Here is a 144,179-nt window from a genome sequence, read left to right on the forward strand (position 1 = left end):
ACCTGGAGCCGTTCTGCTTAGGATGGAACTGTTGAGTTACACATCGTACACTATACTGGGTTTGAATCTAATTTCTGCCATGAACTGCTTTATGAAAGTTCACTTAACCACAGCCCCTCTATATGAAGTATGGGGATAAGATTACTGGCCTACCTTACAGGGTTATTGGAAGATAATGCATGTGCAGTGCTTTGAACCATACAAACGCTAATTATTATTATTAGTGGGAAGGGCTTCCGCTCAGAGACTTCCAGAAAGAGCAGAGTCCTGGCAGCTCTCTTTCTAGAAATTAAGCTGTGCAGAGAGAAGCACATCTGTCTTGAACTGAAGAAGTTCATACGAAGACATCTGTCCGTACATTTGCGACGGTGGTCTCGCTCGATCTCGGCACTCTCTGGAAGACACAGACGCGCCGCCCTTTCTTTTGCTGCGGAGCTAAAAGGCGCCTGTCCAGCCTTTTTTCCGTGTGTGGGCGACTGGCTTTTTGCTGGGGGATCCGCTTCTTCGCCTCCCAAGAGCGCCAACTTGCCAGAGGAGGGGACTGGCTTCTACGCAGCTGCTTCCGCCGCCGGCTTCTGCCTGACCCGGGAGTGGATCTGCTGCTGACTGGCGGCGCCGGGGAAGCAGCAGCAACAGCAGCAGCGCCAGCAGCTCCAAGGATGATCTCCCCGCGGGATCGAGGCGGGGAGGTGGCCCGATTCTACACGGTCACCGAGCCCAAACGCCATCCTCGGGGATACACCCTCTATAAGGTCACCGCGCGGGTGAGTTTTAAGGGTTTTATTTTCCCCAGGGAAAGACTGGAGAAAGGGAAGCCCAGGGAGAGGCAGCTCATCTGCAGCCAAAAAATATGTGTGTTTGTGTAGGGGTGGGGGTGGGGAAGGAATCTCCCCATCCTTGGTGACGATAAGTGTGTGTGTTTGGGCGGGGGTGGTGAAATGATTTCCCGTTCCTCAGTGGAAGGAGGAAGGTGCGGAGTCTCCTTCTAGAACGGTTCTAGGCTCGTAAAAGGCCTTTTTTCCGAGTCACACCTATGGCCATCTAATCTTAGCACTGGATCTTGTCCCTGGCAGCAGCTTGCAATGGTCCCAAACAGAGATTTTGCCCAATCTAGTGACCTGCGATCTTAGAAAGTAGATATGCCATTCATCTGTGCCCCCTGCCACATCTGTGCCCCCTGCCACATTTGTGGGTTGGACCTAACATGTATTGTGTTATGACCTCAGACCTCAACCAGTCTTAGATCTGCTCCTACACACAAATACTGCCCTAGATCTGCCCTTAGTGGGCAAGCAAACAGCGAGGATCCTCTTGTCTCTCTTCGTTACTATTTCCAGTGCAACTCTGCCCTAGGATGCAGGGATCTTTCCATCATCCTGACCCCACTGTTGATTTACTTTCCTAGATAGTGAAAGCAGTATTCTCTCCCCCCCCACCCTCATCTGTCCCTCTGAAGAGGAAAGTAGTGCTCTCACCCTCATTAGTTCCTGATTTTCTGTGTGCCTGAGTGGAGGGAGTGGGGGAAGAGAAGTATATTTTTAGCTGTCATGGTAAGAGAGGGAAGAATTCTGACAGAAGTGACTGACACTGCAGTCCTTTGCTCCGCTGAGCACAGTAGGAGGGATTTGTTTCTGAGAAAAGCAAAAGATCACGGCTATAATTTAGAAGCCTGTAGAAATAGTGTCCCATGTTGCTTTACACAGTGGTTAGCTCAAAAAGGACAACCACCATCTTAGCGAAGGCATGTTGAGCATGCGCATCATTGCCCAAATGATGAGTGGATCTTGTCTGCAAAGGGCATGTAGAGGTTGCGGTTGAATAGCTCATCTGTTTTGTAGACTGGTCCTTGAGCACAGTACTGTATTCTCTCCAATGTACCCCTGAAAAGAAAGAACTATCGGCACTGTGTACAAACCACAGATAATATTGTCCCTTTCATTGCCCTAAGGTCATAGGCATGGCACAGCAGTGCCCTTGCACCACCAGGTTTTCAGCAAGTACCCTGGCCAAACTGATGCCTCAACAAATTTGGGAAATAAATTTCAGGCAGATTCTCCATTCAAATGTTGCATTCTCCATGTGGTGAGGGGAAGTGGTGCACAAACACACTTATTCTTATCAGCTTGGGATTTCTCCCCAGTAAGTAAAGGATAAGTAAGTAAAAAATTGAAAGTTTCACACAACCTATTTGAGATTGAGAGCATCACGTCCCATGAAAGGATGCTGGTTTGTTAGCTGCCATGCAATCTTTTGTCACCTGCCTTTCTGTATAAAGCCCAGCTGGAGCAAAGGGGAGTTGCTGCTTGGGTGAGCATGGTGGCGGAGGATGGGGGGAACTGCCTTTACATAATGCATACAGGGTCTGTGAAGAACTGCACATAAAACTTCTGTGCAGCTGCACTGCTTTTCACACAAGACATTTAGCACTTGGGGCTGAAATGAATGTGCTGCCTGAAATTGCCCTATGAATACTGACAGCAAAAGCATAGCATTTTATATGGAGCTTTAGAATGTTAAAGATGCTTCACTTGCATTCTTAGTTACCTTTACAACAATCTTGTAAGGTTTGTTAGAGGGTTGAGACTGAGAGAGAATGGCTTACAGAAAGAGAATGGTTTGTTAAACTTTGTGTCTTTCTTTCTTAGCTTATTTCACCTTTTGGGCACCCCCAGCCCAGTATCAACCATCTGTTCCACAGCGAAACATGCAGAGATTCTGGCATGCAGTCATGTGCATGCAGTTTTCTGCTGTGGGCACAGAACTGTAGATTGAGGCACTGATTCATTACTAGCATTAGAAAGAGATAACTGGAACAAGATTTCTGTCGCTTCCCTCAATTCAGAGACAGGGAAACACTATTAGAACCATGTGGTCACTATTCTGAAATGAAATTGGTAGGATGGGACAAGCACAGAAGCACTTGCTTCCACAAACCCAAGATGAAACACTGGAAGACTCTGCTAGAAAGAAATGAGCCATTTATGTCTTGTTGCTAAGTTATATCAATTGCTAAATAACAATTGCCTGTGTTAAAGGGACAGCACAGTTTTTCTCCAGACAGCAGGCAACTCTAGACTTACAGTCCAACTCAGCACTTTGAATTTTCCTGGAAATAAACATGGAGTCTATGAAGTGATTTAAATTCTGGCCAGAGATGTTCCAAATACCTGGTTGAGTGTGGGGAAGAGGTCAGAGTGTTGGATTAGAATCTAGGATGCCAGAGTTCAAATCCCCACTGTGCCATGAAACATGCTAGGTAACCTGGGATCTCTGAAGATGCCAGCCACAAATGCAGGTGAAACGTCAGCCGAAAATGCCACTAGAACATGGCCATACTCCCGGAAACCACACATCCCCCCAGTGATTCTGGCCATGAAAGCCTTCGACAGCCCGGGATCTGTCATTCTTTCTCAGTCCAGATTACCTCACAAGATTGTTTTGAGGCTAAAATGAAATGGAATAACAATGTTGCTCCGAATTCCTGGAAAAAGAGTGAGAAAAAATGCCCTAGTCCCCGTAACTTTGTTGCCTCATTCTCAATGACTTAATGGCCGATTACACATGGCTTGGTTCCTGCAACTTCAAAGAGAATTGAATGGGGAATCTTTGTTTCAGGGCATGTTCAACATTATTACCCACCACCCTGTTGGTGTCCAGGGGTACTCTTTTTATTTATTTATTTATTTATTCATTCATTCATTCATTCATTCATTCATTCATTCATTCATTCATTCATTCATTCATTTATTTATTTATTTGACTTATAGGCCGCCTCATCCCCAGGGGGCTCGAGGCCCTGTCATGCATATATGTTTATTTTTAAACAATCTTTAATTTTTATCTTTAATCTCATCAATAGATCGATAAATCAATTTCTCAATCTATCAATAGATCGAGATATCGACATAAAAAGGCAAACTATTAAAGAAAAGTCTTGAGTTTGGCATTTGTGCACTGTGCACTGATTGTCTTTTATGGTGGGAAGTGAAAGGGGAGTAATGGCAGCGTGCAAACTGCACAACTGCAAAAGGACATCAGGAACTGCTATTTGCTAAGTTCCCCAGATTCACGATCAACTGCCTCCTGATGTGCTGTAAACCCAAACATCAAGACCAATGGGCTTTTCCAGGTGGGTCTGGAATCACTGATTGCTTGGGTATAAAACTACGAGGCTGGAGATATCCCGTTCTGTTGATCAAATGCAGGGGCACATCAGGTGTTTGGACTGATCGATTAGGCTTATTATTTTTACTTGTTTCTAGTGTTAGTATCAATTTATTGATCTATTGATATGGTTATTTAATTTTTTTAAATCTAAAGATCTGAAGATATGCAGGAGAGGGGAGGCCATGGGCAATAGAAATGATACAGCAGGACAAGAAGCGAGAAGTAGTAGGCAACAGTGAGGAGGGCGAGGTTGAAGCATGCAAAGCAGTGCAAGGGAGTTTGGAGGGATAAGGCTAGGCAGGCTGGCTATGGGCAGAGGGAAAAGGTCCAGGGCAGTTATGCCTACAGGCAAATCTGTCCTGCTCTGGCAGCGAAGCAAAATTAAAATCATGCTATAAGTGGATTTGCGTGCCGTGGAGAGAGCGGAAAGTGAAAGCAGGGCTAGAGGAAATACGTCCATACAAGAAATCTTGCTGTGGTGGATGTTCGCCTCTATCATGCAACAAACGCCTTGTGCATAATCGGCCAATATTTCCAAGCAGCCTTCAAAGACTGGCCCTTGTTCGCTTTGTAGTAATCTAGTTGGCATGGCACTGGATGGTGTTATATAATTGTTCTTGTTTACATGGAGTGTAGAGATGAAGAGATTTAACTGTTACTAATTTGAAAAAAGAGCTATCTTCTATAATTTTCTACAGTACAAAGTGTGTCCACAGAATGTGGCACAGAAGGTCAGGGGCGTACTGCCCAGAGGGACACATGGGGCAAATGTCCCCAGACAGAGTTAAGTGGGGGGCCCAGAAAAATGCCCCTCACTCCCTTCTTCTCTCCTCCTTCCCTCCTGATTTTGAGATGACCTGGTCGACGACACCCCACTGCCGCTGGCCCAGGCCCCGAAGTGCTGGAGGAGGGGGCGTCAGGTGAGGGTGACCACCCGTGCCTGGCGTGTGGCGATGCGTTCACCATCCGGAGCAGCCAAGAGCAGCACCTGCGCCTCCTGCATGCCGGCCAGACCTTCACCTGGAAGCACTGTGCTGCCACCTTCTCAGCTCACCTGGGGTAGGCGCCACATCAACAAGTGCCACCCCGGCCCTCTGAGAACCGCCAAGCTGTGCCTCCCTGGGCAGAACTGGCTAGGCCATCTTTCTAGGGCCACCTGCTCGGGCACCCCGTCCCCTCCACTGGAATTGCTCTCCCGGGAGCCGAGTGGAGCGCAGCATGCCTGGCCAGGAATCCAACTTGGCCCCCCAGCAGAGCCCCAAAATGAGGGGTGCATCTCCTGGGTTGGGCTCTCCTGGCAGCTGAAGAGGCATCCAGGAGTGAGTCATCTTCTCCCCCTCCCTCTTAGCACTTTTGGGCCCCAGTTCCCTCTCTCCACTTCTCAGGAACCCCCTTCCTAACTCCCCCCTTCTCTTGGGAGAAAGAGAGAAAGATCCCCTGCAGGCAGCAAACCAACAGGGGCGCCTCCTCCCCACCAAGAAAAATTAAAAGAAGATGCAACTTTCCCCTATGACCTTATACTGTTGGTATCTACAGTCTCCTATGCCACTATTGAAGGCACTGGTGTTTGGGGCAGGAGAAAACTGACTGGCTTCCCCATCCCAGTTGGGTGTCCTGGTCCCTCCATCCCCTTCTTTACCGAACCTTCCCCACCCATCCCAGTAGAGTAATAGGTATCACCACTCCCCAAGTGGAAGGACAGGGACTCAGCAAATTCTCACCCCACCTGCTCCTTATCCCACAGTCCCCATTCCAGAGTAACCCTAAAGTCTCAAGAGGTCCCAATTCCTTATGTTCCAGAGGAGTACATTATTCCTAATTGCTTACTTTGGGGAGGGGCATTGGCTTAGTGGTTGAGCATCAGCTGGGCAATCGTAAGGTCCTAAATTCAATCCCTGGCAAATGTCCCCGGACTACGTGTGTTTGTGTGTTGGGTGGGGTGGGGGCTAAGACTTTGCACCGGGCTACATTTTCCCTAGATAATGCTTCTGCAGAAGGTGTATCTTAATCTTTAGTTTGATCATTGCATTTTCCTGCCCCTGCCTGTTTTTGTCTGTTCCTTGTGGTAGAAAAGGTGAGATCCTGGTCTAACTGATCCTGTTTTTTAAAAAAACTGATTTATGATATCCTTCCCTCACTTTCTTGCTATTGGGTCAATTGTGCAAACTTGCCTCCAGCAGTCACTAGGTTGTGGGAATGCTCTGTGGTGCCTTAAGAGATACTACTGTGTTTCCCCGAAAATAAGACAGTGCCTTATATTAATTTTTGCTCCCAAAAATGTGCTATGTCTTATTTTCAGGGGATGTCTTATTTTTCTGTGTTCTGTTCTTCGGGTATGCTTCCAAACAAAAACTTTGCTACGTCTTACTTTCCGGGGATGCCTTATATTTCGCACATCAGCAAAACCTCTACTATGTCTTATTTTCAGGGGATGTCTTATATTCGGGGAAACAGGGTAAAGTAGGCAGGCTGACTTAAGGTGATGGTAGATAACCGAGGAATGCTCATGCATTCTGAGGTTGATTCAGTTCTTTAAGCGTAATTGGTGGATGAGTGAAAGGGGGGAAAACATAATGTAGGGCAGACTCGACAGACAACTTGTGCAAGACCTTGTGCTGCACATAGTTAAAGCCAGGATTGTTCTACCATGGAGAAAATTGTTCAACTTGGCATTTGACCCAGCTGCTTTTCTTTCTTTTTTGCTTGTGCACCTGTACTGTCTCTAGAATACTGCATCATGCTCTCTTGGCTTTATCTGGCTCCACAGTAACCAAGGCTTGTATATTTTAAAATCTGAATACTGCAGGGAAAAAGTACCCCTCCCCGCATCAGAAATCAAGGCTGGAATAGCAGCTTTTGAAAGGACCATCCAGCTTTTGAAAGGACCATCTCTGGGCATAGAATAGAGATAAACAGTTGTACAGAGCGTAGTTCATGGATCTTGGTGCTGCTGTCATTGATTTTAATTCAAATTTCAACACTTACTAATTGAATTTGAAGATTTTAAAAAGGATCTTTGTTTATTTCACAAGAAACACACTGCCTTTCCATTCAGTGAGCAGAAAATAGTTTCCCTACAACTTAATTCACAGCAGCTTATAGGCTGTGTTGCCCAGTTTTTAATCCTGTGGTGTTGGTCTGTGTTGTCAGGAGAATGTTTTGGCTGCAATTGGTCTGCATGCTCTGATATCATAGAGAGGCTATGCAGGCCATGGGACATGCAGTTAGAGTCTGTGAGGGAGGGGAGATATTATCCCCTCCATGTGTCCCTGCTTCTTCTCCTATTATTTGCCCCCAGTCCTCCTAACAGTGATTTCCAGAGTTGCCAACAACCAAGAAAAAGTTCCCTGTCCCTCCAACAGAGGTTTGATGCACAGGAATGCAAGAAGCCTGTCAAAAAAAGCCACGACTCTTTAATAGAGGTGTCATGTGTGGAAATGAGCCACTGAAGCTTCTTTTTTAGCATCACCTGGCAAATAACATCATATTAAGTCTCTGGTAAAAGGACAGGACATTTTTTTTTCTGTAGGCTATCCCTACTGGAGGAAGAATACTGTTTGTCAGGAGAGCCTTTAGATAATGTCCAGAACATGGATCTGTAAAAACACCACAACGCAACATTCACGGCACAGAACAGCCTGTTGTGGAGCTGGAAGGACAAGGCTTTCTTCCTGCTTCCCAATCTTTGCACGTCTACTATGAAAAAGTTCATCAGAACAACCCAAAGACTGGGCTTCATTTGGTCTAGAAGAAACAGCAAAATTGGCTTTCTCATATCGTAGTTTACAGATGTTTGAGCCTCTTAACAGCAGCTGTGGTAACAACTTTGGCTTGCTGCTGTTGTGGTAGAAACATCTAGGTTACTTGCAAGTTGAAAACTTATTAAAAAATGTGTCATCCTGGGAGAAGTATATCTGCTTGGGCATGGTCTCATTTTCTTGTCTGTCTGGGCTGTATATAATGTCACACACTCTTTTATGGTCCCAATTATGGTTGGTTAGTAGTTATGCAGATAGTTTGAAGTGCTTTCACATAGTTTTAGAAATCTTTACTTAAAACTTTTCCAGAAGGTGGAGGAGGATGATATTTGATCTTATTCCCATATAGTGATTTCCTAATAACTTTAGAGCGTTCTATATGACCATGAACATAGTTGTTATGCCTTCAACAAGACTGAAGATGATTCATCACACCGAGTTGTTAGTAAGTAACGCTTGAGTTCTTTCACGTAAGAACCATGAACCACAACTATCCTCGCATTTGCTATTCCTCCAAGTGGCTTCTTCCCCAAATGATCCTATCTGCAACCAGTGACGGCCTCTTTTCATTTTTTGGAGTTTGGAACCATAATTCCAGAGAAATATTGCTTCTGATGAACTTTTGGTGGGTAGTGGGGCAAAGATATGTCTACTCTGTCTTTCGTGCCCTGAGAAATTTCCTTATTTGAATTCATAAGCTGTTGTTGGACATCTCTGGAATGTTAAGCGGTTAGGCACTGTCTTCCCAATTTACTTATTCTAGAATAGTCTTGCCCAATTTGTGATTCACCTAGAGTCTGATTAAATCTATTTTTGTTTGGTTTGTTTCTTGACTGAGATTGCAAAACATTTCTTGAGGACTGATGGGCTGAGTTCAGCTAAGTGAATCATACAAGTTGAGGACTTTTTTTTAACAGTATGTGTACGTAGAATAAGACCTCATTTTTAGAAGTCACATGAGTATTAAAAATCTATTCATGTAGAAAACTAGATGTCAAGGAGATAAATTCTAGCTTACCTTTCCCTTACAGGCTAGTTTTTTATCTCTCTGGATTTTTTTGTATGAAGGAACATCCAACCATCTGTTTAGGTGATACAGCTTAGGCCTGAATTAAACAAGCCATTGGTGGACAAGAAGAATTTACCAGTGCTATGTTACATATGCATAGAGTCTTTTTAAAGCTATTGCTTATACTGTGAAAGTGATCTATAGATATTAGGAAGGGGACAGAGAATGGTTTTTTGTCATACCAGATATTCTTGCTGCTTAAAACTTCATCATTCATTGACAAATTTCCTGCTATTGTTTTTCAGATTGTTTCACGAAGAAATCCAGAAGATGTCCAGGAGGTAACTTATTTGTATTTTTGCTTTTTGACATTCTTATTACTTTTTAAAAAGAAGTAGCAACATTGACTTCATCTAGTAGTTTTTGACATGTAGCACAAAAGTAAGCATATATCTGTGTCATCCATATATTGCAGAGGAGAATAAATAAATAGGTCTGTAATAATAAGACAGGATAGTTAGAAATCAGTAATCAAAATTTCAAGGTACACAACTACCTTTTGTTAAATTTTCTATTTGTGCTGTTGGACCTGGTTTGGCTATTGAAGTCTAATATCCCTAATGGCTCAATTTCTCACAAGCCAAGTTCATCACAAGCCAAATCTTTCCTGTAGCTGTTCTTTCTTTTCTATTTTTTCTCATAAATAAATAGTAATAATTGTTTTCCAGGAAGAGAGAAAATTGGAGAGGATGGGGGGTGCACACTCTCGCTTATGAATTGGTAATTTCATATGCTAAAGCAGAAATCTGGCAAAAACATATTTCTTTTGCTTAATAATTTCTTAATGCTGCTGCTAATCATATGGCAGGTACCAAATATTGTCTGTTTAACAACTAGTAATGTCACCTTTCTTGTATATCTGCTGCTGTTGATGGTTTTTATGTGTGGTGGCCATTTCTCCCCCTCACATGCTGTGTATGAGTATAAAAGGTTGCAAAAATATGGCAGTTGTGGCTGGGACTGAGCACCAGACAAAGGAGAAGAAAAAACAGGCTTGCTAGATGGGTCAAAGAGATTCTTGGTGGGACTGACATGGTTAGCTGAGGGATAGGAATTAAATGCTTGGAATGTCCAGGCACTTAAGTGATGCACCTCCTGCCCAGTAAGATGAATGGGATCAAGATGAAGGGTACAGATAGATTTTGGCAACGGAGAACTAATTTCTGCTTTAGGGGAGGAGGTACAGCGAGGAAAACTGGTAGCAAACAGTGTAGATAGGGTTGCTGACTTCCAGGTGGGACCTGGAGTTTTCCTGGAATTTCAACTAATTTATAGACAACAGAGATTAGTTCCCCTGGAGCAAATGACTGTTTCCAAGGTAGACTGTATGACATATGACGTCACTTTCCTGCTGTGCTGCCTCCCTTCCCCTAATTCTGCCCTCCCCAGGAACTATAAGCAGAACACTCCTAAAGGAATGCAAGAGAAAGAAAAGCAGACAAAACAGAGGTTAACAATAACAGATATTGAGGTGCTGTGTGGTTTCCGGGCTTTATGGCTGTGTTCTAGCAGCATTCTCTCCTGACATGTCGCCTGCATCTGTGGCTGGCATCTTCAGAGGATCTTTGTTGTCAGTGGATTCAATAAAAATGCTGCTAAGACAGTGGTTCTCAACCTTCCTAATGCTGTGACCCTTTAATACAGTTCCTCATGTTGTGGTGACCCCCAACCATAAAATTATTTCCTAAGACCAACTGAAATATGTGTTTTCTGTTGGTCTTAGGTGACCCCTGTGAAAGGGTCGTTCAACCCCCAAAGGGGTCGCGACTCACAGGTTGAGAACCACTGCACTAAGAGAAGGAAGGAGAGTTGGGGCTGAGAGCATTGCATCTAATGGCTTGATGGCTTGCAGTCAAAGCAGAGAGGAGCAGTCAGCAAGTAGAGGGAGCGAATAAGTCAGATATAGTTACCAGGAGATGGGATTCCACCTGAGGCATTTCACATTGATTGAAGAGGACAGAAGGGAACGATGAGGAGCAGGTGATGCTGGAAAATATGGTCAGATATGAATTGTAAAGGCACTTGCAGTGTAATTTCTTGCAGTGTTGTTCTAATTCTAAGCCTACTGATTTCACTGAAACTAGAATAACTTTGCATAGGACTGCAGTGTTATTCTATGTTACGATCTCCTTTAAAAAGATTTAATATGTACTGTATGCATTGCAGAAATGACTAAAATGCCATCTTTACTGTAATGAACAATGCACTGTGCATTCCTCCACAAGACAAAATTTAGTATTAAAGATCTGGTGGGATTTTTTAAAAAATAATAAACATCAACTTGGGATATTATGATAGATTTTTGAGTGTTGCTGAATCTGTATCATTCAGCAGGATCAAAATGTTATCTTGATAATGGCAGATGTCACTTTCTGTTGCCTGTGTTCAGGGAGAAAACTGGGCTTTCAAATCTTTCTCCATTCACTATAAATAACCATTAAAAAGTCCTTTACATTTTCTCTTTCAACATCATTAGACTCATTTCTATGTGTGTATGTTATGTCCTGTCAAATTGCATCTGATTTATGACAACTCTATGATTTAATGACCTCCAAAAGGTACTATCATTAACAGCTGGACTTGCACATCTAGGCTACTTACTGTGCAATCCAAGAGGTGGGGCACACCTCTTCCACAGGAGCCTGCATGGATGGGGTTCTTCTGAAGGTGGAAGCCAACTTTAGTCAGCTCCCAGTGCAGTTTTAGCCAGGAACGCCCCCTTTAGTTGTGCAGACTTGCGGCACGAAAAAGGGAGGCGTCATATGCTGCTATATGCTTTTCCAGGAAACAAAGTGGTTTCTTCTTTTCCCCCAGCAACCTGCGCCGCCTATTGTCTGTTCTGAAGCAGGGCTGTGTAAGTTGTCTCTGCCGCCGCGCCCCCCCCCCCCCCGATTAGGTGTAGATTAATTTTGGACTCTGTCTAGATCTGCTTTGTTTTAGTTTGATGTTCTTTTTTCTCCAGTATCTTGAACTATATGTATCCATGAAAAAAAAGTATCCATGAAACTATATGTATCCATGAAAAAAATTAGCTGTCACAATCTTCTTAGAGTATTGCATGGTTTTGTATTAAACGTACTCATTCATAGTCAGAAGCTCCCTTCAGTCTAGCAGTTTTGGCTTATGTTCTGATTTGGGTTGTCATCATAGCAGGACATCCACAAAACTTATTAAATAAAGCATAATGTTTTGCGGATTGTGAATTTCTGCTGTGCCGTTAGTGATTTCTAAAGTTTCCATCAGCTCCTGAATGCCGAAATACCATCCTTTGGAAATTTTTAATTCATAAAGGTGGTGTTAAATAATTGTGACATGTAGGAAACCTTGTCGCAGCCCGAAAGATAGCTGAAATAAAGGTTTATTACATCAGACTGATTTCTATTTTTTTCTCTAAAAAAGATAAACACTTTTAGAGCAGGGTTCAGTTTGAGCCTGTGGGATGCAGAATTCTGAGCTGTAGGGCTTCACCGTTTTGGATGCTGGCATTTTGGCTGTAGCTTTAGTGTGAACTTGGACATTGCTCATAATTAGCTTCTTTCCTCCCTCTTGAGGATTATCTATCATAAGCAAAGCAACTGCTGATATACAATTCCTTTATTGGGAAGGCAATTTTTAAATAACTTTTGGGCCTGTTTATTTATTTACATATTTATACCCTGGTTCTAATGGGGATCCAAAGAGGCTTACAACATTACTCTCTCCTTTTTATACTCACAGCCTGTGAGGTAGGTTGGGCTGGGAGACAGTCATTGGCCCATGTTATCCAGTGATCTTCTGTGGCAGAATCAGGAACTGAATCTGGGTCTCTCTCATCCAGCTCTCTAATCAGCACATCACTCTGGCTGTCAGTTGTTGAAATCTTACTTTGTTTCCAGGATTACAGGAAGATCAGGAGTGGGTTTTGAGCTTCAAAATCCCAGCCTCCACCATTTCTCTCACAGGTAGGAGGCAATGGCAGAACCTGCACGTGCTAGCAGGTTCTATTTCACAGAGCCATTATTTGAATGTGGGATCTCCCTTACTTAGAAGAGTGAAGTAGTGTCTAAACATGCCATTTGGAGCATGTTTTTGTGTAGGATAGCACAGACACCCATTGAAAGACAGAAAATAACTAATGGAAGAAATCAGGACATTCACATGCCCCTCTGATCCAGAAGCATAAGGAGGGGAAATGGCACCCCGGGCAACACCTGCCCAAGAGCGTCCCCCGCCCCCCACTTACCTCAGCTGGCCTCGCTGTCATTGCTGGCCTCGATTTCTGGCCGAATGGCGCTCCTCTGACGCCCACCTCCTGCCCTCTGCTGGCGGGGCCCAGCAGCGGGAGGTGGTTGGTGTGGCGGCGCCTGTGGCACCTCAGGAGCAGCAAGGCTTTGTAGTGGCAGGTCAGGAACAGCAGGAGCACGGCAGAGGCCAGTGGGTGAGTGGGCGGAGTCAGCTGTCTCCCACGTCTCCCTCATGGACAGCCGGGAAGAGGCTGATCCCTGCCACCCGGTTTGGTCCCCTCCTCTGCCTCCCTCACCCCGTGTGCCCGAGCGCTTGTGGAACTGGGTTGTCAGTCGCCAGAAGGGCTCAGCTGGGCAGCAGGATTTGGCCTCCTCCAGCCTGTCCATGAGGGAGATGCGCACGGCTCTGCCTGCCCACCAGCCTCCACTGTGCTCCTGCTGTGCCTGGCCCACCTTGCGCCCTCCTCACGTGCCGCCCATCAGGAAAGGAGGCAGGGAGGGAGGGGCTGCCGGCGGGCCTCGAATTTCCACCCCCCATGTGACTGAATGGTGGCCGCCCGAGGCATTTGTTCCCAGATGTCCCTAAGGAAGCTCCACCTTTGCTCTGATCAGAATGTTCTCATGCTTACTTGTTATCCTCTTTTTGGTAAGCTTTTAGGATTCTGTTCTTCCACAATTCTAACAAGAAATAAGAAAGAAAAAATTATTCTTAGTGACAGGAGTCAGTCTTGTAGTTGACTAGCTGGGAGTAGTGAACTTCTTTATAACTGAAGATCATGGTCATAAGCTACAAATAACCATGAATAATATTTTCAGAAGCAGATTTATTCTGCAGCCTTATATGTATTGGGCACCTCTAATTGTTGCTGCTTGTATTTGAAAATCTAAATTTTGGTACAGGTAAAATATTGAATTTAAAAACTATGTCTTAGGATCACAAATGTTTTGTACTCATCTCATAAATAAGGAAAAGTCTAGACATGCCTTTTTGATTAATTTTGTCTCTTGTGTTTTTGTCTTTCCACCTTCATCTCTATTATCCCTTCCCAAATGCCACTGAATAGTTGACTGCTGGATGGTTGGATAGATCCCATTCTTTCCCCACATCTCTGTAGTCCAGGTCTGTGCCATTTTTGTGATCTATCAAGTTTAACAAAGGCCACCAGTATGCAATAGCTTAGCAACACTGGTTTTTGCCACCCTGGGCTGATAGTAAAGAGAGGAGGTCTGTTGCACACTTGGTGGACTGATGCTGATAATTCATGTTTGGCTTGGTGGGTCGCAAATTGTGTAGATCTGATTAATTCTAAGCAGAAAGATTTTACATCATGGTTTCTTACTCCCTTAAAAGTAATTGGAAACAGTAACCAAACCCATTGTGGTTTTGGTTTAAAAAATCATATAATTTCTTATTATTATTAATTATTCTTGTTTACAAATACTTGCTCAAATTAGATGTTATTTATAAAAACATATTGGCCACAATCAAAGGCATGGATAAAAATACACTTTGGGGCCAGATGCAAAGTGCAATTTAACATGTGTTTACTGTCAGAAATGAATCTGCCATTTGTTCGTTGGGAATATCTGATGTTCAAAATGTCGAGATGAGGAAAATTGCTAGTAAAATTGAATTGAAATTATTTGACTTGTTACACAAGTTTGGTGCACATGAGAGTCCCATACATTTTCTGCAGATGACCAAATGATTATGCAGAAAAAGGGGGCGGGAACGGTATGCTTGTGTCCACTTTCCCATACCACATTAGTTGTTGTGTGCACGGTGCTGCAGCCATCTTTCCTTACAGTATGTAGTGCTTTAAGAAAGCAATTCAAATTATCCACCACGGTCAGTCAAACTCTCAGGACAACAGGATTAAAATTACTCCAATAGGGAGATTCTGTATATTTTAGCTTAAATGGCATATTTGGTTTCAGTTTTCCAAACTCAACATTTTTGAGACTTTAAGAAAGAAAGAAAAGACTGAAGTGAATGAAGGTATAGTAACCATTAGAGCAGGGGTGTCCAACTCTGGTGCCCCAGATGTTCATGGACTATGATTTCCAGGGACTGATGGGAGTCGTAGTCCATGAACATCTGGGGCACCAGAGTTGGACACCTCTGCATTAGAGAAAGGCAAAGAGATGGGCAGGCCTCTGAATACCTCACTCTGTGGATGCAGGTGCTCTTATTTGTTCCCTCTCCCACTCCCCCGCATGCATCTGTTCTATGCAGCCTTCTTCTGATTACAGGCTTAGTCCAAACTATCTTTAAACTTTTGAACTTGATTAGCCAACCTCTTTCTGTTTTTTTCTCACCAAAAAGCTGGTATTTTATTAATGCAGACTTGCCAATAGTTCTGTATAAGTTACTAGCCTACAAAAGTGTTTACTAGCCTGTCTTCCTGCACTTATCTGTGTTATCCTAAAAGAACTACCTCCTGGGAACCTTCCCTGTCTGGTAACCCTGGAGGCAGTTCTTCACTATGGCCGTTTCCGCACGGGCAAAATATGACGTCGTCGCAACGGAAAAAGAAGCGTCAGAGCGAGAGCGTTCGCACGCGCAGCGGCGGAGGTGCGCAGTCGCGCCGTCAGCTGAAAACGCTTAAACCCGGGCGCCGAAGACGGCGATTGTATTCAGAAAAGCGCTTAAAACCACTCTTTTTTCCTCCATGTGACGCATCGACGCCGCATCTCAGTCGCGCAACAGCCGCCACCGGAGCTGTGCGTCAGCCAAAATGGCGTCCGGGCCTGCCACGGCCAGCCAGAAGTCGCGCGCAGGCGCCTTAACGTCGCTGAAGACGCCGCTTCCGCATGGCGCTTCCGCGTCGCGCAACCGTCACATTTTCTCTTCGCGAGGGCTGCGGGACGCCCGCGAGCTCCGCCTGTCTGTGTAATGAACGCTTTTTTTTGGGACGTCGCGTCGCCTTAATTTGCGGCGTCATCGCGGTCACAAGGCTTTTGGCCGTGCGGAAACGGCCTATGGGTAAAGAAACCAACTTTAAAATGGCACCAGCTTTAAACTGATTGGTCTGAATGGAAGGCTTACTCTGGTCCTCTCTGCTATAATTGGCCTGCTTTTCTTCCTTTAATATAAGAATTGCTATTTTTTTTAATGTTTTTTGTAAATGGCAGTGCAGATGTGGTGCCCAATATTTCTTTACCAAATATCAAGCCAACAGAAGAGAGTTTTAAGTAGCTTTATTTGCAAAGAAAGAGTAGACACCCTGCCTGGGTAGACTCCATCATTTATCACATAGGAGTTTATGGATATTAACAGAGTTGAAGTCAATGGGCTTCAAGAGGGAATAACTCTCCTTACAACTTACTATTTGTTAATTATATCTACTTTTAAAAAGTTAAAGCCAATCACTTTGCAATTACAAAATGTAACTATATCTAAAATGATTGTTGATTGTTTGGTTGTAATTATGCAATGCTTCTTTTTGGGAAAGAAACTGAAGCTTACAAATCTGTGGGGAGGAAATCCAAGTGAATGTGAAATATTTGAAGGTATTCTTTGCAGGCCAGTAGTTGAAAAAGGTAAAACATGACCCAGAGGACTTATGCTTATACTGCTATGGGGCTGGTTCAGACAATTGCCAGCCAGAAATCTTCTCACATTTGTTTAAGTCCCAACCATACATGTGAACTAAGATGAGGATAGTGTACTATATATGCAGGATTTCCATGTGCCAGTTGCATGAAGTGCCCCTTAGATTTCATCCTATGCTGTGATTATTATATTTAGCTTTTTTCTTGGCCATAATTACTTCTTTGAAAATGAAGAAAAAATTCTTAGAATGCTAACTTTTGTCATATCTTTTATATTTGTCAATTATGTTGTTGTACTGTTCCCTTTATGTACATATTGGATATATTAGCTAGAAATGAAGAATTTAAGCTGGTTCATGCACTTGACATTAGAGCAATGACTACCTTGGATAAAGTGCAAAATTGATGGCTTAAATAGTTTGCGGATTATTATTGGATAACAACTTTGCTTCGTACATCAGTTATCTTTTGGGAAAACTTTTTAAGGGTTGGAAAAGAAAGTGGATAATATCAATGTTTGGGTTTTTAAAAAACTAGCTAAAGATTTTAGGACTTTTTAAAAGTCTAATTGGAAACTTCTTGTATCCTACTGTGTTGGTTTCTGCTATATTTTTGTAAATACTTGATTAGCAGGAATAACTTAATTGCCTCATGGGTTTTTTTGTTTTCTGTTTTTGCTTCAGATAGTCGTTTGGAAGAGATACAGTGACTTTAAGAAATTGCACAAAGAACTTTGGCAGATTCATAAACACTTATTCAGACATACAGAATTGTTTCCTCCTTTTGCTAAAGCAATAGTATTTGGTAAGCATAAATACATAAATGTATATATTAAATTGCTAAAAACACTTGGGAATGGCCAACTACTGCTGAACAAATTTGTTGATATTCAGAGTTCAATGTTGTGCTAGCTGGACTTTGCTTTTGCCAAAAACATTTTGGTGAATACGTTATGTGTATGTTCAGTCTTAAAACCAGACTCTGGGGTGGGTGTGGCAGGTTTATTTCCCCCTGCAACAGAACATGTGGTAAAATTTTGTGATTACTATAGATATTTATAGACATAACCAGTACCCTCAAAGTTTGTATTTGATGAAGGGAGCTTTGACTCTCAAATGCTGATATTCTCAAAATCTTGAGCCTGTGGGCAACTTTGGAATTCTGACACAAGGTAGTGGGGGCACAACCACAGAATGGCTGCTGCAGTATTTGAGACCAAAAAAGATGTCATGGGGCATAGCCACACACACAAACACGCACAAGAATCTCAAATGCAGAAGAGAAGAGAGAGTAATTTAAAAATGTATTGGAAAAGAGGAATGCAGTGGTAGATGCTGCTGAAACAACATTAGTTTTATCTGGACAGCATTTCTGATTTACAGTGACCAATCAGAAGCCTTCCTGATCAAGAACCCTACCTGGCCCCACCTACTTTCTAAATTCTTGGTGAGCCCCAAGAAAGAAATCAATGCCTATAGCAGGGGTCTGCAACCTGCGGCCCTCCAGATGTTCATGGACTACAAATCCCATCAGCCCCTGTAGTCCATTGTAGTCCATGAACATCTGGAGAGCCGCAGGTTGCAGACCCCTGGCCTATAGGTACCACATTGGGAACCCCTGGTCTATTCAGACCTGATAGCATCTCTTCAGGATCTCTGGCAGAAAAGTTTTTCCCATCATCTGCTATCTGGTATCTTTTACTGGAAATACCAAGGGTTGAACCTGGGGCATCCTGTATGCAGAGGAGGTGCTAACACCACTGAAAAATGTGGGCATTGATCCTGTTATCACTTGCATGCTGTGCAAGTGCTCTACTGTTTTAGCTAATTGCCCTTTACCAATTGCCCTTTACCTTTGCTCATGTCTACAGGCTTTCCTCATTTCCTGTTCTGATTTCAGCATTTTCAAAGGCTGCTCTTGAAGAACCCCTGGATTTCAGGAGTGGCTTGTTGGGTGTCATGTGGGAAGAGCAGGGGCTTGATTAGAAATAGGGACAGAGTTCCAACATTTCATACACATTTGGAAGCTAAGCATCAGCCTTTTAGAGCCTAACTATCATTTCCAAGTCCACTCTGTGATTGGGCACCCAGGTTTTCTGGGCAACTGTAGCTAGTGAGAAGACTCTTTGATTATTTATTTGTTTGACTTCTATACTTCCCCTTCCCTAACGGGCTTGGGGTGGTTTACAACATTTCAGCGTTCAACATGTTGAAACAATAACTCTATTGAATGCAAATTCAGTTCTATCCAATATAACTCTATCAAAATAAACTCTGTCAAATAAAATAAATACAATTTAAAATCACACTTAAAATCTAATATAAATAGTGATAAAAACTATTCATTAAGGGAAGAGGTGGACTGGATGGAATAGGGAGACCAGGGTGGAACCGTCGCTGCCTCAACCAAATGCCCAGTGGTACAGTTCTGCCTTACCAGTCCTGCAGAATCGCATCAGGTCCCACAAGGGCCTGGTCTCACTGGACAGGGGGTTCCATCATGTCAGAGCCAGTGCCAAAAGAGCCCTGGTCCTGATATCCGGACATCTTTTGAGCCAGGGACCACTAATAGATTTTCATTATCTGACCATAATGATCTTTTGGGAACATAGTGGGAAAGACAGTCCCGCAGGTTTATTGGCCCTAGACCATTAAGGGCTTTGTGCATCCGTACTAGCACCTTCAACTTGAACTGGTACTACACTTGGAACCAGTCAGCTGGCAGAGCACCAGTTGGGTATGTGTCTGCTACTTGGTTCTGGTAAGGATTTTAGCTTCTGCATTTTGAAACAACTGGAGTTTCTGGAGCATGCCCAAGGGCAGCCCTGAATAAGGCAAGTGACAGTAATCAAGCCTAGGGATGAACATTGCATTGATCACTATAACTAAGTTGACTTGGGGTAGATGAGGTTCCAACTGCTTCACCTGGCCCAGTTGATAGAATGCCGTGCGAGTTAAAACCTTCATTGTCAGGAAGTAATCAAGGAACATACCTAGACTCCTGACAGTTGGTACCACACACCATCAAGGGTTGGCGATTGGCCTTCTCCAACCCTCCCTCCTCAACCCAACCACAGGACCTCTGTGTTGGCTGAATTGAGCTTCAGCTAACTCTCCTTCATACATTCCACCACAGCCCCCAGACAACTGTTAAGAACTTCTGGGGTGATATTTGGATAACCATCCATCAGAAGGTATAACTGAGTGTCATCAGCATATTGATGATAACCAGTCCAAACCTCTGAATCAACCCGTCAAGAAGGCGAGGATAGATGTTCAATAATATTGGTGAAAGAGTTGCATACCAATGCATGGTAGGCAGAAGTACCCTCACCAGTTGAAACCCTCTGTCCTTAGCTTTGGAGAAATGAGCGCAGCCACTGTAAGGCTGTCCCATGAATCCCAGCACAGGCAAGGTGGTTAATGAAGAGATCATAACTAACCAAGCCGAATGCTGATTTTAAGTTAAGCAACAACAGTATTGACCTGGCTCTGTCTAGGTGTCTCCAAAGGTCATCCATGAGGGCAGCCAAAGCCATCTCCACTCCATGGTCAGTGTGGAAACTGGAAAGGGTCAAGGGCCAATGTTTCCTCCAGAAAAGCCTGTTGCTGTTCAGCCACCGCACTCAAGAAGGAACTGGAACTATCCAAAGGATCCAAGGATGGCTTTTTAAAGAGCGACCTCACCACAGCCTCTTTTTGGACCCTGGGGAAGGTACTTAGGGATAGATTGATAGTATTCTCCAAAGAGGCCTGTACTGCCTCCCTGCTACGTTTTACCAGTCAGGATGGGCATGGGTCCAGGAGGCACATGATGGACTTCACAACTGTCAGGTTTCGGTCAACATCATCCTGCGATAATCAGTTGAAATGGTTCAATGAGTGGCCAAAGATGGCTAAGGGGCCTCTATTTACCACATCAAAGTTGGCAGGAAGGTCCTGGTGGAGTGACAAGATCTTATTTGCAAAAAACCCTTGCAAAACTGTCCCATCTAAGAGCCAAATTGCTACTATTTGGGGCACCATTAAGGCCATTAATTGCTACATCCTAAACAATTGGGCTGGACATGAGCTTGCATGTGAAATAACCCCCTTTTTACAGCTTTCACCACCATCTCATAGGCCTTCATAAGTGTCCTATAAGATGTTCTTGCTACTTCTTCATGAGTTTTCCGCCAAACTCACTTTAGCCATCTTAGCTCTGGCTTCTTCTTCATCCACTCTGGGTTGTACGATGGAGCTGATTTGAGGCAAGAACACAGAGGGCATCATGGCATGAGTTCATTGATAGCTTCAGAGAGCTGGCTATGCCTGTTCCCTATCAACTCATCCGTGGAGTTGATGGGAGGCATCAGATCCTGCAGAACATTATGGAATTTTATTGGAATGAGTCTTTGCGAGTGGGCATAAATCTGCTCACCACCTGTGCAAGGAATAAGAGGCATGTTCAAACAGACCTTTAGAGCATAATGGTCCAACCATGATACCTGAATTTTAATAATTGGATCTATCACTAAACCCACCCCTAAAATTAAGTCCAGGAAGTGGCCTGCTTTGTGTGTGGAACCTGAAACAAATTAGGAGAGTCCCAGTGTGCCATGGATGACACCATTTTCATGAGTGTTGAAGTCCTCCAGAACTGATAGTGTGGGGAACTCCACAACCTCCAGCGTACACTGACCAGATAGCCAAAGACTCCCCAGTGTTCCACACCAGGCCTATACATTCAGTACCTGGAATTTCTGGAGTGGGACGAGCCCTATAGGAGAAAGCCTCCTGAGTCAATATTGCCACTCCCCTTGCCCTTTGTCTATGATTGATGGAGGACCGAGAAACCTGAGGAGGGGGCAGTTATTTCAAGGTGACTGTTTCGCCATCCCTCATCCAGGTCTTGGTCACACATGCCAGGTCCAACTTATGCTTGGCAAAGAAGTCCTGCAGAGTCTTGGTCTTATTGTTGATGGACTTAGCATAATTCCCTAGCCTGTCCACCAGCATGCCTTTAGGATGAGATGGAGATTGGAAGAGTACTAAGCAGAACCATATCTCTGAGTTCTTCCTTTGTTAAATCTCCTCCCACCATCATACTTCCTGCACCGCCTATAGGTGTGATCGCTGACCATTTGTTGGCTTCCCCAATAACTATCAAGCCCTTCACTGTTAAATAGCTTACAACTTCCAAGTATTACACCATTCTAATCCTTGTTTCTTCCTGCTACACTTCCTGCTACACTTCAAAGGACCTCATTTAAAAATAACCCCAACAACCAATATTAATCCTAACCAACTTCTCCCAGGCTCTTCCCCCCGCCCACCCTCTATGGTGCTTAATACAGGGGCTCCACAGAATTAAACACTCCACTCAATGGAATTAAACCAATTAAACCTGCTCCACCACCCTATTTGAGGACTGCAGGGATTAAAAAAAAGGCTTAATGGAGACATTCATGACATATTGATGATACGATGCAGGATATTAATGCATGTTATGGAGTTGAGAAAGGGAACTGGAAAGAGAGATGCATTTGTGATATTTTGTATGTTTGGTTCAGCACTAAGCTCAAGCAAATTGTATCTGGTAGGTCATCCCCATTAACTTACTGTGTGGACTTTGGTGGCAGTCATGGATATCACCCAAACCATAATATTGTATCACACTCCAAAGATACCCCTGCACAGAGAAAACATCAGTGAACATTTTCAGAATAAAGATGTTTGTGGAATACCTTTTTGTTCCACGCTAGGCAATGTAGTCTGTGGGGTGGGTTGGCATACTGTTCCCAGTTACTGTTGCGCCATTTGTATTTCTTGACAGGTAGTGGTATTTATTTTCATTAAGTCACTTTTAGATTCAAGGGACTGCCAGTACCAACATTAGCCCCACCTCTGGTATCCTGGGATTCTCCATCCAAGGGCATCTTTCCCATGAGTGTTGCCATCTGTCACTGTCAGTTGGGGTAACCAAACATTTCTGTATCTCCGGTAGTTATATCTGATCTTTTTTAATTGACAAGGATCATTTTGCCACATTTTGAAACTTGTTCATAGCTTCAGATATTGACATACATACAGTAGCATCCTGATATGTATACTTGGAACAACAAAAACTTTTGTTCTGTCATTTATTCATTGAGGTTTATAGGACTTTGGGACATGGTGATTTGTCTTTCAGGAAAGCATATAAAATTACCTCAAAGTGGAATGGGGGAGGAGGAGCTCAGGCTATTACTTTTTCCATGCTGCTACTAAAATTTATCCTGTCCTTGGACTGTTAGCAGCATAGGAATCCAAACTTTTGTTTCCTTATTGGCTGCTCTTCCTGTGCTGAATTTCTTCCTGGAAATGCTCCATTTATAATAGAACTTGAGGTCACCTAGTTTTATTTATTTATTTATTTATTCATTCATTCATTCATTCATTCATTCATTCATTCATTCATTCAATTCATTCAATTAATTAATTAAACTTATAGGCCGCCTCATCCCTGAAGGGCTCGAGGCGGCTCACAACATGGCTGTTCCAACAAACAGCAAATCAACAAATCAAATCAACGAATCAACGAATCAGCCTATAAAACTTAATCCCTTAAAACCTATGCAGCAAATAGATTAAATAACTAAGTATTTTAAAATGAAAATTATTTAAAACAGGCACCCAAACCAAGGCCAAGGAAGGGAGGAGAAAGGTAGGGCCCGCGATGTTATCAATGGATCAGGCCCAACCAAAGATAAAAAAGATGGAGACAGGCAGCCAGTTAGAAGTGAAACAACTACATCATCACAAAAAGATTATGTAACTCATTTGATAGTTTGTAATTTGATAGTCTGTAATTTGATGGTTTTAAAAGGAGATCAGCTGTGGAAGATAGATCTGTCCACAAGTGTTGGCCATTATGGCAAAAGGCAATTTTTATCTTTCAGAGAGTTATGGCCCTGGATACCAGTTGCTAGGGGCCAGTGATGGAGGCAGTGCTGCCATTTCCTTCATGTTCTATTTTTTTGGCTGGTCACTATAGGAAACAGACTAGAAGGAAATTTGAAGGCTGCTCTTATATTTTGGGAAGTATGCAATATCTGGGTAATGAGGAGCCCTGTTTGTCCCTTCTGGTCACCTCTTTAAGTACCTAGAGCCAAGTTTAGAAAGATCTGTGTATTCCACACACCCCTTCCCAAACAATAGAATGGTCAGAATTCTTCTTTTGTTGTGTTACTTTTCTGTTCCCACAGTGTTTAAACTTTGAAAGTCTGTTTTTTTTCCTTTCTTTCACTGCAGTTACAATAGAGCCCCATACATTATAAAGCGAGGCCCTTTGACAGGAAAACGTCATGCTGCTTTCCTGAACTTAGTTTGGACTTTTCCACCTTTCCCGTTGGAAAATAATACGTTGGCATGGAACATGGGAATTTAAAGTCAAAGATAATAGAGCAAAGCTATGAAAATTTCTTTGATCTGCCTGCTGCTTACCAGCCTGACTCCTGAAAATGTACTTTATATATTAAATTGATATTGTTCTTTCCAGTAGAACTCTTGATTATAAAATATTCCTAAACCCATCCTTACAGCAAAGCAATTTAAAATGGCAGGCAAGGATTTTAGTTTATGCCTTAGAGAATGAATAATTTATCACCTTGTCTGGTGGTTAAAAATCTGTTTAGAAGTTCAGTCTTGGCTGCTTTCCTAAATAGCAGGTGAAGTAGCTGTATGAACTTCCCAAGTCATAGAACTCCAAGAGCTTTGGTATTGCAACAGAGAAGGACTTGCATCTTGTTGCCACCCACTGAACCTCAGATTGGGGCAGAAATTAAGGTTTCCTTTGAAGCTTTAAAGAGCATGGGCTGTGGGTGAGGAACAAACCTGCTCAAAAATTAAAGGTTAGTGTTGTTGCTTCAGTTGTGACCAGAAATTCATTGGTAGCCAATGGAGTTGGTTCAAGACCAGTGTAATGTAGCCTGTTTAGATAGGTCTTGTCAACAGTTTGATTGTATGGCACATCAGATGTCTGTCTTCCCTGACACAAAGTGGATGTGAGGGTGAGAGCCAGTGTGATACAGTGGTTCGAGTGGGGACTGAGGAGACCTAGGTTCAAATTCCTATTGCCATTTTTGGAGGAAAGCCATGTTGGTCTGCAGTACAACAGCTACAATTGAGTTCAGTAGCACCTTAGAGACCAACAAGATGTTGGGAGTATAAGCTTTTGACACTTATTACACCACTAAAATCTTGTCAGTCCCTAAGGTGCTGCTGGACTCCATTCTAGCTGTTCTGTTAAATTATGAAACTAATTATGTGACGTTGGGATGGTCTCTTTTCTGTCAGATTTACGAACTTCATAGGGTTGTTGAAAGGATCATTTGCAGGACTGAACCATATATGATGTCATGAAGGGTAAAATAATAAATAGTTCCATGTGTATGTATTCACAGGCTTTCTTCAGATTGTGAACCTGTAAGCACAGCACTCTGTGTATGAAAGAAAGCTGATGTGGTACGAGTTGTAAGAGAAGTGAGGCTAGTAGTAATCTACTTGCCAGGTCAAGGAACAGTTACTCCTGTTGGGTGAGGGATTAACTATGGTAAGATACTGCATAGTGCTGTGGTGGTGAACCTTTGACACTCCAGATGTTATGGACTACAACTCCAATCAGCCAATTGGCCATGCTTTGGACTACAACTCCCATCAGCCAATTGGCCATGCTGGCAGGGGCTGATGGGAATTGTAGCCCATAACATCAGGAGTGCCAAAGGTTCACCACCACTGACATAGTGCATTTCCTATAACAGTTATGGCGAACCTTTTAGAGATCAAGTGCCCAAATTGCAACCCAAAACCCACTTATTTATCGCAAAACACTTGGCTCCAAGGCGCACATTACTTGGGAGTAAACTTCAGGAAGTAAACTGTGCAACACCTCTCGAATAAGTGAATCGGGGCCACAACCTTGTGGAGGGTTTACTCTGTAAAGCAAGCCCCCACTGCTGTGCAACTGAGTTTACTCCCAGGAAAAGGATCGTGCCCAAGCCAGCCTAGATTGTGTGTGTGTGTGTGTGTGTGTGTGTGTGTGTAGGTGATTTTCTGACTTCCCCACATGACTAACTCTGTGCACGTGTGCCCACAGAAAGGGCTCTGAGTGCCGCCCCTGGCACCCGTGCCATAGGTTCGCCACCGCTGTCCTATAGCAATTACTATGGTTTTCTGCTATTGTTGCTTTATGCCTTGTGAGAATCTGACTCTTTTTCAATTAGATAAACATTTTGTTCAGATTCTTTTCTGCTAAGTTTGTTCCCCAAGTCAAAGTTTAAGAATAGATGCTTAGATGAGAATTTTTCATGGAACAGAAGACTGAGCTTGAATTTTTTATAAGATGGAGGCTGGGATGAGGAGATTTTTAAATGACCGACATATATAAGAGCAATTAGCAGGCTAGATGTCGTTTTCCACAAGATGGGAAGGGAGTTTTTGAAATTTGTTTTGTTAGTAGAACTTTGGGAGGATACCAGGGTAAGTATATGTGACTTTTTCAGATAATTACCATGTCTGTGCTGCTGGACCTGGCTTATACATATAAGTGTTGCTGGACTTCACCCTTTCAGAATATTTTGGGGAAGAGATTGTATTCTGAGTATGTATTGCTCCTAAAATAAAATATTGACAAATATAATATTAGTAATAGTTTTTTATGTACCAGGAGCTTCCCCCCGTTTTGGCTGGGAAGTATTCAGATTGTCGTCACCTATCCGGCAAGCTGAAGTGGTACAGTCTTACAGGTCCTGGACCACCTTATTTTGCTGATTGCATCAAGTTGTGCTCAGATTTCCCTTTTCATCCTTGAATGAATGGTGGTGCATCCAGAAAGCATGATTGTTTTACAAACTGGGCAAGTGCCTTCTTCTGTGTATGGGGGAATTTTTCATATCGTAAACGAGAGTCTGATTTGGGTGTTGACTGAGTGGCTGGAGCTCAGTTCTCTGCAGGGCTAGCTGAGTGGGCACTATAAATGTGACAACAAGCCTTATTTCATTTTACTTTTTACATTGATGGACATATGCTTGTGTCCCTTGGCTAATCAGAGCATTGCCTCTCATGTCCTCCAAGACGTGATGGAGTCTTGGATTCTTCTTGCGGCTGCCAGATTGCATTGTCTGAGATGATTGCAGAGAGCAAGACTCTGGGGACAGTTGGGAGTGGGAAGTGTGAAGCTTGTTGCTGTCTCCTGAAGCGGTTGCTTGAGTTAATATATGCAGGGATTTCTCCCCATTGGGGTATTTTTTTATTTGCAAGGAAAAAAAAGGCTTAATTGTTTCTCAAAACGTTTGTCTTCTTTCTTTCAGGGCGGTTTGATGAAAGTGTAATTGAAGAGAGACGGCAGTGTGCAGAAGATTTGCTGCAGTTTTCTGCCAATATCCCCGCACTCTATAATAGCAAGCAACTTGAAGATTTCTTTAAGGTTAATGCTTCTGAGCTCATTTCTCATCTTTTCCATGATCCCACTTGGCAGGCAGAGTTTGCTTGTTTTTAATTTCACTACTCTAGGACTGTGCAAACCGTTGGCAAAAACCTTGAGAAAATTAAAGCTTTTTCCTGTTCATCTGTGAACTATTAAGGCTTGATCCATATCTGAAGAAGTGAGCTAGACTTCATGAATGCCTGCTACATGGAAACTGGACCCTGTTATTCTTCAAGCAGGCACCTGACTAGCTTCTTTGTTACCGTAGGCTAATGCACTGTCTCCCTTTTGGACCTTATTTATACATACTGCACCCTCAGTATCCATGGTACCCTGCAGACTTGCAGAGATGGGTCCTGGTTATTTTCCACATGTGGATGCAAAGCATCTAATATTAAAAATTGCAGTATTGTATTACTTTATTTAGCTTTGAAGTGAGATATTATAAAGCCTTAAATCATGTTGTCTGAGTTTCAGTCTCTGGGTCACATTACATGGCTTTTTTTGGTCATTGAAATAAAAAATTGTAATAAATCATAGTGAATATGAGATGTACTAATTAATTTCTGTCTCTGAAGGATGGAGAGGTGCATGATGGGTCTGAATTGATTGGACCTGCAGACCCTTCATGGGATTCCTTGACTGACAGTGTGTCTGTCTGCAGTTCTGAAGGTTGGTGTCTGCCTGGTTACTTTTTGTAATCTGCCTTGTTGAGGAATTAAGTTGACTGATGTGTAGTGTATTTAAGAAATTCCAAACAGTTCATATTTTTATATCCTCTAGATGGCAGCATTAGCATTTCAGCTGTCCATGGCAAGCGCATAAACCTTCTTCCAATCTGGCATTGCTGTTGCACGTAAAGCTCTTCAGATTCTTTGCTCTGCCTGTATGGGATAAAGCCGGTTATGCTATGGCTTGCAACTTATTTGATAGCTCTTTGTTCTAAGTCTGTAGTTTGACACACAAAGGTGTGGATGCTTGTTTGTAAAGAGGAATATTTTTCTTTAGTTAAATGTTTTTTTCTTAAGTTTATATTGCAAGGTTGTCTTTACTTGCTGCTCCTAGGTTTGAAAGTTCTCTGTCACAGGGAGGAAAGTCTATTTGATACTGCTTGCAGAGAAGGTTTAGCAGCTAGATGCTGCAGGATGTTTGTTAACTCTAATTCTGTGATCCAGTAATATCTTGTGTTCCAATACACCTTGTGATGATTAATGTCCTCTAATGCTTCCCCATCAGAGCTAATGGAGGAGACTTCTTGGTGGATGGATGAAGGAGAAACCTCCCAGAAGCCTCTTGGGTCATAGCTGGGGCCCTAGTTCAGTCTTAGATATTTACTGATAAGAACCACAAAAAAGTACAAGGGACACTTCCAGGTTCCTTTGTAGTTTTAAGCTTATTTTGTGGTGACTGTGCAAACCAATGGTCTGGTTTCATTGCCTGTAAATAAAATACCTTGTTAACAACTTCTCAAGATATGATAAAAGTTATTATAGATGTTCAAGTTCAGTCTCTTGGTGCTTTGGAGTAGGACATTTTAATTTTATTTGAAATATTTATGCCCCCCTTCCATAGATCACAGTGGCTTACAAACAGCTTCACTCACCAAAGAAACTGTAGCAGGGAAAGACTTTTTTTTGCCGAAGTAGGGGTTTCTAAAGCTGAAAGCTTGGTTGTCTCTTGATTTATATAAGGCTTGTAGGAACCTGTCCTACCCATGAGATATGTGTGTGTGTGTAATGTGCAATACAGTAATATGTAATACTTATATACATAGGACTGTTCTTGTTTTTATTTTATTTGGTAGTTATTTGTACTGTGCTTTCAAAAAAGATCACCAACTCTCCTTCTGTGTATTCTTTTCTTTTTAAAAAAAGCTCACAGAGATGTCAGTGGCATTGATGACGTAACATTTAGCCAATCAGAATGTGGAGGTAAGAATGATTTGTCATTAATTTGGCAATGCTTTAATATTTCTTTTCTCCTAAGCTGACTCTCAAGCCCACCAATTCCTGCATGTATTGTGTCTACGGTGAGCTAAAATCTTGAAGTGACCATATACAAGTTTCTTTTGGCTGTAAGTACATGTACGGTGCCAGCCTTGTAAATGACAGGAGATTAATGGAAGGGGTATTAGTTGCAGGCAAGTGTCAGTTCTTGAAATCATAGCATTGGGGGACTGGGCATTCAGTAAGAGCAGCATCTGGTAAGCAGCATTTGAAGAAAGGGTGGCTATAAATGTGTGGCTTGGTGAGGCAGGTTGTGAATGTTGATGTTATCTTAATTCAATAACAATGAGAAAGGATTCTTTTTTAAACATGAGCTGTCTCCTATGGTGTCAGGTCCCTAAAAGCTAGTTTTTTTTAGAGCTGTTGCTTTGTAGTTTGAATACTCTGACCAGTGATCTTTTCACTTGCATTTCAAGAACCAAAATAATATGTGGCATGTATATGGAGTGTTCAAAACAGGCACATTATCTCAGTGATCATGTCGTGATTTTATGATATTTTAAAAAATAATTTAAGCCTTTTTGAGCATTAATAGTGGCAAGATGGGATTGAGGCATTTTAAAATTAATTTATTTTATTTATTATAATATTTCTGTTCTGCCTTATATTCAGGAAAGGAAGCCACAACCCTCAGTTTGCAAGACTTGAGCAATGCTGTTAACAATAGGACATTTGGGAGGATGTTAGTTCATACAGTCACCATAAATCAGAAGAGACTTGATAGCACTTAACAGACAGGCATGCTGTTTTTCCCACCAACCGTGGTTCATTAAGATAGCTTAACAAAGGGACAAACAGTTAAAGCCAGTCAACAATTACCTCTCTTACCTTCAGTATAAACATGTGTGTAAAGTGCATTAAGCTGCAGCCGACTTATGGTGACACCATAAGACAAGAGACATTCAGAGATGGTTGTCATTGCCTTCCTGTGCATAGTGACCCTGGAATTCCTTGGTGGGTTTCCATCAAAATATTAACCAGAGCCAACCCTGCTATCGTCAGAGATCTGAGAGATCAGGCTGGTCTGGGTCATCTAACTCACCGTACATGAGCCAGATCAATTATCTATCAGACACTTGTCTAAAAAGGGCTGCTTTGTGTCTTCTGGAAGAAGGCTAACAAAGGATCCTCCCACACATCATCATGGAGGGCATTCCATAAAGCTGCGACCCACTTCCAAGAATGACTGAACCCAAGCAGTGGCAGACTTTATAACTGTGAGGGCAGGCTCATTCAGAGAGTGGGAGAATCTGATGTGTTTCATGGCCTCTTAATGGGAGAGGTGACCCTCTAAGTAGAGGCATCCTGTGAAGCAGGTCAGTGATTCACTCTTGCCTTGCAGATGTGGGATTGGAAAAAGGCTGACTTGCTTAAGACGCCACGCTCATGGCAGAGGGAGGGTCTGAGCTGATTCACATCTCAGCCATAAGTTTTAGTTATGATTTACACTGTTTTGGAGGAGCAGGTTTAGATCTGCTACGGGTCCCCTCTGAGGCCATCTTTCCATTGTATTGCAGGTTTCTCCAGTGACAGCGACCTGATCCCTTTGACAGTTGATGTGGACTCTCTTGCTGGACTAGATGATGGAATGGCATCTAATCAGAATTCCCCCAATAGATTGTTTGCCCTCAGCTTTGCTGCTGAACTTTCAGCCCAGTCCTCTGCTGCTTCAGATCATGAATGGAGCAAACCCGATGGTGAGAGAGAGAGCCGGGGCCTGTTTACTGGGAGCTTAAAGGCCAAACTTGGCAGGCGAGATTACCTGGAGAAAGCTGGGGAGCTGATCAAGTTGGCTTTGAAGAAGGAGGAAGAGGAAGATTATGAAGCTGCTTATGGTTTTTATAGAAAAGGGGTTGATCTGCTCTTGGAAGGAGTTCAAGGTAGGTTTGATTATGGCCGAATCCAAAACTTGTTCTTAATTATCTCAAAAGTTTATCTTGAGGAAGCAACTTAGGAGCATTAAGTATCCCCCTTCCCCCACAAATATGTGCCCATTCTTCTACTGAAATTATGCTTTGTACTGCATACAGGGATGGTCTTAGTGATTCTTGGGTCCTGAGCAGAAGGCCAGGACAGTGCCCTAGAATCACTAACATGCCTCCCCACCCTTTCTGGGTCACCTTAGGCTCAAGCAGAGTGGGTGATTCTGCAGATAAGCATCTACTGTTGGAGCCTTTGGGAGGGCTGTATGCAAAAAGCTGCTGCTGCCCAACCCTCTCACGTATGTGAGGTGTCTGCTGAGATAACTGGCTGCTGCCTGAGTCCCTGAGGGGTAAGTGAGTGCCTGTGCCAGCTGCTGCTCCCTCAGCCATCCTAGGGTAATTGCCTTGAATCCCCCATGACTAAGACACCCCTGACTTCATAGCTAATCCCCCATAACTGGACTCCTGTTCTTTGCTTGATCCATTCCATCATGTGAAGTCCAACTTAGTATCCTCTGCTTCTTTGCTTAAGTTTGTGTATGCCTTTAATTTAATTGTAGCTCAAGAGCACACACAGGTGATTTGGTTTGACACAGGGGAGGAAACACCAATTAAATACATAAAAGTAGTCCTGCTGGGTTGAACCAAGGATTTTTCTCATTGAACCAAGGATTTCTCAGTAGCCAGTGACGTGCCACTGGGGCTCACAAATAATTCACTAAAGGCGGCACATGTCCTGGTGGGTTTGTCCCTAATATCAGCTTTTCAGAAATGTCCTTCCTCTCTACATGGTGGTTCAGTTTAGCTGCCATAGCCTGTAGCTGTTGATTGAACTAATTATTGACATTGTTGCGAGGTTACTGTGGCAGTGTGATTCCTAAGGGTGCATATTGACATATACATAGATCCAGAGTTCCTGTAGCCTGTCCTGGCTACCTTCCCACTGGACAGGTACACTGGCTTGTGGATCAGGCGCTTGATCAGTAGCCAGTGTTGCCCCTCCTTCACATTTCAAGCAAGCATTCGCATTTTAAAAGTGTCTACACTACTGTAACACATTTATTGAATTAAATATGTATTCATCCCCTCCATTTTTTTAAAAAAAAGTTCTTTTCCATTTATATTGTTGGAAAACTGGTTTGGGCAGATTTGGATGGGGGCAGATAAGATTGGATTGCTTCCCTCGCATGGCTCCTGCCAGTTAAAATGGTGCATAGCAGGTTTGGCTACAAAGAGCAAGAGCAGGTTTCTTGTGCAAGGGAAACTTCACTGTATTAATAATACGAAGCTGCAACTTGTATTAATAATAATAATTAGGAATCTCCCTGGGTTGAAGACCTGTCCTAGGAGTCTTCAGATGTATTCATCCATAACATTTTCTACGGGCTTGTTTCGGAAGAAAGATGTCTTCCAGTGTTCTTCTGTATTCTTATTCTCTCTCTCCCCGCCTCCTTCCTTTCTAAAGATAAGTAAGAATTCCCTCTTTCTCCTTATACTGCTATTTCACAGCTTTGACTTGAGAAAGAGTGGAATATTGGTTCAAATGCCAATGACTTCAAATGGGGAAGGGGTTCGTGTGTTCCAGTTTGCGATGAATATAAAGTGCTGATACATATTATAACCACTTGGTGGCACCAAGGAAGTAGTTTTTGAGGTCCTTCCACATCAGTTGCGATCTACGGAACGAGAAGCAAAAGAAACATTACCCAATGTGTGTCTTTGCTTTAAATGAATTAATATTTTTCCATAATGAGCTTTGCTTTCTGGGTTTGCTGTGTAAAACTCTTTCCTTTCTCCCTCCATCACTGCCCTCCTTCTGTTGCATTGCCAATACTTCTGAATGCTAATTGATCTAGTAATAATATCCTCCAGAAAACAGTTCACAGGTTTTAAAGCTGGTCATTCAAAAGGCCCAATTTTCATGTTCTCCTGGAAGAATCTCCTGATGGTGATGTGTGCGATGAAGCGTGGGGATAGATAGTGGCTTAAAAAAAACTACATTCTCAGTGACAGTCTACTGTTGGAACTACTGTTTGACTTTACACCTCTTTCACTAGAGTATACATGTAGTTCATTTGGTATTGTATTTTTCGTCATAGTGACACTTTGTAATTTAGTTTTAAAATTATATACCCCAGCATCTGGTCATTTCTCAATAGCTGAAAAATAGTGGCTTACTCTTAGGACAGCTATAAGTTTTTGAAAGGACTGTTTGAGCACGTTGGGATCCGGCTTCCCCTCCATCAGTTGTTACTGGGTGTGAGCTGTCAGTTCCCCTCTGTCTTAGTGAAATTCAAAATTACATGAAAAACAAACGTGAGAACATTTTTAAGCTCTGTCCTTTTTTTGGATCCTGCCAGCCGTTGTGTTAGCGATCTATTTATTGGATAAGAAAAATGCTTGAAGGTCACTTAGTGTTTTATTATTAGTAAGTATTGAGAAATGTAGATAGTACTAGTTTCAGAGAATCTGTAACAGAACAGAGAGATTCGAGTCGCACCTTAGAGAACCACAAGCTTTTTGGAGTGTAAGCTTTCAAGAGTCAAAGTTTCCTTTGTCATATAGTTAGTTCTGTGTCTGTTGCATATGCATATTCTGGTGTATAACCATTGTAATTTTAAAAATAAAACAAAGACTACAGAACATTGCAGTGCTAACCCCCCCCCCTCCCCGATGAGATGCTTGGAATGTGAACACATCTGTGATAGACTATGATTATTTCTATCCTTCTGTGTAGAATACCTTTTCCTGAGACACCTTCCTCTAAACCTGCAATCCTGAGCAGATCTTTAGTTTAACTGCTTAGGACTGAACTGCAAACTCTTTGGTTCAGTGCAGGATACGATGGCTATGGCTTTTCAACCTTATGCCTTTGAGTTCTTTTTCCATAGGGATGTCTCCCAACAAAATCTCAACATGTTAAAGCAGAGCACTGGCTAAGATTGGGTGGTCTCACTGTTGTGTTGTGTGAATCGCAAGCGTTCCCAAGAATATACTGAACAGTTCAGTGTGCTGCATGTTGCTGGAAAAGATTGGTATCAGTGAGCAAAATGTCTTTTAGGGAAACCTGTGTGTGGCCAAAATAGTAATTTTAACATAATTGCTTTTGGTGAGCTTCCTGTGCAAACCTGATTTTTTTGTGTTGTAAGACCTACATACCTACATATATACATATATAACACAATACAAATAAGCATTGTGCACCATAATTGATCTTCTCACTGTGGAAAACCATAAATTTCCCAAATCCCACGGTTTCCCAGATCATAGTTAGAAAACCATAAACTTCCCAAATCTCAGAGTTTCCCAGATCATAGGCCGTTTCCGCCATACGAGGCGAGAAATATGGCGGTCGTGGGGGGAAGCGGTAAAAAGAACCGCCATAGCGAAAGAGCGTTTCGCATCGCCGCGCAGCGCTGTACGGAGGCGCGCATTCAGCGCCCGTCAGCGGAAACGCTAAACCGGCGCGCTGAGCGCCCGATTTATTCAGAAAACGCTTTTAAACCACTCTTTTCCCCATGCTTGACGCATCGACGCCTTTTCGATCGCAAGCGTAACAGTTTCCGCACGCAAGGACGCCAGTCTTCTAAAATGGCGACTGCCAGACGGCCATAGCTGGGTCACCTTTTCCCCCACACACACACACGTTTGTCCCTGGTGCTTTCCCTGCATGGCCAAGCACCTTTCCCAGACCCATGCACTGGGACTGACTTGGTAGCTGGGAGGGGAGGTACGCACTGACAGATGGGGGGACGGGCAGGACATCAGGGCGAGTCACGCTTGTCCGCATCGCGCACCTGCTGCAGTGGGCATGGCGGTCGAGGCCTGCAACGGCTTCGCAAGTTTCGCGCCAGAGCGCATAGCGTCAGCTTGAGGCATACGCCACTTCATGGCAGCGGCTTCGAGTCGCGAACCGTCACATTTCTCTTGGGACTCGCGGACACCCGCAGCGCCGCCTGTCTGTGTGAACGCTTTTTTTCGTATGCGTCGCAATTTCCGACGTCATCGCGTCGCTGCTTTTGGCCGTGCGGAAACGGCCATAGTTAGAAAACCGCTATATTAAGGAATATTTACCTTTTGCATCTCAGCATGGGAGCAAGCAAGGAGGGGTGGAAATAGAATAATTTCCACTGGACTGTCATTCTAGAAAGTAAAGTTCTTTAATGTTAATGTTGAAATAAATGAGTGCTTGGACAATTCCATTATGTAAGGATGAATGTATCTTGTATCAATATCTTATCCTGGAGTGTTTTTGCACAGTTGTTTAAAACTATTAGTCACATTATTACTCATCCTGCAGGTCTTAAATTATTTAATCCACGTGACCCATTTCTGTATACTGTAATGCCGAGGTGCCCAAACTTTTGAGTCTGTGAGCACCTTAGGAATTCTGACACAGGATAATGAGTGCAGCCACAAAATGGCTGCCATGGGAGGAAGAATCAGTCACAAAATGGTTGCCACAGGAGGCAGAACCACCCACACATAAGAACCCCAAGTGCCTGTGGGCACTTTTGTAATTCTGACACAGGGTAAAGGGTGCAACTGCAAAATGGCTGCCACATATAGTTGCCAGTCTTCAGGTGGTGCCTGAAATTTCCTGAGATTACAACTGATCTCCAGGTAACAGAGATCCATTCACCTGAAGAAAATGGCCACTTTGGAAGGTGAATTCTTATATTCCATTGAAATTTCTCATCAAATCCTGTTCTTCAACACCCCCACCCCCAAATCTTCAACTTGGAATTGGCAACACTACTGTCACATGAAGTGGAGACACACCGAAGAAGCCCAAGTGCTGGGGAGAAAAGGGCTAATTAAAAATACACTGGGGGAAAGGGCTGAGATGGAATAAAACAAACATTGTGGTGGTAGCTGTTGTTGAAACAAATGATTTAATCTATACAACCAATCAGATTTCCTATAGCCAATCAGAAGTTCTGCTGTGTAATTGTCCCACCTAACCCTTCCTACTTTCCAAAATTACTTGATGAGCACCAAGAAAGGTGTTGGGCACTACACATGTGACTAGTAGTGTAATGCATGCTCAAGTTTCTGGTTCTGAGTGGCAGCAGCATAGCTGCTTTTTGCAACTCCCCTGCTTATTCCAAGCTATGAATGTATTTGTCATAGCTGGATGTGGTGTGTAGTACAGATATGAATTTTGAAGACTGTGCAGGTAAAAGCACTCTCCCTCAGTGATGGGGAGCTGAATTTCACAACTTGCATTTAAAATGTTTGTTCTGCTTAGAAAGCAGACCCCAAATACTGTAATTTTTTTTAAAAAAATAAAAAACCCCATCAAACAATCAGTTGAGGTTAAATGTCAGAAAGTGTTGGATCTTCATCACAAAACTATTTGCACAAAATATCCAGGACCGTTGTACAAACTATTGTTGTGTCAGCTGTATAACGTCTAGACAGAGCTTCTGTTTCCCTTTCTAATTAACCTCAGTAGTGACCAGAGCAGCAGACCTTTGGCTACATCCAAGGGTCATTTGGCCCTTAGTGCATAGCTCTTACCCCATTGGCTTGATTCTGCTGGCCTGGTGGATCCAGGATGGTTTATTTGTTTATACATGCCCCACTTTTCTCCCCCATGGAAACTCAGAATGGCTCAGCATTGCTCTCCCCTCTTCCATTTTATCCTCACAACAATAACACTGTGAGGTTGGTCAGGCTGAGAGTGTATCACCAGCCTAAGGGCACTCAGTGAGTTTCCATGTCAATGTAGGGATTCAAACCTTCTAGATCTTACTCAACTCTCCAGCTGTTTCACCATACTAGTTCTCAAAAGAAATATTTTAAATGCAGCACAAATATTTAAAAGGACTAGCCCACAATGTAGATTTGTGGGATTTTTTCTTGTTCATTCTATTAAAAAATATTTTGTAACTGTTGGGGGGAAAAGTCAGAAAAATATATACATAAAATAACAGTGCATTTAGACTGAGGAAAAGTAAGTGGCACAAAATCAAGCTTTATATCAGATTTGAATCAGATTTGAACTTGCTTCTCCTCTGCTCTAGTCTGGTGCTGTAAGCACTTTTCTACACTGGCTCTTCACAGCTACAGTCCACATGGTATTCATGAAGGCCATGAAAACACATTGTCCAGGATGTGTGCCAGTTTTTCCCAGGTAGAAAGGTAGAGTGGAAAATGTGGTATTCTTTATTAACAGTAGAGCCATCTGGGCAAAGTGTATTGTTTGCGTGCCATAAAATGAGAAGTGAATGCTCATTGACTGGATAAAGCCCATCGTGATCAAAGCATCTTCATCATATGGACACAGTGCCTGTCACTGGAAGCAAACTTATGATGGCTTTGGATCTTTATGTTCATGTGCATCTTTTTGCATTTGCACAATCTCCAAAGTAAAGAAACATACTTTTAAAAATTGCCTATTTCTTTTGATTTATTTTGTCCAGAATTTAGTGGTGCCAACCAAAATTTTTTATTATGCCAGATTACTGAAGGTTGCTTGATATTTTAGGGCATAGAACAGTTACTTGTGACTCACGGAAAATTGCGTAGGCTTATTGGACAATGTTAAATCCTTCATAAGACTTTGTTTTGATGGGCCCTTGTTGCTCTTTGAATAGCATGTTTCCTTCGCACAAGTCTTTTTAAAAAAACGCTGATCTGCCTATCGCTTTGGAGAGAAAGGGGTCATGTGCCAGCTTCTGATTTGGAGGCTCAAAATCTGCTGTCTGATGGCTGCCCAGGGCATCGGAACAAGAAACATCTTGGCCCGGATTTTCTTCTTTGTGTAGAGTCCAAGTAAAAGAGCAGTGTCCAGTGGTGTAAATGAAAAGCAGGGCCAGACAATACAACTCTGCCTCAATGTGAAAATGGTCCAGTATAATGTTAGAAATATTTTGAACCTGCTCCAACTCCAAGGCACAGGACGAGTGTTCATAACTTTTTTTTTAAAAAAAGACAAGCCTTTTGAAAGACTCAAGCATGACAGCTTAAAACTGTTTACTGAGAAGCTACACAGATGGACTCTTCCTTGTTCTGTACCACAGTGCCATGCATAAGAGTATCAGAACATACTACTGCTTGGACCAAGAGCTGTGTGATATTATATGCAGACTGATGCCTTTGGGAAGACCCATGCATTTGTCTTGTATGAAAGGAACTTGTGTTACCCTGGGTCAGGGACACAGGTAAAGGTTTTTTTCCTTGGGTTCAAACCCCTCCCATTACATGTCTGGCTTGCTTGAAACAAGCACATGCAGAATAATGCACTTTCAAACTGCTTTCAGTGCTCTTTGAAGCTGTGCTGAATAGCAAAATCCACTTGCAAACAGTTGTGAAAGTGGTTTGAAAACGCATTATTTTGCATGTGCAGAAGGGGCCTTAGTTAGATGGAAGTTACTTTTACTCATCCAAGGGAGCCAGGCAAGAAGCTGCTTTTTACATCTGATTTATTAGTGAAGCTTTCATCCCACTTCCTCCAAGAAATTAAAGAGAGGCACTTTAGATTCAAATTACGTCATTATGTTACTGCTTTCCTGCCCTCTCCCCCACGCCTAATAAATCAGTGGAGGCAGAGAGTAAGGGAATGCTAAAACAGTGGGTTGGATCCAGCTGCTTTTCAATAGGTGATAAAGGGGAAAAAAGCTGAAGAAGTCCCCTTTGAACACCAAAAATGTATGCTGAGATTCATGGGACCTGCATGGATAAGAACTGTATTAAGGAGGGAATTACCAGTAGGTGAGACTGAATGAAAAGGCTAGATAGGCTTGACCTGACAATTTTCCTCAAGGAGTGTTTTAACTGTGTGTGACCAGTAGGATGTTAGTCAGAGGCGGATTTTGCATGGGCCAAAAACAGTGGAGTGAAAATGGTGTATAATGGTGTAAAAGAGTTTACACTGTTTTCACACTGCTGTTTTTGGCCCATGCAGAATCTGCCAGAGTATTAGCAGTGCTTCTTACTGTAATGTGTGAGATGGGCTGCTGTCTGCACTGTCCTGGTGATCTGGATTAGGCTGAGGGCTTTTTGTCACTCAGAGGTTGTCCTAGTCGATCGAGAGCCCGAACCTGTGTTTCTGACAGGTTTCCTCAATGCTGTAGCAACTTCCCCTCTTCTCTTTTAGAACAGGGTCTCGGCAGCCAATTAAAACTCTTGAATACTTTAAAGGAGTCACTTGTGAAGGCGACAGTGTAGGCAAGAATACTGTTTGAATAGAATCCAGTTTAGCTCCTGCAGTTGTGTATCCCCAACTTCTGGCTCACTGCATGCCTCCTTCCACTTGATGCAGTAGAGCCAGATTGACTCTGCTGTGCTTTCAACTGTAGTAGATGGGCATGCTTGGTACTTTGGGTGAAGCTGATCCTATCACTTCTGTCTTTAATCAGCCAGCAGAGCAGTCTGAGGTCAGTACACTCCCTGGAGGCCCATTGATTGCCCTCTGTTTTACTGAACAGTCTCCTTCTTAATTGACCCTTATGTCAGTCCTTGGATGAACTGTCTCCCACACAAATACATTGTTCTTCCCTGTCTTTACAGGGAAGCTGCATTTCATGGAAGCCATTAGAGGCCGTTCTGAGTAAGGAATGCCTAATAAGTTTGAGAGTTTCCTGGAACACAGATTAAAAATCACTGTACTAAAAGAATGAGAGTTTGTTGAACATTTATTTTTATCTATTCATTCGTTGGTTGGGTGTATTATTTTTGCACGGTGAAGAACAATTTCCTCCCGTGTCTGAAAGTGTTCTGAGAATGCCCCTTATCTCCTGGTGGACAATATGATTACTTTCAGTAGTACTTACTTCTAAGTGAGCATGCTTAGGATGTACCTTTGTCAACAAAATGGGACTTGAAAGAACACATAAAGCTGCCTAGCTTGAGTCAGGCCATTTGTCTATGAAGCATTGCCCATGTTGCCTACTTGGAGTGGCAGCAGCTCTCCAGTGGCTCAAACAGAGGTCTTTCCCATTAGTTAACTCCCAGTTTTTTTTTTTGTTGGAGATGCCAGAGTCTGAACTTTTGCATGCAAAGTAGGTGCTCCGGCGCAGGTCCAAGGCCTGTCCCTCAGAATGCAAGAATGTATGGCAGTAAGCAAGTTTAATAAATTGTAATGAAGGCCCAAAATACTACAACTGCTTGTTATCTTAGTCTGACTCTGTGTCATGGTTCAAGCATAACACCGAATGTTGGCAGGTGCTGCATGAGTTAGCCCTGCACTTACATATTTTCCATCCTTCCCATTTCTTCTCACATAAATAGGATCAGGGTGGTCCTAGTGTTTCTGGGGCCCTGGGCAAAGGTCCAGAATGAACCCCCTGAAATGCTGCACCTCCACCTGAGGCTCAATGAAGGGGCAACCCTTCCTTGTGTAAAGCAGGTGCATGCAGTGGCTACAGAACTGAATGCTGCCCTCTCTCTAGTAGTAGCAGTGAGCTGGCTACTGCCATTGAGCACCAGAGAGGTCAGCAGTGGGCATACATTGAGCCGCTGGCTGCTCCCCAAGTCCCAGAGGAGGCAGGCCTCCATGGCCATTTCTGGCTCTCTTTCTGTGGCAGTGAGGGATCAGCCTTCACCCTGGTAGCCCAGGACCCAGAGCAGCTGTCCCAGATGTCCTTTGGTGAAGACCACTCTTGGGTGGAATTGATTTTATGGGTTTTGCTCACCTCCAAATAAGGACTGCAAACTACACCCAAATTACAGCTTGCATTCCTGCTGTGCAAGGGAGACTGAGCCACAGCTTAGCTGGTAGAGATGTAAACTTACCTATGGTTTGTGGTAAAGTGGGGTGGGGAGAAAAGAGGAGAACAATAGGGGATGTATAACCATGGGCTGCATCTAAACCATGTCTGTCTGTATGAATGCATATTGTGTAGGAGATGTTTGTTGAGACCACAACTGGCACATCTTGAAAGCCCTGTGTTTTGGAAATTGGTGGTGCATTTTAAGGTGCAACAGTCTGATTATTTTACACTTGTAACTCTCACCAGCACTTCTACTGAGACTACCTGTGTGAATTCCTTTCTCCATCTTTTATAGGGTCACTTAACATATGCAGTGAGAAACAAGCATTTTTCCATTTTAACTCCATACCAGTCTTTGTTTCCTGACATGTTTCACATATAATCTCCATGCAAAGTGTGTATTTTGTAACTTTAAAAAAAGATTATGTATATGTACATGTTGCATGTTCTAATTTCACATTTTCTGGTGTACACACACACACACACACACACACACACACACACACACACACACACACACACACAATTAAAAACATTATATGTAAGACCATCCAGTGTGCTGACTTCTTTGCTCATTGCTTATTGTTTCCTTCGTGGTAGCACCTTGCACATAGGGATTAATAAGATGTGAGGAAGCCCTGAGTCTGAAGTCAGACACAAAACACTGTTCTCTTAATTTTTACTTTACAGATTTCTTTGTAACCAAAAGCAATTTGCAAAAATATAGAAAGATCAGACACTTGGTCATCTTCCAGGAGACGTGCAATACAAATATTTTTCCTACAGCCCCTGTATCTAACTTGTACTTTCAATTCAAGCTGCTGTCGTAGGTTTCCCAGGATCAGGCGTCTGCTAGGTTCTTCTTTGTTGTCTAACAAGTTCCTTTCGTGCTACTCTGATTCTTTGCCATCTCTCACAGCTAACTGGAGATCTCTTCCAGAACAGAATGCAGCCAGGACTAGAATCCCTCACACGTTTCTCACTCCTTCTCCCCCACTGTTCTGAGGTGGTTTCTCAACAACCTTAGAACATGGGTACAAAGCAAGTCTCCTCCTGTTTCTGTGGTGCCTATTTTGGAAGACACAGTGCTGTTAGCACTGTTGGGTTTCTTGACAGAACCAGGAGGCTTGTTGTTGATCAGAATCCCAGATTAAAAAATAATAATGATGGTTTTAATATCACTGCAGTGAAAAGGCTCTGAACATATCAGTCATTAATAAAAGAGAATTTTTTGGGGGGGAAGGGAGAGTGGAGATGTATAAATGGCTAACATATTTACAGGGAAGATAGTGCCATTTTCTCACTGTTTATGCTAGAACTTGTCAGCAAATGAAATCTTTGCTGCTCTTTTGTTTTGAAAAACTTAAGAATATGCATGTATAGATTTGGAAGTTATTTTAATGAGACAGAATCTGCTGAAGCATCCTTTAGGAGCTGTTGATTGATCCTTGCCTACCAGGAGTGTAGTCTGGAGCCATGGCCCATGTTTCCTTCACATCTGCTCAGGAAGAACATTAATTACTACCACTTTGATTGGTGTTAAAAGTTTTTTGTAACACTGAATAGATGTATCAGTAGGACATTTATCTAAGCCATGATCGATGGGGAGTCTGCTCCTGATACCAGAAAGCTAGATACTTGCTTTGTTCGGAATACTGTGGAAATCATAGAATATTCACTATTACGGCTGCTGAAAACCATGGAGTGTTCACCCATAAGGCTGCTGAAGAAGACTCTGATCAAACTTTATTGTGCCTTAAAAACCATGATGATGCTTTGAGCCTATCAGATGTGAGTTTGATTTTGCCAAGCTGATTTTGTTGTGAATGTGACCTTCAGAAATTTGCTGTTGGTATGTGGTGGCATTATCTAACCGGTGTTGTTTTTTCTTGCTGCCGTTTTATTCTAGAATCAGGTTTTGATGTTAGGGAAATCTTGCCAAACTATAGCTTAATTCACTGTTACCACCAAGGAAACACACTGTGAGAAACCTGGGAAAGTGGGAAATGGCACCTGCTGCAGTGTGAAGATGTATCTGAGCTGAAATTTATATCCAGTGATCAGAGCAATTGGGGGGGGGGGGCACACAGAACCTATAATATAGTTGAGGTGGCCAGCCTTTATTACAGGATTGGCATTTATTGATTCACAACCAATCCCACTTTCCTCAAATGGCCTCTCCTGCATAAATGATTTCTACACTGAGGGTGCCCTGTCCCATTCTTGCCATTGTCGAGCCCTAAAGCCTTGCTGTGAAATTAACAAGCTGAGCTCTTTATTGATGTAACAAATTGATTATTTCAGTTGCTTTTGAAGCATATTAAGGAAAGTAGTTGACATGTACAAAAATACAGTTCTCATCAAGGTTTCAATTATTGTGCTTTATTGCTTTTTGGCTAGCTGTGGAGCAGTTTTAAAAATTAATATCTCATAAATTAATACTTCCACAGAGACTGAGTGACACAGTATTTTTTTTTACAAAACTTGCTAAAGAAAATGTTTGCATGTGTTTGTTAGATGCACACACACGTGTATAAGTGGGTGTAGAATCATAAATAAATGTTTTACCTTTAGACAATATTTACATGCAATTTTTAATGTTATAGTTATCACGTGCTGCTTACTATAAATCAGGTGATCAAATAGGTACACATAGCAGGAGTGTCAGAACATGTGTTTAGATGGGCAAATCTAAATGACAGCTGGACCCTCCTTCTAGCAGGTGCCGTGTGCATAATTAGGACTGAGTGCACAACATGTACCGTGTGCAAAACCAGATAAGGTAAGGGCACCTGATTGGTACCACTTTTGTATATAGATAGCACAGACAACAGAGTGACGTGTGCCTGAAAACACCTGTGGTCTGGCGAAGCACTTTGTCAGTAGATAGCAATGAATAGAACTGCACTGGTGACTGTGTGTCTGTCAGTTCTTGTCTACATTGCATCCTGCAAGGTGGTCTACTCTGAGTAAATCCGCTGCTTCAACAAGGAGTGTATCAGGGACATTTGCTCTGTCTGTGACAACTCCCAAAGCTGTATTGAGTGATGAAATATCTAAAACAAGTGTTCATTTAACGAAAATAAGTGTTCATTTAACTAAATACGTTTTGTACACAATAGCTACAAATTCATACACAAAAAACATTTCTCTGTAGAATTCAGGGCATTTTTGCACATGCTGAATAATGCACTTTCAGTGCACTTTCAATGCACTTTGCTGCTGAATTTTATTATGTGAAAACAACTGTGAAAATGCATTGAAAGTGCATTATTCCACAGGTGCAAAAGTGCCCTCTGTATATAACCTATGTACATCCAGGTCATTACCTTTCACAGTTTCAGAAGTGCATGATTCACTGCTTGTACACACAGACTTGATGCCTATACCTTCTCTGCGGGCAGTGGTGGGATTCAGCAGGTTCACAACACTTCGGCAGAACTGGTTATTAAAATGGTTCTTGTATACAACCAGTTGTTAAATTATTTGAATCCCACCACTGGAACCGGTTGCTAAATTATTTGAATCCCACCACTGACTGCGGGCCTTGCTTCCTCTCATGCCAGATGCTTTGGGGCTCATTGAAAGACATTGGAATTGCACTAGCAGAAAATGCCAGAGGAAGGGATCTCTGCAACGGAGGCTGCCACAACATTACCCACAGAGAAGCCTGCACAGAGCTAAGCTACAGGATCTAAACCAGAGTGAGAACTCTGCAAATATAAATATAATGACTAACCCTCTCTATGGCTAGATTTCCCAGTAATTTAACTTTCCAAATGGACGAGTGAGATCTGTGGAATATCTCCCTTTTTAAACCGCTAGTCAGAAGCTTCATGCGGTCCCCTTCCCAGTCTTTGGTGCAGCAGCACAGGGCTGCTAATTAGCTTTTAAAAAGAAGAAGAAGAGAGATTCTTATCACCGATCTCTCACATTTATTTTGATGGTAAGATTGTTTGGAGCTAGCTTGTAGTAATGATTTAGTTGAAAGGCCAAGTATCAATATGAGATAATCACTAGGTTGTGATCTATACAAATAGTGGTCATACATGGAGATATGACTGCATTGTGAGGTTTCCATATGTTAAGTATTTTCTGTATAATCCTACCATTTTTTATGGGATTTATTGATGAGTAAATGCATGTGGGCTTCCAGGCCTGAGCTCTGATCTGTGAGAGCAGCATTGATGATGCATCTTTCCCTAGATGGGGAAAAGGGAGCATCTAAATGGCAGAAAGGGTCTGCACTTAAATTGACTCTTCTCATTAGAACAAACTGGCCACTGTTCATCATGGTGGTTTTTATTGAGTCCTTGAGGTGATTGTGGGGCTTCTGCATTTCAACAGTCAGAACTGTTTTGCTGTTTATGGCATATCTAGGATTTGTTGTTGCAGTAACGCCTAGATTATGAAGGACCCACACCCTGGTTCCAAAACACTCCCGGGGCTTGTGCTGTGCGGCTGTGATGGGCTATATGACCTTGGTGGGTATCAACTGTAACAGTTACTGAAAACACAACATTGTGAGGCAGTTCTTGGAAATGGGGCAAGTGAGGTCTACAGTGATCTGCTTGCTGTGCTTCCTCTTCAGTGGTCAAGGAGAGTTCATTTTATCTGGATTAATTCAGATGGTGATGCAAATAGAAATGCTATTTCTTTAACAGAATAAGGTTGGTTTGCAACAGAGGAGGCAAGCACTTCCATGTGGATAGAAGCCTACAGTGTAGTAGCTGTTGCAGAGTTGTTGTTTCCTTCCCTTTTTTAATATTCTGTTTGCAGTAACGGTGAACAGAGCATCTAAAATAACCACTTTCACATTGCAACAAACACATCATCATTTGCTTAAAAAGAGTTATAATTACAGTTGACGAAGCATGGCCACCATAAAAATGCATTAGTTTAGCTTGACACATTAATTACCTGTTTTTGCAGATGTTTTTATATATTGTTGTGCGAACAGTTTACAAAATAATTACAGGAAAGTCATATGGAAAACAAGCTAAGGGGGTGGATTCTCGTCTAAATATTTTCATTCATGTGAATTTGTGCGAAGCGCAGCTGCTGTATAGCAAATGGGGAGAGAGAGAGAGAGAGAGAGAGAGAGAGAATGAGAGAGAGGAAGAATCTCGAAGGGTTTTTATTTGAAGGTCTGTCATCAACATTACTGCACTTTTTATATCTTTCTTCAGAGGAGGGTAGTTTTTAAACATTTTAAATGACATTGCTCTTTGAAAAATCTGATTTAAGTGGAAAGCTTTGTTCTTTATCAAAATAAACACAAATATCTTCTGGTATCTAGGAAAACATCTAACTAGAAAATAAATATTTTTCTTGAAGTAGAATGACCTTGGGTGATTTACTATGAAGAATAATTAAGTTCTTTAATTGGGTTAATACTGGTATTCCTTTTTTTAAAAAAAAATTCTCCAAGTTTGAAAATCTCAAAATGTGTATTTAGAGGTATTGCACGATCTCATGTGTTGGAAGTATGGATTTAAAAATTGGGAATTGTTAACAATTTCTGTGTCTGTAGTGTTTCATATTTATGTAGAGATAGAGCATTTTCCCAATTTTACAAGCAATAGTTATGAGTACATGAGTTCTGTAGTTTTCCCCTCATTGTCTTGAACACAGGAAAAACGATATATAGAATTAAAACCTTGACTTCTTAATACAAATGTTTTATATATTTTGTTTGTAATATTCAAATATACCACTGGGAAATGTTACTAAATAAGCTATTACAGTGTGAGGTGTGTGTATAGTAATAGAAATGTCAAAAGGGAATGTCCAAAATTTGGTGAGATAAATTCTGATAATCCTGGATGATGTTTGTAAATGCTGGAAAATAAAAGCATGCATGAACACATGAAGCTGTCTTATACCGAGACGGCTATTTAGACTGGCAGTAGCTTCCCACGGTATCAGGCAAACATCTACTTTCACCACTCCCTGATCTTCTCAACAGAAGATGCCAAAGATCAGATCTTCTTCATGCAAAGCAGGTGCTCTGCTGCCACAGCTCCATCCCTCATTTATGTATTTCAAAATTTAGAAATCATTTAAAATGTCTGTGTTGCTTTGTAGTGGTTGATACGTATGTAGTAATAGAATGGGAGACATTTCTTTGTTCCAATGATATTATGTGCCATAGTTACAGGCTCTCTGTCTGGATTTTGCTTAAGACTGCCTTGATTGCTGGAAGAGTGATACTCATTTACATCTGAATGGTGGGCAATAGATATCTATTTTCCTCAGGACCCCCAATCCCCCAGGATCAGCATTTTTGCAGAGATCGATGGGAGGAGGCAGGTTAGAAGGTTCCATTCTGCCACTGAAAATTTTTTCTTTTGGACCCAACCCATAGAGAGGACTTTACTGTTATGATTAAATGGCATTAGCTTTATGAAAATGTGAGACTTGCCTTGGGTTTGTTGGTGATGACTTATATTGAACACCAGTTTGTCCCTAGGCAGTAGCCACATTTCAGAGTGCAGATGTTGATGTACTCCTTTGACTATCTGATATGGAATTGGTGTTCATCAAGATCTAGGTATTGCTGCCTTTTGAGGTGTGTAAAAATGTGGGGAATAGATATCTAATGGCTGGGTATCTGTCATTTCATTCTGTTTAGGTTTGAGTTGTAGTTCAGGTTTTTTTTTACTGATCACATCTTTGTTGTTCTGTTCTTGGGTTGTGTGGAGATGGATCAGAATGTGTATAAATTTGTGTATTTAATCAAGGAAGATTAATCCAAATGAACCAGAGATTGCAATGAATCAAAATGGAGCTTCTGTGTAGGAGACCAGCAGAAACCTGCATGTTTTAGCAAAAGGTCAAAAAGCCAGTTTCTCAGTGAATATGCAGGCCAGCAAGATAACATCTTGGCACTGAGGCCACGTGACAGAAGACAAGATGCAATTTTATTACCTTGTTTTCTTGGTTAGGTTTTGGGTTAGAACTAGCTAAACCAATGTGATTAATTAAATAAGAGTTCTTCTATATAGTTAAATGAACACATAAATGATAATGAAAATGATTCATATTCACATGTATTAGTATTTCACTATAATTCTATTGTTTTAGAATCATCGTATGAATTATTGGGAATCATTTCAAGAAGCTGTTGGGAGGCGTTTTTATGATCGAAGGATATCAAGCTTATGGCTGTAGGCCATAGCTTTCTCTGAGGAAGCCAACCAAGATAACAGGTTTTCCTTAGAAGACAGTAGGCTAAGCTTTTATGAAGTAGTCCCTTTGCATATGGGCAAGGACGGCTATAAGCTGACAGCGTGCAGTTTGGTCACAAGCGTGTGGCCGTAGAATAAAGGAGTTTGTCTTATTATGACCAGAGACAGATCGGTAATGCAGAAGGATTCTTAAAGGGGAATGGATCATAATATATAGAGTAGAGGATGGACTGTGTGTGCAGCTACGAAACTCAGGTTTTCCTATGCAGGTGCCTCTCGCCAGAGCACCAAGGCCCTTCAGGAGAGGTCATCTCCTGTAACATTCTAAACATTAGGTTAGGGTGTGCCTCCTTGAGGAGAGGTCACCTTTGTAATATCTTTGTATTCTGCTTAGATTCTGAATTCTGGGTCCTATCCTTTCGGGAGGCACTGAGGTATTTCACATTCTATAACTTACTATATGTATTCTGCTAAGTAAAGCTGTCTAACATTTTTCTAAATTTCAGATGCCTTTGTATTTCCTTGGTTTTAGGCAACCCCAGCTGTAGGACCCCAGGAGAAGCCTGGCACAGTTAGTTCCTGCTCCTTTATGCTCTTCCCACCCCCCTCCCCATGAAAATTGTTACTTCATTAGGTGAGCAACCTCAAAGTGGAGTCTGGAGTTCTCCCTAAATTACAACTGATCTCTAGACTACAGAGATCAGTTCTCATGGATAAAATGGCAGCTTTGGAGGATGCACTGTATTTTTTATTAATTCATAGTTATATTTATGGACTACCCTTCCCCTGAACAATAGGGCTCCGGGCAGGTAACAACAATTTAAAATACACTGCATAAATACATAGCTTAATAACTAAATTTATAATAGTACAGTATAGATGGCACTGAAAAAGACAGTGGTATGCAAATAGCACCCCTAACCCAATTACATCATCCTGCCTAATTGTATCACATTTCCCTTAAGCTTACTGACCCCCACCCCCCCATCCCACTCTCCTCAGTCACTCCCCCCCATCTCCAGGAATTTCCCCAAGTGATCCTATTTTGCTACATATAATTTATCAATAACATTAAAGTTGCTGATATACATTCTGTCTTAATGGTCAAAGTTTTAATTTAATTGAATGGTTAATAATAAAGTCTGTTATGGGTGTTTAAGGTTAGGAAAAGTGGGATGAAAATAATTTTACAGAATTTATGTTATTCATTTATTTACACACACTGTCTAGAGGGAACATTTTCCTTGTAGTCTTACCTGCCAGTGGAACCATTGTGTATTCTGTGGGATTCAGGGGCATGTGATTAATTTGTGTTGGACATGGGTCAGGCTTGTTGAGTATCATCATTGTGCCATGTGAATTGTGAATACATACTACCCTATAAGTACTTCCCTATAAGTACACATTGGAAGGGATGATGGGCAAATTCAAGGAAAGTTTGCCTCTGCGGAATCCCTAATAAGATTCCAGTGTACCCTTGCATTCTCTGGAGCACATGTCTAAGCCTCTGAATTAAACTAAGGTACGCCTAGAAGGGAAAAGGTTGACCATCACTCATTAACAATACTTTCTCATGCCATGTAGGGGAGTCGAGTCCAACCCGCCGTGAAGCAGTGAAGAGAAAGACCTCGGAATATCTCATGAGAGCAGAAAAAATTTCCAGCCTTTATTGTAGACCCGTATCAGAAGATGGATCAGTTTGTGGGGTAGGTTCCTAAAATAATTAGCGCTTTCTGAGATTGCCTGTGTGTCTATGTGTATTCCCTCAGCAGGAAATTCGAGCAGCTGAGGATTAACAAAAGCAGAATAGATTTTGCAGATTAAGCAAATATGTACAAATATGGGTCAAGGGTCCCCATATTGCACTTCCATTCAGGTTTATGCTCCACTACCATGATAAAAGAATCATGGGTACTTTTTCTGTAAAAAGGATGGATATCAGATCATAGACCTCCTTATGTCTGTCTAGCTTTGGCATAGTTAATCATTTATGAAACTGGAATTTTTTGTGCTTGGAATTCAGACTGAAGATAGCCTTTAACAAATCTTGCCTTTGCCCTTCCCCAACAAAACATTCCCTGAGGACCTTTCTGTTCTTAGCTTAGATGTCTTTTGCTGTAGTCACACAAAACTGTGTGTGATTGTCAATGACTGCTCTCATGTAACAAACATTAAAAGTTCCAAACTTCCTGTCTGTCTACATTTGTATCACAGAAGGACACAAAAGGGCAAATGAGTCTTTCATCTTACTTTGAACAACCCTAAGAATAGTTGAAGGCAGCTAGTTGCTGCGAATTGGGAAAAGGGAAAAATTAATTCTCATGACTGAATAGCAGTTACTCCCCCCACACTTCAATTTTCAGGTGGAAAAAAAAGAAAAAAAGAAACACCTTATCCAAAAGTCTTCTGATAAGATTTTGAGATAAGACCATTTTTGTAAGGTGGCTCTTTTTGGGTTGACACATTTCTGGGCACTACAGTGCACTTGTGTGGGAAGGGGAGCCTTTTTTGCCATTTTAATAACCTCCTCCACCCCCGAGTCTTTGAGCTTTGGAGGTGGAATGAGGAAGGGTGTGCAAATAGGATTGAGAAAGGTTTGGCCTGTTTTCTGATGTAGTTTGGGGAGAAGTAAAATAACTACAGCCTTTGAAATGGGAGACAGGTTTAACCTCCTCTGAATTTTCCTTTCAGGGCCCATGTTATGCAAATCCCACACTTTCAGATAATTTGTTTTTGGCAAACTCCTTGGACTTCAGGAATGCAAAGGCATTTGGGTGTTCATACTGTCCAGCAAAGAGTTTTATACTGTATGAATGAAGCACATTCTTAGGGACTTTTATGTGCTGCTAAGTGAAAGAGGACCAATGTGGTGTAGTGAGGAGTCTTCAAACTATGGCCCCCCAGATGTTCATGGACTACAATTCCCATCAGCCCCTGCCAGCATGGCCAAGTGGCAGGGCTGATGGGAATTGTAGTCCATGAACATCTGGGGGGGCATAGTTTGAAGACCCATGGATTAAGATGTCTGACTAGAACCTGGGAAATCCAGGTTTGCATCCCTATTTTGCTGTAAAAGCTTGCTGGGTGACCATCCACTCTCAGCCCTGACCATTTGAATGGGAGGCCTCCAAGAAATACCAGGGTTGCGACATGGAGTCAGGCAGTGGCAAACCACCTCCGTATGTTTCTTGCCTTGAAAACCCTGTGAGGTTGCCCTTAGCAGTCACTTGATGACAAAAAAGTGAAAGTACATTCAGCAGTACTGTTTATATTAAAACTCACTAAAGAATATGAAGTCAGAAGATTCCATGTCTTGTAAAAAAATTTTAGTGTTACCTTTTTTGGCACTTTGCTACTTGCAGAGAGCGTTTGCCTTTTTTTAGGAACATTGTTCTTGCTCCCAGCTGGCTTCATTTACAGTCAGTGACGATAGCATGTAATGAAATTTGGCTACATAGCATCATGCTATCAACAAAATCACTGTGTGTTCCCTGATTGTGTTGGCCTGTGTGAATAATTGGGGTTGGAGAAAGAAGCCCTGCATAGGAAAATAAATGGTGCAGGTGAAGGAGAAAAGAATGGCAACACAAGCAAGCCTGAAGCAAGTGAATATTCTCAAATTGAAGCACTTCTTTTGAATAATTTCAGCCCTTCTCACTACTTCTGTTCTGCAACATAAAATTTGAAAGTGTTTAACTCACTTTTACATTAGACCACTAATCATTTGACATATATGCTGAGTTGCAGTTTGCCAGCTTTACTGCATGATCATGCCTAATTCTCCTGTTCACTAAAGCTCACATATCTTTTCTTCCACATGGATCCCATTATCTCAAGCATACCCCTTTCAGTGATCAAATGGAACCCCCTCTCTCACTTTTGCCAGTGAAGAAACTGATAGAGAAAACTTAGAACATTGTATCCTAACATGTTTTCAATCTTGCATATCATCCAGTGCTAAACTTTAACCTAAAGGGCTTGCTGTTTTGGTATGTTACAGCAAAAATAAGCAGGGGTCTTGAGGTATCTTAAAGTCTAAAATAATATGGATGCACCAAAAAAAAAGTTAGTATTTAAGGTGCTACAAGATGCCTTTTTATTTTTGAACACATATTTCTATTTTTATAACATGTGCTGCAAAATTTTACAATGCACTTTATTCTTTTTTGCATTTTCAAGAAATGGAACCCATATTTAGTACTGAAGGTTTTGTCATAGTGTTGCTATGCATTCTTCCTGCTTCTGCCTAAAAAAACCAGTGTGGTAGAGTGGTTAAGAGCAGTGGACTGTAATATGGAGAACCATGATTTCTCACTCCTCTGCATGAGCAGTGGACTCTAATCTGGTGAACCAAATTTGTTCCCCCACTCCTACCCATGAAGCCTGCTGGGTGACCTCAGGTTAGTCACAGTTCTCTCTGAACTCTCTCAGCCCTACCAACCTCACAAGGAGTCAGTTGTGAGGAGAGGAAGGGAAGAAGTTTGTAAGCCGCTTTGAGACTCCTTACCGTTGAGGATGATGGCTCATAAATCCAAACTCTTCTTCTTCCATATAGCTGTATTCCAATAAATAATTAGAGTATACCCCCCATGACCTTTAATTGGTAACAAATAACAAGGTCAAATAAGTTGTGTATATTTGGTCTTGAATATAATGATCATTACCCATCCCTCTTTTGGGCATCCTTATGATATGTAGAGAGTGTACTAATGGTCTCTTCTGCCCACTTCTACAGTGTCTTGTGCAATGGTGTCCCCGCGGGCGGGGGGGCGGGCGGGCACAGAGGGGATGGATGCCCCGGGCACCACATTAAAGTGTCACATGAGGTGGCACATTTGGCTGGTCTCCTCCCAGGAGCAAATAACTGTATTTGGCTGCAGAAGTTTGAGTGGGCAGTGAACAGACGATGGGCTCAGAGGTGCGCCTACAGCCCCACCACTGAAGCCTGACTCACTGCTGCGCCCTGCCTTCTCCTGCAACTCTACTCACCAGCCTCTGCCCAACCCTCTTCCCCATTTTAAGGATGGATTGTACTTCCTTGTAAAAGTAGTTATAGTCAGAAATCTACAGTGTCATTTCTTTTTGATTTTATAATGCACATTGTTAAGTAACTCTGAAGGTCACATTGTTCTTTTCCCCCTTTTGCATAAGTATTTATGGTATATGTAACCTAAGGAAATACATAGAACACTGCATACTATAGCCTTAAACCTTTTGTCATTCTATTTTTATTTTTCTTTGTTCAAAACCTAAGCAAAGGGTATGGATGGAGTGTTTGGGAATGGTCCCAAGTTTCTCTGTCTGCACAAAGAGATGGGAAATTGTCTAAACAGTTCTTAAATATTAATATTCCTTTTGCTATATTTCTGCTTTCAGTGTCCCTGCAATTTATTTACTATCAACTTCTCTTTTATTTTTCATTTTTTTGCATTAAGGACAAACAGCAAACTTCTTTCATCTTCTCTCTCTCTGATTTATGATAAATTTAGTTTCCTTCAGCCTGGCATTTGCTTCAGCAGGCAGTCTTCCTTCAAGTACCACCCTGATTGATGTTGTAATCTTTGATATCTTCCATTAGCCTCCAGGATCACTAAGTTCAAGGCCCTCTTGGAACCTAAGGAGCCCTGCCGAGGAACTGAAGGCCTTTAGAGTCCTTGGGGTGATTGACAAGGTAAGTCTTCAGTGTCTCTTCAAGAGTTCCGTCATAAATCGACTGCATGCTGACATTCTGTCTTTGAAGCTGCGGATCTTAAGGATATGAAACAAAGGGGGAAAATGACTCAAATGCATCTGCACTTTAAAATAACAAAAGTAGAAGGGAAAAAAAGGCTTTTATCTAAGCAATTCATGTAAGGTCATGCAAAATATATTTGAGTTAAGGAAATAAGGCTCATGTTTGGTGCCATTCTGCGAGAAAGGGCCTGGTTTTTAAAAATAAGTGTCCCAATTACAGCAATGTAGCTAAAGTGTGTGGGTAAGTTTCCAAGGATAGATGGTCATTTCAAAATAATGCAAGATAGGAAATGATGCAGTGTCCCACTGGCTCCTTAGCAAGGGTTATTGCAAATAATAGTAAGTTCTTAACAGTGAACTGTCCTAACCAGAATTATACTCTTCTAGGTCCACTGAAGTCATTGGGTTTAGAAGGGTGTAACTTTGCTTCAGATCACACTGTAAGTGTTCGTCTTGTGTGATCTTTGGACCTTGGATTTGTCTGTGGCTTGAGGGATTGTTAGGGATTTTTCATAATATTGAACCATGAGTTCCTTTCTCCTCACCCCTTTTAAAGCTATGCTGACATTTTATATCTTTTTATCAAGGGCATCTACAGTGTAATTTTCTTGTTAGGTCAATGCCAAAGTATTAAATCAGTTGGGCAGGTGGGTGCTCAGGTTTTGAGGGCTAAAAGTAGGCAAGAAAGAAGTATGACCATTAGTTTGATAGCTTCTCACTTGCCTTCCCCTTCATATTGATGACCAGTTATGACATTTTTCACGTGTGAGATTCCATAACACATAATTCTTTAAGGGCTCCTATGGAGATTGTGTTACACAAAAAGAAGCCCCAAGTGACTGCACACTTTTAGTGTGTTAATTCACTCTGCCTCTATGCGGGTAAGTTTCAGTGGCTACGAGATAACTACCCTTCATAAATGCATTGAATAGGATTTTATGATGTGCCGGAGGATAGCTTGTGATTTTGCTCTTTCAACTCGAAGCAAGAAGACAACATACTAGAAAGACAAATATTCAAGTTTTGTGGTGTTGGTAGGGTAAGAAGAAATATTTGAGAAACAAATATATATGGGGGTATGTGTTTTCTCTCAACACCCACCCTAAGAAATTAAAGAAAGGGCGAGATAGCCACTCTTCCCTCCTCCCTTTTTTTGCAGGCTTATGGAAAATGCTTGCAAATCCCAAGATAATTTCTGATTACCATGAGTAAACAATAATGAACCAGATGTGGCTCTTGTAAGTCTAATTGAGAGACCAAAAGAAATGCTCCTGTTAAAGTGAGTGTTCTGACTTAATAGTGTCAATTAGTTATTAACTATTAAGTAAAATTTAGAAGGCATACTAATGAACCAATGGCAGCGGAAACTGTAAAGCTCATGTATTCATTTGGAATTTAATTCCCTAAATTTTTGGAGCTCCCTTGGTGACTGGGGAAGGCAATGGCAAACCACACTGAAAACATAGTTTGCCTAGAAAATGTCATGATGTGACGTCACCCCATGGGTCATTAATGACCCAGTGCTTGCGCAAGAGACTACCTTTACCAAATTGTTTACCCACATAAGAAAGTGAGCTGCTACATGTTACACTAGCTGAAGTATGCAAATTGTCTTCAAAGGCAGTCCCATGAAGGGCAGATTGCGGTAATGCGGACTGGAAGTTACTGCTATTAAGTAAAGTGACCAGATCTGCCAAGTCTAGAGTAGTAGAGCCAGCATGGTAATGTAGCTAAGAGCAGTAGACTCTAATCTGGAGAACTGAATTTGATTCCCCACTCCTACACATGAAGCCTGCTGGGTGACCTTAGGCTAGTCACAGTTCTCTCGGAACTCTCTCAGCCCTACCAGTTGTGTGGAGAGGAAAGGAAGGAGTTTGTAAGCTGCATTGAGACTACTTATGGTTGAGCGAAACGGCGTATAAATCCAAACACTAGATGTAAATAATGTAAAATATGAAAATGTGAGATGCTTATCTCTATATAAACCCATTTCCAACAAGGTATGTCAGAATTTAGGCTGATCTGTCTAGGGACTTAAAAAAAATTCCATTGAGTTGCAGAAAAAAATTGTAGTTGACTGTGTACTCTTCTTCCATGCAGAGTTCCTGGGCTTGGCCATTGGGAGTCTGTTGGCTGTGTGACTGGTGTTCATTTATTACAATTGGAATTAGCCATTACCAAGAAGGAGTTGTGTAGGCTAGGCTGAGAAAGATGGAAAGAATAGGTGGCTACTTGTTTTTCCTCTTAACTGTAGTCCCACTGTCTGTTTGGAGGTTTGTCAGATCAGCACTCCACAATCAACTTCTTTGCTGGAAGGAGTGTTCGTTGTCAGGAAGCTGAAGTATATCCAGGGCTCTCCTGTGAACAGAGGGGCACATCTGGGTTAACATATATGACAGTTCTCATGCCATGAATTTGTGATTCTGAGAATAACTTGCAAAATCTTTTTCTGCTGTGATGCGTGAACTACATTTCCAGTACCAAGAGACCTTTCATTAATATCTGGCTTTCTGATTGACAAACTTCTTGAGCCCGAACACTTAGATTTGAGTCAATTTAGGTCCATTTTCTTCAGTGGCACTAGGTCAGGCTTATACGTCAGCATCTTCTCTTTCATCTGCCACTATCTGCTACTAAGGGTCTCTTATGTGTTTTGGTGTTTCTTTCTTTGCATATTTATGAAAAAAGCCTAGATGGAAAGAGCAACTTGATTGGCTGATGATAGCTTTCAGCTGTTTATATTATATAAATCTGTAAGATTATGGGACAGTCTAGGAACTACTTAACCTTCTGAGCAGCTGTGGCGTAGGAGGTTAAGAGCTCGTGTATCTAATCTGGAGGAACCGGGTTTGATTCCCAGCTCTGCCGCCTGAGCTGTGGAGGCTTATCTGGGGAATTCAGATTAGCCTGTACACTCCCACACACGCCAGCTGGGTGATCTTGGGCTAGTCACAGCTTCTTGGAGCTCTCTCAGCCCCACCTACCTCACAGGGTGTTTGTTGTGAGGGGGGAAGGGCAAGGAGATTGTAAGCCCCTTTGAGTCTCCTGCAGGAGAGAAAGGGGGGATATAAATCCAAACTCTTCTTCTTCTGATCTGTGACCAGGAGGAATGGAACAGAGAGCTCTAAATCTTAGGGTTCATCCACAGCTGGAACACAAAGCAGAAATATTTAGATTTAGATATTTAGGACTGTTTCTGCTGATGAGTTTGAGAAGCTGTCTGTTCGCAAACCTGAGGCAACACTCACAGCCCTCTAGGCCCTCCTTACCAGCTAAACGAACAAACAAATTAATACCACCCCCCCATTGGCAAATTCCCAGTTGAGCAAACAAAGAGGAGTGTACTAGGCTTTTCCTGCCATTCTCTTCTTGTTGGCAAGTAGAAGAGCAAAGAAAGATGGCAGACAGTGTGCAAGGACACTTGTGAGTGCCCCTCTTTCTTCTGGAGACCCGGCATGTAGTCTAGGCCACAGATGACAGCTAGTGACATACAGTCTGTAACTGTTTCATTTGATCCCATACTACTGAAATTTAAAATACTTGGTAAAAAAGATTATCATGGTTTCATTTACAATGAAAATGGTGGCTAGAGAGAAGAGGAGATGAATTCCAAATTGTGTATAAAAGTCAGTCTGCTTTTAATATTCTGATTTTGGATTTACCATACAATTTCCTGGCATAATGTTTGTGGGTGACAAGTTTATATGGCAAAGTATGGTTATGAACATGATTTTCTGTGAGAACTAAGTGGTCTCCAAGAATACATGAAATGAGTCATCCTTTTCCCAGACCAGCATTTCTTTAAAGAACAAACTTTTGTGTGTGCCATGCCTTTACTCAAAGAGTATTAAGAAGTGAAATCTAGTGTAGATGTTGAAAATTCTATGCTGCTGACCCCATTCCCTAATCTCCCTCACAGTCGTTGCACTCTTAACATTCATCATTGAGTATAACACAGCAAAAGATAGTGACTGCAGTTCTGAGAAAAGGCTTCTCATTGGTGACCCCGGCAGTTGTTGGGCTGTGTGTTTTCTAGGGCTTTCCCCATCAGCTCCCAAAGCCTTTTTTAAAAACTTGGGAAATAGGTCGATGTATAAAAAGCATCTTGGGAGTCCAAGAGAATAAAACAGCAAGAGGTGAGGATAAAGGGAAACCTATGAATGAAGCATAAGTTGTTGAGCTGAAATTATTAGTGTCTCCTGTTGATGTAAACTTAATTGTGCATTTCAAATATTGATTGTTCTTGCAAATAACCTTCCCTTTACACACTGGTGTGCTGCCAGCCCATGTACGGTCTTCACCTCCAATTAAACAACTGTTCTCCTTTTGTGTCCTCAGTAGCTCTAGTGTGATGCCATGAAGCACTTTTTCCTCTAAATGTTAAGTAGCTGTCAGTACAATCCTGCACAGAGTTGCTGCATTCGAAATTCATCAAAATCACTGGCCTTTGACTGGAGTAAGTCTACATAGAATTATACTTTACATCTCATAAAATCTTGATATCTCCATATGCAGGCTGGCATATGAACACACAGAACTGCCTTATATTGAATCATACTAAGGTTCCTCCAGACCAGTAACATCTATGGTAAGGATGGCCAACTTATGGTGCTCCAGATGTTCAGGGACTACAATTCCCATCAGCCCCTAACAGAATGGCCAATTGGCCATGCTGGCAGGGGCTGATGGGAATTATTATTATTATTATTATTATTATTATTATTATTATTATTATTATTATTACTACTACTACTACTACTACTACTACTACTACTACTACTACTACTACTACTACTACTACTACTACTACTACTACTACTACTACTACTACTTCAATTTGGTAAACCGCCTTACCCCCAAAGGGCTCAGGGCGGTGCTCAACAAACAACAATACACAATAAAACAAATTGAATAACCCCAGTTAAAATGCAAAGCCTTAAAACTATAAAACTATAGCAGCAGTAATAACCTTCAATAAATAATTGATTAATAATAGAAGACGTCTGGCACCCAACCCCGGTGATCAAACCCTGGGAAGGGAGGGGATTGGCAGGTGGTCCAATAAATAGCCAGTGTGCAGGACAAGACGAGGGCGGACTCAGCGGCCGGCTCCCCAAAAGCCCGGGTGGAACAGAACCAGTTTTACAGGCCCTCGCAGGAACTCTCCAAGGTCCTGCAGGGCCCTAACTGCTGGAGAGGAAGAGGCTGCTCCACCAGGCAGGGCCAGGGAGCAGTAAACTCTGGCCCGCATGGAGGCCAAAGGCCGCAAGATCACAGGGCCAGGGACCACCAGTGCCTCGGCCTCCTCAAGAGAGTGGGAGTGGCACGCACTCAGGATGCAGGTGAGACGGTCCTGTAGGTATGAGGGCCCCAGGCCGTAAAGGGCCTTAGAGGTCAAAACCAGCACCTTGAAGACGATCCAGAATTCCACTGGTAGCCAGTGCAGGCGGCACAACACGAGGGTGATATGATCTCTAACTGAGACCCCCGTGAGAAGACGAGCCGCCGCGTTTTGGACCAGTAATCCATGAACATCTGGAGCACCATAGGTTGGCCACCCCTGATCTATGACCAGCAGCAGTTTCTCAAGGTTTCAGGTGGAGTCTTTCCCAGCCCTGGGTCTGCTGGGATTTGAACCTGTGATCACCTGCGTACAAAATATGTGCCGTACCACTTTATGTTCTCTCTCCAATGCAGTTTAAGATTATGCAAAAATTAAAATGAAAAATTATGATATCCTTGCATAAAAGTTGCAGGGTTGTTTATAATTCACACAGATTATTACAAAGACGATAATATATGTGACCTTAATTTACAATATCTTGCTCTGGGAATTCTGAAATACCATTTGTAAAGGAATTGAGGACTAATTTAAACAGATAGTTTCTGTGTTTTGTTTTTTATAATTTCCTTTAAGATTCTTTTAAAAATGCTTTTCTACTTCTTAGAGATGAAAGTCTCTTCCTATGGTAGCTCTACATTTCCATTAAAAAAGAGGTTTTGTCTAGTTCAGTCAAAAATCAGTATAATTATTTCCACTAACTTTAACAAGAGCTATATGATAGTATTATAATTTAATTATAGTATTAGTTATACTCTTGTGTATTATGGTAAATGCAACTATTAATCTGCCTTTTTAAAAGTATACATTTAACCTTTCTAAACTGCCAGTTAATTACCCTGCTTCCAGGGTATTCTGTGGAATCTTTCAGTCTTTTGACTCATTTCCAATACTGATATTAAAAACTAAAATGTCATTTTTTAAGCTAATTCTGTGTATCACTTATGTTGTCCCTCATTACTTTGTGCTCCAGAGCCATAAAATGTTCCTGTGTAACAAGAAGATGAGGAAAAACTTATACTGAAACTCAGGGATGTAGGTATAGATTTTTAATGGGGGTTAGGAGGCCACACCCCACCGGCCTCTCTAGGACATGGCCACTCTCCCACTCTCTGGCTCTCCAAGGCTGAGGATAGCAGACTCCCCCGCCCTGGCCTCCCCTGCCCCCCATCAGCTGGGCTCTCAGCTGGCAGCTGGCAGTTCCTTCTGCCCTCCCCTCTGGGCAGAGGCATAGAGGGAAAATGGAGCCCAGTGCAAAATCTGAGTTTTCGCCTCGCAGTCGCTGTGATGCTGGAATTCAACCCCAAACAGCATCACTTTCAATGGTGTTTGGGGTCCAGAGCCCACCCTCCTTTAAATCCACCTTAAAGGGAGAATCTGGGGTCCCAATAACATTGAAAGTGATGCTACTTTAGAGGATTATCCCCACCGTGAAACAGCATCGCTTTCAATGTGGCATAGTGGCTAAGAGCAGGTGCATTCTAATCTGGAGGAACTGGGTTTGATTCCCCGCTCTGCCGCTTGAGCTGTGGAGGCTTATCTGAATTCAGATTAGCCTGTGCACTCCCACACAGGCCAGCTGGGTGACCTTGAGCTACTCACAGCTGTTTCTTCCTCTCAGCTCCCACCCACCACAGGGTGTTTGTTGTGAGGGGGAAGGTCAAGGAGATTGTAAGCTCCTTTGGAGTCTCCTACAGGAGGGAAAGGAGATAAATCCAAACTCTTCTTTCTAGTTCGAGGGATTCCTCAGATTCTCCCTTTAAACCCATGCTGAAGGGGTGGATTTAAAAGGAGAATCTGAGGAAATTTGGGGGTGCCTGCTGTCAGGCAATTGTTAAGCTAGCAGCACCAAACTTTTAGGGTATATCTTTTAGGAGACTCTCCAAAGTTAGGGACCTTCAAAGGTGTAGCCCCATCTCCCATTACCTTCCATTGGAAACAATGGGGATGGGGCACCCCTTTGAAGTCCATAGCTTTGGACCCCTGACCAAACTTCACAAAACCTGGGTGGTATCAATACAAGACTCTCCTGACGATACCTCCCAGGTTTGTCTGTGGGTGTCCAAAGTTAAGGGACCCCTCAAAAGTGTAGCCCCCATCTTCTATTAGCTCCCCACAATGGAGGATGGGTTCCCCCCTTTGGGAGGCCATAACTTTGGACCCCTGAACCAACCTCACCAAACCTGTAGTACCATCAGAGAGTCCCCCCAAACAATCCCTGAAAGTTTGGTGCTGCTTAGCCTAAACAATAATGCACCCCCCTGCAGGCCAAAACCAAAAAAACACTAAAAATATTTTAAACCCCACAACGTAGGATGAGCTCGACATGAATGTGGGGTCTGAACCCCGAGAACCCCCACGTCCTTGCTGAAAATTATTTAAATATTTTATTTGGGGTTCCTCCCATACTAGAGAGTCTAAGCAGCTTAGAAAAAAAAAATAACAACTTGAACAAAATAATAACATGCCACCAGTAGTATTTTATATAGAGAAATTCTAATGCTGGTTCTAATGAATCACAGAAAAATCCTCAACTGGTTTCAAATGCTTTGGCTGTCACAGGGCCACAGGTTACGCATCCAAGGGCCAAGATTCCTTTTGTTGTGACCCATTGGCTCAAGACATCTAGTTAGACCCAGACTAGAAGAACCTGCAAAAGGAAACCAATGGCAGATACTCTCAGCCCAGGTCTTGCTCAGATGTTTCCCATTTTCTCTTTTCCAGCAGTCTAAGGTGAGACAGATTAGAATTTTACGATCTCTGCTTTACCATGGTGAGGTTGCCAGGATTAATTCTTATAGCAATACCTGATCACTTCAGGCCCCTTTCTACCAGGAAGCTCACTGGCTGGCCTTGCACTGGTCACTTTCCTCAGCTTGACTCGGGTTGTCCTGAAGCTAACATGTTAGAGAGAAGTGAACTATGCACACCTCCTGAGCTTTGTGGAGTAAGGGGTGAAAAAAAATCAAAGAAAGTAAGATTTGTGGGAGGAGGAGAAAGAGAGCAGAGAGAGGGGAGTCATACAAGCCTTTAAATGAGTTGTGAAGGGCAATGGATACTTGAAACCGCTGTTGCCTGAGGTGAAAATGACTTTCTGTTTTAGATCATGCCAATATGAATTTCAATGACAGTGAGAGGGAAGCTCCCTTAAGCAGAAAGGGAGCCTCTATGAAATGTAAGTTATTAGCTGACATTGCAGGCTGGTTCCTAATACGCATGATTGTGGGTCACTTGTGAATGTGGGGGATGAGAGCCCCTTCCCTGCCAGATGTGGAACCCTAAGGAAAAGGGAACTCGGATTTTCCCCACACTCTGTCCCAGCACTTCTGGGTCTGTTCATACCCTTTGTCAATCATCCTGACATCTCAAGGAAGGAGGAGGAGTTATTCTGTCACATCAACCTGACTTAAAGTAGCCATGGTACAAAATTATCTAAGCAAGTGACACCCTTCTAAGCCCAATGAATCTCAATCCCCTCCCCTCCCGGCAGCCGCTGTGATGCTGGAATCCACCCCAAAACAGCATCACTTTCAATGGTGTTTAAACTAGAGAGCCCAAATTCTCCTTTTAAATCCACCTTAAAGGGAGAATCTGGGGTCCCCAGTTAAACAACATTGAAAGTGATGCTGTTTTGGAGTGGATTATCCCCCACCGTGAAACAGCATCGCTTTCAATGTGGCATAGTGGTTAAGAGCAGGTGCATTCTAATCTGGAGGAACTGGGTTTGATTCCCTGCTCTGCCGCTTGAGCTGTGGAGGCTTATCTGGGGAATTCAGATTAGCCTGTGCACTCCCACACAGGCCAGCTGGGTGACCTTGAGCTACTCACAGCTGTTCGGAGCTCTCTCAGCCCCACCCACCTCACAGGGTGTTTGTTGTGAGGGGGGAAGGTCAAGGAGATTGTAAGCTCCTTTGAGTCTCCTACAGGAGAGAAAGGGAGGATATAAATCCAAACTCTTCTTCTAAACTGAGGACCTCAGATTCTCCCTTTAAATCCATGCTGAAGGGGGTGGATTTAAAAGGAGAATCTGAGGAAATTTGGGGGGTGCCTGCTGTCAGGGGTGCAATTGTTAAGCTAGCAGCACCAAACTTTTAGGGTATCTTTAGGAGACTCTCCAAAGTTAGGGACCTTCAAAGGTGTAGCCCCATCTCCTATTACCTTCCATTGGAAACAATGGGGGATGGGGGCACCCCCTTTGGAAGTCCATAGCTTTGGACCCCCTGGACCAAACTTCACAAAACCTGGGTGGTATCAATACAAGACTCTCCTGACGATACCTCCCAGGTTTGGTGAAGTTTGGTTCAGGGTGTCCAAAGTTATGGACCCTCAAAAGTGTAGCCCCCATCTTCTATTAGCTCCCATTGGAAACAATGGAGGATGGGCACCCCCTTTGGGAGGCCATAACTTTGGACCCCCTGAACCAAACCTCACCAAACCTGGGTAGTACCATCAGGAGAGTCCCCCAAACAATCCCTGAAAGTTTGGTGCTGCTAGCCTAAACAATGCACCCCCTGCAGGCCAAAAACCAAAAAACACTAAAAATATTTTTAAACCCCACAAACGGGTGGGCGGAGCTTCGGACATGAATGTGGGGGTCTGAACCCGAGAACCCCCCCTTACCTACGTCCTTGCTGAAAATTATTTAAATATTTTATTTGGGGTTCCTCCCATACTAGAGAGTCTAAGCAGCTTAGAAAATAAAAAATACAACTTGAACAAAAATACATAACATGCCACCAGTAGTATTTTATAGAGAAAATTCTAATGCTGGTTCTAATGAATCACAGAAAAAATCCTCAACTGGTTTCAATGCTTTGGCTGTCACAGGGCCACAGGTTACGATCCAAGGGCCAAGATTCCTTTTGTTGTGACCCATTGGCTCGCACATCTAGTTAGACCCAGACTAGAAGAACCTGCAAGAAAACCAATGGCAGATACTCAGCCCAGGTCTTGCTCAGATGTTTCCCATTTTCTTCTCTTTTCCAGCAGTCTAAGGTGAGACAGATTAGAATTTTACGATCTCTGTTTACCACAGAGGTTGCCAGATTAATTTATACCTGATCACTTCAGGCCCCCTTTCTACCAGGAAGCTCACTGGCTGGCCTTGCACTGGTCACTTTCTCTCAGCTTGACTGGGTTGTCCTGAAGCTAACATGTTAGAGAAGTGAACTATGCACACTCTCCTGAGCTTTGTGGAGTAAGGGTGAAAAAAAAATCAAAAGTAAGATTTGTGGGAGGAGGAGAAGAGAGCAGAGAGGGGGGAGTCATACAAGCCTTTAAATGAGTTGTGAAGGGCAATGGATACTTGAAACTGCTGTTGCCTGAGGTGAAAATGACTTTCTGTTTTAGATCATGCCAATATGAATTTCAATGACAGTGAGAGGGAAGCTCCCTTAAGCAGAAAGGGAGCTCTATGAAATGTAAGTTATTAGCTGACATTGCAGGCTGGTTCATACATGATTGTGGGTCACTTGTGAATGTGGGGATGAGAGCCCCTTCCCTGCCAGTGTGGAACCCTAAGGAAAGGAACTGGATTTTCCCCACACTCTGTCAGCACTGCTGGGTCTGTCATACCCTTTTGTCATCCTGACATCTCAAGGAAGGAGGAGGAGTTATTCTGTCACATCAACCTGACTTAAGTAGCCATCGGTACCATCCTAAGCAAAGTGACACCCTTCTAAGCCCAATGAATTCAATGGATTTAGAAGGGTGTAGCTCTGCTTAGAATCATAGAGTTGGAAGAGACCCTAAGGGTCATCGAGTCCAATCCCCTGCCATGACGGAATGCACAATCAAAGCACTCCTGACAGATGCCCATCCAGCCTCTGTTTAAAAACCTCCAGAGACTCCACCACATTCTGAAGCAGTGTATTCCACTGTCGAACAGTCCTTGCCATCAGGAAGTTCTTCCTAACATTTAGATGGAATCTGCTTTTCTGTACCTTGAATCCATAACTCCTTGTCCTACTCTCTGGAGCAGTAGAATCAAGCTTGCTCCCTCTTCAACATGACATCCCTTCAAATATTTAAACATGGCTATCATGTCGCCCCTTCTCTTATTCAGGCTAAACATACCCAGCTCCCTAAGCCACTCCTCATAGGTGATGGAATCCAGACTTTTTCCTACATTGGTCGACCTCCTCTGGACCCATTCCAGCTTGACAATATTCTTCTGGAATTGCAGTACCCAGAACTGGACATCACACTGCTGACTCATGTTTGTCAAGCCAGGTGTCACCCATCCTATATCTGTGCATTTCAATTTTTTCCTAAGTGTAGTATCTTACATTTATTACTGTTGAAATTCATTTTGCTAGTTTTAGCCCAACTCTCTGATCTGTCCAGGTCATTTTGAATACCGACCCTGGGGTATTAGCTACCCCTCCTGATTTGGTGTCATCTGCAGATTTGATTAGTATGACCTCTATTCCACCAACCAAGTCACTGATAAAAATATTGAATAGTAATAGGCCCAGAACAGAGCCCCATGGCACTCCACTAGCCACTGCTCTCCAGGATGAAGATGAGCTATTGGCAAGCACCCTTTGGTAAATTAATTTTCATTTGGTAAATGTAAATGAATGACACTGCAAAAACCTTATCTTTAAAATAGCCATTCCTTGTTTGCTGTGGCAATGATTGCTTTATCCAGACAGAGAAATATGCTGCTGATGCAAAGGAAGGACTATAAGTATAAAAAAGATAGCTCCTTTTTATATTGATAAAGAAGGTTAAATAAAAACTATGGCCTTAAAATACAGTGGGTAACTTTTGTTGAAGTTGTTAGGGTTTACTCTGTTTACTTTAAAATAATCAGAGATTGGTTCATTTTTTCCTCACTCGTCGTTCCATACACTCACGTCCCCTGTGACCTTGGTAGGGAGTTGCATAAGGTGACTAATGGCTCGCCATATTCACTCTTTCTGGTGGCTTGCCTGTTGCCCGCCTCTGGGCTTGTGAATCCCCTTCTGCTGACTTCTGCTGCATCCTTCCATCTCTTATCTTGGCACTTTGATGCATATGTTCTGAAGGTGGCCACCGTGACTTGGGGTGGCGGCAGATGGTAAACCTTCAGGCTGCCACCAGCTATGCTGGTGTTAAGTTGGTAACTTTGCGTTTGATGAAGAGTCAGCAGTGCATATGAAAGAGCTCTTGCTGCAGAAGTATCTTTTAATTAAAAAATTAGCATACTGAATCAGTTGCTAATTTCTCTGTGTTTTAAAGGTTTCTGAAAACAACTCTTTTCTTTAGGCTACATGGTGGTTATCTACCAACCAGTTTTGTCTTTAGTTATGAATGCATTTATTTATTGTGTACAAGCCAGCCCATTCTTTTCCTTTTGGTAAACTGAATTGTAGGCACCTGTTTACAATAAATTTTGCTGCCCTGAGTTGGATTCAGGGGAGAGAAGGAATTTTGATTCAATTAGCACCCTTCCTCACCTAAACCTGCTAACATGGAACCAAGGTTGCAGTTGTATATATTTATACAAGGTAGTAAACATCCATTTGGATTGCACCTCTTTTGATGTTTTTCAGGCATTTCTTGGTATCATGCCGTTAATTTCATAATGTAAGTGGCAATTCTAACTTTACATATTTTTAAAAGATATTTTTTACATTCTTTGCAGCCTTTCTCCAAAAGAAGTATTTTACTGCCATAGATATTATTGACATACTCCTGCAGTACCGTTTATAATAATTTGGCCTGAATTACATTCATTTGGCAGTTTTAGATTGCTGATTTGGTGAGTAAAGCTACCGTCAAAAGCACAGAGACTCTGCTGAAGTCTTGTTTTTTTCTGGCTGTACTTTTCGATATTATCTGTGTATTTATCTTTTAAGCATTGTGAGTGCTTTGCCGTCATCTTTTTTATTACTGAAGAAGAAAAGAAGAGACGTTTTGGCTACAAAATATTTAAAATAAGAGGCTTCAACTGTCGGTCCTGCAGCTAAATGCAGCCCCAGTATACAGACTAGCATCGAGGCAGAAGATGGTATTTGTGGCAGTAAACCTTGAGAGGATTGGGTGATGGGGTTGATGTGCTGCCCTACCCCCCCAGATGGCTCACTTAGATGTCACTTGGATACTTGGGTTGCAAACTTGCATGGATATGTAGGCGGCATCACATTGTTTAAGAAAAGCTGCAAAGGTATGTGGTGAGGGAACAGCTTAAAAGACCCTATAAGCCATAAAAATATGAAGTGTCTATTGGCATTATAGGTGGAAGTAATGTAAAAATATATGCAGGGCAGGGGAGAGAAGGTGGCATAATATGGTCTGATCTTGTCAGATTTTGGAAACTCAGCAGAGTCTGTATTTGGAAAAGAGATCACCAAGAAAGACTGCAGAGGAGGGAAATGGTGAACCACTTCTTCTTCTCAGTTGCCTTGAAAATCCCTTGCTGAAGTTGCCATAAGTTGACTGCGACTCGACAGAACTTTACACACTCTGGCAAGCACATCCACACACATGGTCCCTTGATGATTACTTCAAGCCCTAAAGGTAACTGTAAATGTTGTCCCCTGTGCAAGCCCAGGCCATTGCTGACTTATAAGGTGATGTCACATCCAAATGGTAACAGGGTAGTTTGCCCTTGTCTTCCTCAGTCATCTTCACTTTACCCCCAGCAAGCTGGGTACTCACTTTACTGACTTTGGAAGGATGGAAGGCTGAGACAATCTTGATCTGGCTACCTGAACCCGAATTCTGTTGGGATTAAACTCAGCGACTCGTCGCGATGCCGCCTCCGCATGGATGCGGAACGACGTTCCGAGCGAAATCAAACCGGGACGGGTCCCAGAAAGAACCGCATGGACGGTCCCAGAAAGAACCGGGAAGACGGCGCGCCGCTTAAGCCGGTGATTTTGCCGGTCCCCTAGGCTTCATACAACGCCTGGGTAAGGCGGAAAGGGCCAGAGTTTTGACTGCAGTACTGTAGCTTACCACACTGCTCTTACTTCAAACCCTAGTAAGGTAAAAATATCCTTGTAATTAGTCTGAACTAACATCTTCTGATGTGTCTCTTCACGGTCAATTTCCAGTTTTCTCCTTTCCAAAATCAAATGTGTTTTTCTTCAATTTCTTCTTATAAGGTGATATTTTACAAATGTTCCATTTCCTGTTAGAGACCTTCCTAATTTGTTTGGTTCACGGCTGTCTCTTAGCTAGCCCAGTTCAGGCTACCCTTTGCTCCTCCCTTGAAGAATTCTCACATCTGCAATCAGACTGTATTGCAGATTGGTAGCGGTTGGAATTATAGAAGAGCTCAGTGTTGGTTTAGAAAAGTTCTGTGTCTTCAAAAACTGTAGAAATAACGTAATGTGACTAACGCTGGTTGAGACACACCCTAATTTTGTTAGTTCTGGAATCTGGCAAACATTTGAGATGATGTGGGCTGATTGGGCACGGTAATCATTTGATGAAATGCTGTGACACGTCACAGCTGCTTTCCTGTGCCAAAACGGTGGTTCATCATCACCTGGAAATTTGTTGGTATTTGCCAGTAAGTGGTGAGCTGTCTTCTCATTACACAAAGGAGTGATGTAGCCCAGCAGTTATACAAATGGGCTCTGTGCAGTGGTTTTATTTTGCATTTGCTTTACATACTGAATAAAGTCACAAAGAAAAGAAATACCTCTGCTAAACAGAACGGAAGCAGCAGAATTGGTTTTCTTCTTTTGGCCACTGCATCCAACAATTAAAAAGATGTGTTTGCTTCTGCTTTCATTAAGAACTGAAATGGGTGGTTGGAGAGACATGGGACTGAACCTACACATGTACATATGGAATAATGAGAAGATACTGCTCTCCTAATAAAATATGCACATTTCATGTCAACATTTGCATGTCACTTAAATTGGCCTCATCAGAGGGTTAGAAAATAACCAACATAACACCAATTTTTATAAGGGGAACAGAAAATGCGAACAAGTGACAACTACTAATGTAGTTACATTTGCCTTCAGAAAGGGAAATTTCTCAAAGATGAGGGGGATAGTGCGCAGGAAGCTGAAAGGGAAAATCAAGAGAGTCAAAAATGTCCAAGATGCTTGGAGGTTATTTAAAAACACAGTCACAAAAGCTCAGCTGGAATGTGCTCCTGCAGGTTAGGAAAGGCAGCCTCAGTCCAAAAGAAAGCCACCATGGTTAATAAGGGACGTGCTTGAGGAAATTATTAGGGAAAAAGATGTCTTTTTAGAAAATGGAAGTCCAACTTAACCGATAGAAGAATACCAGAGAGAAATCACAAATGGTGGCAAAAGAGAAGCAAGTTAGCTGTAAAGGGAGGCAAAAAAAGGATTATGAGGAAACACATGGCTGTGAACATCAAAACCAGCAACAAACAAGTTCTTTCAAGTACATCGCGCTATGAAGCCAAAGCAAGGGAAGCTGTAGGTCCAAGCTAGGATGACAAAGGAACAAAGGGTAAAAGCAAAGACGACAGGGAGATTGTAGAAAAGTTGAATGAATTCTTTTGCATCTGTCTTCACCTAAGAGGAGGTGAGGCACCTTCCCGCACCTTGTCCAAGCTCTTAGGAGGCTTAACTGAGGAACTAACAAAAAGATAGTGGTAGACAAGGAAGAAGTTCTGGCAGCTTTCATTGAGCAAAACTAAATGTTACTAAATCCCCTGGCCCAGATTGTATTCACCCAAGCGTTCTTAAAGATGCTCTAGCAGGAAATTGCTGGATCTTCTCACTTTAATATGCAACTTTATCCTTGAAATCAGGTTCCATCCCTGAAGACTGAAGATGGCCAAATGTCACACCAATCTTTAAGAAAGGATCTTAGGGGGACCCGGAAATTACAGGCCAGTCAGTTTTGACATCCGTTCCTGGTAAATTAGTATAATCTGGTCATTAAAGATAAAATTATAAACATGGTGAAAAGCAAGACCTGCTGAGAAAGAGTCAGCATGGCTTTTGCAGAGGCAAATCCTGTCTTGGCTAAACTTACTAGAGTTCTTTGAGGATGTAAACAGGCATGATGGATAAGGGGAACCAGTGCGGACATTGTTCACTTGGATTTCCAAAGAAGTGCTTTTTGACAAAGTTCCTCACTCAGAGACTATGCCGCTGAGAAAAACTCAGCAATGAAGGAATAAGAGGGGAAGTTCTCCTATGGATTAAAAACTGGTAGAGAAACAGGAAGCAAAGAGCGGGTGTAAAATCGAAAATTCTCACAAATGAGAGATGTAGGGAGTAGTGTCCCCTAAGGATCCAGATTGGGACCAGTGCTCTTTGAATCTATTCATAAATGACATTCAAAGTAGGGTGGGTAGCGTGGTGGCCAAGTTTGTAGATGATACTAGCTCATGTAGTGGTGCGAGGAACCATAAAGGATTGCTAGGAGCTCCAAGCCGGACCTTGATAAATTGTGGTGAGTGGGCTAAGAAATGGCAATGCCCAACAAAACATGCACCATAAAGTAAGTCCAAAACTCTGACAGAAAGTTTGTGTCGCGCCATCAGCCCGAACGTGGTGATTTGGGGCGGCCCATTGATAAGGTTCCATGTAATGTTTCCAACTCCCAAATGCAGCTGCAAAAAAGGCAAACTCCTTATGCTGGGGATAATTAGGAAAGGAATTGGAGAATAAACTGCAAAGATTGTCATGCCCTTTATATAGCTGTGGTGCGACCGCGACTTGAGTACTGTGTTCAGTTCTGGTCAGCCATCTCAAAAAAGGATATTGAAGAGATAGAAAAAGTGCAGAGAAGGGCGACGAGGATGATTGAGGGACTGCAGCATCCTTCCTTATGAGGAAAGGCTGTACGCTTTGGGACTTTTAGTTTGGAGGAGTGAGACGCCTGAGGATACATGGATTGAAGTCTATAAAATTATGCATGGGTAGAAAATGCTGACAGAGAGAAATTTTTTCCTTTCTCACAAATACTCAGAACCAGGGCATTCATTGAAATGCTGGGGAAGAATTGTGAACTACTGTGCTGATACACTCTTCACTTAACGCAGGATTGGTGTTTGAATATGCCGCCACAGGAGGTGGTGATGGCCACTAACCCGGATAGCTTTAAAAGGGGCTTGGACAGATTTATGGAGGAGAAGTCGATTTATGGCTACCAATCTTGATCCTCTTTGGCACTGAGATTGCAATGTCTTATCAACAGTCCAGGTGCTCGAGCAACAGCCACAGAAGGCTACTGGCTTTTCAATATTATCCTACATGTGAACTCCCAAAGGCACCTGGTGGGCCACTGCGAGTAGCAGAGAGCTGGACTAGATGGACTCTGGTCTGATCCAGCTGGCTTGTTCTTATGTTCTTATGTTCTTAAAATTACAGAGAAATTAGCCTCTGTGTATACTAGTGGGAAACCTTTTTAAAGATTAAGCCTTGTTAAGGGAGATTCAACATCACTTCTGCAAAAAAAGCCTTTGTCAAACTAACCTTTTGGATTTTTCTGAGAATTCAGTAAGCATGTGAGTAGTAGTTGATCAGTTAAGCAAGTTAGTTCAAAAGCTGCCCACCAGTTGTAGTCAATATGATGGAACGTCTGGCATACCGTTGGTCTGTATTTGGTCTGTATTTCATATATTTTCCTCAGTTGTCTGTATTCATTCTCATACCACTTTTCTGTGGGTTCCTCCCATTCACTGCTGCCATAAGTCACCCCATCTTCTGTTAGCTTCTGCTGGGTTTGAAAGAGCTATCCTACAAATCACCTGTTTCATGGTATTCAAGCATCTCTGATCAGCAGTTTCTTGGTTGCCAGTCAAAATGCTGCCACTGAGAAGATGCAAAATTGTTTACAGCAAATCAGAAGACAGATTTGAAAAAAGAAAACTCGAACTAGGCTATTGATTGTAATGGGAAGGGTTCTCAGTACCTTTGGTGTGTCAGTGTTTATCTTCCTAAATTTTGTCAAGTCAGGCATTAGCACCAAAGTGGTCAAGTTTGTGGATGACTTCAGATTATTCAGAATAGTAAAATCCTAAACTCAAATTTCTCAAAACTGAGCAAAAATGAAGAATGAGAATAACTACAAGAAAGTGTGAAGTGGGACAATGGGGCAATAAAAACACGTTTTTAAACATATCAATTGGCAGTGTGACTGGATGGCATTGATTATGCAAGGAAGACATCTGTGTTGTGTGAATAGCTCAATGTGTATGGTTAGAGAGCTTGGGGACAATAAATAAGCAAAATCCATATTAGGAATTGTTAGGAAAGGGATTTCAATAAAATTACAACATGATTGCTTTATATTAATATATGTTATGGATCACAGTAAATGCTGCATTCAGGTCTGGCCACCCTTTGCAAACATATTCTGGTGCTGGAAAAGGCACAGAAAGCAGTGGTCAAGGAAATGCTTTCCCTTTGAGCAAAGGCCACAGCATTTAGTGAGGAAAAAGTTATGCAATTGGGTAGAGAAAGTGGACAAATTTGTGTTTCTCCTTTCCCAAACACTAGAATTAAGAGTCACCTGTGAAACTGAGCAGCAGTAACATTCAAGATGGACAAAAAAAATCTAATACAATATATGGGGAATTCATTGGAGTGATGATAGCTATTAGATTAAATAGGCATATTGATGTAGGATAGATCTGTTAGCATATATTAGCTGTTATAAGTAAATGGATCTTCCATATTAAGAAGCTATATGCCATTGGAAACTGCTTGCTGGGGGGCAGTGACATTCATGCCCTTCTTGCAGGCTTCCCAGGGGTACCTGGGTGGCTGCTCGGGAAAACAGAACCTTGGACTAAATGCTTCTTAAGGAAATTGTGTGGACTTTTCAGTTTGCTCATGAATTATATTGCATTTATTTATTTCATGTGTAGTCTGCCTTTTCTCACTAAGTGTCAAGCTAATAAAACAAGACTCGGATGAGCAGTGCCCTCAATTGTTAGGTATGTGTGTGATTCTGTCATTCCGCTATTCACTTTTTGTGGTCAGGACATCCCATTTTGCTTGTCTGTGATATCACTGAAAAACAGGGCCTGACCACAGATTGTCAAACCTTAACAAAAACAAAAACAACCAACAACAGTTGTCAAGAATTGGATGTGTGGCCTGCACTGAAGGTCATACAGGTTAAATTTGTGGAGAGCTGAGGAAAAGGGGCCTGTAGGTGATATGTTAGCTGCTCCTGATGCGATGGTGTGAGCATACGTTAGTTGCACACTGCCTAGATATAGATGAGCAAATATGAGGAGAGGAAGGAACTCTACTGTTAATTGTATTCATTCAATAATGATATGCTATCAAAGGTAATTATTTCATGGGGGTTTGGTTACAGCAGTTGTTTTATCCTGAAATGAAAGTCTGTTTGGGGTGCTTTTGATTGGGAAGACAATCATACCAAATTAGTCCAAATTAGATTTTTGTCTTTAGAAAGGTGAGTGAAGCCATGAGCAGTGTTGTTAAATTGGTGTCTTCTTGTCTACAAATGAACCAGCCCTCTTGAGGGTTAAAGAAGCTATTTACTCTGTCCTTTATGCTGAGAGCTTCACTGCCGATTAGTCTAGTGTTGGTATTTTTTAAAATGCTTGGCTCCTTATGATCTTCGCGTATGCTATGATAATATTAATATAGAGTCGTAGGTCCATTCATTAAGAAATGACTCTAAAATGAGGTTGCTGCACGTAAATTTGGAAAGCTGCAGATGTTGTGGGCAGACGTTTCTTTTTCGGAATTAGCCGTATGGCTAATAATTTCCAAGTGGCTAAAGCTCTTGTTAGCAAGAGTGCTCGGGTGTTAAGAATTGCCCTATAAATAACTTGAAGAAGGGAAGTTGAAGGTGCTTCTTTTTAAAGACTATTGTTAACTAAACATTATTGCCAAACAGATGGAAAGCATTCACCAGCCTGATGTTTTTACTCTAATTATATTATCTCCAGTCCTGTACGGCTCAGTTGAAGAGGTGCATCCAGGGGCCAATTTATAATCATTTAACCAACACCTGTTTGGGAGAAATTGACAGTCAAAGGGCACATTTAAAAAAAATCGCATATGTTCTTGTATTTACTGCCTCAATGTGAATGTTAGCTAACTGCAAACAAACTTGGTTGAAAAGACAAAGTCCCTGGAAAATTGATGCATCACTTTTTAACCATTTTTATCTCTTAATCTGCCTCATTCTCCAGCTATACAGGAAGAGCTAAACCCAATTTTCCTGCTATGATTTATCCCATCAATTCCTACTCTGTTTTTAAATAGCCCTGATTTGTAGTCATGTAAAATTTTGATAGAAAATTCACCAACCTAGCAGCATAAAATCAGCACTTGAGCCCAAGTAAATAAATTTCCAAGCCCCCAAAGCAGTCCACTGTATATATAGATACCACAACTATTGAAAGGTCATTAAGCGTCCACACGTTCATATGAATGAAATTCTGAATAGATTTTACTCCATTAATTTGGAGATAGATTTTTTCGAGCAAAATTAAAAATTCAATCTATTGCAGTTCTGTGCTTGCAGTAAGTAGATTGTTTTCTCTGATAATTAAGAAAGCTGTTACAATTAGTTCTACAATCATACAAGTTTATGCTGTGGAAATTCATTAAGTGTATGGAGGAGGAGAAGGAATTTGGATTTATACCCTGCTTTTTTCAACCATACAGAGTCTCAAAATGGCTCACAAACTCCTTCCCTTCTTCTCCTCACAACAGACAGGCTGGCCTATTATACACTGGTTCTGTGCCCCGCACTGAGGGTATGTCCCCTTTGGGGCAGAGTTTTGGTTGCAGACACGCTCAGGCTTGCGGTGTGGCAAATTCCAGAAGCCCCACTGTTTTTGAGAGTGGGGAAACCTCAGTGTTTTCCCTGGCTTTGGGGTTGCTGCTCCTTCTGGTCTCCCCCTCCCCACTCCTCACTCTCTGTCAGAGGGAGGGAGAGAGAAAGAGAGGAGGGGGAGGCGATGGCAGCAGCAGCAAAGGAAGAGCCAGGCAAAACCGCTGTTCTCTGGCACCAGTGGAGCATGCCTGGCAGCCAACTTCCCTGCTGGATAGAACGGGGAAAAGGATCCCATCAGGGGCGCACGCAGCCCACCAGCACTTCACCAAGGCAAGTCCACCTCCCTCAGACAATAGCTGGATCTGCTTCTTTTGTTTGTGACTTCTTTCTAAGTGGCTCGAAATCATTAGAAAAATCTTTCCTTGGACAGAGAAGAAGAACACACATGTGTTTACCCCCTTTCAACTTCTTGCCTTTCTATCGACTTTTGTGAAAAACACGATATTATTGCACAGAAATAATGATACAAACATTTAAAGAGCTTTGAAAGCAAAGCTGGCAATCTTGCAATGACTGGGAGTGACCCAGAAGTGGGGCAAGCAAGCCGCGCAGCAGACTTTATTCACCTTTTGGTATATAAACAGAAATGCAAGGAGAACCCTCTGTGGAGCAAACAGCCTCGGGGAAAGCGCTTCATGCATTATGGGCTGCTGTGAAGTAGGGCTGAGAGAGTTCTGGGAGAACTGATGCCCAGCCCAAGGTTATCCAACAGGCTTCATATGTAAGAGTGGGGAATCAAACCTGGTTCTCTAAATTAAAGTTCTGTTCACCTGCCCTTAATCACTACACCATGCTAATATAGGATTTTGTTACCTTTCCACAGCCTCCCTCACCACTCATTCGTTATTATCTTTCTGTATATTAAACTAGGTAGTTGGATCTAGGCTAATGTTCCATTGGGCCTCTCTGGTGATATTCTTGATTGTGTTGCAGTTTAAACATAGTGGATTTATTTTATTTTATTTTAAATTTGAAATAATGTTGAGCTAGGAAAATCCTATTCAAAAGCGCTAGAGCAGACCAATTTGAACAACTAATAAAATATCTAATAAGGTTGCTTACTTCTGTACCTGGTTTGCTATTATTCTATTTATTTTTTAAAAACAACAACCCCAGACTCTTATTTTTCTTGCACATATACCAGCAAACAAGTATAGGGATCACCAAGTACATAGCTGGCTGGAACTTGTCCCTCCCACAACCCGTTCTTCATTTATTTTAAACAGTTTTGTGCTAGTGCAAAGAAGCGGATGCCTGTCCTCCATTGAGCACATTTGGATCCAGTGTCTCTTTCAGTGTTGGTTGACCCACTCACAAGGTGCTCAGACGAGACTTCCTGCTCATTAGGTGGAGATTGCCCTGGGGTGCCAGAAGGCAGGGTGGGGGGTCGCCAGGGGAGTCAAAAGAGTCTTACATGTGGCAAGAAACAGCCCTGAGCAGAGCCTGGAGCTCAATAGCCACTTCCTAAATGGTAGGCAGAGGCAGGGGCATTGGTTGCCAGGGTTTGGTTGCCCAGCTTACCTTCCCTGCTGCTATTTCCCACCCTGCCCTGTGAAGGATAGAGGAAGGGTAGGTGACTGCCACTGCTCCTCAGCTACTGCTACTAATCTACAAAGCAGCCTAGCTTGTGGAGTGGTGGCAGGCAGCGCCTTGCCGGCTTGGGGCTGCACACGCCTGGGCTGCAGCAGCTTCAGGAGTAGGAACTCATCCTGTTACTCAGCCTGCTTCCCCCCTTCCTGCCACTCTCCTGCAAAGGAGGAAGGGAGGAAAAGCAGTCAACCGACAACTCCTGTACTGTTGCAGAGTGTCACACCCATCCAAGTCAGAGGGTGGCTCCTTGTCCACCTATATCCATATGTTCCCAGATAAGCGGGGCAGGTAGGTGCTAGGCCAGCAGTGTGTGTGTGTGTGTGTGTGTGTGTGTGTGTGTGTGTGTGTGTGTGTGTGGTTGGTTGGTTGGTTGGTTGGTTGGTTGGTTGGTTGGTTGGTTGGTTGGTTGGTTGGTTGGTTGGTTGGTTGGTTGGTTGGTTGGTTGGTTGGTTGGTTGCCAGGCTAGTGAGTGGCCTAGGGATCCAAAAGCCAACCTGTGCTCAAAGTGTGGAGTTGGCATTTGTGTGGTGCTCTGCCTGTGGTTGGGAGGATATGACAATCTAGAGCTTATTTTTGCTCTTTCTGCATGTATAGTCTACGTTCCAGGGCTATTTGTGAAGGGCATGTACACATTGTAATTCTGTAAAGGTATATCTCTTAAGATGGTCACCTAACCAAACATATTAGTTGATTAATAATATGTGGCTTGATAAATGTGCAGCCTGCATAAAGTTGCATGTGAATAAAACAATGATTCTAAGAAATAAATGTGTCAGAACAAACAACATCTTAAAAGTGGAATTACCTCTGAACAGTAGGGAGGATCCTTCTAATGTGACTCCTGTTGCTTTGTGTATTGGCGTTGTTCTAATGTCTGGTTAATCAACCCAGTGCTACAGCTCTAGTATCTGCATAAAAATATAATAAACTATTGTACATATTAGTGGGGTTTCATAAGTGACATTAGTCTGTAGGGGGAAGTCTTAATGGCTGATCAGTTAAAGCTCTTCATATTTATTGGACGCCTTTTTAAAAATGTGTTTCATTTAGGTATTACTGGTAATGGACACTAGAACACAGCAGACATTTATACTGAAGGTAAGTTAAATCATTATTCTCCTCAAATCACTTGGCATGCTGATGCAGTCATATTTTTAGAGTTATTGCTGTGTTGGTTCAAAGAAGGCAGAAGTAGCACATAAATTGGAGAGGCAAGCCATTCGTTCTGTCTCACTCATTGCTTTAGAACAAAACTATCAATTGTCCTCCTTAGTTCAGCCCTCTTCACTCTACCAATGTGTTAACAAGCAGGGTTTACGGAAATGAAAGTGATAATGTTGCTTACCCTGAATTTTAATCAGCACACTTGGCCAGCAGTTTCTACTTTTTACTCTTTTCCGTGTGTTCCATAATGTATTGCTATCTCCCCCCCACCCCCGCATTTTTCACTATTAGATAGAAAATCAGGGGGAAATTGCAGCCAAAGTTTTCATCATCTTTGAAATCTTTGTGATTGAGGGATCCTCAGTCCCAACAAAATAAGAGGTGCTAATTTGATGGGGGGAAGATCTGACCCAGGAACTGGATGTTTCCTGTTCTGGATGGGTTTGTACTCCTCCAAATGAGCAAGCTTATAGCTTGGGCTTGCTATTGGACCTAAGTCTATTATTATATAGACATGTATCAGTAGCAACAGTAGCGAAGTAAAGATCAAGGAAAGAATGCCTCAGAGGGCAGCGGTAACATAAAACAGGCTGGTCACGTATATCTTGTAGCAGCATTGATATATAGTTGCAAGCAGTTACATTGAATTAGGAGTGCATCTCAATCACTTAGATAGCATTCCCCCTGACGTTCAGTATATGTAACCAGCCTGCTTTATGTTACCACGGCCACCTGGGACATTCTTTCCTTGATATTTACTTTATGGCTTCACACGCTCTGTAGATAACTAGTCTTCCCCCTGACACCCTGGTCTCATGAGATACGGTGTTGTTGTTGTTGTTGCTCGTGGGGGCAGGATGCCAGGTGGCTCTCGATCACTATTTGTCACCGACCTTGGGGTGCCTCGGCTCCGCAAACTCTTTCAAACTTCTTGAGAAAATAGGAAGGGGACTGACAACGACGATAAAGGGGATGGCAAAGGCCAGGTTTGCCAGAACTGGCTTTGCCAAGCTTTAGTGCTCTGAGCTTATCAATAAACACTACTGATCAACAACACAGAGTCCATTTATTGGCTTAAGGTTCGAGACCTAACACCATATTACTGAGGAAGCATAGAGGTACAAGGAACTGAATGGGTTATCTAATCCACCCCTCTGTACAAGTCGGGAAATTCACAACTATTTTTCTCTGCCCCCCCCCCCCCGCAATACTCTCCCAGCAACTTTTTCTCCCCCCCCCCTCGCAATACTCTCCCAGCAACTTTTTCTCCCCCCCCCCCCGCAATACTCTCCCAGCAACTTTTTCCCCCCCCCCCCTCGCAATACTCTCCCAGCAACTTATTCTCTATGGCCAGAGGAAAGCTAAAACACTCCAGGATACCTGGTCAGTGTGGCCAGAAGGAGAATTCTTTCCTGGCCCCAAAGTGGCCATTGGCATGTAAGAAAGGACCATGAGAGCTGTGCACTGACTCATCCCTTCCCACCCTCTATCTCATAAAATCATAGAGGTGGAAGAGACCATAAAGTCTATCAAGTCCAACCCCCTGCCATGCAGGAACACATAATCAAAGCATCCTGACAGATGACCATCCAGCTCTGTTTAAAAACCTCCAAAGAAGGTGACTCCACCACACTCTGAGGTAGTGCATTCCACTGTCAAACAACCCTAACTGTCAGGAAGTTCCTCCTAATGTTTAGATAGAATCTCTTTTCCTGCACCTTGAACCCATGACTCCTGGTCCTAGTCTCTGGAGCAGCAAAAAAGAACCTTGCTCCCTCTTCAACATGACATCCCTTCAAATATTTATATATGGCTATCATGTCACCCCTTAACCTTCTCTTTGCCAAAGTAAACATACCCAACTCCCTAAATCTCTCATGATCTGCTCAAGTTCACAGAATTAGCATTGCTATCAGATGGCCATCTAGCTTGTGCTTAAAAAGCTCCAATGAAGGAGTGCCAACCACCTCCCGAGAAAGTCTGTTTCTCCGAGGAACCCCTCTGTTAGGAAGTTCTCCCTAATATTTATCCAAAAACTATTTTAATTTAATTTCACCTCATTGATTCTGGTCTGACCTTGTGGAACAACAAAAAGCAACTTTGCTCCATCCTCTATATGACAGCCCTTAACATACCTGAAGAGGACTATTGTGTCACCTCTCAGTCATCTCTTCTCTAGGCTAAATAGACCAAGCTCCTTCAACCTTTCCTCATAGGACTTAGTCTTCAGGTCCCTCACCACCTTCATTGCCCTCCTCTATGTTCCAGCTTGTCAACATCCTTCTTAAATGGTGGTGCCCAAAACTGAACACAGTACTCCAAGGCAGGTTTAACCAGTGCAGAATAAAGTTATATCTTCATTTCACGTGACCTGGACACTATGGGTGTTTCTGTACAGCCACGGAAACGAACCTCCACCAGCATAAATTATTTAAAAGTGGCGCCTTCACGCCGCTTGGGGGGAGCCAGGACGGTGCTGCTGCGATGCAGCAGTGCCTCCTGTGCGAACAGCAGCCCAGGGACCGTTTTTTTCCCGTCTCTGAGGCGATGTTTTTTGGCTGTGCGGAAACGGCCTATATTTCTGTTGATGGAGCTCAAAATTGCATTTGCTTTTTTAGCTGCTCTATCACCCTGGTGTGTGGTCATATTCAGTGTATGATCTACTTGGATATATAGGTCTTTGCCGCACATGCCTAATAGAGACAATTTATAACTGCAGAGAAGTGACACTTTGCAATATCAGTATTTTTTCCCCTTTTGAAATTCGTCCTTCCATGAAAACTTCCCTGTTAACAGAATTATTTTTAAATTGGTAGCCTAATTGTGTTTTTCTGGGGCTAGATATTAAGAGAAAGACCTGGCTGCCACGGAAAACAGCAGTCCCACTTCTCCTCCTTTCCCTCCTGGCAATATCTAATAAAGCAAAATGCACAACACAAACTCACCATGTTTTAAATTTTCCTGTCTGCACTACAGAAGTGAAGGGAAGGTGTGGAAACTTGCAAAACTTGCTCTGCATGTTTAGTTTTAGTAGACACTACTAGGAGGAGGAGGAGACAAAGGACTGCTGTTTTTGGCAACAGCCATGAAACGGTTAATGTCTACAACCTTAGAGAACTGAAACATGTTTTGTTTGTGTTTTTACCACAGCATTGCTCCCCTCATACTTCATGTATGTACCACCTTTAGAAATCCTAACCTTTTCAGGAAACAATCCATGTTCCCCACTTCATTTTATCTTCCTTTTTTTGGAAACTTATGTTTAACTGAACTCTATAAAAACGGGAATATTTTGTGTTAGCCTCTGGAATGTGAGCAGGTTTAACAATGGCAGTTGACTTTTAAACTAAAGCACAGCACCCCGAAAAAGATTTTTTTCTTTTTTTAAAAAAAGGTCACAAGGAAAACAAAACGGAGTGTCATCCTGATGACTTGGTTTGTGAGAGATTCTAATGAAAACATTGACCCATGTAATTGATTTTAATGGCAGCTTTGTGCCATCTTCTGTTCTCTGGATTTGCGCCAGATGCCATCAGCAGGGCCTCAGGGGACTGAGGGGCATAGAGCAGCAGATGAGTGGTTTCTCTGAAGCCTAGAGTAACTCGGATAGATTAGTTTGGTTGATAAGCACAGAGCACAACAGGCACCAAAGGCAACTGAGGGTACAACTGACCTTTTTGTTCTCTGTCAGGGTCTAAGGAAAAGTAGCGAGTACAGCAGGAAGAGAAAGACCATCATCCCCCGCTGTGTGCCCAACATGGTGGCTCTGCACAAGTACATCATCTCTGAGGAATCGGTATTCCTTGTGCTACACCATGCAGAAGGTGGGTCTGTGAATTAAGATGCATTCCAGGCTGGGGGTGAGGGGGAGGGTGTCAAGTTTTTTTCCAGTCAGTGACATCCAGATGTTACCTAGACTGACCTTAAAGCCTGTGTTATTGTCGCTCTTTAGAGCACAGCATAAACACATGGTCTTTGTTTTGAAGCATTTCCTTGCCTCAGAACCTCATTTTATTATGCACAGTTTCCACTGTGCTTTTTGAAAAGTTATTGACATGTTTCTAATGGGATTGGCACCACAGAGCAAGAAAGGCAAAGAGCAAGAGATAACGTGCCTTTTAGCTGGATTCTAACAATTTTTGTGGTACTCAAACCTCTTCCTCAGCCTGATGGTTTTTGCCAGTGAAGTGAGGACATTACACTCCCACCTTTGCCTTTTGTGCAAGTTGTTCACCTCTTCACTGCTGTTTGCCATCTTCATGTAACTCCTCAATCCTGTGCCCTCCAAGTGCACCTCTGTAAACTGTGGTTGCAGCTCAGCTGGCAGAGAAGGAGGACCACTGCTATTAAAATCCTTGCTGAGTGGACACAGGAAGATGTAAATGGGTGCATGAGTGTGCATGTGTGTGCACGTGAAGAAGGGAGAGTTAAACCTTTCTTCTTCCCATACTGCCTTGCGCTATTCTGTTCGTTTCATCCTGGAGGAATTCCTATCCAGGCTAGTGTTCAGTAGTGTAACCTGCCCAGAAGAAAATGTTCCAAACAGTGAAGCTCAGTAAGGTAAGTGGGAGGGAGACAGGATGAGGTCCCCTTTGTCCAAACACTCCTTATGTTTAATAATGCTGCTTCAGCTGTGAACAGGCAGGCATGACTATTTTTAAATACAGTAAAAATGCCCGGGAGGTTCCTGCCTCTGAATTTGACCTCTTGCATCACCCAAATTGTTTCGTGTTTTTGCTCTTTTTTATTGAGGGGGGGAAGCTTTATGCCTCTACCCTCCCTCTCCAGTGGACAAGGCAGGTGGGGCTGCCTGTTGTGTGTGGCAGGGAGCAGCCATAGCCCATTCTTCTATTTCCTCTGCCCTTCAGGCTGCCTTGCCTGCCTCCTTTCAAGTGCCAGGGAAATCTAACCCCAACTAGCAAGAATAGCCCCAGGGAACAGAACAGCTCACACAGATGCGTGGCCTGCATGTATCAGAAAGCCTTGCTCGTTCAGTGAGACGGTGCAGTGATTGGCAACAGTGTGAACCTTTTGGTTGGGCAAAATGTCCCTGTCAGGTGCGTGTCGCATATTCACTCCCTCTCCTGTCTCTCCTCCTATCCAGGGAAATTAGACCAGACAGTGAAGCACCAGAATAACTGTTTGAAAGGTTTCTAACTGCCTCCTGATGTGAAAATTAATTCAGCTTGAATTCAGAGCATTGGCTCCATGAATGGGTATGGTTTGTGTCACATCTGCATTAATAAAATGCTAACTGTACATTCCTTATACGATCTAGCCTTGAATCCCATAACAGAGCACACTGGATGAGGGTTCAAGGTACACAAAAGCTTTCCTGAGTCTTCCTTTGGTTGATTGTTATACTGGACAGTCAGTTAAATTGTCAGAAAGCTCTGCTGGGTTAGAGTTCCTGAAACCCCACAAGTAAGACCTAAAGAGTCCCCTGTTGTGTTCCTGGCATCCAGAGCTCAGTGGCACATTATCTTTGAACATGAAATCTTCCTCTGTTCTCTTACCTCACCTTTTATTTTTTATTATCCAGCCACAGAGACTGCTCTGTGTAACTCAAAAGGTTGCATACTTTAATTTGAACAATGGTTGGTACAAATAAATACGTAATTCACACTCTCTCTGTTCTACAGCCATAGTAAAGAGATTTATTTGCCACCCAGGACAGAGGTAGATTAAATGGAATAATGAAATTGCAAGTGTGTTTTAAGGAGGGAGAGGGGTTATCTTGGGGAAAAAGGTGCTTTCTGTTGTGTGGCATGCCCAATATCCTCACAAGAATAACCACAACCTCTTTGAATGCTTAAAAAAGAATTTTCACTGAGTTTCTACAATTTCATTGCTCTGACCTAGGCATTTTAAGAACATAGCCAGTGGCATTACATAGGAGTTCAAAGTGGAACTACACAGTTGTGCTTCCCAATGTCTTTTGGAAATTGCTGGTATGAACAAGTGGCAAATAATAATTACTTTTTGACTACCTCAACTCAACAATGCTCGGATTTAAGTAGTCTCAAAATTTACTTACACAGAGCTTGCTAAGTGTAACACAGAGTTTGCTAAGATATTTGTACTTGTGGAGCTCAGTGTGGGAGAATGCAACAGAACTCGCATTGTACCCTTTTCTTAGTACATCTTAGACATCATGCCAGGCAGCAAATCAGTAAGAGCAGGGCGTGAATGGTTTGGGGCCCATATTATCCTGCCGGACACTTTAAGTTACCAGAGGTGCCTTCCCTAAATCTAATCACCTAGTACTGTCATTGTTATCTTTTAGATGTCAGCCTAAATCAGTCCTATTCGCTTTAGTGACAGTACAGATTTGCTATTCACTGCCGTCCAGTTCCTCATTTATTTGCTGTGTAATTTAATTTGATGTGTTGTTTTAAATGTGTCTTATTGTAGGTATCTTATGCCATGGTTAGGTTATGCTTCTTACTTTAGGTCTTATTTTAGGTATCTCATGCCATGTAAATGGCCTTGAAGACTCAAATGGTAGAAAGAAGAAGAAGAAGAGTTTGGATTTATATCTCCCCTTTCTCTCCTACAGGAGACTCAAAGGGGCTTACAATCTCCTTGCCCTTCCCCCCTCACAACAAACACCCTGTGAGGTAGGTGGGGCTGAGAGAGCTCCGAGAAGCTGTGACTAGCCCAAGGTCACCCAGCTGGCATGTGTAGGAGTGCACAGGCTAATCTGAATTCCCCAGATAAGTCTCCACAGCTCAGGCGGCAGAGCTGGGAATCAAACCCGGTTCTTCCAGATTAGATACACAAGCTCTTAACCTCCTACGCCACTTCCAAGTTCTTCATGGTACCTCCTTTGAATGCAGATGGGCATAGGGTTGGCATTTCTGCCTGTCCACCATATTATCAATGTTTTTCTTGTTCATTTGTGCAGATGTGTCCTGCTATTGTATTTATGTGACTTCTTGTGCCACGGAGAGTGGAAAGATATCAGAGAGAGGGAACCCTGTTCTCATTTGACCTTCGTTTTTGTTCTGTATTGCAAGTAGTCTGAGAAAATGCTTGGAACAGAGGAAATGACTTGATGTTTCTCATACCAATCTAAGGAAGATCATTCAATTCATTGTAAAGCGCTTTAATATCCTTATCTCTTTGGAATGAGTGGGGAATAGAACAGGCCATGGTCAAATGGATGATGGGAAGAAGCTGACATTAAATCCAGACAAGATGGAAATGATGCTAGGTGGGAAAGTTGATGTGATTGAGAGATTGGACTCATTCAGTAATGATGGGATCAAACTTATCTTGTCAGATTAAGTAGAGAGGCTAGATTGCTCCTGGACCTCATCCTTATTTTTTGAGAAAAAGTTTGAGGTCGTTGCTAAGAATGCTTTTTACCCATCTGTGTTTAATGCAAACACTTTTCACCCTCTTGGACACCTGTACTGATTCATGCTTCTATAACCACCTGATCGGACATCTTTAGCACACTGTAGATGGAGCCCCTTTTTAAGCAGGTCTTCAGGCAAGCTTTTCGGCTGATTTGTCTCTTTGTTTATATGAATCAAAATTGTCTCTCTTGTATTGAGCAAGCAGATTTTTGATGGCCTGCTTTCATTTAGGTTTAGACATTGTACATGGCCTTGAGGTGCAATGTTTTTGTTTAGTACTAAAATACTATGATAGTTTAGCTTCCTTATACATGGTACATTTGGGGTAGAATAAAATTCATCTGATCAGGTCTTTAAATCTAATCTTGGATGCTGCAGAGTGAATTCAAAACATTCTTTTAAATGAGAATTTTGAGTTGCCTTGAGAAAGGTCTCAGTCAGGTACGAACCTCATACATCAATCGAGCAGAGCCCTTTTCCTCTTGGTCACAATATATTAAATGTCTTGTTAAAAGCAAGAACATCCATAAAGTATCTGTTAGCTCTGTCACAAAGCACTTGGCAAGATGTAATATGATGAAAAGCCAATCTGAGGCCTCACTACTCCTTAGTCTTATCAGTGCCAGAAATTTTAGAACCAGATGCTTCTAAAACAGTTAGGGTAAAGAGAGGAGAGGGGAGGGTTTTGACATCTACCAAAGTTTAAGTGACTGTTGGGAAGTGTCAGATTTTTTTAAAAATAAATGGTATGAAGTTCATATCAATTTGGCAAGTGCTCAAGAATCTTCAGAATGAAGATATGTCTCCTGTTAACAGACACATACTGTAATAGGATGATACTGTAGAAGTTTCATTTCTTTCCAGGCAAAGGTCTTCAGAGTTAGATGAACTGACTGCAGACAAGGGCTTGGATCATGTGGTGAGGCTGGCAGCTCCTGCTGCAGCCCAAAATGCTCTCCAAAATGTAGCTTTTGAGTGACAGAGGACCTCCAGGAACAGCATGAGGGAGTGCAGTGGAAGGGATTCAGCAAAAATCAACTTCTCCCCTTTTTAGTAGAAATTTATTATGGGATTTAAGACAAAAGGTCTCCTCCTACCCCAACCCGAACATTGTCCAGTATATAAACCTATCTTGATCTACAAACGGAGCTTTTAGGTGAAGGTGTGTTAACCCTTATGTGGTTTATACTCTAGAACTTCTGGCCTGTGAATTGGTGATGACAGCAGTGTCCCGTTTTCATTGAAGAAGCCTCTGGAAGTATGAAGTGAACCTTAGCAAGGCCTGGAAATGTTCCTGGTATCACATGCCTAAAATGCAGGCCATGATGTCACTGGGCTCAAAATCTTTGCTTGGGTTATAGACACTTGATTTGGGTGAGGAGCCACAGCTTAGGGATAAAGTGTCTGCTTGGCATGCAGAAGATCCCAGGTTCAATACCTGTCATCTCCAGTTAAAAAGAACAACTACCAAGTGATGTAGAAGACGTCAACCTGAGGCCCCAGAGAGCCACTGTCAATTCTGACCTTAATTAACCAGTGGTCTGATTTAGTGTGTAACTGAAGTGTGTGAACCTCAGTGGCCTATCTCCGAAATGGGAATAAAATGTGCATTTCTTAGAGGGTTATTGTGAGGCTAAATGGAAATAAAGGGAAGTGTGTTGTAGGGGGGGAATGCTACAAATTGCAAACCACAAAAAAGAGAGGCATGGCTCAAGCCGCTACTCATTTATAAGGTATATTCTTTCAGAATAAAAGTGATCGGTAGCTTACTGTGTTTTAATAAACAACAGTAATTGGGCAACTGTAAAATATTAATATGTTTAAATGTATTATTAAATGTAATATTAAATGTATAACACATTTATTTTATCAGATAAATGCTCTGTAGATTCTTTAAAAACTGAAATGTGTGTCATCCATCTCTTTCCCCATCATATGTAAATATTTAAAACTGCAAAGCTAATGGTAGAATCATAGAATTAGAATTGACCACCAGGGCCATCGAGTCTGACCCCTGGCCATGCAGGAATACACAGTCAAAGCACTCTTGATGGATGGCCATCCAGCCTCTGTTTAAAAACTATCAAAAGGAGACTCCACCAAACTGTGCTTTTCCAAAAGTTGTATGCTTTCAGTGTGTACAACTGTACAATTACCAATGTATTTTCAGCCAAGCAAAGCAACAATGCTCGTACACTAATCTCTTTTCATGTGTTTTCTTTTGCCAATACATTTGATGCATTTGTATTGTGTTGTCCAGAGATATGAAAAAGGAGATTCCGTGGTCAGTTTCACTTGCTCAGCCTTTGCTCCCAAATTGCAGTGGGGATGATAATACTGGCCTGTCTTACAGGTTATGAGGTTAGCTTGAATGTTGGTCAAGGTCACCTAGTAAACTTCATGATGGAGTGGTAATTTTAATGTGTGTCTCCCTCATCCTAATCCAACTCTAATCACTACCGTTTCTGGCTCTCTTCTCTGAATCTTAGGCAGATTCTGCATGGGCCAAAAACAGTAAAAACGGTATAAAATGGTTTTAAACGGTATAAAAGGGTGATAAGTTTTAGCAGGTGCACAACACATATTTGTATCACATTGCAATTTGGATGTGCAGAAACCTCTGTTCATGAGAAGGAAAACCAAGCAACCTTCACAATTCCACACCACATCCTTTTCAGTTTTGGCAATCTTTAAAAAGTCAGGCAAAGGCACTCCTAAGAAAGAGAGCCAGGATTTTCATCTGACCACCACAGACCTATAACGAGTCTTCAAGTTGATGCTTGTTACGTACTGTCCCTTAAATACACAGAAAAACATCCAAATGAAGAGTCTCAGAATGAATTAAAATTTTGATGAACTCTTTTAACAGTACCATACTTATCTTAATGCAATGCTAATACAGTTCATTATTGCTTTAGTACTTGGCCAATAGAAGGCAAAATTGAAAACTTACAGAAACTCCTTTGCATCCATTGATTTTTTCCCCACATAATTTTACATGTTATGGATGGTCAATAGTGTATTTGCTTCATTTGCTCATGCAGTTACTTGATCTTATCCATCACACAGCAAGATGGGAAAGATTATTAGTGTGTGTCATTCATAAAGACATAATTATATACCAGGAAGGAAATATTGCTCCTGTATGACTTTAGTTTGAGTATATTTTTTGAAAAGGCGTAAAATTGTTGATTCTGTTTAAATGCACACAGTTCCCCTCTGATGCCATTCTCAACACATTTATACATGGATTAGGACATAATCAAATGTTTTACATTGGTTTCATCAAAATGTGTGGTAAACTTTCCCCGAGTCTCATTGTTTATTTCTGCAAGCTTTTGCATGATGTTTGTCGAACTGGGAGAACATGATTAAGCAATGTCACATTGGAAAGCAACTGAAATCAAGAGATCAAAATTCATTTCAGATTATGACAATTTATTAATGTAGGGTCATCAGAGGAGACCAAAATAAAGGCCTCTGGGAATTTAAATTTAGAAGGGGGAGTAGCAAAAAAGTAAAGTGGGGAAAGAAAGGAAAGGGAAGAGAAGAGATTTGTTTGTTTGTTTGTTTATTGGATTTTTACCCCATCCTACAGTCCTGCTTTGGGCAGGAATGTACATTACATGGGAGGCCCATGGTCAGATTTCCCAAGGTTTTCTTTAACATCAAAAAGCAACCAGGGTGACATTCAGTGTAGATTGGGGCCTCTTCCGCACTGGCCAACAAAGCCAGGTTGGGGGCGGTGTAAACACTGTTTGGGAACTTCGCACGGTTCCTGCCCTGCAGTGACTCTAAACCATCCCTAACCTGTGCCAGTGGCCTCCAAGTGGGTTATACGAGAATTGCTCTATGAACGATTCTTTTGTTCTACAGCGGAGCACAGCCATGGCCGAGCAAACGGCCACGGCTGTCAGCCATGGTAAAAAGACGAATCGCTCATGGAGCAATTCTCTCACAACTTTCTCCCCGGCTCCCATTCACAGAGCCACCGGGGGAAAAGGGGCCGTCACATGGCCCAGGGGGTCGGTCTATCCTGCCTGCCTGCGAAGCACAAGCAGGGATGAGTAGGGACGTGGAGGGAGGCGGTGGGGAAGGGAACCATGGACGCACCTCCATGCGAAGGCACGTCTGTGGTCCCCAGCAGCCCCAAGGCTGCTCGCATGAGCATGTGCTAACGGTCCCAGGGCTCGACTGGAGTCAAGTACACTAGTGTGAGCCCGCCTCCCCGACCTGTGCGGAAGGGGCCTGGGTCTCTGGGGTCAATTCCTCCACATGCAAGTTTATCCCTTCTTCCCTCATCATTGTTGTGCATTCAATTTGCCATTCTTAAGCATGATCACAACAAACTCAGAGTTGCTGTGAGCTTAACTTTTAGAACCGAGAGTGCGTGGCTATTTGAGAGAGGTCTCAAAGCAAAACAGAATTCATTTTGATTAGTTTCTTTTCTGTGTTGTAGGTGGCAAACTCTGGTCTTACATCAGTAAATTCCTGAACAGAAGCCCTGAGGAAAGCTTTGAAGCTGCTAAATCCAGACGATCCAGTTCTACCAAAATACATTTGCATCAGGCAACTCCTAGTGTTCAAGACCATAGTAGCAGCATTGACTCCAGAGGAAGCAGCGGAGGGAATTTGCTTCAAGTTGTGCCGCTGAAGACCAGTCTCAGTCCAAGTTCTCATAGTAGTAATCTGGAAGATGGTCAGGAAAGTTCTCCCAAATGGATTGATTCGGTGTCTAGTTCAGATGAAGAATGCACTACAAGTTATCTAACGTTATGCAACGAGTATGGTCAAGAAAAGGTTGATCCTGGGTCATTAAATGAGGAGGCTGTGAAAGCAGATGATGATCTCCTTATCTGTGAACAAGGAGACTTTCAGGAACATGATGTGGTTGCCAGTAGGAACTTGGGATCCCCATTTACATCGCAGGAAGTCAAGCTTTTTGCTGATGATGCTGAGCCAGAAATAACCAGTCCCACTAGGATCTCAGAATCACTGAATAAATCCAAGAACAGTCCCATGGAATTATTCCGAATTGACAGCAAAGACAGCACCAGTGAACTTTTGGGTCTTGACTTTGGAGATAAACTTTACAGCTTAAAATCAGAACCTTTGAAACAGTTTTTCCCCATGCCTAGTTGGGATAGGAGTCTTGATGCCATAGAAAACAAACTGGGCCCTACATCTCAGGATAACATAAGTAGGGGTTCCAATGACTCTGTGCCAGTGATTTCTTTCAAGGATGTTGCATTTGATGATGTAAGTAGTGTTGATGAGGGGAGGCCTGACCTTTTGGTAAACTTGCCGGGCATCACTGAGCAAATGACGGAAGCAACAGCAGATGGGCCTGTGAACCTTACCAAGCCAAACGGAGATGTTGTGGAGAGTAAACTGTTGGAAACCCCTGACGTTTTGCAATTACATAATAGTACGGATCCATGCAGAGCACTAGAGCAAAAGGTAAACTCTTTCGGGGCAGAAGGCCCAAAAGCACAGTGCAGTGATACTCAAGAAGTTGTCAGGGCATTCCATATGTCTGAGAGTAACTCTGGGGATGGGGCACTGTCTGAAGGGCTTGGAGCAGCATCTTCATCACTAGATGCGTGCAGGACGAGAGAAACTTTGTTGATTCCTAACAAGCAAGCCGGTGCTGAGGAGCAGAGCTTCAATGTGGACAAGGAAGCCGTGCTGCTCTTTTCTGATGAAACTGAAGACTTGAGCAATGAGGGAACAGCCCCCACTTTGTTGACTAGAACAGAAAGCAAAGAGTTGGGTGCGAGGGGCAGAGGCGAGAATGAGATCCACCAAATGTTTCAGGACCTTGATGAGAGATTAGCGCTAACCTCCCGGTTTTACATCCCCGAGGGCTGCGTTCAGAGATGGGCAGCTGAATTGGTGGTAGCCCTCGATGCTTTGCATCAAGAAGGAATTGTGTGCCGTGATTTGAACCCAAACAACATCTTATTGAATGATCGAGGTCAGGAACTTCTGCAAATGCATTTCTTTTTATTCGCTGTTGCTTCCAATTAACTGAGTAGGCGTTTTATCTTGTAATTAGTATCTTCATTTCCTGTCTAGAGCTTCATTATCAGTGCAGCAAATTCACCCCCAGTAATAGCTTCTAGTACTTAATGATGCCATTATTCTTAATGATACTGTTTTTAGCTACAAAAGGAGTAATTACAGTTCACTTCTGCAGAAAATGGAAGGGAAAAATGTTTTGATTTCTCCTGTCGTTTTGTTTTTAGGACACATTCAGCTAACGTATTTTAGCAGGTGGAGTGAGGTTGAAGATTCCTGTGACAACGATGCCATAGAGAGAATGTACTGTGCCCCAGGTTAGAGCATTCACCTCAAATGTTTCACTTCGAAAAACAGATTAGCAGCTTTCATTTTTTTCTCATGGAGCTTTCATCACAATCCTAGCATCAGTCCCTTGGGAATACAAGCTGTTCACTATCTGCTAATGCTTCTTAATTTTTTAAAAAACATATATTACTTTTGGAAGCTGAGAATGCCAACAGCTTAACAGTATGTAGCAGGTGAATCATGCTATAAAACAGGAAAATTGACAGTTTTTTTAAAAAAATATGATACCGCAAGTTATACTCAATAGAAAGAGCACCAACCACGGGTAACTCCTGTAAATACCACTGAAATTAATGGAGGCAAGAATGTTTGGTGCATCTCTGGTTTTTCCTGGTGTGTTTGGTGGACTGTAAGTTGTGTTTGGGGCTCTTATAATGTATTGTGGAGCGGCAGGACAGGTAACTTTAGTTTAACGAGAAGTAGTAGCAATCACTAGCAGCATGCTCTCCTGACCTTGGAAGTTTTGAAGGAAAAAATTGTAGGTCAGTTTTTCAGGGTTGTATGAATTACGCTTGAGAAGGATAAGGCTTTAAAAAATCATGATAGCCCTTTCAGGCATGATGCAGTTATGGAGGGCATAGAAAGTGGGTTTCTAGTCCCAACAGGGGAAGAGAGGATACCTGGCCCTGGCCCACAAAGATCATTTGGATCTGTGAAACCTCAGGTGGATGGAATGTTAAGCCCCCAACCTGCTCAGTAACCCTGATCCAAACTGGAGCTGCTTATGACCACTGCTTCCCTATAAAAACAGCTGCTGTTGCTGCAGGGATCAGTTTGTGTATTTCCGAAGTATTCTGAGCTGTACTGGTTCAGCTTGCGGGTGGTAGCTCATATGCTATGAAACCTTCCATATGGAAAAGTGCCTTGCCCATAGAAAACTTGTGTCAGGGAAAAGTCTGGGCTGAAACCCTTCTCCTTGCTGGCTTTTTGCATGCAGGGATTTTTCTCATATGGAGGTACATTCAGTTGTGTGTACTCTTCCTTGTAATATGTCATGGAACAGCACAGATAAATGTTGATCAGATGATGTGGGAGTGAAGTTCAAGATTCCCTTGCAATAGAATCCCCCCTGGGCACCATACAGGTTCCCAGTAATGGGACAATATGCATCTAACAGGTGGGTGAGTCTGCTCCTCAGCACCCACAGCTGCTCTTAAAGGATGGCAACAGTGCCTCAGCAGCTGACTGGAGACATTTAAATGAAGTGAAGCCTAAATGTTTGCCTGGGATAGCTAGATTTGAATCCAGTAGCACCTTAGAGGCCAACAAGAGTTTTGGCATATAAGCTTTCAAGAGGGTCTGACAAAGGGAACTCTGACTCTTGAAAGCTTACACTCTAAAACTCTTGTTTTCTAAGGAGCTCCTGGATTCAAGTCTAACAGCAGACCAACATGGCTGCCATTTGAAGCTACCTGGCATAGCTGCAATTCAGAGGAAGGGTTGTATTTAGAATCTTTGGAGTCTTGCGCCAGGATGGTTCAGGCAGCGCATTGGTCACCCAAAACTTTAAAAGCTCTGTGAATCACAGAGTATAATGTCTAATGTTACAGTGGGATCATATTGCCCAAGGCCACTGGAACGTTAGAGCTAGGCTTCAAAACATTTTCAGGAATTATAAAAAGGTTAGCTTCTGTCTGTGTTAGAAAGGCAGTACAGAAGAACCTCCTTCTGCAAGCCTGATTGTAGTTAAATGTCCTTCACTGTATCTCCTCTGTAGTAAATGTGACAGTTAAAGGAATTTCACTACTCGGAGTCCTAGCGTGCATACTTCTGAAGCGTTCATTCTAACTGCTGATGCACAGTTTACATTTACAAACATTCAGTGCTTGAAGTTGTATACACTGATGTTCCTTCTAAGTAATTTTTCCCTGAAAAATTAGATTTTAATGACACTTGCTAAAGTCATACTGTTCCATTCCTGTTGTTTCCAGAGAAAGTGGATCCCTTTTCCATTTCTGTACTTCCTTTCTAATAATAAGGTTTCTGTACTGCCTTCCTAATAACGTAGGTGGCCCCTTGTGTGGAAGTTGAACACCATGATTCTTCTGATGGTTGTTGCCTCATCAAGATGGAATTGCCTGTGGTGAGAGAAGGGGAGGGGGTGTATGAAGAAAGGAGAGAACTTGCCAGAGGGCATTTCTAAATCATGACTTCTGTTTCTTAATTTGGTGTTTGGCAGCAACTCCTGTTACATTACTGAACAGACTATTTAAAAACAACTGTATTCTTGGAGCCTCTAAACACTGTGGTAGAATCAGGATGCATTAAGCAGAGTGGTCTTCAGTAGTGATTTGTTGCTGGCTTAGGCATCGCTTTGGAAGTCACTAGTCTTCCAGGTGGACTTTGAGTTAGTAAGATGAAGAGGACAACCTATGATTATTACATTTATCATTCAAAGGTGGTTTAAATGTGATGGAGAACAGAGGCTAGCTGCCAAAACTAACAAGCTCGTGTTCCACTTTTCCATTCCTGTAACATATAATAATGAAAAAGTCTTGCCTGTTGTGCATTTACCTGTCACCTAATGCCAACCAGTGATACGGAGCTGTAGTAAAGTAATGCAGAAAGTGATGATGTCTTGTTTTATGTCTCCATGAATACACTTACCAAATGGAGAGAAGGAAGAAGAATTTGAAATGGGGCTGCCATTTTTGGCAGCAGCTTCATATTCTTGGCATAATAGTTCCACCTTCAGGTAACAGACAAGAATGATTTAGAAAGTGTGACTAGTTTTTTACCATGTGGAGTCATACGTAGCAGGATGACTCAAGGGAGTGAAGCAGTAGCAAACAATTACTCAGCACATATGTGGACTGGCTGTTTACTAAAAAAACCTCTTCAGTTTCATGCTTGGCAGATTCTTCAAGTTAAGCAAAGATGATGATAGAGAAACAGATAGGTAGTGGTAATGGAAAGGGTATGCATTGCTTCTTAACTAGTCTGTGCAGTCCAACGGTAACCCTTCACAGCTTTCTCAGGGGAAAGTTCCAGATTACCAAAAGAGAACTGCTGCAGTGTTTTGAGGTAAATGGTATACAGACAACAGTCAGCTGTAATATAATTATATTACAGTCCTTAGTGACCAAACACTTGTTTCAGTGGATACCTCTACAATAAACTTAGTGACATATATAAATCAAAATATAGACTCCAGGTCTTATCCTCAGAATCTAGATATTCAAGGGGCAGAGAGAAGTTGAGCAAGGTAGAGGAGGACGGAGGTCAGTGGCTGGAACAAATTAATGGGATTTAAATCTCGTAGAGCCAGGCTGGCCTTCCTTTGCCTTCATTTTTAGATTATGTTATTCAGTGGTTGGGGCCAGATTATCCTTTCATTTGCTGTGTTATGATGGGAGATTAATTTATTTCAATATTTATACCCCAGTTTTCTCCCTGAAGGGTTCCAAAACAGTTTCCAACAGTAAAGAATGTAGTGTATAAATAGACCAATCAACAAACAAAACAAAAATAGCCAGAATATTTTCTGCTAGAAAGGAAGAAGCAATCTTCCTATCAGGGGCAGGGTGTTGCTCACTTGCTGGAAGCCTTGTGTAGGATTATGTTCTGAAAAAAATCATTTCAAATTCAGTTCTTTTTTGTGGGTTTGGGGAGGGGGAAATACAATTTTATTTCAGATATGCAAGACTCCTCAGTTTTGACTTTATGGAATGGAACCAGCTAGGGCATATTCTCCTGTTGGTTGCTCAAGTTCTTGGTTGTGTATTAAAGCACAGAACCAGAATTGCAGAAGGAGGCCTAGTGAATATCACCAGATGCGATGACAGCTGACTCAGCTTGGAAAAAAAAAGAATTAGACAAATTCTTAAAGGATTAGTCTGTCAATGGCTAGTAAATGTGATAGTTAAAATGGAGGCACAGTGTACAGCAACAGTCTTCTTCTTAATAGCATGTTCTGAGAAAAACAGTAAGGGAAAACTATCACTTTCTAGTCCTTCTTGTGAGCATTCAAAGGCAACTGGTATTCCACTTTCAGAAACAGGATGTTGGGCTTTGGTCTGGTCCAGCAAGACTTATTTCTACTGTCTAAAAAGTCACGGAAAGAGTCTCTAACACAAGCAGGGACAGCTTTGTAGATTGTACACTTCACCCTGGATCTTCAGTTGTCCCCTGGAGGAGCATTGTAGTTGAAGCTCCACTGTATGTATTCTGCAGAGATCAAATCTTCTGGACCGATCATGTCTCTGAAGTTCATTTGCCTGTTTGTATGCACCATTCTCTCAGTAAGAGGGATGGCTTTTCCAGGAAGCAAACAGACCACTCCTGTGTTATTCCAACTCATGTTAAAAATACTCATAAATATTTTTGGTTCAGAGAACTTTTCCTCAGACAAAAATGGGTCAGAGAGATTTTCAACATGAAAATTAAGCTCTACATAGCTCAACATTTTGCACTGAACACAACTCATGGTAATTGTCTGAAGTTGTATTCCTTGGGTGAAAATGTAGTCTAAGAGAGATGGAAGGTAAGGTGACAGATCTGTGTGCAAACAAACATGTGCCACTGTCTTATAACCCAACTGGTGAGTGAGGGACAGTGTAACAGAGTGGGCTGATGTACCTACCTGGCATAAATAATAGCTCATTACTCCGGCATTTGACTTGTTGATAGGTAGATCTGTGTGGGGTTACACAATATAGGGGATCTCTCACAGTAATAGAAAGTATTTCCTTTTGCATCCACTATGCAGGTTAGGAGTCCTAAAATTGCCCAATTTCACAACCTCTCTATGGAACAATGTATTTCCCCTTCTTGTTAATAGAATACCATAATACCATTGCAGTAGCTGAGAGTTGGCGCAATATGAAATGCAAAAATGATGAGCAAGTAAATGTTATTCAGTCTCTTGCAGCTCTATATTGTGGCTGTTTCATGGTTTGTACAATTATTTGTAACATCTAGGCTCTAAAACACATTTTGGAAGGGTGACTTTTCCAGGGCAGTTGCTTCTCATAATTGGCCAGTAGGTGGCAACCTACCATTAAGTGATCTGTGTTAATCGGACCAGGTTGGTTTCCTTTATTGCACGACCATTCCAAATGTTGAAGAGCTTTGCTGTAATTATTCACGTTCATCTGCTGTTTAGGAAACTGGAGCTGTTTTCTAGTATTATCATGTATCTGGCCATTCCCTTAATTCCTAGGACTTGTTACTTAATAAAGTTTAAAGTTTATAACTAACAGTGGCATTAATCGTACAAGATCCTCAAGTTTAGTGCTAGCCAAAACAGCATGGAACTTTCGACTTCATAAAGCCTTAGCAGAAGGGATTGATTCCAAAATCTTCCCATAATAATCATTATATCCGTTTTTAAAAAGTATGCTTTGCAGTAAAAAATTTAAAAATCTGGTCCTGTACCCAGAATTACAGTCTAGGAACAGAAGTGCATGTCGTAAGAAATGCAAGGCTACTGGCAAAAAAGCTGCCTTCTGCCAAGTTCTTCTCTTCTGTTATATGAAGTGCAGCTTTTTCAGTATCCTGACATCATTATACTCTGCCCTGGCAATGGTGGCCAGTAATGTGCAGCAGAGAGTGGTGGTGATGGGACTCAAGAGATGACTGCCATTTTCAGCAGCAGCCCTGGGTTGCTTAGTGCTTGTAGTTCTCCCCTAAGTAGTCAAGTGTATTAGGTCAGAGAAAGATGAGAAGGATCGTAAGAAAAAGCAGAAAGAACTTCCCAGCCCAATTGTTGTTGATGACTAGAGAAAATGTGTCATTTGAAGCTAAATTCTTGGTTAATAATAATTCTATAGCATTTTAATAGCAGTTTATTAGCCAACAATGTGAGAGTGTAAAGAACATCAATAGCTGTGAAGTGCTTGATTCATTTTTTTAAAAAAAATATACATACAAACACAACTTTTTTTGTTTTAATATTTTAAGCATATCTGAGCACGTGATGTTTGGATAAAAGGGCAAAGTTGTCCTGAACTCATGATGCGAATGTTTCACTTCTGTTTAAATATCCCTTTGCTCCCGCTGTCCCCCTGGGAATCCTTATCACATATTTGTGCTAAAAAAACATTAACCACCTGCCCTGTGCTTTGTAGTATCAGCGACGGATCTTTTTATCTCTTGGTTAATGTGCCTTGGTATTTTGAAAGGGGGAGGTAGGCAGTGGGGGAGGGGAGGGAAAAGGAGTGCAGAGGGAAAAATTCCAGTAACAGATTCGATTTACAGGGACAGAAAATTTGAGCAAATGCCAAGCTAGCAGGGGGGCCATTATTTTGTTCTATAAATAAGTTTGAAAAAGAAACACACCGTACACACACACAAACCTTTTGCATCAACATGTTTTGGTCTAATTGAGGGGAAAGCAAGAAAAATAAATTTTGAAATGCAAATGATCACCTTCTGTTATTGACATACTTTTTTTTCTTTGCCAACTTTATGATCTTGGATTTTAAAGAACCGTTGTCGGAAAGATAAGAGAAAGCATAAGGTGCTGTTATCCATGTTTCTAGCACATGGATAACCTAAACTTTTTAAAAAAAAACCTTGCAACTTTTAGAAACTTTGTGTGGGTGTACCAAAATGGCTGTCAGGTGGCTAACAAGCATCTGAATCAGTGGAAATGAATTTGGTCCAAGGCAGAATCATGCTGCCATCCATTACCTGGCCACACATTTAATATTTCACTAATATCATATGATTAACTAGGACTTCTGTCCCTGTTCAGCTAGAATGATGAACTGGGGCTCTCCTGATCAGAGGGCTTCCCTTGTGTCACAAAGCAGTCCATTGGGTGGGTTAACTCTTCTTGGTCCTTACTAGAGGTAGGTGATTCTGTTAAATCATCCAACCCCCCCCCCCTTTTTTTGATCAGTTTTTGTTGTTGTTTTTAAACCCAGTCTATTTGACAGAGCCAAATTAGTCTGGTGCTGAAAATGTCAAAAAGGTTTTGGCTTCTTTGGCTTTGGCTTGCAGGGAGTGGAGCTCTCCGCTCCCTGTAAGTACCCCCTCCCAGTTGCAAAGCTGGATTCTAGCTTTGCAACTGGGGAGGAAGCCAAGTTGCCTGCAGAGAGCAGAGCATTCACTTGAACCTGTCTCTCAACCTGCCACAGGAGGGGAAAACTTCTGCCCACCATTGCTTCTCAAATCCAAATTTCAGTGAAAAGCCAAATAAAGCCAAAGGGTATCAGCTCTATTTAATCTGACCGAAAATTCCTGGGTTTTAAAAACTGAAACCCAAAATGTACTGAGCACAACTGTTTGTGCTCAGCCCTTGTCCGTACCTTTCAGTGCTTTTGGAAAGCCAGGGAAGAGACGCCATGTGCTAAATTGTTAGGGATTCTTTCTGCAGCTCAGTAAATTTCCATTGTGCTTCACATTCTGCTGGTAATTTCAGCTATTGGCATTTCAGAGGAGAAGGAAAGCAGTAATATTTGCAACATAAGTTTCAGAAATGAATGTTGGGTTGAGCCCTTTGTACACATGGAGCTTCAATGAAGGAGGGTGGTTCTCAGTGTATGGCCTTTTGAATATTGGAAATTGACCTTCCTTCCATAGCATCAAAGCTAGGTGGCCTGTGTTGATCACTGAGGCACCCAAATGATGCTGCCTATAAGCAAGAGGGAGGTTTTCAGCATAACTAAGAGAAATCCCAGTTATGCAGAAAGGTGTAACATTTCCAATTCATGCTAGAGGGTCCCCACCCCACAAAGAATCTTCTGTGGTACTATGGAACCCTGGTGATGCATGGGCCTGAGTCCTGTGTCCTCAGCAGCTGTTGGGATGAACAGAATTTAATTCTATAACCCATTGATTGGTGAAAGTTGGAGAATATCAGGTGCTATCACAGGTGAATCCCCCACTAAGTTTCTTCAGGCTGCTGGGGTGCAAAGTTTCTCCTTTTTGCAGTATAACACTGGTTTATGAAGGACTAAGACTGGTGTTGTTTCCTTCTGTCCTCCTAATGAGTAGCTTCCAAACCAGTATTGAAGTTGTGGAGGGGGTAAGCATCTCTCCTGACAGCTTAAAGGAACATAATGGGGAGGGGGTGAAAATATGGGGTGAGGCCAGAGGTGTATTGGGGACAAATGGCGCCCAGGGACAACACGTGCACTGCCCTGCACCCCTGCACCCCTCCCGTGCTTGGGGCGAGGCTCAGGGGAGAGGGCAGTTCGGATGGGCTCTTCAGCAGCTGGCCTGCTGCTGTGACACCCATCCAAACTCCCCCTGCCTCCCTGCAAGCCGCCTCTTGCCCTCCCCCAGGCCATGGGGAGGGCAGAAGCTGGCCTGCAGGGAGGTGGATGGGTAGGGCGCTGCAGCAGGCGGCCCAGGAGCCAGCCTGTCACCGTGGTGCCTGTCCTAGCTGCCCCCGTGGCCCTGGGGAGGGAAGGAGGCAGCTCAGATGGGCGCCGCAAAGACAGAGCCAGCTCCTGGCAGCAGCGAGCTCAGCGGCTCCTCATCCGGGCCTGGGTGTTCCCCCCCCCCCCCATGGTTGCTACCACCGGCGCCTGGCAGCTCTCTCTGTGAAGGCAACAGCAACCAAGGCCACCAGCAGCCGGAAGTCAGCGAGTGCCAGCTGGGTCCTTGCGCCTGGCTTCTCCTGTGGTGCTGTGCCTGGCAGCTCTCTTTGTGAAGGCAGCAGCAACTGTGCCTGCCAGCAGATCTGCAGTGGGCCTGAAGCTGACGAACATGGTTCCAGCATGGAGGGAGCAGCTGGTCACCACACCACACGAAAAGCCGGGTGCAGGGACCCAACTGGCGCCTGCAGCTCTCTCCATGCCCGGGCCGTGCTCGCCGACTTTGGGCCCGCCAGCCTGTAATTGCTGCTGTCTTCACAGAGAGAGCCACAGGGCATCGGCAGCAGCAACTGGGGTGGGGTGGGGGGAGAGACTGACTGGCAGGTTGGCTCCCCGGCTGGCTGGTAAGTGCCTGGGCCCGGCCAAGAAGCTGCTAAGCCACCTCAGCAATCAATTAGAGGGCGCCCAGGCTTCCCTGCATCGCCATGCGCCACTGCTACTGACATCAAGGGCTGCTATTGTCTGAGGGGCTATTTTGTGCCCCCTCAAATGATAGGATGGCATTCGCCTGGGACATGTGACCCCACATGCCTCCATGGGTGGTACGCCCCTGGGTGAGGCTCCATAGGGTGGTACCTGTGCTGTTTAAAACCAGAGAATTTTCTTGCCTGTTCCATTTGATGTGGATGTGGCTGCTGAAGTGCTTGTTGGTCGTGTAGCTCACCCACAGCATGGGCAACATTTCTATGTGCTAAATGGGCTCCTTGAAGCATGCAAAAACAAACAAACTGGTTTTCAATGTAAATAAGGAGGAAAAGTAATCCAAAAAATTAATTGAAGACTAAGTATTTGTTGAACAATGTTTCTCTGCTGCTTTTTCACGTAGTTCAGGGTCCCCAGTGTAGCAAACATTAAAACACTTCAAATATTTAAAAGCATTTAAAATGTATGTACAAAATACATTATGTAGTTAAATAAAGCATAATAAAAGCACATAAAGCTTAGCATGTCTGTTTACCCATTGGGGGCACAGAGTGATGCAGTCAATTGCATGTCAGTTTACTATATCTTGCAGTAGAAGATTTGGTGAGGGGGTAGTAGATTTCTCAACAGTCCCACCTCCACCCTAGCACCTCTTTATGAGCTCCAGACTAGTTGATCCGACATGAGAAAGCCCTGATTTGCCAGCAGGGTTGGCTTGGCGTGTCCTTTGTACCCATTCTATATTGTGGTTTCCTTGAATGAGCAAATGCATTTGAGCACTTTGTTTTTGAGTGTTGTTGACAGCCTCCCCCCGCCCCGCCCCCCCATCACCGGCTCCAGGAACAAAGTCCAGTTCGGAATTGACCAGTGAAACCATAATTCTCAGCAGAGTCATTTGCATTAGATTGGCCACAAGGATGTGAGCTTAGTTCTACATGTGTGGAAAAAAAATAATTTGCTCTCCAACATAATTGGAAGTAGTTAAAGGGCAGGCTGGGAGTGACTGTTTGCCATCTTTGATAACACAGAACTAAACAACTTTGTCCTTTCATACTGCCAGATGGCATTAGAGGAAGTTTTAAATCCATCCTAGGGCAACTGATGGGAAGAAAAAGAAGAATCCCTTCCAGTTGATGTTAATCTTTGTTTTAAAGGACACGGGAAACTGTTTTTTTCTTTTCCCAAACCAGAATATAGATACTTTAAATATAACTTCCATAGGTTACTTGTATTTTGGACTGCAATTGATTTTGTCAGGAGTTCCTTGCTTGCCTTAAACACTCACACAACCAATATATAAGGTTTGCTGTAAACCTGTCGTGTTTAGTAGTGTTGTGAACTGAAAAGGCCCAACATTGTTTGACCAGTGCAGGACACGGGAGGAGCTTGCCAAAACGGCAGCTCGTTGGAGACAAAGTCCAAAGAGAGTTTGGGATCAGGAAAATGCCTGGCACAGTGGCTTAGCCTCAGTTTCTGGACACTGTGATGTCAGGGTGTGCAGAGTGAAATTCAGTCCAGACTCAAGGCCAGCGAAGAACTCCAGGTTGGCAGTCCACAGGTCAAGGCTAGCAAGGAATGGAAAACCAGATTCACACTGGAAATGGAAAGGAGATGTGCATGTAATCAGTGGGAGGAAATGCAAAAGCCAATCGCAGAGAATCAAGTCTGATGAAGAAGGAAGGTTTATTCCTATCTTGTCTATGTGAACTGAATGTGAGGGGTGGGGTAAAAGAAAGTGATTATTTGGGGCCTGGGAAATGTTTGTGATGTCTCTATGAGTGGGTCAGGCCATTGCTGGAAGCTTTGACAATGGAGTGGATGATGATCTCCCTTCTATCACTGCTTTGGATCTGAACTGAGGAGGAGAGATGGAACCGAATGAGATGAGAAAGACTTGAACAGGGCACTCCCAAACTCACTTGTTCAAGAGAAGGAACGAGAAAGGAATAGGACAACTCTGGTCCCAGCTAAATCTTTAAATGGATGTTTCATTGTATTGTCAAAGGCTTTAATGGCCAGAGTCAACTGGCTGTTGTGGGTGTGGTCTGGTAGTTTTTCACCTAATGTTTTGTCCACATCAATGGCTGACATCTTCAGAGGCACGTCACGGTAAGAATGCCACAGAGAGAAACCTGTCTTACCATGACATGCCTCCGAAGATGCCACCCATAGATGCAGGAAAAAATTAGGTGCAAAAACTACCAGACCATGTTCACACAGCCTGGAAAACCCACAACAGCCAGGATCTTTCACTCTTTGTTATGCTGCAAATGTTTGTTCTGATCAGGTCAGTGATACAGGAAGGTGAGCAAACCTTTCTGCCCAAGCAAAATGGGCAGTCCCATTTAAGTGGCCAGGCGCATGGAGGCTTCCTGGTGGCATAGGGAGGCTTGCAAAGTGAGAAAGCCTTCTTGCCGCCAAGAAGCCCCCACTGGGCTTGATAGACTTACACCACCTTTTGGGTGGCATAAATCTAATGTTTCAGCTGCCGGCGTAACTCAGCTAATGGCCAGGAGGAAGATGACTAACATTGGCTCCTCCCCCAGCCCACCCCCACCACACTGGTAGGGATGCTGGGACATTGGCATGGTGTCCCAGTGCCGGGGAGGGCCACGGTGGCTGCACGCCGGCAGATAAGCCCCTCCCCCAGTGCCTCGGGGAGGGCAAATCAACCAGCCTGGCCATGCGCCACTCCGATGGATGGATTTTCCCCTCCTTTCGATGGAGCCATTAATTTCCATCATATTTTCTCCTTCCCTTGGAGCTGCTATGTGCCCCATTGGAAAAACACTACCTATACTTCCCTGCAGAACGAATAGCATTAGTCCCTTTTTCCTATTGTGCCACATCCTAATCTTAATCAGATACAACCTCACTCATGTCTGTTATTTATAATTTGAAAGCCAGAAGATCTGTGCCTGGATCTCCCATTGCCACATCCAGGTTGGCTCTTAACCTTTCGTTGCCAGCAGAGTGATTAGCCTGATATATGGAAGCCATTTTCTGTTAGCTGCCTGTTCCCCACCAGCTTGCTGGATGAAGCACTTCTTTTACGTGCAGAAGATCACTAGTTCAGCCCTGGGGAAGCAGGTCTAGGGGATACCTGTTCTGTACACCACAGAGAGCATGTATCGGATTAGACAGCGCTGGGCTAGATGGAGCTTTGGTCAGAATTTATATACCTGCTTCGGTATGGATATGTGTGTATACATATACACATACAGGGTTGGCTTTTTTGCCAATGCCATATTCTTGCAAAGGGTGAATGAGCAACAAGTGATGGTATTTTTCATAATGGAAATATTCCAACCAGAACTCCATTGAGTTATGCCTGGGTGATGCCAGGCACTTCCATTGCATATACAGCACAAATCAGTTTCTGTAGCAGGCATCGTGCAAAGAACTGATCCAGAACCCAACTCCTTTCCACTACATAATGCAGAATTGCCATGATAGAAAAGCAGCTAGTCGCTTAGGCTTAGGGGTCACTGCCATTGTATTGTGTAAATGACTAGGCTGATGGATACAAATGAAATGGCTTCGTTATTGAGAGTGGGTATTTGGGTTCAGATTGACTGCAATATTAATGTCTTTGGAGGAGGGTTGGAGGGAAGAGAGCATTTTTCCACCATGTGACATTACATTAGCTGGCTGGACTGTGTACCACTTGAAAGCACTTCATAATGTATAGTTCTTAATTTTTTTTCCCCTGGGATGTATTGTGGAGCTCAGAGGTAGCCTTATTGATGTGACATCTTGAGCCTTATTTCTGTCAATAGGTTGCAAAGAGACCCATTCCAAGGGAAGGCAGAATAGACAGCAAAATATTTACATGCAGCTTTTTTCTTCATTAAGGAAAACCTCTCTGAAAAGCAAAACAGGAGAAGGAGGGGATATTGGAGAGTGGACAGGAAAATGAAAAGTCATTTGGTCAAAGCCGTTTCTAGGCTGCAATCCTATGCATACCCATTTGAAAGTAAGCTTTGTTGAACAATGGCATTTGTTTCTAAGTAAACAAGCATTGGACTAGGCTGTTAGCAGAACTTATGTTCTGGTGAACAGTGGCTTTTGGCTCTTTAGAAATTGAAGCTCTGAATAAAGTAGCCATTTGTACAGAGAAACTTACATTTGAACACAGCTTTCTTTGCTCACAAAGGACAACAAAGCAACACATCGTGAACTGGACCATGTGTTTTTTTTTATGGGACTGACTGTGCTTTAAAATGTATGGGAGGAAACTTCTGAGTGGTGCAGAACTCTTGGTTTGTTCCAGCGTAGAAGCCTTTCGAGGGAGATGCTGCCCTAATTAGGCCTGTGGTCATTTAGAAGAAAAGTTGCAAGTGACCATCGGTGTAGCTATAATGGGACGGGGTGGAGACAAACACCACAGGCGGATTGCCGTTGGGTCACGTGGGGGCGGAAAATCGTCCTGACACTGCTCTTCCTTCCCCGCTCAGCCCGCCCCTGCCCCACCAGACTGCTCCTGAAGGAGCAGCCTGGCGGCGCTGCTATCTGGCACCCCTTGGCCCTGCCAGGCCCCTCGGTCCCGCCAGGCTGCCTGAGACTGCCACCACGCCGCCTAAGGTAAGTAGGTAAGTGGGGCAGGGTGGGGTGGGGGGGTGCCTTCCCTCCCCCCCACGCCACCCCAAAAGGCCTCTGTTGGGCCTGCGGGGGCCTGGCAGAGGCCTTCCCTCCCCCCACACCACCCCATGAGGCTGTCTCCCCATGCCACCTTCCCCCACTCCTAGCGTGGCTTGCGTGATTCTTGTGTTCAGACATGTGGCCAGGGGCTTCAGCTGTGATGTGCTGGTGATTTTGGTGTGACAATGCAAAAATAATGAGTATCCATGTTTTCCAAGCAGGTTTTTGTGCCCTGGAGCATGGGATGTGTGATCATTGTGTTCAGACATGTGTTGCAGTTATGCCGCTCTCTTGCCCCATGCTTAGGGAAGCCTACCCCCCCCCCCCTTGAATTCACTTCTGTTCCATTTCTAATCGGGATGGTTCTTCCTCCAAGATGGGGTGGGAATTGTATTTTGTTTAAATGGCTTCTCTGCAAAAATAACTTGTCAGTGAGACAGTGTGAGTGCGTTTTGCCCAAATTTCTGTTCAGGAGTATGGCACAGGATCGGGGCAGAGAGGAGCAAATACTAAGCACTGAGAAAGTCTCTGTTGTCATTCCAAATTTTGAATCTGGTGATGTGCAGCTCCATGGAAAAAAGGCGACCTGAACTAGAGTGGGCCGAAGGGTGTAATAGCTCCAGATATGTGCCGTCAGCATTAAAGAGTCTCCTTGTAAAAAGGCAGGTTTCAAGGTGTATCTGACCTTTGAATTTTAATTGCAAATGTCATTCATTCAGAAGTAGGAGCTGTCTTTGAAGAATCAGAAGCCTGCGATTGGTGGAGTCTGGGCGCCCTTCTCTTTGAACTCCTTTCAGGGAAGGTAGGTATTGCTGATGTGTAGTGAGAGAGGGAAGGCTAAACATGGGGAGAAACTCTCAGTGACTTTTTATTTTGAATACTTGTATTTAAACATACAGAATGCAAACCACCATGACATTCTGGGCTCTTCAGCCAGTGGAAGGCATTCAGAGACGCAGGTGTTGCATCCTTCACCAGTTATCTCATATGACTATTCTTACAGCAAAGAAGTAGGACTTGGATTAATTCAGACAATGTTAAATCAGTTTCAAGATAGACCATACTGGTTCAATCTACAAATTCAATCTACAAAACATATTGCTTAGGGCAATGTACGGTTAAGATCTGTTCCCTTTGAAAATGTGGTATATAGGGTCAATTTATTTTATTTTATTTATTATTTCATTTTTATACCGCCCTCCCCCGGAGGGCTCAGGGTGGTGTACAACACTGACAAACAAATAGAAGCAAAATAAATACAAAATTAAGAATTAAAATGCAGCATTCAATTATCAAACCCAATTAAAATAGATGGCATCCGACTATTAAAACTCCCCTTGAGAGAGGGACAGTGGGTCTTAGAGTGTTTCGGGCACCCACATCAGCAGCTGGTCTCCCCAAAGGCCCGGTGGAATAGCTCAGTCTTGCAGGCCCTGCAGAACTTGTTAAGGTCCCACAGGGCCCGGACAGCTGGAGGGAGAGCATTCCACCAGGCAGGGGCCAGGGCCGTAAAAGCCCTGGCCCTAGTGGAGGCCAGCCGCATCATAGAGGGGGCGGGGATCACCAGCAAATTGGCCTCTGCTGAACACAGGGACTGGCGTGGGACATATGGGGCCAGACGGTCTCGTAGGTACGAGGGTCCCAGGCCGCGTAAGGCCTTGAAGATATATTTAACTCTTTGCTATATGGCACTTTGGGAAGGGACTTTCACCTCAATGCCCTGCGTGTGGAATTTCTACAGGCTGTTGGCTACCTGTCGCTAGAGATAGTGTGGTGGACCAGGTGAACCTCTAGTCTGATCCAGAAAGGCTGCTCTTTTTTTGCATTCTTAACTTCTCTTTTGGGGTTCTACAGAATTCCACAAAAGCAGAGAACAGGCAGATCAAAATTTGCAGCAGCAAAAATTGATTAATTTTGAAAGTCACTTGGAGGGTCTATTTGGATTATCAAATCTGATAGTTGAAGTTCTGCCTTTTCATTATTAATAGAATCCTTCCTCGCTGGCACTTGTTCCGGGACCTTTGCAAATCTGGCTGGTTGGGAAGAGATATTGGGGCACATTAGCAGAAGTAGGACCAGGGAGACCTGAGTTCAAATGCACATTTAGCCATGAAGCATACTGAAAGTTTAGCCTGCCTCATATGATTGTTGTGAAAGTACAGTGGGTAAGGGAGAACCATCTATACCATACTGAGATCCTTGGAGGAACAGCAGGATAACAGTTTGCTAGTGAGAGAGAGTGTTTTCAGTGGTACCCAAAGTCTGCTGTTTAAAGAAGAGCATCATCTCCCCCATGGCAGTAAATTAGCAAGGTCTGCCGCTGATTTGGCCCTCCAGATGATCATGGACTGGAAGGGGCTGATGGGAATTGTAGTCCATGAAAATATGGAGGGCCACAGTTGAAAACCCCTGGTTTAGAATATTTGCTGTCAAAACCAAAAGAAAAATAACCAACCCCAAATTCCCCCTCCCCTGTTGAAAGATGCCTGCCATTAAGAACCCCTTGAAAGCCCAGTCAAATAGCCAGGTCTTGCAGCAGCTCTAGAAGATTTTGAAGGAGGGGGCACTCTTCACCTCTTCAGGGAGCCTATTCCATGATGTGAAAGGCCTTGTCTCTGGTTGATGCCAGATGGGCCATCCTAAATGATATAATAGCCAACAGATGGCTGCCAGATATCCATAGTTGGTTCACAGGGATTTATAGATGGAGATGGTCCTTCAAATATTGGCACATGCCAAGCCCATACCTGTAAAAAAGGAATCACAGAAGGCTCCAGGAGTCCCTACTTCCTTGTACAAAAAAGTGAGATGATGCCTATAAAATGCCCAGTGCCAAAGGAATCCTGAGATGGAGATAGAACTTTACAGTTGGAGATAGAACTTTACAGTTGGTTGAATAGCCAGTAGGAAGTTGCACAAGTGAGTATTTCTATTGGAACTTGTGACCATGGCAATTTAATTGCTACAAATGGTGCTAAATTATGACTAGTTTCAGGATAATGCAGTAATATTTATTTATTTATTTATTTATTTATTTATTTATTTATTTATTTATTTATTTATTTATTTATTATTTGGATTTTTATACCGCCCAATCCCCGAGGGGCTCTGGGCGGTGTACAACATAAAACATAATTAAAACACCAGTTAAAACAATTTAAGGCAGCAATAATAACAAGAGGCGTCCAGCAACCCCACTTTTAAAAACCCTCCCTAAGAGGGAGGGACGGTGAGTCCCATTTGTTGGAGCAGGGGGGGGGGGCGCCATCAGCAGCTGGTCTCTCCAAAGGCCCGGCGGAACAACTCCGTCTTACAGGCCCTGCGGAACTCACCAAGGTCCCACAGGGCCCGGACAGTTGGAGGGAGAGTGTTCCCACCAGGCCGAGGCCAAGGGGCCGGTAAAGGCGCCTGGCCTCGCGTGGAGGCCAGCCGCGATCATCGAGGGGCCAGGGACTTCACCAACAGATTGGCTCTCCACAGCCGCGGAGAGGCCGCGTAGGGACATATGGGGTGATGCGGTCTCTGAAGGTAACGAAGGGGTCCCAGGCCGCTGTAAGGCCTTTGAAAGGTCCAACACCCAGCACCTTGAAAAATGATTCGAAACTCCACCGAGCCAGGTGCAGCTGGCGTAGCACAGGCTGGATATGGTCCCAACTGGAAAACGCTGCCACGTGAAGCAAACCCGCTTGCTGCATGCTGGACCAGTTTGGAGTCTCCAGATCAAGTGCAAGGGAAGGCCCGCTGTGAGCGAAGCTGGTTACAATCAGTCCAATCTGGAGGTGACCGTTGCATGGATCAAGGCAGTGGCCAGGTCCGCTTGGGAGAGGAAGGGAGCTTCAGCCGCCCGGGCCTGGCGAAGATGGAAAAAAGCAACCCAGGTTACATGGGCCACCTGGGTCTCCATAGAGAGAGACAAATCCAGGTGGACCCCCCAGGTTGCGCCGAGACGGAAGGGGTTGGCTTACCAATGTGATCCCCTTCCCACACCGGGCGGCTGGAAAGTCTCCACCCCCTCCTTCGCGGCCAAGCCAGAGGATCTCCGTCTTCGATGGATTCATAGTTTTAACCTGTCCGCTCTGCCGCGAACCAACCAGCCGCACCGCCTTCCAAACAGTGCTGTAGAGCCGCTTGGGAAGGCGGTGACCGCTCCCCTCCATCAACATCAGAATGAGCTGCGTGTCATCCGCATATTGGTGGCACGCCAGCCCAAAACTCCGCACTCAGCTGAGCAAGGGGTCGCATATAGATATTAAATAACAAAGCGGGGATAACGAAGCCCCTGGGGTACACCGCAATAAAGTGGGCACTCTCGGGAGGCTTGATCCCCGCGACCTCACTCTGTTGACCTCCGGCCCCGGAGGAATCGGAGACAACCCATTGAAGCTGACAGTGCCCCGTACTCGAGGCTTAATTGACCTTCAGGCGGGTGCGGGTCAAAGGTCGTGGTCGCACTACTATCAAACGCTCGCGTGTAAGATCTAACAATACCAGCAGCGCCGATCCGGGCCGGGTCAAGCTGAATACGGAGTGTATCTGTGACGGCGACGAGAACAGTCTCCGTCCCATGCCCAGCACGGAAGCCGGACTGGAAGGGATCAAAGGCCGATGCGTCATCCAGGAAACCTTGAAGCTGCTCCAGCACCACTCTCTCAATTACCTTCCCCAGGAACGAAAGATTCGAAACGGGGCGGTAATTGGCCAGATCACTTGGATCTAACGGTGGTCTTTTTAAGAGTGGGTGGACCACTGCCTCCTTCAACCCATCCGGGAAAACTCCTTGCTCAAGGGAGCCATTGATGATACTCAACAGTGTGGGTATTGATTCCTGTTGTATTATAAATATGTATTAATAGCTGTTGTATTATAAATATGGCTGTGCTGCCTTAGAAGAAAGGCAAGATTAAAAAATGCATAGATTAGTGAGACAGAAATGAAGGGACACCATTTCATAGTATTTATTTTATGGATTGATTTGGTTTCTATACTGGCTTTCCCCATTAGCCTGAAAAATAAATGCAGTAATGTAGACATCCTACTTCTATATATCTGTATGTCTTAATAACACAAGTTGTTTCTGATTCGGTTGCTGTAGACTCTGATGGAGTGCCATCCAGCAGGAATCAATACCCACACCACCTTGAACGTACCAGATCACATATCAGAAGAAGCAAGATCACTCCTTCAGCAGGTATATTCCTGGAGAATGAGTATTTATGACTTGTACATACATGCCTGACTCTATACTGCTGGTACCCTAGACTAGTGTGTTGTGGAGATCTGCATTTTCAGTTACACTTCATGGAGGTTTGAAACTTACCCATACCTTTGGTGGCAGATGTTCTGGATTGGAGTTATCTGCCAATCACAGGCCTTACCAGGCAAGGGTCTTGCTTACTTTCCTGACATGCTGGGCATGTCCTGCATTTGGGAACAGTGCTCCCAAGAGCAATAGGTGATGTGCTGACAAGTAAGTGAATTCTAGATCAAATCAAGCCTGAGCTGTCCCTAGAAGCTAAAATACTAAGCTGAGACTAGCATACTTTGGTGACATTATAAGAAGACAAGAGTCATAGGAAAGGACAACAATGCTAGGAAAAGTGGAAGGCAACAGGAAAAAAAGGAAGACCCAACAGGAGATGGATTTACTCTATAAATGGCCTTTAGTTTGCATGAACTGAGCAAGACTTTTAATGGTAGGACATTTTGGAGGTCATTAGTACACAAGGTCATTAGTCACCATCAGTCAGATGACTTGACAGCACAACACAGACAGACACATACACACAGGCTGTTGGCAGGTGCTGCAATTCCTGACTCACTTCCATATGACTTCAGACTTGGGAAGAGCAGTTGAACCTTTCCTCTCCAATGTAAACAGATACTTGAGCTGCAGTTTCCCAGTGTCTTTGCTTGTGGTAAAAAACACATACAAGAGATTGCATAAATGTTTGGAGGAGGTGGTCATTTGCTCATATATTAATTTTTTGAAGATTATTAATCTGGAATAATGATGAATATTTCCAGGAGATTATTTATTTATTTTAAATATATTTACCACTGTGATTACCAAAAAGACAAATCAGTGGGTTCTACATCAAATCTAGCCTGAAATGTCCCCAGAAGCTAAAATGATCAGACTGAGGCTATCATACTTTGGTCACCTTATTAGAAGATGAGAGTCACTGGAAAAGACAGTAATGCTAGGAAAGGATGAAGGCCGCACGAAAAGAGGAAGACCCAGCATGAAATGGACTGACTCTATAAAGGAAGCCACAACCCTCAGTTTCCAAGACCTGAGCAAGGCTGTTAACAATAGGACATTTGGGAGGACATCAATTCATAGGGTTGGCATCAGTCAGAAGTGACTTGACAGCACTTAATACACATACATATGCCTCTTTTAAGACATTTGAGCTGGCTTACAATCTATAAACAAGGTAGGAACATTTTAAGCAGCAACAGAAGGGAACAGCACTAAAAGCAGCAGTCGAACCAATGACTGCAGTGCCAGAGAAGAGCAAAAAAATTGAGGTACTAAAAGCTGGTTAACAAGACAGCCATTTCCTGGCACCTAAAAGATATTTATTTATTTATTTATTTATTCATTCCACTTTTATACCGCCCTCCCCCAAAGGGCTCAGATAGCAAAATGCTTGGCAAACGTTTCCAGAAAATTTCATGACTTCATTATTCACCTAGCTTCTCAACTGCTCAAGTACTTAGAGAAGGGCTTCCTGTGATTACTTCAATTGACAAGCACATTCATGTGGAAGAATCCTGGTTCAGTAGCCTGTTTCCAGATCATTTAGGACTTGAAAAGTTAAATACCAGATCCTTGAATTGTGCCTTGAAAAATGGAGCCAATTGAGGCCTTGATGTAAGAAAACTTCTTTAGATCAAGCTGCCAGACCAGTAAGAGTAGTGAATGGAGTCTAAAGATGCTGCAGATAGAAGAATGGCTCTTCTTCTCAGCACAGTAAGGTCTTCAACCTAGCCCCCAATGCATGTGATGCAACTCCAAAGGCCTGCTTGTTGTACCAGAGCATAATAACTTGCAGTCATGTGCTTTCAGGATCATGAGACAAATTTTGTCTGGAATTTAATCTCACAGAAGGCAGATTGTGTGTGTTATGTGTTTTTTTCCCTCAAAGGGGTTGAATATGAATGGAATTTTACCACAGTCATCTCAGAGAATTTTAGTATAGCAACAATGAACCCTCTTAACTCTCCTGAGATCCCATTTGCTGTTTCCCTCCTTCCTAGTTCAAAGGCACCCGTGTCCAAAAGGAAGCGTTCCAGTCCTGGGCTGCACGTGGGCCACTTTCAGGTTGAAGGGTCTGCCCCCATTGGCTAGTAAATCAACCTTCTGTTGTGTGTCTAGCCAAGGAAACTACCATTCATTGTTGAGGAAGCTTTGTCAGGAAAAGGAAAAGGGGGCTCTTGGCATGGTTAGTCATTTGTCATTATGATTTTCCTCTTCCACCTAGGGTCAGCCCATCACTAAATGCCTAGGAGAGGAACAGTGTGCAGATGTATGCCAAATGTGTCTTGTGACACGGCTTCCAAACTAGTGACCTCATTTTAAATCTTTCCCCCACCCCCTTGAAACACCTAACTGACTGAGTCTTCCATAATTCAGAGGCTTTTATTATTTATTTTTGATTGTCAAAGGATTAGATGAAGTTCTTAAGGCTTCCTTCACTGCCATTGTGTCTACACTCTCTTTTTCAAAGGTTGTCCCAGCTAGCATAATAATCCAGCATGTTTTCTAACAATGTAGATCTACTGCAATTTATTCTGCATTTGCTTCTGGAGATTAAAGTTCTTTTTCTTGCAAAGGGGGAAACCTTCAGAACATAAATTTCTTTGCACTTAACTTCCCCACCTGCTGTCACTTGTTATATTTCCAGAGGACTGCAGAGCGACAGTCTCTCTGACTGCTTATTTGCTGGCTCATGTATATTCAGAAGAAGTTTGCTTTGCTATTTGAGTTATCGTTACCTAGTGAGATTTTAAGTGGCGGAGCCAACTTAAGATGTGCAAATGAATACATTTTATGGGGAATTTCTCACTTTGATTATTGGGTGTAGGCATTTGAACACATGTGCCAAAGGAGAATATAGAGTACTCCTAAATGACAATTGGATGTCGGTAGCTGTATTATGCTGGAGTCAGTAGAGGAAACCTAGAAATGGAATTATTCTTTTGAACTGTATATTTAGAATGTGACAGTCTCATAAGATGGCAGAATGTAAACTTGGTCTCTTTATCTTTGGTAAATATTTTCATACCTCTTTGCTGGTTACCCCCTTTCAAGTAGTCATTCTTCATCCAAATCCATAGATGTGGAGATGCTGCTTCGCTTTCTGCTTGTATCCAGCTCTTTTTTGAAGAGAGATTGTAGATTTTTTCAGTGCAAAGTAAACAAGCTAGTTAGTTTTAATAAGTGGCAACAGGCTGTTCCAGTGTTTTTGTTACAGCTACTTTTGGTCACAATGAAAATCTCCAAAGCCCAAAACCCAAAAAAGACTTTAGAGGTGAGATAAGGTATAAATAAGGTTTTATTCCACTGCAGAAAGGAATAAAAATAATCTTTTGCTAGATTCTGGAGATTAGAAGCAATTTACAGAAGTGAGATGCAGGCATTCCTATAAGTTCACAAGTTGTAAGATGTGCATCATTGATACCACATTGCAAATTGCAAAAGGTGCATCACTGTTACCTTACTGATGACATTGTTTTTGTCCACAGAATCATAAACTGTACACTCTATATTGTTATTCTTCTGTTATCAAAAGACTCATTAGAACATAAGAAAGAGCCTGCTGGATCAGACCAGAGTCCATCTAGTCCAGCACTCTGCTACTCGCAGTGGCCCACCAGATAACTTTGGGAGCTCTTTTGTCCTCCTATAAACATGAGGAAAGATTTCCCCAATCTTTTATAACTTATGTGTTCTATAGGCTCATGTGGAAGTTCTGCTGCTCTTTGTAGCATTGGTGCTCAGCTGCAAAGAGTGCAACTCTGGTTGCCATGCATGTTTGGTACATTTGATACATGTTTGTTCCCTAAACAGTCCTCCTTACTAACTGTATTTTTGTCTTAAGCTTTTGCAGTTTAATGCTGTGGAGCGTCTTGGTGCTGGAGTTGCTGGAGTTGAAGACATCAAGTCTCATCCCTTTTTTGTCTCTATTGATTGGGCAGAGCTAATAAAGTGAGTGGTCCCAGCAAGTCATCTGCCCATGTTCAGGCTTTTTGATGGACACCATTTCTGGCTTGCCACCATTTTAAACAGCAGTCGAGTCCTCAGGCAACGATTCACAAAGGTCAAAACTTGAAAGACAGTGTCAAAAGAAAACAGTTTTGGTCAAAAATGCTGACTGGATAAGTTTACTTTCTGTGGCAAGAAGCTGCTAGGTGTAATTAAGATATGATCTAGATTGAACTTTATGAGGTACTGATTTCATTACTTGGCCAGACTAGACATATTGGTGATCACAGTTACCAGTAAAAACAAATGCCTGTCATCTTTCTAGTGAATGCATGACAACTCATCATGGAGTCATATTACTGGCAGCCATTTGGGGTCAGAGAGTGCCAAGCGAAATGCACCATGACTTTTGGGTGGCAAACATTCCCATGTATCTCTGATCTGGGAAAGTATGTAAACAGCAATGCCCTTTTTAAAAGGGATGATAGCAGTGTAAAACTCTTGTTGTACATATCAGTTCCTGCCATACATGCCAGCTGCAAATAGCTCCTTAATATAGTCGGGGAATACATTTCTTTCCTAAGCGATGTAAAATTGAATAAGCAATGGAGATGGACGAGGAATGGGGAGAAAAATAACTTATTAATAACATATACTAAAATACTATGATGCTTCGGCCAAACTTGCCATGTAATGCATATATCTTCTTGTGGGGAAAACGGAAAGTTTTCTTATAATATTGTGTCATGTGGCTTTCAAATGGCTGCATATCATTTATCAAAAGATGGAACAGGGCATCCAGAATACTGTTATCTTGCGCTTGCTGGTTAGCAATATCTGTTTTAAAGCACTAACTCAAGTGAATTAGTTTTGTCACTACAATGAAATAAGTCTTTTCCCCCTTCCCAATTAATATTGCTTTAGAAATTTAATATGGACCAAGTAAACAGAATGCTAAGTAAATGTGTGGATATCAATATTTTTTTAAAAAATTGCCACATTTCTGTGTAGGGAATTTTAGTGTGGATCACACAGGGAGGTAAACCCTGGACTATTGCAGCTTGCAGGTCTTGCATGTCAAAACCTCCCCGCTCGTGAAAAACTAGCAAATCAAGCAGAGATTCTAGTCCAATTTTCTATCTGCTATTCTAATATTCTACGTGCTGAGAACTGCATTTTTAAATGTGGGAAGCATTCATCCATGCAGTACTTCACATGCAGTCTGAAATGGTGCTGGTTTAGGAACTCAGTACCATGTGACTTGGTTGTATGTGGTAGACAGATTTTTAGTTCTAAGATGTTCTTTTGAATGTTGCTAGATTTCACAGCCACCTATGTTTTCTTTCAGAAATGGTGTGTGTGTGTGTGTGTGTGTGTGTGTGTGTGTCTGTGTGTCTGTGGTGTTTGTATTACTGATGCGAATCCCTCCTAAGGAGGAGCGAGTCTCCCAATAAGCATTTTCATAGGGCTTATTGGGGGGCAGGAGATGGGGGATCTTAATTTAAATTGCTCTTATCAAGAGACACAGAGTAACCTGGACAAAGAGGAGTGCTTCATCATTTGAATTCCGTTGTGCTTCTCATGAGCAAGCCCCAACTGAAACAAATGGGTTGTCTGCAAGAGGATGGATGTACTTTTGAAAGAGGCTTGCCACAGAGGCATTTCAGATGGATTCTTCCTCATACACGCCCATATACCACTTCAGCTGTCGTTGACCTAGCCTACTGAGTGGTAGTTGTGCCATTGGTTCTTAATGTGTTGGGAATAAAGAAACTTAGCAGAGCTGATGTTGAAAAAAAACAGGATCCCCAAATTGATATTTACTGTAAAATAAAGAGCTTTTTTAAAAAAAAATGTTTTCGCTCTGTTAAGTTTATAACTTGCTATGAGTTTGTGTTAAAGGTAATAATTCAGATATAAAGTCTCTATACTAAACTATCTCTGCACTGGGACCCCATGGTAGACCACCTGCACAGGTCCCAGATTCAGACTCTGGTGTTGCCAGTTAAATGATCTCAGGTGGCAGGTTTGGGGAAAGACCTTTCTGTCCAGGGTATCTGGACAGTGACACTACCAGCAATAGAAGACAATAATGAGTTAGATGACCCAGTGGCCTGATTTAAGATGCTTCATATGTTTCTTCCCTGACTACTACATTCCTGCCCAAATACAGGTATTTTAATCATTTCTGAGGAATGTTCTGGTTTTAAAAGGAAATCAAATAAAGGAGATCAGGAGCTAAGGAGTTATTACAACACAGGAGCAGCAGTGGTGTAGAGGCTAAGAGCAGGTGCACTCTGATCTGGAGGAACCGGGTTTGATTCCCAGCTCTGCTGCTTGAGTTGTGGAGGCTTATCTGGGGAATTCAGATTAGCCTGTGCCAGTGGTGGCGAACCTTTGGCACTCCAGATGTTATGGACTACAATTCCCATCAGCCCCTGCTAGCATGGCCAATTGGCCATGCTGGCAGAGGCTGATGGGAATTGTAGTCCATAACATCTGGAGTGCCAAAGGTTCGCCACCATGGGCCTATGCACTCCCACACACGCCAGCTGGGTGACCTTGGGCTAGTCACAGTTCATCTGAGTTCTCTCAGACCCACCTACCTCACAGGGTGTTTGTTGTGGTAAGCCTGTCCTGCTTAGAACTTGGGTGGGAGACCACCAAGAAAGTCCAAGGGTAGCTACACAGAGACATGGAATGGCAAATACCTCCATTCATCTGTTGCCTTGAAAACCCTCCAGGGTCACCATACGTCACCTGCAGCTTGACGGCACTTTCCATAACCATCTCTTGTTTTGTCTTTCTTCTTCCCAGCTTTATCCGGAGGACAAAAGGCCAAATTCCTTTGGTAAGGGAACCTTTGGTGTATTAGGCATTCTAGTTCATATTTCAACCTTAGATTTTTATGAGCCACCCTCTGTGTGCATCCGAACAGATTGCATCTGTTAGATACCAGAACTGCATATTAATGCAAAATGGAAAAGGAAAAGACTTCATTTAACCAAAGGAAATCTGGAAGCTTTTTTCCCCCTTTTGAAATTATTCTACTCCCCTCTTTCTTTTTTCCCCTCTCTCCTTGTGATTAAAAAATGCAAACCAGGGGACTATAATAACACCATAAGGTGCTACCAGGTCACCAGTAGAATTACTACTGTGAAGGGGTGTCCAAGATTACCTCATTCTCTAAAACTGTATTTGAACAAAGCCATTCTATAGCTACATAACAGGAACTTCCTCAGGTGAGCCACAGCAACCACTTCCTGTGCTGACAGGTGAGGAAATCTCTGAAACAGAGAAAGATTCAGAACTTCCTTCCATCCATGCCTTTACTAGGGCTTTGGGAGAGAATCTTATTTTGAACAGCAACTCTATCTGTGTGTGTGTGTGTGTGGGGGGGGGGGGGTTGCATGTCATGGGAACATTAATATTAACTCACTGTTGCTGATGCTTTGTAAATCTGTCTCTTGATAGAAGATCACTACTGGCTTATTTAAAATTTAGCTAAACCTTTCGGAAGTCCTCATTTAGCATGAGAAGTGATTGCTGCAGCAAACACTTCACATGGATTGTCCCCATAAACTTTCAGCTGTAAACCATCTTCACTGCAATTGTGTCTGTTGAATAAGTGACTCGAAGCTTGACTGTCCTGGGTTACAGTCTATGGGGAATTCTAGATTGTGAACATTCCCCTTATTCACAAATAACCTGCCAAAGCTGTCACTATACCAATTGAAAAGGTTTTGTGAATTGCACCTTGGATCCTAATGAGAGTCAGTGCTTAACCCTTGTTACCTGTATCTGGAATATATGAAGATAATTATTATTAATGATAATGATAGGGTAGTAAGGATAATGCCTTGAGTATGTGCAGAGTGCTCACCTCTCTTGGTAACCACAAGCAGTTCACAGCTCTTGGGTTAGGAGGATGGTAAAAGGGCATGAACCCTGGCAGATGTGAGTCCTAGCACCTCTCTTTTTAGGTAGTAAAGTCAGATTGTTCTATTAAAGGACTTCACTGTGCTAATCAGTTCCTGTTGGTCCTGATGGGACTTGACATTGTAAACGGTGAGTAATTTAGCCTTTGACGGCACAATTCACCCATCATTCGCAGCTAGTGACATAATTGCTATCTATATATTAATATACCATGCTTTGGAAGTGGCAGAAGTGATGAAGCAGGTTGGGTAGGCATAAGGGCTTCCTGCTGCCATTGCTTGAACTGCCCTGAGAGCAGAGAGCCTACAGAGAGCCTACACATTGGCCCGGAGAAAGCAGGAGCAACAGAGAGGCAAGGCTGGTTAGATTGGAAGAAGGGGGCAGATCAGGAGGTGGGGAAGGGAGAGTGAAGACAACCTTGGGAAGAAAAATAATAGGCATGGTAAGAGCTGGAAAAGAAAAATTCACATTTTGCTTGGAAATAACTAAAATTTCTGAGTTTTTTAGCTGGTTTTGCTGGGTGGAATAAGTGGTCTTTGACAGCGATTGGCTGAGCTAAATATCACAGAGAGAAAGGGCAGGCAGGCCCCCACCTCTGCATAGCAAGACTTCAAACTAAAAGTAGATCTCTAAAATACTTTGTTCCTATACAATTGAGTTGTATAAAACACAAAAGGTCGCTTACCCTGAAGACTAATGTTTTTTCTTTAATGTCTGATACATTGGCGCAAGACTTTTGCATACAAGTCATGGTACCTATGGTGGAGCAGCACATCCTTCTGAAAAGTGGTTCAGCAACAAATCACACCAAAATATTCGAGGACCAGCCAGTTTGGCTCATATCCTACTTGTTACTCATGAGTGGGAACTGTTTGTATCCAAACAGTTTGTGTGCTCTAGCTGCTGCTGCTTTCTCACATCATTACAGTCCTTTTCTTCTCAGCAACACTATCTGTTACTTGTTTGCCATTGCCATCAACTTTAAAAGGTACAGTTAAAAGAAAAATGGATTTAATTGAAGTTTACCACTAGTTGGGCCATGAACCCAATCTTGTGAATTGATTCCCCTGCTTCGTAGTCACAAAAAGCAGGCAATGGCATCTAGCCAGTCATTATCATCTTAAAAGATGTATCCAACAGAGGAGGTGCAGAGGGGACGAACCACAAACCAATTCCTGCACTGCTATACAGTTTAGTATATACAATTTAATGAGCCAGTCCTGACTCTGAGATATGTTTCCTAATGGTCCATTGTGAACATTTAGTTCTTCCACTGGGCAAAAGGGGCCACAAGCTGCACTGACTGAGTCTTGCAGGCTGCAGAGCAAAGCTGAGTCTTGCAGGCTGCAGAGCAAAGACTTCAGATGAACTTTAACAATGGCCATCAAGGTGATCTGATCGGGAGCTTACTTTACAGGTAATCCAGGAAGCCAATCATAGTAAATTCATCTGCCAATTTCATATCAAATCTCGTAGTAAGATAACTATGTACCTGAACATCTTAGAGGAAGGAAGGAAGGAAGGGTAAGAATTTGGTACTTCACTTTTGTAGTCTGCCTTTCTCATTGAGACTCAAGGTATATTACAACAAAAAACAGTGCAGTTTGAAGAGTATAATGCCTAAAATCTGCAACATTAGGGCAGTCTGCAGTAAAGACACAGCATAACACATGCAGTAAATCAGGAACTGCAAGACTATACAACAGTACCATGAAACATATGGCTCTGGCCCCAGCCTGGTGGAACACTCTCCCTCCAGCTGTCCGGGCCCTGCGGGACCTTGGTGAGTTCTGCAGGCCCTGTAAGACGGAGCTGTTCTGCCGGGCCTTTGGAGTAACCGGCCGCTGATGGTGCCCCCCCTTTAGGCCCCTTACATCTGGGCCGTTTGTCACCTAATGGGACTCGCTGTCCCTCCCTCTTGGGGAGAGGACTTTGAAAATGGAGCTGCCGGACGCCACTTATATTTATACTTATATTTATTACATTTAGTATACTTAGCTTTTACTTTTCCTATCGCTGCTTTTAAAGGTTTTTAGCTATCTTATGATTGTATCACTGAGAGCATATGATTGTATCACTGAGAGCATATGCACCGGAGACAAATTCCTTGTGTGTCCAATCACACTTGGCCAATAAAGATTCTATTCTATTCTATTCTACACCGCCCGGAGCCCCCCCGGGGATAGGGCGGTATAAAAGTCTAAAGAATAAATAAAATAAATAAATAAACAAGAAATTAAACTGGAGTACAAATTAAAGAACAGTGTGATAAACTCAGAATGTATATACTATGAAGGCTATCTTAAATTCCACAGGAATTAATTATAGCTTCGTCAATTTTCTATAGAACTTGCTTAGTTACACAATTGCTTAGAGCCATGAAAAAACACCATTGGGGCAAGGACAGTGTAACCAATTTGCAGGGTGGCACCTTCAGAAGCTGCCACAGCAGACTATATACCCTGTTTTCCCGAAAATAAGAACTACCCTGAAAATAAGTCCTAGCATGATTTTTTGGGATTTTTGGAGGATGCTTGAAATATAAGCCCTACTTAAAAAATAAGCCCTAGATACAGATTCCACGGCGCAGCTGATCTGGTCACATGGGGGGCACAAAGTCATGGGGAAAAATAAGACATCTCCTGAAAATAAGCCTAAATGCATCTTTGGGAGCAAAAATTAATATAAGACCCTGTCTTATTTTCGAGGAAACATGGTAAGGAAAGGCAGCCCTTGAAAACCAATGAAGTGACTGCAGAATAGGTTTAATATGAATATTTGAAGGAACCAAGCAAAAATATTCTTACTCTGCCTACCCCTTGGTAGTAAGTAAGCAGTGGTCTGTCCCAGCTGGAGTTTCCAAGTTTTTTTCAGGGGGGTGATGGTGATGGTGAAAGTCATTAGGTAGATACTTCATTCAAGAGGGGGTGAAAGATAGAGCATAAGAGAAGGCAAAGGTTACTATAGCTACCTAACCAAACAGGTCCCAGAAAAGAGCAAAGGTTCAGATTCTAAAGCAAAGGCCTAAGCATCTTGGCAGCAAATAACACAAAAGTCAAGAAGCAAAAAATATTTATATTTTCTCCCCAGTGGCGACCCAAAGCATCTTACATCAAGACTGGTCCAAGGTCACACAGCTAGCTTCCATGGCAGAGTGAGGGTTGAACCTGGATTTTCCAAGATACTAGTCTGACACGCCACCTGAAGTCATGGTAGATTAGGACTTAAGCAGCTATGTAAAGATATGTGGTTGGATGTTAATCAAAAGTTCATATTAGGGACAGATTGTAGTACAAACAGTCACATCTGTAAAAAGATATTTTTTCAAGCTTGAATAGAACTTAAGAGACAAGGTAGGTGACTAGGTGTATAACTTGACTGGTTGAAGGAGAGGAATTAATGTTTCAGGGACCTCAGAAAATCTTAAGATAAAAGAGGGAGAGTATCCAGGTGAGGAAGGTGTATAGGTGTTTTGAGGTGGTAAAGCTTTGACAGGTATTTTAACCTAAACTGGATCACAGGGACAATGAGTCAAATGCAAAGAAACCTTTTGGTAGAAAATTCCAGGTGGTGGTGGTAGTAGTAGTATTAAAGAAAATACTGATGTATGTGTGATGATGGTGGTGGTGGTTGTGGGGAAATGGCTAATGCTAATGAGACTAAAGGTAAGCTGATTAATTAATTGGATGGCCAAATAGTGAGGCCTCATTCTGTTCTGTTTAGTGTGGTGTGATTAGGCACAGTCCAGCTCGGCTCTGTCTTTTGCCCAAAAATGCCCAGCAATTCTGCCTACTGGCCTGGAAAGACATAAAGAGAGGACCTCTTCTAGATGGGAGAGAGAAGGATGGGAAACATGAACCAAAATGGAGGTGAACTGGCAAAAGCTTTCTTTAAATGGCTATGCTACCATTCAATCAATGATGCTGTTTGGTCCAGTTGACCATAACGTTTCTTCACCCAGTTTCAAATATAAGTACACAAGCCATTAGCCTTAGCCCCTAGCTGAATCAAGGCAATGATTGGGATGAAATTTTTTCATGTTGTATTGATTAAACAATTCTTCGTTTGCTTTGTAAAATTATGCATCCTTTCAAATTTCCCTTCAGAGAGGCCCCTGCTGGCAGACAGCAGGGCCTACAGGTTCTCCCCCCAGCAATGATCCAGACTAAACATGCCACAAGGGAGTGAGTGGGAAGTAGAAGGATGGAGAGGTCTCCTGACTGTTGTGTCATTTGTTTTCTCAAGGACACCAAATGGGAAGCTGAAGAAACAGCAACTTCCTATTTGGCAAGATTTATGATAGTGATTTAAGTAATAAAACGAGAGTTTATTTGCCTTCATAGCCATCTATACTTTGAAAAAAAAAAGAGATTACAATATCAGTTGAATCCTGCTGTTTAGAAGACGGTGGTGGGAGTGTAATCTCTACCACAGGAGTATTTAATCAGGAAATGCGTCTAATCGAAATGAGAAGTGTTTAATGCTTGTTTTCTCACCATTCCTATGCACATCCAACACTGAATAAATCAAGTGAGCTCCAAGATAAAATTCAACCTTCTCAGAGTTCCAAGGATTGTAAAGATTGAATACCTTGCATGTTGTTTACAGATCCCACAGCTACTTGTCTTCCATCCCTTTGTCCCAAATATTCTTTTTCGCTAGCTTTTCCCAAGGTGCACCAGCAACTTAATTCTTGCACAAATCCTTTGTAATTTACTTGGGAGTAGATCGCAGTGATGGATGATTTCCCTCCATCCTAACCAATGTTTTAATTGAGATTTTTATGTTTTCTATGTATTTTAACTTTCGGGATTCAACTTGATGATGAAAGTAAAAGGCAAAATTGTTGTCATAAGATTTTTGTCCCACACTCCTCCCATGGCCCTTTACAGTCCTATAAAGAGAGAACAAATGAAAACAAGCTAAACCAATGGAAAAGAGGATTGTTTGTGCATGCAAGCAAGTGCCAGTTATCAACAGGATAAAGAACCACTGCAGTAGATGGCTTATTTTTTCCTGTTAGATGATGGCTGCAGTCATTTTGAGGGGGTTTACACATGAGCACTTGAAACTTCCTTATAGTGAATTGGACTCTTGGTCAGTACTGTCTATTCAGACTGGCAACGACTCTCTAGGATCTTAGGCCCTACCTGACTGGAGATACCATGGACTCCGGGACCTTCTGCAGGCCTAGCAGATGTTTTACCAATGAGCCACAGCCATTTATAATCTAAGATTTGACTGCACAAGATTAGTTTGTGTTTTGTTCTAACATTCTACCCTATGGTAGATATAGTTGCTCACTTTGCAGCAGGAGTTGGGCTCCTGTGTCTTTAGATACTGCAGGACAAAAATTCCACAGATGGGGTGTTGCCCATAACTGCATATTGATTCTTGAAAAGGTTCTATTGAAAAAAATCCTGACAAGTCTGATTGTATATACCTATATATTGATGAAGGTATGTGAGAAGTTGTGGGAGATAGGATCTGGAATAGATGGACCACTGGTCTGATCCTACAGGGGTCTTCTTATGTTCTCATGGTCTTATCTGCATGATATTAAAGATATAGGGAGGATGTTTTTCCCTGTCCAGTCCACATTTAGTACCAGATTGAAAACATAGGTGATATTCTTTTGAAAAACAACTATCAAGTGTCCCAACAACATTTCATGTCAGGTTTGTGCATAGGGTTGTGGGGCTGGTGGATCTGGCCTTAAAGTTCTAGACTAAGAAGTCAACCAATGTTCACTTGTATTGTTGAAGGCTTCCACGGCTAGAATCAACTGACTATTGTGGGTTTTCTGGGCTGTGTGGCTGTGGTCTAGTAGTTTTTGCTCCTAATGTTTTGCCCACACCTATGGCTGAGATCTTCAGAGGTATGTCACAGCGAGATGCATTTCTCTATGTGTCATGGAGAGAAACACACCTTGCTGGGAGATACCGCTAAAGATGCCAGCCATAGAAGCAGGCGAAACATTAGGAGCAAAAACTACCAGACCACAACCACACAGCCTGGAAAAACCAAAACAGCCACCTGATGCTGAGTTCTTAGTATGTGAATTTTTGGTGAGAATGAATGCATGCAAAGAAACCTTTGCTGCCATATCCTTAGATATCCCACTTCAATGTATGTTTCACTGCATATACCCCACCACACAATTGCTCCACATTGTCCCACAAAGAGAAACACATCTTACTGTAACATTCTTCTGAAGATAACAGCCATAGATACAGGTGAAATTTTAGGAGCAAAGACTAACAGACCACAGCCACACAGCCTGGAAAACCCACAACAGCCAATTAATTCCAGAAGTGAAAGCCTGTGACAATACATTTTCACTGCAGAACTGATTGGGGGACACTAAAAATGGCAATGCATTCCTGCTGCTGCCATTGGTTGATTTGGATGCAACCCATCAAGGATCTGTGTAGCACAAGGTTTTGAAGATGCGATAAGCTGAGAGCACATAACATCGTAGAGGACAGGAACCACAGTTTCCTAAGAATGAGAACAAATAATTCAATGGTAGAAGCAGCCAGTCTGTTGCCTTACCCTCTGCAGGATGAACTAAATTCCTAGTGTCCTTGCAGCTGCGCCAACAAGGATGAATATGAGAACAGAAGGGATAATGCTCCAAAGCTTCTGTGGATGGGTGATGGCTTAAGGCAGTGCTCCAGATGTGGGACCAAAGGCAGTAAATCTCCAGAGGCTGTTCTACCTCCATCTTCTTGCCCAGTAAAGTGCCTCGTGAGGATTAAAGCTCTTCTGCTGGAGGGTTGATCTGGCCTTGTACTGGGCACTGGTGAAAAGACAGAATGATGGAAAGGAAGGGCAGACCCCCCAATTCTTCTGCAGCTGTAAACCCAAGATCCTAGGTTTGGCTGATCTGGGAAAAGCCCTTCTGGGGGAAGTAAACCACACTGGCCAGCTGGCAAATGATCTGGCTAGGGAAGCCTAAAACTGAATTAAGGGAGGGCCAGCCAAGAAAACAACAGATGTCGTGATGGTCAGAGGCTCTTTCAAAAAATAGCAAAGCAAACCACTTTCAAATTTGACTGGGGGTTAATAAGTGGCGTATTTCTGGATAGTCTTGCTTTGGCACCATGTGAACTTCTGAGCAATTCTCTTTCCCCAAATATGATGGAAAGGCAAATTAATTGAATTATAGGCACTAATTTGCAGGAAACTGCTTAGTTTATCATTTTGTCCGGTAAGATTTGATACAGCAAAGGCAGGAACCAATCGTTCTGTTGACTGTTCTGTTTGTCATTTATATTACACTTTTTATTTGACCAAGAGCTTTATGATCTTGGAGATTTGTTCTCATGGAAATCCTGGGGAGATATAATTCTCCATTTGTATTTCCACCATTTGGAATGGGTGCTCATGAAGGGGATTACAGAGATGTTACCATCAGCTGTTCCTTAACCAGTTTATGGGAAAGAAGGTGATGTAAGTGAATTCCACACAGCAAAAATAAACCGTCTTTAGGACATTTTAAAAACCATTTGGGGGAAGAAGTTCACACAGCTCTCTTCCCTGAAATGTCTTCAAAACATTCTATTTCTCTCAACCCAAGTTTTTCAAAAATTGAAGCAAGCAATCTTTTTCCCCCAGCCCAGGTTGAAGAAGTTTCCTGCCTGCAGAGTGAACAAAAGCAGGCAGGAAATACTTTATTTCTCCCACCCAAACCTCTTACTTTAATTTTCACTGCTAATGCCCGCCATTTTGTGTGTTGCAGCAATGATTCCCTGAAGGTTCCCCATGGAGGTTTTCTCTGCTTGCAGTTCATCTGTGCACAATTTCCATGTAAAAATTAGATGAATAAAGTTTGTTTTGCCTAGCAATCCTGTTCACCTGTCATAGCAGGATTCAAAAAAAAAAAACTGTTTGGGAGAAATACCACAGGACAGACTTGCTTTAGGGGCGGGATCTGTGCAAAGTGCCTCCCCAAAACTGATTTTTCCCCCGTTCTAAACCTGTGTTTAATGGCCTGTGTGGAGTGGGCCTAGGTTTGGCAGATATTTGAGGAAACAGTTCTTTGTGGCCTAGTGTATACAATGAAAAAGAACGGCTGATGAATTCTCTTTAATTGTTTAATCTATGTGGTTCAAAATCTAATTGGTAAGGCTGCAAGATGAGGGCATACTTGTCTTGATTCTTTTTAGACTCTTGGTTTGCTGTGTTTATTAATAAGAGAAAAAGTTCATCTTTAAAAATCTGGGGTAACTTTGTAAAGTGTTGCGTTACCCTAAGACCGTGGTGGCGAACCTTTGGCACTCCAGATGTTATGGACTACAATTCCCATCAGCCCCTGCCAGCATGGTCAATTGGCCATGCTGGCAGGGGACCTGATGAATTAATCCACTGTATCTGGAGTGCCAAGAGTCCTCCTACTAAGAATACAGAGCTGATACTAGTCCAAGGCAAGGATCAACACAAGCAAAGGCTCACTCATCCTCAAATAATGTTGCTGCCATGCTGCAGCCTTCTTCCTACAAACTTATATACAGGATGGCATTCCCAGAATGGCCAACCTCCCCCCGCCCCGCCCCGCCCTGCCCCAGCTGTGCTCCCTTAGCCTGGCTCCTGCAAGGGCTCCCTGTTTCTCCTTGCTCCAAAGCTGCCAACCTGCTGCTGCAAGTCCGCTCCTGTAGGTGGTTCCACAGCTGCCTTCATTGCTGTTCCCAGGGTTCAGGTGACCCTGGGGGTGCAGGAGCTGAAGGGCTGGCCTCTGACTGAACAACTGAGTACTGTGGAAGGACAGAGCTGGGGACTGGCAGTAGCTTTGGGTAGCAGTTTCCATCCCAGGGGCTGCTTCCTCAGGTGTTGCTTGAGCCCCTGGCCCCGATCCTGTGCCCACTACTCAGGCTCTTGTTCTAAGTCTGCCTGAGTTGGCTGGACCTCTGATGACCCAGTCACAGCCTCCTCTACTCCAGACTCCATATCTGAGGCTTTTGCCATGCTGTAGGTCTCTGATGGCCCAGCTATGACCTCCTCATCTGCAGATGTAACCCCTATGTTCAGAATGGGATGACCCAGAAAGGGGTGGAGACTGAAAGCAGCAGAAGGTTGCAAAGCTCATGAAGATGGAGGAAGCAAGGCTACCAGGCTGGGACCCTGACTGGTTTCTGTAAGCCCTTAACACCTTGTTTAAGGTAACTGCAATGTAGTTGGGAACTAGTGGGAAGGGAGTTGTTTATTTTTGCTATATTGTAAATGTTAGAATTTATTGTTTCAGGGTTTTTGTGTATGTAATGGGTGAGAGTTCTTTTGGAAATCCAGTTCACCAAGCCTCTGGAGCAGTGGTGGGATCCAAAAATTTTAGTAACAGGTTCCCATGGTGGTGGGATTCAAACTGTGGCTGGGCCAATGGGGCTGGGCGGGGCACGACGGGGGCATGGCTGGGCATTCCAGGGGTGGGGCATTCCTGGGCGTGGCTGTGGCAAGGGAGTTACAGCAGCTGTGCTGAGTCCTTAGGCAAGGGAAAGCTGAGATGCACTTGCATGGCGCAGGCTGCCATGCATGCCGGTGCACACCTCCTGCTAGGGACTGCTTCAAGCTTCTCTAGAGTTCCTGGCTACTGCTGGGGAGGGAGAGGCATAACTAAGGGGCAAAAAATCGCAGTGGCTTAAGAATCACCAATTAGTAAACCCCTCTGCGGCACAACACAAATAATTAGTAACTCTACTCTCGGGAACCTGTGAGGAACCCTTGCTGGGATCCACACCTCTGCTCCTGGAGTCTTCATGGAGCCAACCACCAGCTTAGAAAAGAATGGACTTGGCATTATCAGACTGTAATTAGAAGGACTTGGAATGAAACTTGAACAGGACCTTGGGGTGTTAAGTTAAATGTTAATGTTTGATAATTGTCATATGTTAAGAAAAGTAAACCAATTTATTTAAAATGTTAGTTGTTGTAAACTCCTTCCAAGTTCTGCCCCACAGAACCCACAAGCTGAGGTTACACAGACTCACTATCTGAGGCTTCTGCCATGGTGTGCAGGGACCTGACAGGAATGCTGACTCAAATTTGGTTCCTGGCATCTTCTGCAAAACACAGGATTGGATTCTGTTGTTCCACTGGCAGAAGTGCTTTTCTCCAGCAGAAGAAGTCTTCCCCTGTCGCAGGACAGTCTTGCAAGCATCCTGTATCACGGGAGGACTCCGGCTAGATCCGTCAAGGAAAATTCCTCTACTATTAGAATGGATCTATAGGATCCAGCCCACAACCACACTGTATAGGTAGATAACAAAGGGATAGTGAAGGCTTAAGGTCAACTGTATGGTCCCTCCTGTTTCAATTCACATTTCTCAGGCAGTGACAGTTCACAGTGGAGGAACCATGTGAATGCATCTCCCTTTCACCACTCAGCCAAAATAATTTACAATGTGTGCACTCCAGAGGAAGAGAACTTGCAAATACAGGGTCTCACATATAGGGTTCTACCTCAGCACTTGTATCATGTGACCTTAGATGCGTGACAGACATGAAGGACACCTGCAGCACGCTCAAATGGAGTAACACCTGCTGACCTCCTAAACACTGAGCAGAACGCAAAGAAAATAAAGGAAATAAAAGGTAAGCCAGTTTTTGAATACAAATTGTTCTCTGCTGTCAAGAAAGAGAAAAAGATTTTTTTATACCTTAGAAAGGAAATTTAGTTTTAAACATGGCAAGGTGAAAAGCAAACTAATCAAAAGGAATCTGTGGGATATATGGCTTCTTCAATCAAAGGAGATGGAGAGTCCATCCTGAGTGGATGACAAGACTTGTGACCTGAAAACTCCAGACCTGCTTATTTTGAAAGGTTAAGAGGCTGGGTAAGAATACCCAGCAAATGCTTTAAATAGGTTAAATCCTACATCATCACAACGGATTGTCAGAGATTATTCATCTAGGTCTACATCTCTCACTCCCTCTCCCCCTCCCCCATGCCCACATGAGTAAAATCACAACCTACCTCATGGATGATGTGGAAGTTGACATTTAAATAAAACTGGCAGTTCTTACCTGAATACAATATGTGACACATACATCACTTGTCAATGTGAAATCAGACCAGGAAAAACACCCAATTTTCCATTGTAGCTTGCATTCTCTATTCAAACATATCACCTCAGCTCCAGTAATTCCATATTGGTTTCTTAGGGCCTAACTATATAGTTCATCATATCTGGGCCAAGGCAACAGACATGGTTTGTGAGTTCTTTGCTCAGACCATAATTTCCAGTGATGGGGAGGGGGAGGTACTTGGATTGGGAATGTGGCACAATGGTTAATGCCTCTCCCCACATCATTTTCTGAACCTGGCTTTCTGGGAGCATTTCAGGTTGGGAAAATGACATGGGGAAAAGCTTGAGCCCCCTCTTCCCACATGCCATAATCTCAGTTTAAATTGGGTCAATTAGGTTCCATACAAGGTACTCACAGGTCATGTCTGTTGACTAGACCTGGGAACAGATCCAGAAGTAGTATATTGTGTAATTAGGCCTGTAGGGAGTGTCTCTCTCTACAATGCCTCCTGCTTCCAGCTTAGGATCACAGAGAAAAGACTGAGCCCTCTGGGGGTAGGGCGGTTTATCAAATCGAATTTTAAATAAATTAAATAAAAAATAGTAGTGAGACTAAAGTGGAAATCTGGAAGAAGATCCATATTTTTTTAAAAGGTGCTCTGTTGCACTAGAGAATTTTATGCCAGCCTCTTTCTCTGTACCATGTTTTCTTGTGGAGGCCATAGTGTGATCCCCCTTGCTGGTGAAGCTTGAGGCGCATAGGGAGAAAATAATAAATGGTAACGGGGAATTGCCACTTACCACCCTGCTGATGATGTGGGGTCATTCTGTCACCCTCCTATTGGTCTCCCTGGTTTTCCTCTGTATCATCCGATTGGCCCCCTGACCGAGGAAAAAGTACCACATGAATACCAAGAAAAATAGGTGTACATTGAACTCTCTGCAATGTGAGGATCAGTGGGGATGCCAGGGGATCTCCAGCCACGCCCTGGAAGATGGCATCCTTGAGTATATGCTCTTCAAAGTGACCCAAGGGGGTTGTTCTTTGTGGGCCAAGTTTTCCTTTAATTCCCTGAGCCCCTGTTGTGTGCGACCACTCTTTTATACTCAAGGTGCATTGCCTTAGTTTTGATTCTGCATTCCTGGACATTTCAGATGTAACCCAGTTTTCTCATTTCAGCAGCCATCTTCTCAAAAATCTCAAGGTTTCAGTGGCTCTTTGTCAGAGCTCTCTAAATGGAGTGTTCCTCCCATATCCCTAAGAGATCTTGAGTTTCCCTGTCCCTCCATGCCACCCCTCAACCTGGAGTCTTGCCACTACCACTGCTCCTTCCACTAGTGCTTGCCATTTCCTTCCACACTAAATCCATAAATAGCTACATAATCTCAACAATACCCTCACCACCCAAAACTAACTCCATAAGCAGCAATACAGCCACAACTTAACCATCCAAAACTAACTTCTTAAGCAGCAGTGCAATCACAACAATTACCTCCTCTGGGGATCTCCACAACCAGCAAAACAATCCTCATTACAATCTCCTCCAAAGCAACCCACACAAAATGGCTGATTCTCTGGGGCATGGGTCCTCCGGCTGCACAGTCCTCCCTCAGATGAGAGAAGACTTCCATTGGTGGTGACTTTCTACAGCGGACCTGACTGGACAAAACAATACCTTCCCCTCCTTTTTCTCCAATATAGTACAGCATTTTAACAATGGAAAGAGTTTCCCACCCCATCCTTCTTAAAATTACTGATATAATAAATAAAAAATATGATGTTAATAAATGCAAGATTATTCCCTCTCCCCTCATAAACATACCATCATGGCAACACTCATATGCATCTTGGTAGCTTCATATTTTCAATATACATTTTTTTTAAAGGGAAAGGGGTGCTTTCGTTAAATAGTCATGCTATAATGATTGTGTCACATCCTTTGCTGAAAGAAATGGTGGGCAATATTGCTGACAGGGCAGAAAACATCCTAGGGGAATTTCACAAAATGGCTGGAAGGCACAGAATCTACCTAAAATGGTGGGTGGCAGTACAATCATAAGCAGCAGAATGGAAGGGGGTGGGGGTGGGGGGAGCTTCAAATTCGGGTGGGAAGAATTGCACAGGAGAAAAAGAATGTTTTCTGTATTGTCGAAGGCTTTCATGGCCCGATGTAACTGGTTCTGGAGGGTTTTCTGGACTGCGTGGCCGTGGTCTGGTGGATTTTGTTCCTAACGTTTCGCCTGCACCTGTGGCTGGCATCTTCAGAGGTGTATCTCACAGACTTTTCTCTGTGATACACCTCTGAAGATGCCAGCCACAGATGCAGGCGAAACGTTAGGAACAAAATCCACCAGACCATGGCCACACAGCCCCGAAAACCCTCCAGAACCAGAATGTTTTCTGCTTGATTGGCTCACACAGGGCAAACAGGAAATGTTTTCAACCCGTTTTCAGGAAAAAAGATTGCTAGTTTACTGATTTTCAAAAAACCTGTGTTTAGAAAAATAAAACAAAAACTAAAAATGTTTTTTGGGGGGAGAACTATGCCAAATCCCCCTAAGCTTTTTATAACATCCTCGAGATGTTATAATTGCACTGTGTGGAACAGACCACTGTGATTTAGCCTTGTTCCTGACAACCCCATGGTCTTTTCTAATTTAATGTGTGCTTTGAAATATATGTGCAAAGAATGAGTGCTTCTGAACTCCAAAGAAAACCCTCTTTGAAAGCAGTGTTTTTCTATGCACATATGCAAACTTTATAGAACAATGTGGAGGGCTAAAGGGCTATATGAATTGAAACTTCTCCCCAGTGAAACTATCTTTAGGTGTCTTCCCATTTCCCTCCCTTCTCTTCTTTCATTGTCTCCTTCAGCAGTCAGGATCAGAATCCCCAGCCAAAATGGAGAGTGCGTGGTTGCTGTTCCAGACCCCAGATGCCAATATGTGGCGGCATCTGGCTCATTGGCAGGCATCACAGGCAGTTGTGCTGGCTGCTCTTGAGCCTGTCATGTGGCTTATTTTGCTGTTAGGCGTACTGATTCTTTGAGAATATGGTCCCAACCGAGGGAACAAAGAAGGGGGGGGGGGGTTTACATGAATTAAAGATGGAAGTTACAAGGTAAGGTGACTGTTGTTGGATGCGCTGCCTGTTCTTGCTCTACTGAATGTCCTGTCCTGATGCATCTTCTGTTAACTGCATCTTCTTGTGCAGTTACTGTTTTCAGGTGCCTTAAGGCATGGAGCTCCTTGAAAGAGAAACACAAATAGCTTAAATGTAGAGATAAAATCCTCTCCTTAGAGGCCATGTGTTTGGCATGGGAAACACACGATAACAGCTTGCTTTAGAAAGGTGACATTTCTACTGAAAAGCTGAATAATGATAATAATAATAAAAAAAGAATGCAGCTATAAACGCAGCTCGTCCGTGTCTTCAGATAGAGATGAGACTTTTGTGATGAAGACAACCTCTTTGTTGGATGAAATAAACTTTTCCCTTGAACTGTGGGCATTTAAATTTCTGTGACCTAGCTGGATCTGTACAAGCTGTGTGTGTATATATAACAGTAGATAAATGTCACCCATTTTCATGACACAAATCAGAAATGCTATTCGTTCAGGCTTTTTTTTTTTTAGGGGGGGAGTGATTTTGTTTTAAGTCATTTCTGAAGAGTTTCTCTTAATAAAATAACAAGGATTCCTCTAAGGTATTTTTTGAACACTTGTTTGCAGGACAGTGAATGGAACGCTAGTTTGCTTGACAAGATTCATGAGACAAGGGTTTGCTTTGTCAGTGCCCTGTGTGGAATGTCATCTCACAGACAGATGACCCCAGTTATCATCGTGGGCTATATCCAGCAGAAATTTATTAATGTGGAATATAACGAGTCCACACAGCTTGTCAACTGCCAAACTGAACACAGTCCACCAGCTGTGAGCTCATATAGCCGGTCAATATACTGGTTTGTGAGCTATTTCTTGATTTGAATTCACAATGACATCCCCTTAGGGACCCTTCAAGTGTCTGACTTGTAGAACAGCACCATATAATTAGGAACTCCTATCTTATCTACCAGTTGGAGGCTGCCAGCTGGCAGAGATTTAACCACTGGCATCCATATGAGGGCAGTGGGGTTGGATTTGTCAGGCCACATCTAAAGGCAAGGCAAATTCTGAGAATAACTATGACATACTAAAAGCAAATAAGGGAGGGTTGGGAAAACCAGACAAAGCTGGGGATTTCTAGCTTGAAGACTTGAAGTTGCTGACAAAATGTCCAGATGTGAACATGGGCAGTAGAATATTAACTAATAATTTTTTATTACAGAAAATATAATAAAATAATATAAAACATAATTATTCAGTAATCATTGGATCTTGCCATTATTCTAGTATTTCACTGTATTTCACTGTCCATGGGCATCAGAGAAGGAGCAAGGGGAAATAGTGATCGAGAAGTTTGTGATGGGTGGGATTTATAAGTCTGTGAGTTATTTCCATACTGAGGCAGTGACCACTATACACAAGTGTAGACAGGCAGGGCTAGACCATTGGGGAGAGTGAATGGAGATAGAGGCCCAGTGGTTCAAAGTGTCTCTTGACTTCATGGGAAAGGCAAATGCATTGTTTGTATTAATTGGAAAGCAGACAGATCTGCAGACAGTTGGCAGTAATATAGGCAGAGGTTCTGCCTTCCTCCTCCGCCGGTAATATACCTGCTTTGCAGAAGTGGGGAGAACAGTGATAAAAGCTTAACAGTACAATCCTATGCAGAGTTACTCCCCCTTAAAACTACTGAAATCAATGGGCTACCAATGGAGTAACTTTGCTTAGGATCATCCCCATGATACATGCCTATTTAGGTGATACAAGAAATCTATGATAAAGAAAGGATGTGAAATCATGAGAGATCTGATTATTGAGGATCCATGATTTCCTAAAGTTTCTAGTGTGATTTAGGAGCAACTATGATGAAGCTCAATGTGTATGAGTCTGCTTGTTTACATGCAAAATAGGGACTGAGCTATGTCTATATATTTACAAAAGTTAATGTGCCTTTAAGCTTTTCCTTAGCTTGTTGGCACAACTGTTTGAAGTGAGACCCATCAGCTGTTTAAGACCTGCATAATAAAGCTGAAGGAAAAATCAAAACAAAAAACCCCAGAAGTGTACAGAGAATTGAAGTCACCAGCTGATATCTTTCGAATAAGGTTTTCTGGGAGGAGGATAGGAAACTTTCACATGAGATTTTGGAGAACCTCTGTTAGAATGGACAGAACAGGGCTGGTAGGATGATAAGAAGAGCCCTGCTGAACCAGATCAGCAGGATGGCCAAAAGGCCCACAGTAGGGTTCAGGGACCAAAGCCTCTTGTGGTTGTTGCCCAAGAACTAGTGATATTCAGAGGAATGCTTCATCTGAAATGGCTAAACAATGATTTGTCCTTTGCCCAATTCCCCTTAAAAGCCATCTGAACTAGCATCTTGTGGCAATACATTCCACAAATTTATTATCTATTGCATGAAAAAAATCATTCTTTTTCTTTGCCTTCATCTTCATTTTTCTTTGTCTATCATCTTCACTACTGAGGATGCCCTTAGTAGTATGGAAGAGAGAGGGAAAAAAAGATTTCTATACATTTTTTTTCAACAAGACATATGGTTTTATGCCACTTTCGCCCCAAAAAACTAAAACTCCCCTGACTTTTTACCCTTTCCTCAGTGGCCTGGCAGTATAATGTAGTTGCTTCACTTAGTGAGTAAAGTTGTAAGAAGCCCTTTGCCTAGCCAGTCAGTTACTACTGTTGGTGTCATGTTCTGACTGCACTTCCCTCTGTGTATGTCTGTAAATCAATCAGCTAACAAACTTTATTTTTTGTTCATGAAACCAAGATCAGCTTTGATACCTGGCAGCCTCCATGCTGTCTGTTTGAGATAAGCTAACAAGAGTAGTGAATGGCCCCTTTAGGAGTTCCACCCATTACAGTGCGTGGGCTCACGTGAGCTTTTTGTATGTTTTGGTTTAGTTTTTTGGCACTGTGCATGGAATCTCTGGACTGCCTCGTGGCCATAATTCCGGGGAAGGCTTTCTGACCTCTCTGTCATTTCACAACACCATCAGCTACAGTGCCAGCACATACACACACACATACACACAGTCATACACACTCAATCACATTGTTGGCACAGCCCCTGGAAATGTAGTATCTAAAATTAAAGATTTGTATCTGTTTTGGAAAAACTGAACTGACCTTTGTCCCTCAAATGAGGAGAGGGTGGTTTCAGAGAAGAACTTGGCTCTACCCAGGCAATTAGGAAAAATACAATTTGGAGAAGGCAGCAGATGCTTCGTGCTGTTACCAGACCGACCCTTGGTGGGTGGGTGGGGGCTCTGTTGTAAGACAACAATGTCTTTACCTATCCTGCCAACACTTGGGGTGCCTAGGAGTGCTGTGGCAAAATGGGGAGCCCATTCTCTACATTAGCTAGTGTACCCACAAAGACAGTAAAATATTGACTTACCCTCACTGATATCTGCCTTGTAAAATAACTCCTCACACTCTTTCTAAAGGGATTAAGAGAAAAAATGCCTCTGCATTGGAAAGCACTTCCAACTCCAGCCCTGGACTATCTGCCCTGTGAAGACAAAGGGCTTGTTAATACATTTGCCCCCAAGTTTTTCTGCCAGTTTTGCATTTATTTATTTGTTTGTTTGTTTGTTAAACTTATTATACCACCCACCCCTGAAGGGCTCTGGGCGGTGTACAGAAAATAAGATACTATTAAAATACCATATAATTACAATCAGGTAGTTAAAACCGTAGATAATTAAAACACAACATTATAACAAAAACCTGACATTTACCCAAAACTTCTTCCTTGGACTAATTTCTTCCTTGGACCACCATATTTACATTGCCATTGTTTTACATCTATGATCGACTAAGGCCTCTGCCCACCTCCGGGCACTCCCAACTTGGCCCATCAGGCTAAGTACTCAAAACATTAGCTTAACGACTCAACACTTAAAATTGATGTCTTCCTCTGACCTTTTCCAGGAAAGCAAAGCTCCCCTTTGTCCTGGGAGATTAAGGGTCACTCTGCATAACCTTTTTCCCTATAAGAAGCCCCCTCTCTCAATACCCTATGTTCAATATCTCTGGACCCCTCTCTGTCTGTTGATATTATTCCCAATGCATGGTTTTTCCCATCTTGTGATGACTGGTTGAAAAATGCTCCTGCCAAAAAGCTTCTGGCTAGACACAGATCTCCCTCCAGTCCTGAAACCTGCCATCATAAATCGGAGTGGGTATGCTCCCTAATGAATGAAGAAGCCTCCATCCATAAGAAGATAGCTATGCAGTTAGGCTCTGCTCAGCAGTCCGTGCATAGGAAGTTGGGCTGGGTCAGAAACCCCTGGGAATGGGAGGTAGGAGAGCCAGTCACATACAGGAAGTTCTTAGAGAAGGAGCACACACTGGCAGCAAAATGGCAAGGGCCAGTTCACATGACTCAAAAGATCGGCCTGGCTGATCCCCTAGAGCGGGGAGGGGTCTGGAAAAAGTACTTTCAAGTGTCTCAGCTAAAGGAATGAAAGAACAAGCCACCAACACTTTGGCTGCTGCTTCCTTCTCACCATCTGTTAACTCAGAACCAGTCCCAGCCAGTTGAGTAAAGCAGGTCTCCCTGGACTCCTGACCTGCACTTCCTATAATAAATCTAGCTGAAACTTTTGTAGCTCTGTAAAAGAATAGGCATAATGGCATGCATTTTCAGGATTTTCATCATTTATTGGATACTTATCATTACCTCTTCAGGAAAATGGTGAGAATGTTCCCTTTTTCATTCTGGATATATATCTGTGTGTCTTTCAGGGTGATGAGCTAGCTCCCCTGGAAGGAACCATTTTTGTTTCCTATTGGAGCTGCACTACCAAGCAGTCGCCATCCTAGGATCTCAGCTTTATTGATTCCGCAAGTGGGAAACTACCACTGACTGTCCCCTGAATTTTTTGGATCATTGTTTCCACAAAATATCAGGTGAATTGGAATCCTTTTGCTAAACTTGGAAGGACATGCCTTCCCTTTATATCTCCCCTTTTTGTAAGCTGCAGCAGGGCCAAGCCACTGACCAGTCCAAAGGCGACTTTCCCCAGGATGAAGTTCGCCAGCATTGCAAATTGGCACTAATGTCAGCTGCAGTCTGGAATGCAGGGGACCCCCTCCAGATTGTAATTGTCATGGGTCATTTTGAGCAACACACTGAGGGAGATCTGCTAGCTGTTTCCCTGACTCTTCCCTCAGGCCCTGTTCACAACTTATCTCTTGCAAATTGGCAGTCCATTTCATGGTCTCTTTCTGGCAAAGATCTTTTTAGACAGGGTCCTCCTGACTGGGTGGTTGTCATGGTTGGCTCCTCAAGTAATGAATGGTCACTGACAATCTCCTTTTGTTCCCCAGGTGTCATCTTTAATTCCACACACCAAGATGACAGCTACACTCTCTCCTTTGACCTTCATAACTCTACTTTCGACCCTCTTTTCTTAAGTGTGGAGTCCCGCTGCAAAGCTGCTTATCTGGTGGTGGACTTTCATGTACTTAAAACCAATAGCCAAGAAACATCCTGATACAGCCCCAAATGTCCATGAAAGAGGTACGAGTCAGTCTCACTGGACTTAACACTTCCCTCATGATACCTGAGTGTGCCCTCTATCTGTGTTCTAGTAAAAGAGGATAGGTAGAATGGGTTCAAAATTTTCTGTTACACTAATGATTAATGATAAAGAGATACACTAATGATTTTTTAAAAAAAATTCTGATGTCACCCAAGTTGGGAATTTTGTTAACTGGATTAATGAATTGCATCCTACTATAAACTTTTCCTTTAGAACGGATAAAGAGTCATCATTTTAGATGCTATGTTTCTTCTAACCAATAGGGGCATTTGCCTTTAAACTTTACAAGAAACTGGTTGATAAGACTATCTTGTTACATTATACATCTTACCACCCTAGACCCCTAAAAAATAGTTCCCCAAATTCACAGCTGTTGAGATTGAAAAGAAATTCTACATTCAAGATGATTTCAAAAAAGGACATAATTTTGCAAAAAGAGGCTATCCCTTATGAGATATGGTGTTTGGCTTAGGGCAGGGGTAGGGAACCTGCGGCTCTCCAGATGTTCAGGAACTACAATTCCCATCAGCCTCTGTCAGCATGGCCAATTGGCCATGCTGGTAGGGGCTGATGGGAATTGTAGTTCCTGAACATCTGGAGAGCCGCAGGTTCCCTACCCCTGGCTTAGGGCAAGAGAGAAAGGTAGAAGGACTCTCTTTAAATGTGAATCTGCCCAAATGCCAACCAGACTTACATGTGTGCTTGATTATACTCCTTGTACTAACAGATCAAATATACTAATAAATGGTTTTTAAACATTGGCATGCCATTCCTGATATTCCTGGTTGCTCACCTTACCCATGATTTGGGCTTTGCACACACACAAAAACAATCTTAGGGACTTTCTTGTTAAATATGAGGTCCCACTTTCCTCTTTTCCTATTGAAGGGCATTACACATGTGGGTACTGCAGCATCTGTCATCTTTCCAAGGAGGGTTTTATGAACACAAAAGGTCACCTTAGTCAAGTGGAGTCACAACAAACGTCCAAGTTCAGTATTTTAACAGCTTCACCACACTGACTACTGCAGCTTCATTGAAAAACATGCTAATATTATCCATCCATCCATCCATCCATCCATCCATCCATCCATCCATCCATCCATCCATCCATCCATCCATCCATCCATCCATCCATCCATCCATCCATCCATCCATCCATCCATCCATCCATCCATCCATCCATCCATCCGACTTCTATACTGCCCACCCCTGGAGGGCTCTGGGTGGTGTACAACAACTGATATAATATAAAATAACAAGAAGAGCACATTCAATAAATACATACAATATAATAAAATTAGGGCTCTAAATTTCATATTAAAACCATTGAAAACAGCACACAAGACATCATGTCCAGCAATCTAAAAGTCCCTCTGAGGAGGGAATGGAAAGGCCCAAGATGTAAAAGGCCGCAGATGATAAAAAGGGAAGGAGGGGGCACCATCAGCGGCTGGCTTCTCCAAAGCCTGGTGGAACAGCTCGGTCTAACACAGGGGTAGGGAACCTGCGGCTCTCCAGATGTTCAGGAACTACAATTCCCATCAGCCCCTACCAGCATGGCCAATTGGCCATGCTGACAGAGGCTGATGGGAATTGTAGTTCCTGAACATCTGGAGAGCCGCAGGTTCCCTACCCCTGGTCTAACAGGCCCTGCAGAACTCTCCAAGGTCCCTCAGGGCCTGAACAGTTGGAGGAAGAGCATTTCACCAGGCAGGGGCCAGGGCTGTAAAGGCCCTGACCCTAGTGGAGACCAGCCGCATCATTGAAGGGCCGGGGACCACTAGAAGATTGGCCTTTGCTGAATGCAGAGGCTGAACTGGGACATATGGGGTCACACGGTCCCGAAGGTACGAGGGTCCCAGGCCACGTAAGGCCTTAAAGGTTAGCACCAACACCTTGAAGACAATTCGGAACTCAACTGGGAGCCAATGCAGACGAGGCAACACGGGCAAGATATGATCTCTAATGGCACCACCAGTGAGCAGCTGGGCCGCAGCATTTTGGACCAGTTTCAGCTTCCGAATCAGACGCAAGGGCAGGCCCGCGTGGAGCGAGTTACAATAGTCAAACCTGGAGATGACCGTTGCATGGATCACAGTGGCTAGGTCCACCTGGGAGAGGTAGGGGGCCAGCCGCTGGGCCTGACGCAGATGGAAAAACGCAATCCGGGTTACATGGGCCACCTGGGCCTCCATTGAAAGAGATGGATCCAGGTGGACCCCCCGACTGCGGGCGGAGGAGGCGGTGCCAATTTTGCCCCCTCCCACACCAGCGGTTGGAAATCCCCAGCCCCCCCTTTGCGGCCCAGCCAGAGGATCTCCGTCTTCGATGGATTTTGCTTCAACCTGCTCTGCTGTAACCAACCAGTGACCAACCTGCTCTGCTGTAACCAACCAGCGACCATCTCCAAACACTGCTGTAGAGCCGCAGGGGCAGTGACCGTTCCCCCCTCCGTCAACAGAATGAGCTGAGTGTCATTGGCATATTGATGGCAGATCATCCCAAAGCTCCGTACCAAATGAGCAAGGGGTCGGATATAGACATTAAATAACAGCGGGGATAACAGTGCCCCCTGGGGTACACCGCAATAAAGCGGGCACTTCCGGGAGGCTTGGTCCCCGCACCACACTTGCTGACTCCGGTCCCTGAGAAACAAGACAATCCACTGAAGGACAGTGCCCTGTACCCCAGAAACAGCCAGGCGGTGGGCCAAAAGATTGTGGTCAACCACATATTTCTATTGTGTGTGTCAATATGGCCTACCCCTGCAGCTTATGCAACCCAGCCTCATCAGAACTTGGAAGCTAAGCAGGTTCAGCCATAGTTAGCACTTGGATGGGAGACCACTGAGAAAGGTGAGGGTTGCTGCACAGAGGAAGGCAATGGCAAACCACCTTTACTCTTATCTTGCCTTGTAAACCCCAGGATTGGATCACCATAAATCAATTGAACTTAATGGCACATCCTCACCCCCTTACAAAATGATGAAGGTTTCTTTATCAGTGTTCGGAAAGAAGTGATAAAAGAGGAGAGGGTGATCACCAAATATGCAGCAACGAGGTAGCTTTACCAACTCCACGTGTTGGAAGTAAAGCCTATCTGCAGTATCCTTTGTTGGATCTAGCAAAAAAGTTTGCAGAAGCAGTTGGTGGAAAAAAATATTTCCCGTCCTTTCCCATCCCAAAAACTGACCCTAAGGGTCAGGAGAGCATCACAAACAAAATTCACTGGAGAGATAATGAATGAAGCAATGAATGGGCATTGGGTAAAAGTGCCACCTTCTGCTTCTTTGGTTAGTTGCAGCTTGCACAAGTGGAGAGAGAAGGAAGTGATTTTCCCTGAGTCTACCTTGTCACTGCAGTGCCTGTTGTGCATTTTTGAGAGGCTCTCCTGATCCTCAGATGTCATTTTGGAACAAGTAGCGGGCTGCTTAGAGAAGGGAAGGCAGTGGAAGATCCATTCCTCTAGCTCATTTTGCAAGTTTCACCACTGGATTGAACTCTCTGAGTGAGAATTCTTTCAATTTCAGGACATGGCAGCTTTGCATGCAGCACATCACTTCCATGGAAAGGTTAAATGGGGGCCAGAATCAAATTGCTTGAAGCTTACTTTAAATAAACAGGTAGGAATTGCATAGGTCTTCTTTGCTCGGCCTAAGCATATGCCTTCCCCTGTTGCCCAGGCTACAAGGCTGCCATCTTGTCATGATCCTTGTGCCTTTCAGAATCAACAGGTGAAGCCCCTTTTTCCTTCATGCTTTCACACAGAGTATAAAGCACAGGAACTTTAGTAGAAAAAAATGCCAAGTTTAAGTTATACATATATCTCCTGTATCTAATCCTGAACTGGGACCTTAGCAGGTAAACTGTTAAATCCAGACATTGGGGTCAGGTACTTCAATGTACAGATTTAATGATTTACCTATTAAGGTCCCAAAATTGGGTCAGTGACCAGGTTTGTACAACAATCCCCCAAAGGAAAAATATATAGGTGGAAAAAAACTGAAATATTGCAATGTAGCATTGTGAGATCTCAGGCACCATTTTGAGAGAGAAAAATTGAGGAGGAGGAGCTGCTTGAGCCAGGTGGGGGGTGCCAGTGCTGGGAGGAGGAGGAGGAGGAGGAGAAGAAGAGTTGGATTTATATCCTCCCTTACAGGAGACTCAAAGGGGCTCACAATCTCCTTTCCCTTCCCCTCCCACAACAAACACCCCATGAGGTAGGTCCGTGGTGGCGAACCTTTGGCACTCCAGATGTTATGGACTACAATTCCCATCAGCCCCTACCAGCATGGCCAATTGGCCATGCTGGCAGGGGCTGATGGGAATTGTAGTCCATAACAATTGGCCATGCTGGCAGGGGCTGATGGGAATTGTAGTCCATAACATCTGGAGTGCCAAAGGTTTGCCACCACTGAGGTAGGTGGAACTGAGAGAACTCAGGTGAACTGTGACTAGTCCAAGGTCCCCCAGCTGGCATGTGTTGGAGTACACAGGCTAATATGAATTCCCCAGATAAGCCTCCACAGCTCAAGTGGCAGAGCAGGGAATCAAACCAGGTTCCTCCAGATTAGAGCACACCTGCTCTTAATCACTACACCACTGCTAGAAGCAGGAGCCATCCTGTGGAGAAGTGGGGAAACAAACCTAATTCTCCAGGTTAGAGTCAGCTGTTTTTAACCACTACACCAAGGGGGTGCAACTCTGCTTAAGACTGGACTTTCTCCCCAAATAGGGATTTTGTGTGGTTAAGAGAGGAGCTCTCTGACAGGCATTTTTAAAAGTTTGCTTCAGGTTGAAGTATTTTTGAACCTACCACTTTCTTTTTGTTTGACAGACTTGACAGCCCATCCTCATTATTATGGAAAATACAGGGTTGGTAGTAATTACTATCTGAATTTGAATGGGTGCAGTAGTGGGCACAGCCTGCTCTGGCCTTTCTTTGACAAGGCATAACTTTCTTCTGAATTTCTGTGTTAATTAATGCTTATTTAAAAACCATTTTAATTGGCAGTAAACACCTCAACTTTTTGTACTCATTAAAATGCAGCCATTGATGTGTGATGGATTTTTTTAAAGCTTAATTAACTTTTCTTTCTGTATATATAACCTATAATAATGACAAACATTGGAAACCGCTCCCCCCCACTCTGTATTGCTATCACTTCAAGAAAGGCTATAGAACCAGAAAACACATCCTGACTTGGTTAGGATCAGATGGCATTTGGAAGATTAGTGCGGAGCAGCACATCAATGCTAAGTGAGACATTAATAGATCACATACAGTCTGTGTATGTGTGATTCCTGCTGCATGAGGTAGCAAGTGAGGGACCTCCACATTTCAAAGCATTAATCTCTATGCTTGAGCAGAAGTCTGGAGATGGCTATTATAAAAAAAAAAGGTACTTACACTAATAATTTTCAAGTTACAATGCAGGCATTCTGTGACAGGTATGGAACAGTCGCAGAGGGAGGCACCAGCCCTTCCTTTACTTCTTCCATTTGTTTTGTGTGTGTCTCTGGTGTGCCTTCAATGGTTTGGAAAGAAGTGGGAGCATCTTAAAAATGAATGGCATGGGACCTGTATCAGGAGATGATCATTCATCGTTTCCAACCATCTGACCAAGTCTTCTGCAGCTGCTCAGAATTATGGGGAGACATTTATTCCACAATAGGCAACCCTGCAGACTCAAGGCAGTTAAGGAAACAACAGAAGTTGCAGGACACAGATGTCACAAATGTCCAAGTTAAAACCAATAAAGAATTAAAACACAGACTTAAAAGTCAGTTCAGCTTGAACATGGTTAAAACTTCTTGTCCACCAAATGATATCTGGAACAGAACACTCCTGCATGCCTTCCTTAATGCAGCAAGTGAAGGCACCCTCATACCCACTCTGGTAGACCATTCCAGAGAAATGGACCTATCATATAGTATGCCCTTGACTATATGGATCATCCTAGGTGAGGTACCACAAGGAAAATGCTGTCTAAATAATGCAATAAGCACATGGGAATATACCTGGAGATGTTTGAGAGATATGAAATTCCCAGGCTGGGACTGGAAGTAAATAGGCAACCATTGCAGTTGATGCAGCACTGGCATTATATGTATGAAGAACTTGCCCCCAGATAGAAATCTCATTGGCACCTTCCTTAGCAACTGAAGCTTCTGAGACACCTTCAGAGGACACTCAACATACAGCAAATGACATTATATTGAGCATATGCTGGATACTAGAGCACCTTTTAAAATAAAGCCATTAATTGTTGGTTCTGTAATTTACAAGACACATTTCTTAAACGTATGCTTTGGGCCTGTCCAGCATGAAGGAAAAAGATAAAGAAATATG

At 42.9% G+C, this 144,179-nt stretch overlaps 1 protein-coding gene across 4 annotated transcripts; it reads left to right on the forward strand.

Annotated features, from left to right (window-relative positions):
* The first annotated feature begins 519 nt into the window (after positions 1-519).
* On the forward strand, positions 520-116,047 carry RPS6KC1 (ribosomal protein S6 kinase C1). Of its 4 annotated transcripts, none has more exons than XM_048490853.1 (16): positions 520-764; positions 9,240-9,275; positions 17,456-17,576; positions 27,100-27,215; positions 27,794-27,887; positions 29,090-29,146; positions 30,739-31,101; positions 49,637-49,758; positions 53,631-53,723; positions 77,526-77,573; positions 81,331-81,463; positions 89,463-90,980; positions 91,252-91,341; positions 105,702-105,784; positions 110,075-110,170; positions 114,090-116,047. In XM_048490853.1, exons 1-16 carry the CDS (start codon positions 660-662, stop codon positions 114,198-114,200), a joined length of 3,186 nt encoding a protein of 1,061 aa, XP_048346810.1. In that variant the 5' UTR covers positions 520-659; the 3' UTR covers positions 114,201-116,047. The 4 variants fall into 4 exon arrangements, with proteins under 4 accessions (XP_048346810.1, XP_048346726.1, XP_048346973.1 ...); XM_048490769.1 differs by having other exon boundaries at positions 524-764; positions 30,739-30,918; XM_048490932.1 differs by lacking the exons at positions 520-764; positions 9,240-9,275 and adding an exon at positions 14,321-14,337.
* The last annotated feature ends 28,132 nt before the right edge of the window (positions 116,048-144,179 follow it).

Source organism: Sphaerodactylus townsendi, linkage group LG01 (assembly GCF_021028975.2).
Source record: "Sphaerodactylus townsendi isolate TG3544 linkage group LG01, MPM_Stown_v2.3, whole genome shotgun sequence".
Classification (NCBI taxonomy): Eukaryota; Metazoa; Chordata; class Lepidosauria; order Squamata; family Sphaerodactylidae; genus Sphaerodactylus; species Sphaerodactylus townsendi.

Coding starts and splice junctions, on each gene's coding strand:
- RPS6KC1 (XM_048490853.1), top strand. CDS start 660: ATGATCTCCCCGCGGGATCGAGGCGGGGAGGTGGCCCGATTCTACACG. Junction 9,276..17,455: donor ATCCAGAAGATGTCCAGGAG/GTAACTTATTTG, acceptor TTTTTGCTTCAG/ATAGTCGTTTGGAAGAGATA. Junction 81,464..89,462: donor TGTGCTACACCATGCAGAAG/GTGGGTCTGTGA, acceptor TCTGTGTTGTAG/GTGGCAAACTCTGGTCTTAC.